The sequence below is a fragment of the Anas platyrhynchos genome, chromosome 12 (assembly GCF_047663525.1).
Source record: "Anas platyrhynchos isolate ZD024472 breed Pekin duck chromosome 12, IASCAAS_PekinDuck_T2T, whole genome shotgun sequence".
NCBI lineage: Eukaryota > Metazoa > Chordata > Aves > Anseriformes > Anatidae > Anas > Anas platyrhynchos.
Genome location: NC_092598.1, coordinates 109,235 through 216,664, shown reverse-complemented (window position 1 = coordinate 216,664; position 107,430 = coordinate 109,235). Strand labels below are relative to the sequence as shown.

At 43.6% G+C, this 107,430-nt stretch overlaps 7 protein-coding genes and 1 long non-coding RNA gene across 32 annotated transcripts; 6 read left to right on the top strand and 2 right to left on the bottom strand.

Moving 5' to 3' along the window:
- The first annotated feature begins 6,911 nt into the window (after positions 1–6,911).
- TAT (tyrosine aminotransferase) lies at positions 6,912–16,654 on the top strand. 2 transcript variants are annotated; one of them, XM_005028790.6, is made up of 12 exons: positions 6,912–7,071; positions 8,711–8,953; positions 9,167–9,271; positions 10,109–10,176; positions 10,538–10,696; positions 10,893–11,031; positions 11,606–11,658; positions 12,036–12,188; positions 13,019–13,147; positions 13,497–13,580; positions 15,083–15,181; positions 15,960–16,654. In XM_005028790.6, the coding sequence occupies exons 2-12, from the start codon at positions 8,719–8,721 to the stop codon at positions 16,101–16,103; spliced, it is 1,368 nt and encodes a 455-aa protein (XP_005028847.2). In that variant the 5' UTR covers positions 6,912–7,071; positions 8,711–8,718; the 3' UTR covers positions 16,104–16,654. The 2 variants fall into 2 exon arrangements, with proteins under 2 accessions (XP_005028847.2, XP_071899945.1); XM_072043844.1 differs by having other exon boundaries at positions 6,935–7,071; positions 8,718–8,953.
- Positions 16,655–16,802: 148 nt separating this feature from the next.
- Positions 16,803–33,563, top strand: CHST4 (carbohydrate sulfotransferase 4). 3 transcript variants are annotated; one of them, XM_072043849.1, is made up of 3 exons: positions 16,803–19,037; positions 19,287–19,479; positions 28,604–33,563. In XM_072043849.1, the coding sequence occupies exon 3, from the start codon at positions 28,617–28,619 to the stop codon at positions 29,748–29,750; it is 1,134 nt and encodes a 377-aa protein (XP_071899950.1). In that variant the 5' UTR covers positions 16,803–19,037; positions 19,287–19,479; positions 28,604–28,616; the 3' UTR covers positions 29,751–33,563. The 3 variants fall into 3 exon arrangements, with proteins under 3 accessions (XP_071899950.1, XP_071899951.1, XP_012963427.4); XM_072043850.1 differs by lacking the exon at positions 16,803–19,037 and adding an exon at positions 19,084–19,201; XM_013107973.5 differs by lacking the exons at positions 16,803–19,037; positions 19,287–19,479 and adding an exon at positions 25,419–25,587.
- Positions 33,564–36,177: 2,614 nt separating this feature from the next.
- KARS1 (lysyl-tRNA synthetase 1) lies at positions 36,178–46,803 on the top strand. 3 transcript variants are annotated; one of them, XM_072043835.1, is made up of 15 exons: positions 36,781–36,878; positions 36,977–37,088; positions 37,605–37,755; positions 37,969–38,134; positions 38,549–38,642; positions 38,940–39,126; positions 39,307–39,432; positions 41,212–41,331; positions 42,229–42,391; positions 42,481–42,654; positions 43,429–43,514; positions 44,202–44,287; positions 44,530–44,656; positions 46,291–46,434; positions 46,670–46,803. In XM_072043835.1, exons 2-15 carry the CDS (start codon positions 36,997–36,999, stop codon positions 46,754–46,756), a joined length of 1,803 nt encoding a protein of 600 aa, XP_071899936.1. In that variant the 5' UTR covers positions 36,781–36,878; positions 36,977–36,996; the 3' UTR covers positions 46,757–46,803. The 3 variants fall into 3 exon arrangements, with proteins under 3 accessions (XP_027321960.2, XP_071899936.1, XP_071899937.1); XM_027466159.3 differs by lacking the exon at positions 36,977–37,088 and having other exon boundaries at positions 36,178–36,878; XM_072043836.1 differs by lacking the exons at positions 36,781–36,878; positions 36,977–37,088 and adding an exon at positions 37,137–37,359.
- A 93-nt stretch (positions 46,804–46,896) lies between these two features.
- ADAT1 (adenosine deaminase tRNA specific 1) lies at positions 46,897–73,293 on the top strand. Of its 5 annotated transcripts, none has more exons than XR_001195058.5 (10): positions 46,897–47,576; positions 48,324–48,392; positions 50,572–50,626; positions 51,414–51,544; positions 52,205–52,820; positions 55,178–55,323; positions 57,035–57,134; positions 58,660–58,746; positions 64,918–65,509; positions 65,750–66,323. XR_001195058.5 is itself a non-coding variant. In XM_027466161.3 (10 exons), the coding sequence occupies exons 2-10, from the start codon at positions 47,408–47,410 to the stop codon at positions 65,048–65,050; spliced, it is 1,506 nt and encodes a 501-aa protein (XP_027321962.3). In that variant the 5' UTR covers positions 46,908–47,040; positions 47,385–47,407; the 3' UTR covers positions 65,051–73,293. The 5 variants fall into 5 exon arrangements, 4 of the variants coding, with proteins under 4 accessions (XP_005028845.3, XP_071899944.1, XP_027321962.3 ...); XM_027466161.3 differs by having other exon boundaries at positions 46,908–47,040; positions 47,385–47,576; positions 64,918–73,293; XM_005028788.6 differs by having other exon boundaries at positions 55,221–55,323; positions 64,918–73,293.
- GABARAPL2 (GABA type A receptor associated protein like 2) lies at positions 68,007–79,654 on the bottom strand. 2 transcript variants are annotated; one of them, XM_027466169.3, is made up of 5 exons: positions 79,435–79,654; positions 79,042–79,097; positions 73,687–73,859; positions 71,572–71,665; positions 68,007–68,282 (listed from the first exon to the last, which is right to left on the bottom strand). In XM_027466169.3, the coding sequence occupies exons 1-4, from the start codon at positions 79,466–79,468 to the stop codon at positions 71,575–71,577; spliced, it is 354 nt and encodes a 117-aa protein (XP_027321970.1). In that variant the 5' UTR covers positions 79,469–79,654; the 3' UTR covers positions 68,007–68,282; positions 71,572–71,574. The 2 variants fall into 2 exon arrangements, with proteins under 2 accessions (XP_027321970.1, XP_071899968.1); XM_072043867.1 differs by lacking the exon at positions 68,007–68,282 and having other exon boundaries at positions 71,102–71,665.
- A 176-nt stretch (positions 79,655–79,830) lies between these two features.
- TMEM231 (transmembrane protein 231) lies at positions 79,831–88,527 on the top strand. Of its 6 annotated transcripts, none has more exons than XR_011812266.1 (9): positions 79,831–80,119; positions 80,191–80,360; positions 81,360–81,488; positions 82,760–82,903; positions 83,499–83,580; positions 83,714–83,819; positions 84,709–84,993; positions 86,348–86,403; positions 88,386–88,527. XR_011812266.1 is itself a non-coding variant. In XM_072043864.1 (7 exons), the coding sequence occupies exons 1-7, from the start codon at positions 79,978–79,980 to the stop codon at positions 84,947–84,949; spliced, it is 1,014 nt and encodes a 337-aa protein (XP_071899965.1). In that variant the 5' UTR covers positions 79,831–79,977; the 3' UTR covers positions 84,950–85,000. The 6 variants fall into 6 exon arrangements, 3 of the variants coding, with proteins under 3 accessions (XP_071899965.1, XP_071899966.1, XP_027321967.3); XR_011812265.1 differs by having other exon boundaries at positions 86,348–86,479; XR_011812267.1 differs by having other exon boundaries at positions 83,714–83,824; positions 84,713–84,993; positions 86,348–86,479.
- LOC140003493 (uncharacterized) lies at positions 84,403–85,354 on the bottom strand. The gene is made up of 2 exons (XR_011812281.1): positions 85,216–85,354; positions 84,403–84,914 (listed from the first exon to the last, which is right to left on the bottom strand). It is a non-coding gene; the product is annotated as an uncharacterized lncRNA (long non-coding RNA).
- Positions 88,528–91,153: 2,626 nt separating the features above from the next.
- Positions 91,154–102,543, top strand: LOC113845196 (carbohydrate sulfotransferase 5-like). Of its 10 annotated transcripts, none has more exons than XM_072043854.1 (8): positions 91,154–95,176; positions 95,807–95,957; positions 98,980–99,053; positions 99,479–99,621; positions 99,745–99,981; positions 100,664–101,078; positions 101,752–101,849; positions 102,254–102,543. In XM_072043854.1, exon 1 carries the CDS (start codon positions 91,154–91,156, stop codon positions 92,333–92,335), a length of 1,182 nt encoding a protein of 393 aa, XP_071899955.1. In that variant the 3' UTR covers positions 92,336–95,176; positions 95,807–95,957; positions 98,980–99,053; positions 99,479–99,621; positions 99,745–99,981; positions 100,664–101,078; positions 101,752–101,849; positions 102,254–102,543. The 10 variants fall into 10 exon arrangements, with proteins under 10 accessions (XP_071899955.1, XP_071899957.1, XP_071899952.1 ...); XM_072043856.1 differs by having other exon boundaries at positions 91,154–95,181; positions 99,754–99,981; XM_072043851.1 differs by having other exon boundaries at positions 91,154–95,181.
- The last annotated feature ends 4,887 nt before the right edge of the window (positions 102,544–107,430 follow it).

The following is a 107,430-nucleotide window of genomic DNA, read 5'->3' as shown; positions in this document are numbered from 1 at the left end:
TCGGTGCTTTAAATCACGGAACCATGACTGTCTGCCTTGTCCTTTGTCTTTCCTGGCGATGTGCAGCAACAAGACTGTAGCCCGATACTGCGAGAAGCCTGTAAACTGGAGTACTGCAGACTCAGCACTGCCCATCCTCTCCATTTCACCCTATTCCATGAAGGACAGGATACCTGCAAACTTGCCTTAAAAGTTATCTAGTCTGGGGATAAGAGAGAAGCAAAACAAAATAACTTCTTGTTCAACCCCATTTCAGATGGGGGAAAAGAGTTGTAGGATGATGTAAAGTTAGGAAATGAGGAACTGTTGCAGAGCCTAGAACAAAAGCTCTGGAGACTGCAGATGCTCATCAGTGAGACTGTTGCACGTGCCACATGCCTTTTGGTGTGATCGTGTTTCATCACTCATGTTCATGTGTTAGAACTAAGACCTCCTTGCTGCCATAAACAGGATGAGCTTAAAAGTCGTTAGCAACCCTTTGTATAATTTTAGGATTATGGGCAATGCTATTTTTCCTAGTAGAGCTGTTAACTGCTGTGAAAGGGATATGAACGACCAAGTTATGGGTAATTAGAAGGGGTGGAATAAGCGTTTCTTATGCAGTGTTGTGCTGATCATCCAGCAACCTGAGCCAAAATTGTCTTCAGATTTTGTGATGTGCTGGAATTACTTGTTCCAAGAAAGACAGAGCTGGGAAATACTGTTGATCTGGTGGTGCATCAGTGTTTTACTAGAGTGTTTGCTGCCAGCAAGTGAGGTACAAACTTCAGAGCATTGCAAAACTGAGTCAATCTTATTCCATTTATGTTGCTATATTGAGAATTGTTAACAAAATGCTTTGCATCATGCTCAGATTATCACAGCTGGTAAACCAGCTGAGCCTGGTCAGCATCACCTTTTGGATTCCTACTCTCACTGCAATGGGTAGCCACCAACAGAAGAGAGCTACAGGAAACTCAGGGCACCTGTATTAACGTTTAGCTCTTCTTTGGCCTCCCTCTCTCTCCCTCTCCCTAACCCTGCCCCCTCTTTCCTCCCCCCTTCTCTCCCCCTCCTTTTTTTTTCCAATTCTGTTTCTGGCTGACCCTGATGTCATTGCTGCGCTAAGGGGTGGGAAGGGCCTGGCCTGGCTCGCCATGGACGAAGAGCTCTGACCTGGTTCAGTGCCCTCCCTGGGAACTTGGAGGGTGAAGCAGAAAGGGTGAGTTGTGAGCTGCCTCATATTTCTCCAGCGTGAGGCAGGTGGGACCTGCAGCACAATTGCTGCTGAACACCACAAACAGGTTTATCAACTGTCCCACATAAATAAATAGTCACAGGAACAATGAACTCAGCACGATGATGACGATGCAGCAGTGCTGCAGAAAAGAACTGGAGGTGTTTGTGAATCACAGACTGAACTCAAGTCCACAATGTCATCCTGTTGCGAAAAAAACTAACATCACTGGGGTGTATAAACAGAAATGTCACATGTAGGACATGTGAAGAAATTCTTCTCCCCCCTCCCTCCCCTCCCCCCGCTCTTTTCTAGAGCAAAAGAAAGCTCTAGAAAGATAACCAATGAAAAAAGATGGAGCACAGTATTTTCATTTGCATGAACAGGTGTCTATTCACAACTTTCAAGCTTGTTAATAGGGAGGCATCTTAACTTGCAACCTTGTAAAAAAATCTGTCAAGAGAAGGGGAGTGTTATGGTCTCCCTGTTTGCTGTTGGCATGTTCAGGAAGCAATGTTCTTAATGTGACGTAAAAGAGATGTGATTTAGGTATGTACACACACACAAAAAAAATAATAAAAAAAATGCTTTCCCCCACCCCCTACTCCCCACACACTGCCTCCACCTCTTCCTAAGGAGAAGAGCAGCTGTCACTGGAGCAGATCCATTGGCAGGTGGCAGGCCTCCATCACTGGGGCTCAAATTCAGTCATGAGAGGTGTTGACCTGCCTGTGCTGTAAGAAAGTGAGGTGGCTGGTGCTGCCCACCCCACTCACTGCAAGCTCAAGGTGTCCCCTTGCCCTGCAGGGCCACCATGCCCCTTTCCACCCCGTTCCCATTGGCTGGTCACTGCCCTCTTGGCTTCAAGGCCGTCCAGGGGGCAGTTGCCTCAACAAACCATGCAACAGCACGAGTATCTGAAGTCATAACTCAAACACTTACACAACATTTGCCTGGATGTAAGCAAAAAGGAAGGCTTGGCAAGGTGTTTCTCTTTGCAGTGCCTGCACGCTGGAGCCAATAGCACTCATGCTGTGTGGAGCATTCTTCGCAGCAGCTGTAAGAGGACTTGCAAGCCCTTCATTGTGGCTGCAGGGCCTGTAGTTCATCAGTGCTGCTGATGCTCGATGAACTTGGGGGAAGGTCTGCTTTTTTCAGCATACTTGCAAGTGTCCTGCACATGGATTCAAGGCCAAGGCTGAGCAGCGCACAGTCCCTCATGATTGTTGGACTCTTTCCCTTCCCCAGTGCTACAGTGATCAGTGGCTGGGAAGAGAAATTCAGATTGCGCAGCACAGCCAGCATCAAGCTGTGGCACTGCAGTTGCAGACATTGGTATTACAAGAGGTCCACAAGACCTTATGGACATGAAAGCATTTGGTCTTTACACTCCCTAGTTTTCTTAACAGAGAGGAATTGCTATGGTGGGAGCTAACGCTCATTAAGGCAGGTGTATTAATGCACCTGTTTCCAGCCTGGACCAAGGCCTGCATAAGAGAACTCTACAAAGGAGCCTCAATGTGAATGACTACCCAGAGTATCGCTGTCCCCACAGAAATGCCCCATGTGCATGCACAGTGTGAGTCACCTTGATCCACTTTCAGAAGAAGTGCAGAGATCACACAGGCCCCAGAAGCCGCTGCTCCCCTTTCCAGAGCTCATCTCACAAGGGCACCGGAAAACGTTTGCTGTACACAGGCTACTTTTCCAGAATTCGGTGTCTCTAGCTAGACTGTGCAATTTGCCTTTCATACTTTTCAGATTTATATTTCTGAGGTCAAATCAAAATTCATCCTAATTACAGGCAGGTAGGTAAAGTAGGTACTATATATTTTGGAGTTACTAGTTACTGGCTTTGAGTCACTGTGGATTCTGCTGTCTTTCTGGCTCCTAAATATTTGCACAGTTTTGTATAACCTAGCTATTTTGTTGTTGTTGTTTGTTTGTTTTGTTTTGGGGGGAGGTTGAGTTTATGGTGGTTTTTTTTGGTTGGTTGGTTGGTTGGTTGTTTTTGGTTTTTAGCTAATTTTCTGCCCTGATTCTGCAAAGAAATGCTGTGCTCAATTTCAGCTGAATGCTGGACAATTAAGATTGCTGGAGGCACAACCATTGTGATGGTTTAATATATGTGGATATATGCAAGTTTGGCAAAACAGCTCTGTCTATGCACAAGGCAGATTTAACTATGAATTTGTGCAGTTTTCAGAGTGCTCATGTGACCTGACCTGTAACAGACAAGGGTTGTTCCTTGCATTTCAGGAGAGCTTCTGCAGTGTTGTAGATATTATAGATGTATGTAAATATTAGGAATCAATAAACAGTCACAAAATTCACCAGAAACAAGGAGTCTCCAGGACTATTTGCTTATCTAAGTGAGAGATTAACAAGGAAAAATCACATACGTGGTTATTAAAAGCAGATTTAGCTGGAAATGACTAAACAGAGATTAGGCTACACAAATACTTGTGGAAACCACCCCTGAATGGTTAGGGTTATGCCAGTGTCAGAAAAGACTGGACAGAAATTGATGAAAAGAAAAGCAAAACAAGAGAAAATAATTACTGAAGCGATTTGTAATAGATGCCAGTTAATTTTTGTGCAGAGTACTGGTTAAGTGTCTGTCCCTGGAGCTGTATACCCTGAAAAAGAGTGCAGAGCACATGCACAAAACTCTACCGGTGCATGAAGTGCCTGCAGCCTGATGCAGACACAGGTTTGTCAGTGCAGTGATGCTTGAGTTCATGCCTTAGTCAAGCAGCTGTTTGTCAGTCCTCCTTCGTAGCTCTGGCTGGTCCAGGAAGAAGCAACTGCTTGCCCACCTAGATTTGGACTCTCTTCACAGAAACAGACCTCTGGGCAATCAGAACAAGGTAGTACCAAAGAAACATTGAAGCCATTACCAAGTTTCTTCTTCCACTGGGAAGAGACAAAGGCCAATTGCTGAAACTACAGAAGAGGGAGATGAAGAGGTATGCAACAAAAGACCTTCAGGGGAGACCTTCAGCTGAGAAAGAGGAACAGATGGTAGGGACTAGCAAGTAGCTGGAGGGGTACAGGGGGCAACCAACTGCCTTACTGGTAGTAATGCATCCTACAGAGTGTGGCCACCTCTTTTGCTGCACTGTACAAGGGCAGGCATCCCTGTATTTGGAGAATCAGAATCAAAGTCTCACAGAATGATTTGGGTTGGAAGGAGTATTAAAGATCATTTAATTACCCCCACCCCACCCCTTCCACACCCCCTGCCATGGGCAGGGACACCCCCCAGTAGGCCAGATTGCTCAAAGCCCCATCCAGCCTGGCCTTAAACACTTCCAGGGATGGGGCATCCACAGCTTCTCTGGGCAACCCGTTCCAGTGCCTCATCACTTTCAGAGCAAAGAATTTATTCATAATGTCTATTCCAAATCTACCCTCTTTTAGTTTAAAGCCATTCCCCCTTGTCCTGTCACTGCACTGCCAGATAAAGAGTCACTTTCTAGTTTTTCTATAGCCCACTTTAGGTACTGGAATGCCTCTATAAGGTCTACCTGGAGCCTTCTCTTCTCCAGGTTGAACAACACCAACACCCTCAGCCTGTCTTCATAGAAGAGGAACTCCAGACCCTTGGTCATCTTTGTGGCCCTCCTCTGGACTTGTTTCAACAGGTCCATGTCCTTCTTGTGCTGGGGGCCCCAGAGCTGAACACAGCACTCCAGATAGGGTCTCATGAGAGCAGAACAGAGGGGGAGAGCCACCTCCCTCGACTTGCTGGCTACACTGCTTTTGATGCAGCCTTGAATACAGTTGGCTTTCTGTGCTGCAAGAGGTCCTTCTCCTCAGGGCTGCTCTCGGTACATTCTGCACCCAGTCTGTATTTGTGCTTAGGGTTGCCCTGGCCCAGATGCAGGACCTTGCACTTGGAACATGAAGTGCTGAGCTGTGTGCTCATGCTTTGTTCCTTTGTTCCACGTAGCACAAGGGGTGGGGGTAGGGTAGATCATCTAGAAAAGGACTGGAGTCATACAGAGAAAGGAGAAGGGCATAGCAACAGCAGCAGAAACCCACTGATCCCATTGCACTGTGTCTTTCTCCTATCTGGCCAGGTTTTCCTCCTTACATAACTGAGTCTACCTCTGCCTCCAGAGCCACATTTTTTTTCTCTCTTGGCAGCAGGCTTCCATCATGCCCTCCCCTGAACTCCACTGCAGTGTGCAGGATGTCAGGTAGAGCTCCAGTTGCATCATCTTCAGGGTTGTTGCTAGGCAGAACAGGCAGCAGCGTCCTTGAAGCTTCCTGACACCACTTTTAACTCTGTCAGGGCTGCAACATGGTAAGATATGGGGCTGGCTGGGGGAAGCAAGAAAGGTACCCATAGGTGCTTGGAGAGGGAGTGACTGAGCTTCTGAATTTTGCTCATGTCAGGGTTCAGCAAAAAGGAGAGAAGAAACAATCCAGAACTGTGAGGCTCTTGACAGAAGAGAATCCAGCCAGCTTCCACAGAAGACATTTCTCTGTCAAATGTTTTTGAAAGGCACTATTCCATGGCCAAAGCCCCCAGCATGGCTACTGTGGGAGGCCTGCCAGCCAGCCTGGGTCTAGGGTCTCTGCCCAGACCCACTGGCTGCAACCCACCATCTCCTAGCTTGTCTCCAGCACCAGAGTCCCTGGCCCCCATCACCCTCATTGCAGCACTGTGGCCAATAGCAGGTTATGACCCCCCAGCAGCATCGCCCAGCCCCAGCGCTGGGCTGGAGAGGACACACACAGTTAGCACCTGGGAAGGTGCAGCCTTATTGCTGGTGGAGCAGTGGGCATGTGCTGAACGCCCATTCACACACACACATACACACACAGGAGCAGAGTGGGTATGAACAGACAAAATCACAGTGACCGCTGGCCTCTGCAATAGTATCAGCAGTCCATTCGCCAGGGGATTAGCAGGATGCGTCTTGTCCCTGACCAACTTTTTGATCTCCAGCCATTTGCTGCCAGGGTGGCAGGGAGCAGCCCTTGGAAGACAGGGAGGGAGCAGATGCCTCTTACTTACCCCAGGCCTGTAGCAGGCAAAGGACAAGAAAGCACAGATTTACATCTATAAGGAAAAAAGGGCCTTCTGGGAATGGCATCATCTGTGCTTTGCAGTACTATCAGTGGAGAATTAATTGCATCATATGTGTTATTTGCCCTCATGAAGAGTTTGTTTGGGCCTTGCAACAATAACAAAACCAAACAACAACAACAATAAAAGCAACTTGAGCTTCCTTTAACTTTTCATCTCCTGGTGCCTCACAGATGCCTGCTATGGAAGGGCCTGCCTCCTTTCAGCCTATGGACAAAGATGTCCCCTGTGTGTAAGTGATGCCACAAATTGTACTTTCTCAGCTGGTACACTGGGTGTCCAGGGCCTTTGAGGCAAGCAGGACATACTAATTCTGTCTGGAGGCTTCAGGGTCCAACACTTCTCTCTTGGTTCATTACAAGATGCTAGGGCTTGGAATACTGTGGTCTGCTTTGTGGGATTCTTCCCCTTTGAGGACAGAGGGAAGTGATGCAGAAGAGTGGTAGCCCAGTGCCTCCAAGAAGCAAAATTGTGTCCCTCTGTAGGCTACCCCCAGAAAGAGTTAATGTGCAGGCATGTTTCAGGTGTTTGAAATGAATGAAGTTACAGTGGGGAGGAGAGGGCACTTCTGGGTGGAGAGAGCAGCCCTCTCTGTGAGCCAATGGCTAACGGCTTCTGACCCAACGCCCAGTTTGGGGGCTTATTTCATGAGCAAGAATTTGCTGGAATTTCCTCTTGAGAGGATTTGTCCTGGATGAAAAGTAGGGACTGGACCTCTAAGCTTGTTGGTGCCTCCCTGTCTGTGCTGTAGCAGGTAAAGTATTGTCTGGTACCTTGCTTCTTTCAGGGGGAGTAGTGGGTTTTTCCCTCGCTGCCTATGCTGAAGGCATCTGTTTTGCCTGCATATGTAATTCCCAGTCACATCAGAACCATGGTGTGACTCTGCTGGGTTTTGCACCATGCGCTGGGACTCAGCCCTAATGTTGAAATTAGATATATTGCTCATTTCTCTGCTCAGTTTTTGTGCAGCCCTGCTGTGTAGTTCTTCGTCTACCTTTCTTTTGGTGCAAAGGAGACCCAGAAGGTGTTAATAGCAGGAAACCTAAACTCTTTCTTTGTTACCACCACCCTGTTAGGATAATCTCAGTCACTTTAAATAAGTTAAGGAAGCACTTCTGGTAGAGTAACTGTAGCAGCATGGGGCATCTCTGGGTTCAAACCTCACTGAAGCAATGAGATATTTGTTCAGGTGGCAACTCTTGCCAGAACCAGTTAATAATATAATCCCTCCAGATCAGTGTCTGCAGCAAGGACAGGGGAGCCAGCTCCCTTTTCTGTTGTGCCCTGAGTATCTGAGAGCATGGCATCTAACAGTGCATGGGCTATGCAACTGCCATCAGGAAAGGGCTACAGTTCAGTGAATACTCTCAGTGGAGCAGAGAAATAGTCTGTACAGAGACAGAGCATGAGCTGCTGATGGCAAGATTATGAGACACTGTGCTGGTGTCTGTGAGAAAGGGCTTGGTGGCTCTAGAGGTATCTTCATGCCTTCTCTCTACCCTTCTGGAGGTAGAAACTCCTGAGTCAGCTCTAGTTCTTAAGTAATGAATTTGCTGTCTGGGACTGGCTTGTGCTTTGGGTATACATGCTCAGGTGTGTAAGCCACTTTCATGCATGCTTTTTGAGGTCTAGAAAGCAGCTGATCCTCTGCTGTGCCTTGCTTGTTACTCAGCCTCAGGCAGGGCTACAGGCCCTTTGCCTAGTATGGTGTCACTACCCAGATTTCCCTCTTGGCCCTACCAGTCTTGCTCCATTTTCTAAGGACAGCCCTTTAATCTAGAGCATTGCATGGGGCTGTTGCTCCCTGTTGCTCTGCTGACAGAGACAGCTGTCTGTAGCTAATACCTTATCACTGCCAAGTATATCCTGATAACATAAGATCAGAGCTACTTTTCTGATATCTAAAGTTTGATATTAGTACTCTGTGGACTGGATGTGACACAGACACACAGTGGGCTGATCCTTGTAGTTACTGCTTGAGGTCTGGTGGGGGGACACAACACAACAGCTGGCCCTCCTGTCAGTGGAACACTGAATCTGAAGCCACACAATGACTGTGGTGTGCTGCTAACTCCTGGCTGATGGATTTAGCGAGGGCTGCTCCTCCACAGCACAGCAAGTGCATCCATGCAAAGAAGTAGTGTGGCTACTCCAGAGTGTTGCCTTTGTCTTTCCCACTCCGTTGTACTCATTTATGTGTTCAGTTTCACTCCATCCTGGCTCCAAGAACAGCTCTACTTGCTGTTGGTGACTGATTTGTCCATAGGTAGTAGGTAAGTTCTGCAGCTTCCAGAAGTTTTGCTTTTGGAGAGTCATAGACACTCTCCCAGGTAGGCAGAGTTTTTGTCTGGCGTATGTTAACTAAGCTAAGGAAACCCATCTACTACTAACAGTTTTCAGGATGGACTCGTACTTGATCCAAGTGAACGGCCCTGGAGATCATGCCCCTCTGCTGGATGTTCATCTCAAGACCAATGGAAACAGCATGTCACTGGGAAAGATGAAGGGCCGGAAGCCAAGATGGGCTGTCAGGGCTTCTGAAATGTCAAAGAAGACTTTCAATCCTGTCCGAGCCATTGTAGACAGCATGAAGGTGGAGCCCAACCCAAAGAAAGCTATGATTTCCTTGTCTTTAGGTGAGCACAGTGCTATTGACTCTGAGCAGTGGGGTGGGCTATGGGGGCTAGCAGATTGCAGGGCTCTGAAGCACAAAGTTTGTGGAACCACACAGGGATATGGAAGTTTACCACACATCTCTGTGCCTGCCACAGACCAGTGAGAAGTTTTTTTGGTTTTGTTTTTGTTTTTTCCCCTCCATTGATTTTTACTATTTTTCAATCTTTGAAAAGGAGACCCGACGGTCTTTGGAAATCTTCCCACAAATGATGAGGTCACACGGGCTGTGAAAGAGGTTTTGGACTCAGGACGTTACAATGGCTATGCTCCATCTGTTGGTAAGTTGACAGAGCTACCCCTATGAAAGTGGGATGAAGGCACATGTGAGGTCCTACCCTATAGCAGGTATGTAGAGCCTACAGATGTCCACAGTAGCACCCTGCAGCTGCCCTCACCAGTAGTCACAGGAGCACATGAACATATATCCCCCAAGATGCCATTAGTGCCCTTTCCTGCATGATCTGTTTGAGTAGACATTATATGAGTGCTTTCCCTGAAACACCAACAAGGTCCAGTGCCTCACAATAGCTGTGTTTGTTTCCCATGCCATTTGAGCAGGCAGAGTATCAGAAATCCAGAAAGCCAAAGGTCTGTGTCTCCCTGACATGGATTGCAGCCAATTTACTTCTGTTATGCCCTGACCAGGACCCCTTTGCATTCCCTGCCTTTGCAGAGAACATGGGCCTTGTTTGCAGTTAATACAAACAGCATGCACAGAGCATAGATCACTCCTGCCTCACAGGACACTCTCCACGTGGTGACAGTGAGGGACCTGGTACAGGGAGGGCTGCCCATGTGGCACCACTTAGCAGTGAAGGTCATGTAACAGCATTTGGCTTTTTGCCGGGGCGTAACAGCTCCCTAACTACACTCTAGTCAGCTCCAGAGAGCTCCATGTTTGATAGTTCCCAGAGACTTTCTTGCGTTTGACACACCTGGTCCAGACATGGAGCTGCATTGCACCTGGCCTGAGGCAGGATGGTCTCTGCCACCTTTGGACAATGTCACTAATGGGCTTGCCCTGGCTAGACAGGCAGCTACGAGCCTTTTCCTGGCAAGAAAACTGAAATGTTCTGTAAAAGCCTTCCTACCATGTCTTGTTCTTCTCTCCCCAGGCTACCAGTCCTGCCGGGAAGCAGTGGCTGCATATTACAACTGTCCAGAGGCACCACTGGAGGCCCAGGTACTGGTGCCCAGTTGAGGAATTCCCACTACAGTGCAGGCAGGGTGCTGCTGTCTGTGTCTAGCCCATGCAGCATGAGGACCTTGCCCCAGCTCTGTCCCTCCCCTGCCTAAATGTGGCACAGAAGGGTACCTCATGGCCTTGTCCTACACTGGCCTGCTGCTCCCATCCCTTGCCCTGGACCCTCCTCTTTGGAGGAGGCTGAGCTCTCCAGTTGTTGGAGGTTACCTGCCTTCACTCAGGCTCCACACTAGTCTTTTTGGTTGAAAAGCTCTTCCCTGGCAGAGCCTGGGCACTCTTGTGTGGCTGGAAATCCTCAGAGTGGCTGTGCTTTCCACTCACTCCTGTGTGCTGTTTGCAGGACGTCATCTTAACAAGTGGCTGCAGCCAGGCGATAGAGCTTGCCTTGGCAGTGCTGGCTAACCCAGGGCAGAACATCCTGGTGCCACGGCCTGGCTTCTCCCTCTACAAGACTCTGGCACTGTCCATGGGAATTGAAGTTAAACTTTACAACCTCTTGGTAAGTGACAGGTCTGGAAAGGGCAACTGTGACACCTCTGCCTCTCCTTCTTAAAATAAATAAATAAACAAAAACACTTTGTCTCTGACTGGGAAGTGGCTTAAAGATGAACTGAGCACCCCTGGGCACCTTGTCATGCCTCTGTGCAGCATGTATGATTCTTCCACTGTGCTTCCCCTCTTCTTCCCTTCATTAGCCAGAGAAGTCCTGGGAAATTGATTTGAAGCACTTGGAGTCCCTGGTGGATGAGAAAACAGCTTGCCTGATTGTGAACAACCCATCAAACCCCTGTGGTTCTGTGTTCAGCAAAAGCCACCTCCAGAAGATCCTGGCAGGTGAGACTGCTTGCATGTAGCTGGAGTATGAGTACAGTCTAGTGTCTGCCCACAGTGCATGTGCCTCAATCACTGTTTCTGCAGGGCTGTGGTGGCTGCCCTGCTATGTGACAGCACTGTAGGGAAGCAGTGCTGTGGTCCTGGGGGTTGCCTCTTTTCTCATAACTGACTGCAGACCATGAAGCAGGGTTTGCTCAGTGTGAAGGGTTTGCCTTATGTGAGCAAGAACACGAAGAGTGTGTGTCTTGGTCTTTCTCAAATGCCCTGTGTGACTTGGACTGCTCATTTCCCCACTCTTGCTCCACAGGAGTGCGATCACAGGGAGCATTACAGCTCCTGAGCACTGGCCTGTCAGTGCAGGGGGCTGTACTACCTACACCTACAAGTTAGAGCAGAAGCAGGCTCAGCCAGGACAAGGCTCTCCAAATGAACTCCTTGCTGTAGAAGGAAGATAGGGACCTGCTGTCCTGGTACAGAGGGCTCTGAGGGAGCCCTGCCAGGCCCTGTAGAAAAGGCCAAGTCTCCTCTTATGGAGGATGCAGGATGACCAGGCTGAATGCTCTCTCTCTCGCAGTGGCATCAAGACAGTGTGTTCCCATCCTTGCTGATGAAATCTACGGAGACATGGTGAGTGTCTATTGCAGACCTTTGCATCCGTATGCTACCTGTCCTTTGTGATGCACTTTCCCTTCAGCCCCAGGGCAGTGAGCACTCTGGAGGTGAGCGACAGCTTCACTCCCCTGTACTGTGCGTGTACACACCTGGAGCTCCCAGTCCTGTAAAGTGCAGTTCTGAGAGTACCTCTCATGTCCAGCTCTTTTTTTTTCTTTCCAAATATCTCACTCCCATGTGAATGCACTTACTGTCTTCATACCCTTGAAGCTGGGAGCTTTCACCATCATTTCCTATCACTTTACTGCCCCCTTTCTTATTGTGCCTTGTGCACAAGCCCCTGTTTTCACAATGAGAGATGAGAACAACCCTAACAAAGCCTCCTATCACAGGTGTTTGCTGACTGCAAATATGAACCCATTGCAACTCTCAGCACCAATGTGCCCATCTTGTCCTGTGGTGGCTTGGCAAAGCGATGGCTTGTCCCTGGCTGGCGAATGGGCTGGATCCTAATCCATGACAGGAGAGACATCTTTGGTAATGAGGTGAGAATTTCCAAGTGTCACTGCCTTGGCAACAAACTTGTGATGTGTTCGGTGTGTGAATCACCAGGGCTTTGACTGATACAGGCATGCAATCCTCTTTTGCTTTCATGTGAGTTGCTCACATGTTTTTCTGCACATGCTGGCTGCTCATGTCCATTCCTTAGTCCATCTGCTCCCATATATTGCCTTTCACCTGTCTTACTTGTTTCTGCTGCCTTCTGTCAAACAGCTCATGTGTACTGATAGCATTGCATGATTTATCCAGTATGTGGGGTCAGTGTGCTCTCATCTGTTTTCCCTTTAAAGTGGGACCAAAGCAGCATGCATTGTAGCCAGTGTGTTATCTATCGCTTCATCTGTGTTACGAGAGCAACCACCTACTGCAGTGATCCTTTGACCTAGAGGGCTTTCTTCATGGGAAGAGAGAGAACAGACCAGCAATTGAGTGAGCAGAAGAGCTAATGTTTTTTCCTACCTGGCTTTGAAAGTGTGTATTGTGAACCAAAACCTAACGGACATGCAAAGAGGCTTTTGGAGCAGCTCTGTCTCTATTTAGCAAGAATATTAGCTATAATCAAGCATGTTCTAAGTGGGAAGATCAGAAGGATGTTTCTGCTGGCATTACAATTCCTAACTGGAGACAAGAGAATGACACTGTAAATAGTCTGCAGATACCTGTAATGTAATCAAGCAAATATTCCTAAGTACTTTGTATGCTTACTGAAGAGAGCAACATTAACAGCTGTAGAAATGCAGACAACAGGCCTTGGAACTGCCTCTTTTCTTCAAAAAAGCACACTGAGTTGCAAATATCATCATGCTTCTTTCAGATCAGGGATGGCCTTCTTAGACTGAGTCAGAGGATCCTAGGACCATGTACAATTGTCCAAGGAGCACTGGAGCGTATCTTGCACCAGACGCCTCCTGAGTTCTACCACAACACCCTCAGCATCCTTAAGGTAAAAAGGCTGTCACAGGACATCAGTTTGTTCATGTGTTGTTTGGGGTGGGGGAAATCAATATCTCTCTAGCCTATCCTCATGGCAGGAATACTGGTTATGACAAGTTTCAGGAAGCCCAGCCCTGCAGCTAAAGCTGTGACCCAAGCGGTAAGGCATTCATCCCTGATTTGCTGAGCTCAGCTCAGTGTACTCAAGGCCATGATCACCCATGTTGTTTGCGTTCCTTGCCCCTTTATTTGCAGTGGGCAAACTTGTTTATAGTCCTGATCCAGAGCTTGGCTTCCATTTGCTGATCAGCTTCCTGGAATTTCTCCTGTTTCTGAACTTTCTTCTTTCTGCTTTTCAGTCCAATGCTGACCTTTGTTATGCTGCCCTATCAGCTATCCCAGGCCTCCAGCCTGTCCGGCCTGCTGGAGCCATGTACCTCATGGTAAGTGAGGAGAGTGAAATGCTGTTTTCTGACCATCATTGGTCACCCTAGGTCTCTCTGCTGTAGCTGTCAATGGCTTCAAATTAGTGCTTAGCACTAGGTCCCCACTACCATGCGTCTTCACATTGCTCAGAACAGTGGAACCATCCCTTGGTCATTTTAGAAAACTACCATATGTTGCTTACTACTCACACAGTAGAGGCTGGTACATTTAACCTGCTTGTACCTGCGGAGCACTCAGTGAGTTGTACATTGCAAAACAATGTTGTTTTTATCTGGATTTGAAGCCAGCTGCCAATGGAAATCCTCTATATCACAAGTCATACCTGCTGTTAAAGGTGTAGCCTTATTCCCACATGGCTATCTTCTGCCTATACTGTTGCCTCTTCTTCTGCCTTTTCATGTATGTTCGTGTTTGTTTGTTTGTTTGTTTGTTTTTGGTTGGTTGGTTTTTTTTGTTGTTGTTTTGTTTTTTGTTTTGTTTTATCTCTTTATGGTGTACTGAAGTTTCCTTTTTCATCTCAACAAGCTCAACTTAAATACTTAAGTCTCAGGTTTAGTACATTTCTACGTGTATCTTCCTTTGGTCTCACGTTTTGGGTTTTTCCACAGCTTTGAGGAAAAAAAATAAAAAAATAAAAAAAGATGGATCCAGAAGTAGAAAATATTGCAATGTCAGTCTCACCCAAGTTCAATAGAAAAATCTTTATCAGTAGACCTTGTTTACAACCTTACCCAGAGCTACACAGATCATTCTTTTTATGATGTTTGTGTAGAGGCATAGTTCTAAGAGTCATCCATGCCTCTAGTATTTCTGCAGTATTTGAACACTTATTCCAAAAGAAATCACCTAGTGAATTTTTTCTTCCACTGACTCTTCTAGAACTTCTGCATGCAAATTATTTCTCAACTGCTTTTAGTTTAGAATATCTTAATGAGATGTCTACAATTATTTCTGGATTAAAAACAAAAAGACAGGATCTCACTGTCCTTATTTGATATGGGGACAACCTCTTTCTTTCCTGATACAGAAGTAGTTATTGAACACTTCCTTTCTTCTTAGCATTCCAGACATTATCTTTTTTCTCATCTTAAAACTCATTAATTTGTCTTCTATTGCTTTCTTACATTACAGATTTCTTGGATGACAAAATTACTAATAGATATTGGATAGACTTTTCTCACACTTCTTCCTTATCTGGATTTATCCCTTTTCATTTCTAATGGGTTCCTGTACCTGTGTTATTCAGCTTTTGACTAAAGCTGCCCTTAACAGAAATTCCAGCTTTGGGCAGTTTGTTTTACTTTACTTAAAAAATCCCCAGTGTTCACTTATATATATTTGTTTGTCTTGCATTCCAGTCAGCCCAAATAATGAGCAAAAATCCCTGAGGGCAGGCAGCTGCATTTGGCTGGGAAACTGTTGGGCATTGTGGGTAAGCAGGGGACACTGCAGATAGTTTTGGTGCCTTTGGTTGCCATGTTCCATCCTTCTGCTGCAGGTTGAAATTGAGATGGAGCATTTCCCTGAGTTTGAAAATGATGTGGAGTTCACTGAGCGGCTCATCTCGGAGCAGTCTGTGTTCTGCCTGCCGGCCACAGTAAGCATGACATTGAGAGTCCCATAGGTGTGTGGGGCCTAAGCACAGGGATAGAAGCAAATAGCAAACTGCAACCCTAAATTCTGGGGATAGTTTGGAAATTCTGTATGCAATGTCCATGCACTGTCATGCTCTAAGTACAGTGTGCAAGGATGGGGGCTGGAGATATCTGGCTTACTAACAGCCCTTGGTCGAGCTCTCAGGACCTTTGCAGCTCCAAATTTGCTCTGTATTTCTGATGTTGGCAGAGCTGTATCCGTGGAATGAACGTACCTCCATACCTCCTTGCTGAAGCCACTCCCTCAGAGACTCAGGACTGCTCCCACCTATCTTCCTTTGTATGCCCCATTTATAGTCTCTTGAGCCTGTAGGCACAGGGCATAATTCTCAGCCTGTAGTCTGTCCCTCTGCCTATCTCCTTCCTACTCCACTTTCTACACTGAATCCAGACAGGCCCCAGACTTTCTCCAGTCCTAGCCTTCTGTAAGCCTTTGAGGAGGAGAGAGGTATCCTTATGTCTTACACAATCCATGCAGTCCTTTGGTCTGTGACCCCTACAGCATTATGTCTGCACTGAGAAATTTCCCAAATGGAGCTGGGAGACCTATTTGAAATGGAACAGACAGTCTAAGGGAGCAAGAGTCTGGCCTTACTGTCCTCGGTCAATGTCCTACACTGACCATTTTCATTTGTTATTACACATGTGGCCCCAAGGCGGGGCTCTGAGACACCAGCTTTATCCCAGATAATCTGTCAGTTTTATCCTTTATCATTTCAGTGCTTTGAGTACCCAAATTTCTTCCGTGTGGTGATCACTGTACCTGAGGAGATGATCTTGGAGGCCTGCAGTCGCATCCAGGAGTTCTGCGAGATGCACTACCAGGGTGCTGAGGGGGCCCAGGATTTGGAGTGTGACAAGTAGCCACAGCCAGCCTCCTGCCTCTGCCTGGCTAGATCTTGTGTGAGGCAGCAGGCAGAGCTGTGTCCAGCCAGCCCCACAACCCCCTGCCTGTAGGCAGCTGCTGTCCTGCTGCTTCGCGCTTTTTTTTTTTTTTTTTTTCTTCACAGACCCCCTAAGCTCATGGAAAGAAGCAGACACTTCTCTCTTTTCCACTGCAGCTCCCACACCCTCTGGCATCTGGTGTCTGTGGTCTCCATATACTCAGTATCTTCACCCCACAGTGGTCTGTGCTGCCCATGAACAAGCTGCAGGCAGGGGCACATGGCTGATTCTGCACCAGGACCTGCAGCCTACGGCCCTGTGTGGCCAGTAGCTCCCGTGCTGCCTGCACTCCCCCTCTGGGGCAGGAGATGGTCGTGGTCTCAGAGGACAAGAGACACTCACCCACCTCTCACCTGTCTTAACTTAGGAGGTCAGAGCTCTTTATACCAAGCCCTTTGTGCAACAAAGGGAGTAAGTTATTGTGACTTTTTTTTTTTTATTATTATTAATAAATGTTCTGAGATGGCAGACCCCATAGTGTGCTTCTACTGTACCAGGTCAGGTCCAGGCTGCTGGCTGGGTCACCCTTGCTTCACTGGTGGTACCCCATGGTCACCTCTGTCCCTACAGTTGTCCAGCTGGGGCCTGCCCAGCCATCAGCAGGGGCACAGAAAGAGCCCTTTGCACCTCAGTGGTATTCAGCAGATAGCCAGGGCAGGATGGGCCCAGCAAGCCTGGCACAGGCTGGAGCCAGCCACACCATCCCAGTGACACCAGAGGCTCCCTGAAGTGGCTGGACCCCTCCTCACAGCCAGCCCCACCTGCCACCGTGGGTTGGCTCTCACAGCTCCCAGCCAGCAGAGCAATGGGTGCTGGTGTGTGGGCAGTGCCAGGTGCCAATCCCCAGCTGTTCAAGGCTGAGGTAGCTGAGTGTTTCCTGCCACAGTAGTGAAGAAGAGGGTGGTATCCCTGTGAGATGCTTGCATCATGTGTGTGTGATGTGCCACCTTGCCCAGGTTGCTGATGATTGAGTGCATAAGTCTCATAAAGTAAGAAGGAACTGGTGGCCAGGTGCCTGCCTGTTCCATGGAAAGAGAGAGCAGCGCCTGTGCAGTCACAAGAAGGTAATGCCCATCATACTGGCTGCTGTAGGCAGGGTCCTGGGGAGATATCTCTCTTCACAGAGCAGCGATACGCAGAATGCCTCATGCTGTCACCTCCAGCTCTGTTCACCTGTCTTACTGCAGAGGTGAGACCCACAGGTTGATCCTGCCTCCTCTTCCATGGGACAAGTGAGCTAGCTCTGCATTGCGTGCTCCCAGACCTCACACCAGGCTCTGTGGACATCTGATTGCCTTGTCCTGTCCTGTCCAGGACAAAATCTGGGTACCAGTACTCCATTAGAGGGAAAGTATATTTTTGAGGAAAATACTATATGAAAAGGTACACATCAGCTGAATGTCCAGGCTACATCCTTTCCTTTCAAACAAAGCAATCCTAGAACAAAAAGAGAATCGTGCTGGGGCTGTGAGTTAATGATGTGACACTTAAGAGATTTGGGTCCTTTGGACCTCAAAATGAAACCAAATAACCTGAGCTGTTTAAGACAAAGATTGATAAATGATTAATAGGATGGTGTGCAAGGGGTCTGTTGGGCCAGGTGGACTTTACAGCATGATGCTGCTGCATTGTTATGCTGTTATTACTTATGAATAGGTCTCATTTTTTAGAGAAAGCTGCTCCTTTCAAATCCCTCTCCCTTCGTGGACACCTTTCCCTTAAGGGTCCCTCCAGAGATTTCTGTTAACATGCAAATAATCTACAGTGACTAACAGTGTTCTGTTTCCTCTAAGCCCAATGTCATTTGACCAGCGGCCAGAGACATACCTTATGTAAATACCTTACAGATTTCAAGACACTTAGGCCTGTCAAGGCCACTTCCTCTATTGCTATCTTTTGCAAACATACCTCTGCCCGTTGACCACAACTAAGTTTTCGCTGTTGTGATAGCAAACTAACATTAAAACACAAATATGATGGAATCATTCTCCAGGCATCATAATCACAGATGCTTTGCTTCATGATGAGGGTGTAGCTTGTAGCACTCTGCCAGCCATACAAACAAGCCTAAGCTGGCATCCGCAGGTTCTTTGTGCCAATGAAGGCCCCTTCAGCAGTGAGACCAAGGAGAAAACTAAAACAAATATCTCGAGCTGCTCTTCCTCAGATACCCAGACAAGATTGGCAGTGCTTTGGTAGAATCCTCCCAGTACGTTTATAGCTGACGCATAACCATACTGCCTGTCTTAGCTGGTGAGCATGAGCTTTATTTCCTGGGTCAGGCTTACAATGTGCTTCTGCTCTTTTCTGCACTGTCTGGGCTGGTCATGTTTAGGAGGAACATGACCTCAAACAGAGAACTAGGCTTTCTTGGGAAAAGTGCTTTCTTGGGAAAGGAAAGAACTTCTCAGCTCTTGGGCAGATGAAGAAATGAAATGAAATGTTCTCATCCTCAGCTTCCAAAGAGTCTGGCAGCAGAGCCCAGCCCAGCAAAACAAACTGTGGCATTGCAGGTGGGTTCGGCTCAATCACACCTGACAGCAGTGAAGCCATCAGCTCTTCCAGGTGCTTTAGGAGTGTGGATGCAACCTGGACCCTGGCTATCACCTCACTCACTGTCTCCCCCAGCAGCCCTGACTGCCCCTACATGGGACTGCTGTCTGAACAGTCACTGAGTGCCTCCCACCATAGCCCTATGACCCTTGGCTATGAGAGCCTGCCTGAACCAACCTGCCATCCGCCAGTGTGCAGGCACCCTGTACGCCTGTATCCAGAGGGGTCTGCCCTGGGAAATTGCATGGAGGCATCAGGGAGGCCCTGGCAAACCATGGTGAAGCCTGCTGAGGAGCTCAGGTGAGACTTGAGCATCATTTGGGAGGGGTATGGGGAAAAGGATCCCAGCAGAAGGTGGTCTTGTGAAGCTTGTTTGTATGTGAGGGTTGGCACATAACCTCATTTGTCCAGGCAGTACAGGCCTCTTGGGTCACTGTCCCCTGTAGCCTCACCAGAGCAAGTGGGTGCTGTCAACACATCTGAACTACTTACTTCATGAATGCCTGAGAGAAGTCAACTACAAATTCAATTTTGTGTTCTTTGCTACAGGAATGATACTGAGTTGCTGGAACACATTCAGAGAAGAGCAATGAAACTGGTGAAGGGACTGGAAAACAAGACCTATGAGGAGTTGCTGAGGGAACTGAGGCTGTTTAGTCTGGAACTAAAGGAGGCTGGGGAGGAGAGGCTGAGTGGAGAGCTCATTGCTGTCTACAACTACCTGAAAGAAGGTTGTTGCAAGGTGAGTGTTGGTCTCTTTTCTCTGAAAACAAGTGATAGGATACAAGGAATTAGCCTCCAGTTGTGCCAGAGGAGGTTTAGATTGGATGTCAGAAAGAATTTCTTCACAGAAAGAGATGTTGGGCATTGGAACAGGCTGCCCAGGGAGGTGGTAGAGTCACCGTCTCTGGAGGTGTTTAAGGGATGTGTGGATGTAGCACTTAGGGACATGGTTTAGTTGTAGACTTGGTAGTGTTAGGTGCTGGTTGGACTTGATGATCTTATTGGTCTTTTCCAACCTTAGTGGTTCTAAGATTTTATGAAGTAGCTGCTGCTAGCACAGACCTTTCTGCACTCTTCTGTGAACCAGGCGTGCCTCAGCTGTACTGTTATCGCTGTTGTTCCTCTCAACTCTAGACAAGCTGTTCTACTCCAAGTTACAGTGCATGTGCCGTTTTCTGTTTTTAGATAGTCCATATACATAAAAAAGGCATAAGATGACCAATGAAATTAATCCAACAGTTTAATATTTTTTTTCTTACTGTGTAAGAAAACTTAAAACTGTAATTTTTTTCTGTGAGTTGATGCTAAAGTATTATGTGACCTCATTCTTATGACCTTATTCACATAAGCTTCATTCTTCCTCTCCTGTTTTCCTAATCCTCCTCCCCTTTAGATTTGAGTGCTATAGTACAGTGAAGTCAATACATGAGTCTTGCCACTGCAGTATTTTGTAAAGTGTGGAAACGTAGTCAAGTAAGGTTCTCCCTGGGTTACTGATTTCTATTTCCTGATATTGAACAGGCAGGACTAGGACAGAACTGTCTTATTTGTCCAAGCCTGGTAGGATACCTTTTCATGTCATTACAAAAAGCAGATAAATAAAAATAAAATCAGTTAAAAGTAAGAGTAAGGAGAAAATAATAACACTAGCTCAACTAACTCAAAAGTATGTGATAGTGGAGACATGGCAGTCTATACAGGAAATAGAGTAATGTAACACACAAAAAAAAAGGCAATAAAATAGAGGAGTGACAACTCCTGGTACTTGTCATAAAGTGGGGGAGATTTATAAACTGCCACAGACTAGCACTCATGAATGGAGCATATGTATTCAAGGAATGCATTGTTTCTGAAGGGTAGAATAACAAGTGAAAGTCATATGGACAAGTAATGCTGGTGATGTAAAACACAACTGCTTGTCTCAAAATCGCTTTGTAGAGGAATTAAAAGAAAGCATCACAGAAGGGGTCTTATTGCCCCTGTGTGATTACATACACAGATCTCCATGGTATTTATTCACATAAATACAGTGAAAGGCTTATAGCTTCTCAGCTAGAGACTGGACAACCAGTATTATTAATAATGATAAGAATATTTTTTTTCTTGATGTGAGTGGGAGATTTGGTCACTGAGTTAGTTGAGGCAACTAACTAACTAATAAGAAGCAACGCTAGAAATTGGTTTGGCAAGCAGTCACTATCTCGTAGAAGAGTCATAGAAAGTAACCTGCAATCATATGAACTCAGATTTGAATTAGTTTAAATAATAAAGAGAGAAACAAAAGTCAGGAGAAATGAGGAGCACAAATATTAGCCTGTGGATGACAGTGAAGAGTCTAAGAAAGGTACAAGCTTTCATCTTCAACTCTGTAGTCTGGAAACACTCAGCAGTGGTGATTCCATAATACTTGCTAATGGTTTGTGATCTACCTGAATGTTTTCTGTAGTTTGAAACTACTACATTCTCAGTAGCAACATACATTGGTTCAATTTTCTTGATAGCTGCAGAACTAGGGCACAATGGTTCAACTCAAAACTATGCTTTGTTGCCTGAATGTTGGATATGTTTCATTATGACTTTCCTGCTACCTACCACACATCACCTCTAGCTCTTAATGGCTGCATCTATAGCCTGCTTGTCTTCTCTTTGCATGCTGGAATCTTCACGTCTGAATATATTTTTGCACAGGGTTTTGCTTCTTTCTTGAGCAGTTCAGCTGTCCACCTGTTTGGATGCATCTCAAATGCAAGAGATGCCACTTCTTGCCACTTCTGTTTGCCACTTCTTTGAAATCTTGCCACTTCTGTTTGAAATCACAAAATCACAGAGTAATTTTGGTTTAAATGGACCTCTGGAAATCTATGGTCCAACCCTCTATTTACAATAGGGTTGAATACAGCAGGTTGTTCAGGGCCTTGTCCAGATGAATTTTTATCTTCCAGAATAGAGTTCCTACAGCCTATCTGGTTTTCTGTTCCAGGGCTTGACTACCTTTATTGTGAAAAATTTTCTCCTCATATTGAGCCTCTCATCTTCTGCCTACACACCTCTGAGAACCATCTACAGCCTCTTTGTGCCCTCCTGTTAGGCAGTGTCAAACAGCAATAACATCTTCCTGTTGTCTTGTTCCAGCTGAACAGATTCCACCCTCTCAGGCTCTTATGCATCTTGTGTGCCTGCCCTGACCACTTCCTTGGCCTTTTCTGGGCTTACTCCACTACATCAATGTCTGTCTTTTCCTGAACCCGGTATTCCAGATTCAGTCTGCCCTAACAGAAGGGAAGCCATCCCTCTCTTTGGCGTTGTCTGTAAACTTCCTGAGAGTGCACTCTGACGTATTGCCCATGTCAATGACCAAAATATGAAATAGTATATGCATATATCTCTTTAATCTGGAAAGTTGTACCAACTCCACAGCAATACATAAACACTACATTTAGTTGAGGCATTAATTCCTACTATTGCTGACTGAGTTTTGTGAAAGATATTTTTATCTTCTTACCACTTCATTTTGTGCAGGGAGACTCAGGATTTTGTTGTATTTAAAGTATTCTGTGCTCCAATGTTTCATTTTTCTTTTTGACTCCTTTCCTACAGTGAAAGTGGAAAAAAATAATCTCTTCTGAAGAAGAATATTTTAACCTATTCCTATGCATAAGCTCAGGTTTTGTTTCCACAGAAGTAAAGGTTTTCAGATGGACATCCAGTTACCCAGTGTATCTGTAGTGTATTTTCCACGTGTGTGTAATTTCTAGCTATTGGCTTTGTTTGTGTGTTAATCGAAAGCAACTATAGTAACTAAATAAAGCATCCCTGCCAAATAGAGCTCTTTGAAAAAGCCAGAGAGTTCTGCTCTGCTCCCTTCAGCCCTATGAAAACGACAAACAATTTAGGTAGTCTTTTTTTTTTTTTTTTTTTGACAATTATTTGCAAGTTTCTTTTCTGCAAGGAGCAAGGCTTTTCTTGTGCATTTCAAAACACTAAAATACAGCAGCACTCAAAAAACAGTGATCAGCATAGGAGGGTTTGCATGGCCCTTGTGTGAGTGGCCACATTGCAGCTTTCTGTCACACTCAGTCTAGCAGATCCCTAAACCTTGTCTGTCCTCTACTGCCTTAATGGTGCCAGCTAGGATATGCCTGAACTCCTTCTGCTTTGAGAGAGAGATCTCTTTCACCAGTGTGTAATCACTGCATAGATTCATACATCAGCTCCTGATTTCATACCTCAGGGATGCAGGAAACAGGAGTCATCTCATCGCATGCATCGTAAATCTGCCTTTCTAACAGGAAGATAAACAAAAGTACCTGTGCATCAGACCTTGTGTTTGAGAATCTAAATGCGTCTCCAAGGTCAAAGTTGTGATCTGAGCCAGACAGGATGTTCTAAGAGAGCAAACTTCCCTTCAAATTTTAGAAGAGAATGCCTCTCTCATCTGTTCCCAGCATCCTGTCAGGGAATAACCACTGATGTCTCTAAAGAAGGGTGCTCTCGGGGTCAGGGCTCTTGAGACAGAGGAATCCCTGTGTTGAAGAGGGGAGAAAGGTATGGAACGTATGAAGGCCTTTGTCAGTCTGAGTCCCCTTGCATGTTACACAGGCTTGTGACTGATCTTGTGTGACACACAGCTCCAGGGTTAATATTCCTCCTCTGACTTAGTCACAATGGTTCCTTTTGCAATTGGTGGAAGGAGACGGAGACTCCAGCAGCATTCCTGTGAGCTGCTTTAGATCTCAACATGGTATAAGACAAATTGTGTTCTACAGGGCATGTGAAAGCTATATTGCAATAAAGACTGTGAATAGGGAGATATGGCTCATTGTCTCTCCTGATACAAACTGATGGTATTACCAAGTACAGTTGTAATATGCCAGATCATGCCTTTGACGTTACTCCTCAGTCTTTGCCCATTGCTGCTGCCCTGGGTCGGTTGTGCCTGTGTGTGCATGCACACCATGCATTGCTCTCTTCTTCAGGGAATGTGAAATGGCTCACAGAGCTCACTGGTCTCTGAGTCCCTAAAAACACTTTTAATCAAGGAACAGGGTAGAAAACAGAAATCTGGTCAGCCATTGCGTGAGGCACAAGGAAGGCATTCAAGGCCAAGTGGCACGGGGCTAATTGCTGTCAAGCATATGATGACTGTCACATGCTTCTGCTTTGCTTCATCTGTCACTTAAAGGTTATCAGACATACAGGGAGAGGCATGCCCATTGTTCAAGAGCCAGAGGATTCCTGCTTCACTTTCCACAATGTGCAGGTCTCTTGGGGGGCAGTGTGCTAGAACGGTGTGCCTTCCCAAGTCTTATTTCCAAAGAGGAGTACGTTTTTCCCCTCTGTAAAACTGCTCATGACACAGAAGCTGCCATCCGGAAAGTTCAGCCAAGCAGCTCGTACTTGGGATCTGTTCAACTGAAAAAGTCTGTTGAACCCTGTGACTAGAGGACCGTACAGCAATGCTTAGTGGCTGTCACAAAGCCTGAATACTGGTGGCAAAGGACCAGCATGTCCTGGGCAAACGATATACAGGTGGAACAAGATTTCCACATATCTCTGTTCATGCAAATGTTGGCAGGGAGAAATTAGGCTTCAGGAAGAGCTATTCAGTGATGTGATTATACAAACCGGCTTTGTAACTCTTACTGACATAGAGATAAATCGATCCTACAGGTGGTGTCTGTGGAGAGCATAGGAACACATAACTGAAATCCAGGCTGCATAGAACATGGCTTGGTTCTCTCCGCAGGGCTCTACCTGGACCACTGCCAGCTCCTCACCTTGTTTCCCAACCCAGGGTTAGCAGGGCTTGACCATCTGTGTTTGTAATGCAGCAAGTGAAAGGGAACGTGACCTTCCCCTCCTGGGTGTCCCTCCTGCTGGAAGGGCCCAGATTTTTTGCTTTTGCTGTCTTACACTTGACTAGTCCTCAGAGCAGCACGGTGGGACATTGGATGGCATCAGGGGGTCAACATCTCACCAGAAGGTGTGACAGAAATGATGACACTTTGAATAGGAATATCCCAAAGGGACTGTCTCTTCATAGTTGCAGAATACCACGTGTTTCCCTTGAGCCCAGTTCTGCTCTTCTTCACCACCTTGTCTGTCACAGCAGTGAATCAGTGAAGCAGTTCTGGCAGCGAATCATTAATAGGACAAGTCCTGCTGATCCTCCCAGAGCTTCTCTATTCAGACGATTTTCAGCCCTCAGAGTAGCTCAAGCAGAGCACAGGCAGAAAGGAGTCAATAAGACTGCAGTAGATGAGACGCATCTACTAGCAATGTGGCACACAGAGCATTAGTAGGCAAATATGCCCTACCAGCACTCCCGGTGGGCAAGACAGTCCTCCCTGCAACAAGGTTTGCCATTCATCTTTCATTCTGACACTCCACAGAAATCCATGTTCCTCTTTTTAAGAACAGCAGGCTATTTCAGGGCCTGCAAAGGGTCTCAACAAAATCAATTCTCAGTTGCCTTTGTGAATTTCCTGGCCCTTCTCACTTACTAGTAGTGTTTGGTCATTTGTGCCCCTTCAAGAAACTGCCATTCTCATGCTTTGCCACTAGTGGAGGGTGGAGTTTTCTAATTTAAAGCAGGTCAAAGTAGGCGGGCATGGTAGTCAGAGCTAGGACATAAATAAAAGGTACAAGCAGGTGCAAGAACAGATATAGGTAAGATCTGAGTACATTAGTGTATAAGAGATCCTGGTGTGAAAGGCTAAGTGCCTGTACACGAATGCACAGGTGTTTGTAAGGCTGCCTGGAAGAGTACATACCACAGCAAGTGTATGTGCAGGAGGGAAGCCTTGCTTGAAGCAGGTCTGGTGGTGCTTCAAGAGGACATGTTAAGGTAAAATTTTTCAACTATTTCTTGGTAGCTGATGTGTATATTCTGGTGCCCAGAACTCTGTTTTCTGCTTGTGCTTACCGGCCTGAACTGGGGATAATTTTTGAAAAGTGCTATAGACATACGGCTGTCATTAAAGTGCTATATGTTTCCTTGCGCAGACAGAAGCTGTTGGTCTGGCTTAGAGGGTATTTCCTGCTTCTCCAGACTGTCTTCTCCATATTTCCAACTAGTTTCAGTCATGCCATGTGTTCTCTGAGTTGGCAAATGCTACTTCTAACTCTGCAGAAGCTAACCAGGCCAAATTGAGGATAAATATGATAAAACAATGAGCAAGCATCACTGCCACCAAAGACCCATGTCAGGGGCTTTCTGGGCACCCAATACACTTTGCTATACCAGTGCAGCTCTGGAGAGCTCCCCCGTACTTTTATGGTAGAGTGCCATGCCGCAGTCCACATGATGTGAAGTATATTGTACTGTACTGTCACCTCCCTCAGACATAGGTGCAGCAACCCTGTAATTTGGAGACATGCCACCCATTCTCACAGTGTATTTGGTAGGTATGTGTCCCTGGAGCTGCTTGCTGCTTTCTGTGACTCTCTCTTTGCTAGCATCAAGCTTTCCCAACGTCTCTGTTTTTTCATAAAAGCTGTAGTGGTTTCATATGGATGGCTAGCGAAACTCCACCACACCACTCTCTTGCTTCCACTCCTCAAAGGAACAGGGGGAGAAAATATGATGAAAAATGGCTCAAGGGTTGAGATAAGGACGGGGAGATTACTCACCTATTGCTGTCATGGGCAAAACAGATTCAACGTAGGGAGATTAAGCTAATTTATTACCTATTACTAACAGACGAGAGCAGTGAAAAACTAAATGCAAACTAAAAGCACCTTCCCTCCTGTCCACCCTCTTCAACCTCCTCCCCTCAATCGCCACAGGGGAATGGGGACTGCAGTTAGTCCATAATGCTTCACCTCCACTGCTCCTTCATGGTCACCCTCTGCCCCTGCTCCATGTGGGGTCCCTCCCACGGGATGCCATCCTTTCCGAATTCATTCTGCGTGGGCTTCCCACAGGCAGCAGCTCTTCAGGAACTGCCCCATTATGGGTCTCCCACATGCGGCAGATTCCCCCGCCCCCCCCCGATCACCTGCTCCTTTGTGGACTCCTTTCCACAGGCTGCAGCGTGGAGATCTGCTCTGCCGTGGTACCCCGTGGGCTGCAGGGGGCAGCCTGCTCCACCATGGGCTTCTCCACAGGCTGCTGGGGAACTTCTGCCCCAGCACCTGGAGCACCTCCTGCTCTCCTTCTGCACTGACCTGGGTGTCCTCACACGATTGTTTCTCTCTACATTTTCTCACTCCTCTCTCCCAGCTGCTGTTGTGCAGCATTTTTTTTTCCTCTTCCCTTCTTAATTGTGCTCTCACAGAGGTGCAACCAGCATCGCTCATTGGCTCAGTTCTGGCCAGTGGTGGATCCCTTTTTTAAGCCAGCTGGAGCTGGCTCTCAGCTAGCCTGGGGCAGCTTCTGGGCTCCTCATAGAGGCCACTCCTGTAGACACCCCCCTTCTTCCCCCCCCCGCGCTGTACCTAAAGCCTGACACATAAGTGAAATACAAAAGGTTACTACTCTGTTTTGTTTGTTGGGGGGGGGTTGTTTGCTTTTAACAGCTGCACAATGCAGGCAGATTACAGTTCTTTGTCCTCTCTTGCATGTGCTATAGGAGACCTAACATGATGACACTGGATTTTGTCTTTTTCAGTAGTTCGTGTTCTTCATCCTTGGCACATCATGATTCTTTTTTGTTATGCTCTCGGCCAAATCCTAGCTCATCTTGCTGCCAGCTGACAATAAGTGTGCCTTTTCTGTACTGCAGTTGAGCTTTTTTCAGTCATTCATGGCTATTTGCTCTGCAGCTCTGTGAGGGCTTTCATATTTCACTTTTGCACTGTGAAGTGAACCAATTCACTCTGCCTGTGACTCTGGATGTTTGCTGTAGGGGAAAAAAAATGTGGTTAACCTTAAGACCTTAACCATCTCAGCTGCCATAAGCAAGAGATGTTGCAGTGAAAAATACATGTAAGTGTATTCAATTAGTATTTATTTCATATTAGGAAATGTCTGATAGAACTTTTACCTCTCTTTGCTGCTCCTCTATTCCACATCACCAGACACACACAGTTTGTTTCAGTTTTTCTCCTCTCCCTTTAGGGCAGACTGGTCAGGGCATAAATCATTACTGCTTACTGTGTGCATGAAGAAATTCCCTGTTGAGTCTGCCTCACATGAGGCTGTTCCTCAGGCAAACAAGAGCAGTCACAAGGATGGTCTGCATATCTACAACATCCAGCTGTCCTACCCTGGACATAAAAGCATACCCTTGCTTCCCAACAAAACCAAACCCATTCACTTTTACTCAGACTATTCACATGTAGATTTTCAGAGAATAATGATTACTGTGGCTTTATATCTGCCTGTGTGTCTTAAGGCCAGTGTTCATGCCTGCTCAACATGTTTTTCTGAATTAAGATTGCCTGGCTGCAGTCCAAGGACTTCTCTGTGAGTTACAATAAAGATGTTAATGGTGTCAGATGGAAGTGATATCATCAAAGTTCATTTGGAAGCCAGGGTTTTTGGTAAACACTACTGTATTTATTTGAACGGAAGAAGCTAATATATGACTTAATTTCACAATGGTCTTTGTTTGCAGCTGTTACTAGGCTTGGTCCAAATGTCTATCTAAATCAGCTTCTTATCAGAACTAAAGTCTACAGGGCATTTGTATAACCAAAAAAAAACAAATCAGTGGGCTTCTTCTGGAAGCCTGTCTCTCTCTCCGTCTGTATGATCTGGCTGTGGAAGGCTATCTTGTGCTGTGGTTTTCACAGTATCGTGGTAGTGTGGCAGCTTTCCAAAACCCTGAGCCTGCAGTGGGATTGGTAGGAGCACAACTCACTACAAGTGCCTTCTTCATGACCCTGTGATGCTGAACTTCCTCTGTCTGTCTCTGCAGGTCCCTTGCAACCATGATGAAATCTAGATGGGTGCAGGTACTCCTGATTCTGGCAGTTCTGTCCTTCATGATTCACTTTGACTTCCTAACCTGCAGCAATGCCCCCATGGAAGAAAAGCCTTCTCCAGTCCACATCCTCATTCTCTCCTCCTGGCGGTCAGGATCTTCCTTCACTGGACAGATCTTCAGCCAGCACCCCAGTGTCTTCTACCTGATGGAGCCTGCATGGCATGTGTGGGTTGCTATGTACCAGAACAGTGCCAAAGTCTTACAGATGGCAGTGCGGGACCTAGTCAGATCAGTCTTTCTGTGTGACATGTCTGTGTTTGATGCCTACATGTCAAGCCAGAAGAAAAAGTCTGATTTATTTCAGTGGGAGACAAGCAGAGCCTTGTGCTCTCCCCCTGCCTGCGACTCATTCAGTCGCAATGACATAATCACTGCAAGAAATTGCAGGACAGTCTGTGGCAAGTACCCATTCAGTAAAGTGGAGGAAGCCTGTAAAACCTACAGCCATGTTGCCATCAAGGAGGTTCGGTTCTTTGACCTGAAAGTCCTCTACTCCCTTTTCACTGATCCATCCCTGAACCTCAAAGTCATTCACTTGGTCCGGGATCCTCGAGCTGTGTTCAGGTCCCGAGAGAATACAGTGATAGACCTGAAACGTGACAGTGACATTGTTCTGGGGTCCCAGAAGACGAAGGGAGAAATGGGACCCTACAATGCTATGCAAGAAATCTGCAAAAGCCATGTTGAGATTTACAAGGCAGGCAGGCAGGCTATTCCCAGCTTCCTGAAAGACCGTTACCTGCTGGTTCGTTATGAAGACATTGTCAGAGACCCACTAGCAAAGGCTGCTCAGATGTACAGGTTTGCAGAACTCCATTTCACACCAGAACTTCAGAAATGGGTGCACAACATTACCCATGGGAAGGGGCAAGGAGGACAGGCCTTTGAGATCGGATCCAGAGATGCACTGAGTGTATCTGAGGCCTGGAGGAAGACCCTTCCCTTCCAGAAAATAGAAAAAGTGCAAAATGTGTGCAAGGACGCAATGGACTTACTGGGCTACCGGCTAGTTCATTCCGAAGAAGAACAGAAAAACCTGCTGCTGGATCTTTTGTTTGGCCAGAACTCCTCCAAGTAACAAATTCAAAAGGCAGAGAAGTTGCTTGTTTTACCTCCTCTCTGAAGGCTGCAAGGTGGAGAACTGTTTACCAGTGCAAAAGAAGGCAGAGGGGCATCTGTGTGTGTGCATGTGATGAGTGACACAGGAGCCCTGACTGCACTCCTGGCAGCTTTCCCAGCAGCACAGGCTCACTCTTCAAGGCCACAACACAGGATAGAGTAATGCAAGTCTGTTTTTCCAAATTAAGTCCAGGGTATATGTGAAAGAGGAAGTATGTATGTTGGGAGCAGATATCAGAGCTTGATCTCCCACAGACTGCAGCTAAGTACTAGTGAAATCACGTGAAGCAACTGCACTGTAGAGGAAGAGGAGACAAACAGAAGCTGAATAAAGAGAACATTCTTTGTCATGCTGCCACTCAGGACATACAATGCCAAAATAGGCACAAAGATAACCAGATGTTGTTTTCTGGGAAGATCCTTTTTTTCAGAATGGCTAAGTTTTCAAGTTCAGTCTTTCTTTTGTTCCATTTCCATGCCTGAGCATCCAGCACTGGTGGTAATGTTGGCAAAATGTCTGTGTTCACTTACTGTGGAATAGGAAATTTGAATAAACCATCTATAGCTGAAAGTGGAAATTCTTAGGTTTTTGTATGGGAATCCATTACTGGGACTATGTGAATCCATTTATTTTTCAGCTGAAATAATTCTGTATCCAGCTTTCACAACTAGGAACAGTTCTTGCCCTGGGAATTCTCACAGCCCACATGTGTGACTGAGAAGAATTCATGCTAATGCTGAGACTGTAAAGACAAGGTAAGGACACAGATTCCATTGGTGTAAATACTGGAACTGACAACATAAGTTCATGGCAGTGGATTGAAAAAGCTGAGAGGAGAACAGGAAGCTATTCTATTGAATTTGTTTCAACACATTATTTCCTGTCTTAGAGCACAATAAACTTATGCTTAGTATACTGTGCCATTCTGCACCACCTCCATGCCATTCTTCTGTCTCCATTGGGAATATGTAGCTTAAACCTGAACAACAAAACTATTTTGGCATATTTTTAACAGTGTTCTGTAAAACAAGGAGAAAAGCTTGTTAGTACGCTTAGGGAATGAAATGCCCACAAACAACATCTTCTAAACATCCCATTTCATGTGTAAATTGCAGAGTCCTTTCAGTGTGTGTCAGTTTAATAGTACATTCAGAGCTACTTGTTCAAGAAGTCCTCTGGGACCTTGGTTTATGTGGATTGTTTTCTTTAAAAAAATGTTTTAAATGAAAGACATTAGTAATGCTCAATAAGTCTTTGTGTTATGAACTTCTGTCAGACTGGTACTAAGAATTGCAAAGGACCTCATCATGTGTCAACTTTTGAAGGTTAGCCTGTTTTGAAGTTTGTATGACCGCTGTCACAGCTTCTCCTCAGATAAGCCAATGCAAGGGATCCTGTAAACTGTGTTAATCTGTTCACGGCAAAATCACCTGGTTTGGCTTCTGAGATGCAATAGGCTGACATGGCAACCTGGTGGATTAATGAGGCTCAGAGAAATCTTTCTCTCTCTTATTTATGTATTTATTTATTTATTTTGGGGGAGGGTTGCCATGATTAGCTGTGTCAGGGATGGGCAGAGGAGAGGTGTGGTGGGAAGCGTGCAGGCAAAAATCAGGAGTGAAGAGTGAACCTTAGGGAGGAGGATAGGAGGGAGTGCTGTTTGGACAGCAAGCCCCAGAAGCATAGCTGGACTAATGGCAAAGGCCATGGAAACTGTGAGAAGAACAGGGCAGAGACAAGTTGGGGAGATGGAAGCAGAGCATGTGATGGCATGGGGTGGAGGCAAAACAAAGTAGCTGCTAGATAGACTGCAATTATGGAATAAACTAGAGCCATCCCAAGTTAAGAACTCTGGGACCACCAAGAGTAGAAGTCTAGAGAAGAGGGATGGCTTCCCAGACCAGAAGCAGCTCTGTCGTCATCTCCACTGGGGCAGGCATCAGCATGGCCACATCCTGCGCAGCTCTTTGGGGTAAGAGACCATCCTGCAGAATTAAGAAGGGAGTTGCGGACCAACTGTGGAGCAGGAAGGGGTAAGTAGAAGTTAGCTACCCTACCAGCAAGGGAGCTGGTAGGAGTACAGCTGGCCAGCAGCTGATAAGATGATATGGGCAAACTTTCAAGACAGTATGACTGATAAAACTATGGCTACATCCTTTGGCACATGCATAAATAAAGATTGTTGTAGTCTGTTTAGAAACAAATGTCAAGTATATATTCTACAAGTTCAAAAGAGTAAACAGCTTTTATACCAATAAAGTGTAGGATGGCAAAAGCCACTAGTCAAGGAGATGTTTAGAAACTAACTCTTGGGTATTCCTGTCTGTTGCTTTCTAACCTAGTGCATGCAATCAGTTCTTCATTGTCAATTAAATTATGAATGGCCAGAACGCATTGATATTGATGAATGCTGTCTAATTCTGAAAGGAAGCACATAGGAAATGCCCAAATTCCAGATAATGGATTGCAGACCGAATACTGTCTGCCTTTAAGTTTGTCTTTATCGCAAAGTTCTGGCACTTGCATTGCCACTCTGCTCATTCTTCCATGTTTACAAATATAGCTGCTTCAGGCAGTTATACAAGGAAGATGCATGTATGCTTCCTTGGGCTTCAGAAAATGTTCTTAATATAATAGCACAGGGCCTCCAATATGAATGTGGAAAGACAACGTGTCTCATAGCCAAAGGACTATAACTGTGTCCTTAGTAAAACAAAACAGATAAATTATTTTTTTATCACAAGAGAAGGCAGAGCCAGAATGCTCTGAACCAGAACTGTGTGATATAGTGACATCTCCAGGATAAGGAGATGGAAATAAGCAATTAAGAGAACCAGACCTATGTGCTTGCACAGGAAAGAATGTATCTGTGGATAAGCAGCACTTTTCATGAGTTTAGAACAGATGAAAGAGTGCCACCTTGAATAAGCTATACTCTTTGTCTTCTTATCCAGATCCCATACCTAAAGAGACCACTAAGTGCATATGGAAATGTTTGCAGTATTAGACAATTTACCTTTGCAAAACCATTCAAAGAAAAGCACAATATACTGACTCAGAAATCAGCACTGAAGTTCTGACTAATTGCCCAGAAAAAGACAAGCTCATTCTCAAGAAATGTCACAAAGCAGGTAAAAATAGTAATTATAAAAGATACAGGTAAGTCTTACACCAGATCTTCTTATGCTGCAGCCATTTGAGGTGTTCTACCTCTCACTTTGAGCTTGAGTAGTTTAGGTTACACAAGATGATTTCATTGAATTCTGAGCCTATGGTGCTGCTGAGGTACACCACATAAGCTGGAATTGGGAGTTTTTGGCTGCAGGATGGTCTCATGCTCTTGAACTTGGCTATCAGCACTGATCGGATTTTTGAATCCAGATGTATAAGTTTGTTGTTAAATCTTACTCCTTATTTACTGTTATCTTGCAGTTTCTTGTTAAGTGCTTGTCTGGTCTTCCTCACAAGTCCCAACGAACCAGTCGGAGCAGCACGAATGTACCAAACCATTCTAACTGTTTCATCAGGAAATGACCTGTCTAGTAGAACACTGCACAGTCTAAAAGTTTTGGCATTTATTTGGATAACAGTTGTCAATATTACAAGTCAGTGGATGCTTCAGTACATTGGTTTTCTGAAATAGAAGTCTCATTATACGAAGTTATCATTGACTTTCAATAATTTCAATTTGCTTTATAACTAGCAATTTCCTAATTCAACAGAGTACCACGGTGCAGCAACAACCCTGAATGACTCTTAAAAAAATAAGTATTATTTAAAAAAAAAAAAATCAACCTTTGCTTTTATAACCCCATTTTACTTCACTAAAAGGATGACCTAATTCCAGATTAAGAGGAGTTATAAATGACTAGTGCCCAGCTGATTGTTCAAATAATAATGGAGACCAGAACACAATTTCAAGCTGTATGTACTGATTTTTTTCAGATTATGACCATATATCAGACATTATTTTCTATCTTGCTCAGACATTACACAACTAAAAGATTTTTAACTTCAAGTCTGAGATTAATACAGCTAGACAGAACTACAGCATATGACCCTGAAAGCTGGTCTACTTTTTCAAGCTAGACTGCATGGTCAGTCTAAGCAGAAGTGCTACTTTGCCTAGACTGAAGACTTGGGACTCTTCAACCCTGTAACTGGGGGAGAACTAACAGTTTTTTGAAATCACAAGGACAGATGGTAAATTTAATATTATTAAACAAATCCTGCAATATTAGCAATGGAAAATACCTGTTGAAAGTTGTTAACAAAAATTGAGATGACTGCACACTTGCTTGAGATTTTAACTGAGGTCTCTGTAACCATGAGACAGTATTATAATGTCCTGGTGAACGTTTTGGTCATTTCCAGATCTCAACATTTATTTATAAGACTGAGCACCTCAAACACATTTTCTAACATGCTCTTAACCCTCGTTTTGGACAGTTACATTTTCACTGGTATCATTTCTGCATGTCAGCTACTAATCAAGGTCCATTAACAAAAACATAAGGTAGTGACAACAGCTGGCAGAGTACGTTCCTAGATGATCATCCACAGCATTCTGAAGTGATACACATAACAGAAAGGAGGTTGATATCATGTACTAATAAGACAGCAGTTTCAGTATTTAATGAGAGTCTGTCTCACTTTGGAGCCAACCTCATTCAAAATCCACTACATACAGTAAAATACAGGCCAAACTGTCAGATGGCTTATATAGTAAATATACAGTCTAAAGCAAACTTTCACTATGAAAACTTAATACTGGATAGGATTTCTCTCTTCATCGTTTTCTGCTTTTAAATGTTCAGTATGCTCTGCATTTAAAAAAAAAAACAAACACAAAATCAGCCATTTATAAAAGTTATTTTAAAGCATTTCTGAAACTTTAGAACAATATAACATTCTCCATCACATCTGCATTTCTGAAATGACCTTGCTTTTATTAAGTTCTTACCACTGTAACAGAACAGTCATTTCCATCTACTTTACTAACTTTTCCTAAATGCTACTCGCTTTGCTACATTTTCAGCTCCAAATTTTGCTATCAATTTACTTCTAACATGCTCATCATCCTTTTGCAATTCTAAATCGTCCTCTCTGCTCCACACAGGGTATCCATCCAAACGCTGCCCTGTCTGCAGAAAGTATGATGTAGTCTCCACTTCACCAGTGTTTTTCAGAAAGGCCTGTGTAACAGTGAACAGGTCCACGTTAAACCTTTCCATGAAGTGCCGCATAGTTTTCACTACTTCTCCCACCACACTGGAAGAAGAGCAAGTGCTTCTTGGTCTGTCTTCCCTTTGTAACTGAGTGCCAGGGAAAGCACAGTCCTCCATCCCAGTCTCCAAACCAGATGCTGTTTCACCTGGAGGCTTTCCCCCTCCAACTTGTGTAGGAAGTTCTTCTAAAGCATCTGAGGTGTCACTTTCCGACTAAAAGTAAGAGAAATCATCAGTTAGGTATATTTCCCAGCAAGCTTCTGTTATTACTGCTACCCTGTGATCAGTATCTTCCACCATGACTTTCTAGAACATATAAAGACACTTTCTAATTAGTGGACACATCATAATTCAGTGACTGAAGTGAAGCGATGTATGTTAACAAGGATATACAAGATCACAGAAAAGCAAGACATGTAAGGGAGTATTTCAAAGGATCATAGACTATCTGAGTTGGAAGGGACCCACAAGGATCATCGAGTCCAACTTCTGGGTTCCTACAAGACCAGCCCCCAAAAAATCAGACCACGTGTCTTGAGTGTTTTCCAGACGCTTCTTGAACTCTGGCAGACTCAGTGCTGTGACCACTTCCCTAGGGAGCCTGTTCCATTGCCCGACCACCCTCTGGGTGAAAAACCTTTTCCCAATATCCAGCCTGAACCTCCCCATTTGAACAACCTAAGCACAAAAAGCAAAGATAAACATTAGCGCAACCGCGCGAACATTTTATGCCCAAGGTAAAAGCTGCCAATACAGCTCTCGACACATCATAGCATGTAACAGTCACGATAACCTCCTCAGCCGAACTTTGGGCAGAGAATCAAGTTACACAAACAGGTCCTACTGCACGTGCTGCAGTGAGATGCTGCTCACCGCAAGCCACATAGCTCACAGCTCACACGAAGCTCCCATTTCGCCATAGCAGAAGGGGTATCACGGTGCAAAGCAAACCAAGAATTTAACCGAGCTACGGCATGGGGAAGCCGCTCCGTGGCAGCCAGGGCTGCCGCGCGGAGCTCGCCCTCAGCGGCACAGCAGCGGCTGCGGCCCCGCCGCCGGCCGCCAACGCTCACCTCGTCGCTTTCAAACTCCCGATTCGCTGCCTCGAAAATGCCCATGCCTCGTGCGCGCTCCTCCTCCGCCTGCTTGGGCTCTGCGGGAAGAGACGGGCGATGGCTGCCGGGCCCGGGCCGCCGCCGCCGCCGCTCCCCCCGGGCCCCATCGGCCGCCCCCTGCTCACCCCCGCGCAGCGGCCTCAAGTGCCGCAGGTAGCGGTCGCGCATGGCCTGCCAGGAGTGCCGCGTCAGGCCGGCCCGCTCCAGCTCCTTCCACAGCGCCCTGCCGCCCACCCGCCTCCCGCCCCGCCCGCGCACGGCCTGCAGCAGCGCCGCGTCCTCCGCCTCCGTGAAGGCGAGGCGGCCGCGCGGCGAGGCGGCGGGCGGCGGGGGCGGCGCGGCGGGCAGCCGGAAGGGCTCCAGCGGCAGGCGCTGGTTGCGCTTTATGCACTCCGTCACGTACTCGGCGGAGACGGCCCCGCCGGGCGCCTGCTCGCCGGCCTGCGCCAGGAGCACGGCGTCCGGCTCCTGGATGCGGCACAGCCGCCCGCCGCCCGCCAGCAGCAGGGGCGCCAGGCGCAGCTTGGTCAGCCCGGGCCGCACGTAGAAGCGCATCGGCCTCCCGTCGTCCCACAGGAACAGCTGCCGCGAGCGCCCTGCCTCCGCTTTCCCGCGCGCCGCCATCGCTGCCCGCCGGCGCGCAGGCGCCGCGCCACCGGAAGCGCCGCGGGAGGAGCGAAGATGGCGGCCGCAGCGGAGCGGGGTTGCGACGTGGGGGACGTTGAGCCGCGCCTCAGTAAAAAGTGAGGGTGGGCGGGCAGGGCAACTGAGGCGATGCTGAGCTGAGCTGAGCTGAGCTGAGCTGAGCTGAGCTGAGCGAACGTCCGGCGTGTGCCGCCAGGTGATCCGTTGGAGCGCGCCATGCTGAGGCCTGCCGCTGCGCGGCTCCGCGGCTGGGCCTGGAGGGCCGCGCCCGCGCTCCGATGGCGCCAGGCACTTCATGACCAAAGCAGGTCGGTGCTTTGCGATCTGGCCGGGCCCGCCTCTTTCCTCATGAAGTTCCGGCCGGCGGGGCCGGGGGCTGTGGTGCCCTGCGCTCCACGGGGAGCGGGCCGCGAAGGCGGCTGCGGGAGTCTGAAGCAGAGCCTGACTTTAACCGGTGACTTTAACCTGACTTTTAACTCATTTCACTTACCTGCCGCGTGGGGTAGCTCTGCTTCTATGAAGGCTCGTATAAGGGGGCCTGCAGAGGATCCTTGGGCTCGCAGGGAACACGTCCTCAAGGTCTGTCTACGCAATACTTAATTCAGCTTTAGTTTTCTCTGAGTATTTGTATCTCTTAAGGAATGAACTAAAAGCCTTCAGAGAAGGAAACACTTAAACACGCTTAAGTATTATTTTGACTTTTGGCCACAGTAAGGGAAATGACGGGGCTATTTTTACAGTAAGGTTTTGGCAGAATCTGGCAAAGTGCTTCCCCATACAAGTAGCAAAGTACCTGCTGCATCTGTTTTCCTTCTGTTTTACAGTGAGCTGAAGAGGCGTTTGAAGGCTGAAAGAAAAATAGCTGAAAAAGAGGCAAAGCAGAAAGAGCAAAGTGAAAAGCATTCAAATAAGCCTTCCTTGACTTCTGACTCTGAGAATAACATTGGTGCTGATGAGGAAAACTTGGATCCAAATGTGAGAATCTGGACATGTGCTTATTACTGTTTTGAGAATAAATATTGTTGATCTACATTTGATTTTTATTCAGAATGAACTAAATGGTTAAAAGGGGGGGGGGGGGAGAGGAGAGGAGATACATATTCCTAAGTCAGGGTAGCAGTGTTTTAACTTGTAAAATGCTTTAAGATTCTAATAAAATCATTCGATCTTGCTTGTTTCTTGTTACAGCAATATTACAAGATCCGTAGCCATGCAATCCAGCAGCTGCAGGGCACTAATGAAGATCCTTATCCCCACAAGTTCCACGTAGACTTATCTCTCTCAGATTTCATAGAGAAATACAGTCACTTGCAGCCAGGAGATCACCTGACAGACATTACAGTGAGAGTGGCAGGTAAAAGCTAATCTGGAATACAGAAGGATGGCCTGTTGATTTTCAGAGCTAAGTCCTAGCTGTTTTTAGAGATGGGGTGGTCTGTTTTCAAATTTTGCTGATCCTCTTAGTCATGAAGCTAAGTCTGTAGCAGCATTATACTATTTAGGACAGGCTTTCAGACTGAGTGGATTGTTGCAACTTACCTTACAAGTATAACATTAGATTGTGATTTTGGCTTCAGGACTCAAAGCTCACGTGAACTTTTCTGTAGTCATGTTAGTTTTAAGATTTTAACTGCTTCTCTTCCACATTTAGTGATCAGTTCAGAACTGACGGTCTTTTTTATGGTTGGTGGTAATATTGTAGCTTTTGCCCTTGTGTCCTTCTGTTAGGGACATGTTTCTCAGTGTTCTGCATGCTTTTGGTGTTCAGGTCGAATCCACGCAAAGCGTGCCTCTGGAGGGAAACTGATTTTCTATGATCTTCGTGGTGAAGGAGTCAAGTTGCAGGTCATGGCAAATTCCAGGTAAGTAGAAATATTCCCAGTAGCATTCTAAATTGAACTGTTCTCTAGGACTTAGAAATGTGTATTTGGGCATCCAGTTTGGATTTGGGCATCGCCTGAGCTAAGCTGTTCAGCTAGGGATTGTCTTAGGTAGGCAGGTAGTGTTTTGCTTAGGCTGTTATGTATGGCTTCCTTATTAGAAGAATTCTTGTTTTTAAGAATTTGGCCTGAGGAGAGACTTGCAGGACAGTTGGAATGTTGAACTTCAAGCAAAACTACTTACTTTTTTTTTTTTTTTTTTTTTTTTTGTAATTACAGACTTTACAAATCTGAGGAAGAATATTTCTGTATTAACAACAAGCTGCGTCGTGGGGACATAATTGGTGTAGAAGGAAATCCTGGGAAAACAAAGAAAGGGGAACTGAGTATTATTCCTTACGAAATAACTCTGTTATCTCCATGCCTGCACATGTTGCCTCATCTTCACTTTGGCCTTAAAGATAAGGTAAGGTACCTGCCGTACCTGTGACTCTTGGAGGTGATTTGACAGGTAGTTATAAAAGGTCATCCGTTCAGATCTGCTGATGGTATCAGTGAACAAAGAGCCATTCATCTTGTTTTGGTACTTTTTTTCTTTGGCAGTACATTTTGACTAGCTTGTTCTAAAAATATTTGTTCTTTTCAGGAAACTAGATATCGTCAGAGATACTTGGATTTAATTCTTAATGATTATGTGAGGCAAAAATTTATAACCCGTGCAAAGATTGTGACATATATCCGGAGCTTTCTAGATGAATTGGGCTTCTTAGAGGTAAGGCTTTATTGTTTATTTCTGTCTGCATATTCAATGTGTTTGGGGCTTCTCAGCTTCAGGGATACTGTATATTCAGGCTCACATGCGAAATATTTATAGAGTGAGAGCAATTACCTCAACACAGTATGTTTATCAGTTTCATGTAACAGGAGCTGTTTTATTTTCCCTCTTTTTAAAGTTAAGACTATTGCTCAGTTGGTATCCTGTGATTCAGAAAACATTTATGAAGGTAGTACTTCAAACTGCTGTTGTCTTTTCCTTATTTCAGTAGTGTAAGGTAGAAGTGACATCTTTGCAATGGCATTTTGACATAATATAGTTCCATTAAGAGTTTATCAGCCAAATCTGCAAAATCTGCCACTGGAGTTTTTTGAGAGCAGAGGAAGGATGAAGCAGTCTGAACCTGTGCTATGTCATCTCTGTCTTGCCATGTAAAGGCTTTAAAATCTTTCTTTGATTTTTTTTTAATTTTTTTTTTTTGCTTTTAATCTAGTACTTACAAATTATACTATTTTGACAATAATTTGATGAAAGAGAACCATGAGAGTCCTTCTCAATTTATGTGAAGTGTAAATACATGAACAAAATAAAAGGCAGAGGAGTCAGGGAATCGTCAGCAATCTAAAGATGCATGAGTCAATGCTGAGTCATTAGTGTCCATATGGCATGATGTAGTGTCATACCACGGGCAGATACTCACTTGATTTTGAGAAAAATACATCCGAACTGTCATAGGTATTGTACTGTGCTCTTCAGGTTACTGTCAGGGCTTGTTTGCAGTCAGTTCAATGCTCCAAAGTTAAACTGCATTTCTGATTCTGGTACTGTCTGGCATGCTCACTGCTTTCCGTTCTCTGAAGCTCAGTCTGATATATAGTGCAGATGTGTTTGGAGAAACCCAAAATACTTAGAGACCTATATTAATACATATTTTAGGATGTTCCTCCTCTTTTTCAAGTTCTAGCTGCATTCTTGTTCTGTCGTTATCACACGTCAACTTCTGGTTTTGCCCTGATCTTTGTTCTTTCCCAGAAGCCCTGAGTCTCGCTGTAGTTCCTCTTCTGCACTGCTATAAACAGTTCTGTCGTGAATTATGAAATACTTGTTTTCATGATTTGAGGTTATTAACAGGAGATTAATTCTTGTTGGTAGTGAGGTATGAGGATATAGCTGGCATCCTGAAGTTCTTTATGCTGATGTGTAGGCCAAGCCTGTAGGTCAGCACAGCAGATTAAATAGCGTATCTCCCACAGAATCAATTAGAAAATCATTCTTATCACTTGGGCAGACTTATAAAGGAGCAGCTGCTTGTATTGTTTTGCCACTTTCACCTGTACTCTGAGTACGGGGCTGAGGTTTGATTTGTAAATCATTCTGTCATTCCATTTTTACATTCTGTCATTCCATTTTTACAAAGGTCATCTTTATTTTCTTACTTGCCTGTCAGGTTCTTCTTTCCCTGAATTTGATGTTGAACTTACATGTAAGTCTCTTTCTCTCGTAGTTGATAGTGTATATTCTTTGTATTATTATTGACTTCATGGGAGAAATGGCCTTTACTACAGAATTGTTTTCATATGCTGGAATGTCAAAGACTAAATGAAATGCAGAGATTTTTTCATCAGGGCTAGCTGTGGTTGGTTGGCTTTCTTGTTTTACGGAGTTCTGCTGTGGAAACAGAAATACTCAAAGGATGAAAGCACGGTAGGTATTGAGGAGGAGCCTGGAAATACTTATGTCAATGTTAAATTCTGTTATTTTGTTACTATTTTACAGATTGAAACTCCTATGATGAATATAATTCCAGGTGGAGCCATGGCAAGACCTTTTATCACATACCATAACGAGCTTGATATGAATTTATATATGAGAATTGCTCCGGAGCTTTACCATAAGGTAAAATACAAACCCCACATGGTTAATCCTATATTCTCCAGCCTGTTGTGATCTCACAGAGTCACAGAATGGTTGAGGTTGGAAGGGGCCTCTGGAGGTCATCTGTCCAAACACCCAATTCAAGCAGGGCCATTCAGAGCAAGTTGCCCAGGACCGTATCCAGAGAGCTTCTGAATATCTACAAAGAGGCGATTTAACAAACTCTCTAGGCAGACTGTGCCAGCGCTCAGTCAACCGTACGATACAAAAGCTACCTGATATTCAGATGGAGACTCCTGTATTCCAGTTTGTACTCACTGCTTCTTTTCTTGTCAATGGGCACCACTGAAGTCAGCCTGGCTCCATCTTCACATCCTTTCTTCAGTTATTTATATATATTGATAAGATTTCCCCTGGAGCCTTGTCTAGCCTAGACAGTCCCGTCTTTCTCAGCCTTTCCTCATTGCGGAAGTGTTCCTGAATTCATCTTAGTGGCCCTTCGCTGGACTCTCTCCAGTGTGACTATGTCTCTGTTGTACAGGGGTCTGGAACTGGACACAGTACTCCAGGTGTTGCCTCACTAGTGCTGAGTGGAAAGGAAGGATCACCTCCCTTGACCTGCTGGCAATACTTTGTTAGTGCAGCCAAGAGCACTATTAGCCTTCTTAGCGGCAAGGGCACATCTCATATAATAAAAATAAAAATAAATAAATAAAAATAAATAAATAAATAAAAATAAATAAAATAAAATAAATAAACAAATTAGGATTATTCCTGAAGAACAGTGGACTCAGTGGATTAGTGGAAACAAAATGGATCTTGAATCAGATTTTTCAGGTCATGTTGCAGTTATGTTTGTATGAGCTCTTTTCAGTTCTTCGAAAATGTTAGTATTTACTAGAATTTCCTTTTGTTTAGATGGTGGTGGTTGGAGGCTTGGACAGAGTATATGAAATTGGGCGTCAGTTCCGGAATGAAGGAATTGATTTGACTCACAACCCTGAGTTCACAACTTGTGAATTCTACATGGCTTATGCAGACTACCATGACTTGATGGAAATTACAGAGAAGCTGCTTTCAGGTGACATATGCAATATTAATTTAAAAAGAATAAGAATCCCCAGAAAGAACTGTATATTATGTTGTATACTCCCTTCTATACTCTTGTAGGGATGGTGAAACATATTACTGGAAGCTACAAGATCACTTACCATCCAGATGGTCAAGATGGACAGGCATACGAGATAGATTTTACCCTTCCCTTCCGACGCATTAGCATGGTGGATGAATTGGAAAAGGTTCTAGGAGTGAAATTTCCATCAGCTGAGTCCTTTGAAACTGAAGGTTAGATGGTGTTTATGCATGTCCTATTACTCTTAACACACAGAGAGCAAAGATTTGAAGTCCTCAGCCTGCAGTCTGTCAGCTACTTTTTTGAAGTGGTATCAGTACATGGGATTGATTTGCTCTCAATTTGTCTGTTACATGAGAGTCCAGAATGAAGTGAAGCCTTCGTGCCATGCAGTTTTTAGCAAGTTCTGACTCTTTCACCTCTTGCTTTGTGGAGTATATATAATGCTGTATACTCAGAAGACGTAATCTGAGGAGATCTTCATCTGTTAAAGAAACACAGCTTTTTATTTCTTATTTCTTCTGTCTTTTGTGCAGTTGAGTCTCCATGCCTGTGATCATAGGTTAGGAGTAAGATTATTTTGGGCATTCTTCAAAGTATGTGTATCTGCTATTTTATTCTTGAAATCATAATTTGTAAGGAAATAAGTTCATAATGCTTTTTAGTGCTTTTTTTTTTTTTAAATAATAATATCTGACAATTATGATGCAGGATTGTATGTAACTATTTTCTGATTTTCTGAAATGCGAAATAACTTAGATTTTAGTGTAAACTGATAAAAAAAAAAAAAATACTAAGCCAAAAAAAATACTTCTGTAGTGTTTGAAACTGACATTTGAGGTAATATTTTCCATGATGATTTCTACTGTTAATGTTTTCTACTATCGAGATTTAAAGAACTACTCTAAAACCTTTTGAAGTATGCAGGAAGAAAAGATGTGGCTGCCTGGATGGCTTTTCTAATTTTTTGTCTACAACTGTTTTAGAAACTCGCAGGTTCTTTGATGACCTTTGTGTGGCAAGAAATGTTGAGTGTCCACCTCCCAGGACAACAGCAAGGCTTCTTGACAGAGTAAGTAACAGTGATTTTTTGATAGTCCTAACATATTTCAGGATCTATCTGTATCAATAGAAGTTTCTTTAGAACAAGTTTAGCTGCATGTGACAAAATACACTGACATAGGCTAAAGCTGTTTCTTTATGACAGTGATAAAACTTGTTTTATCAAAATCCTGTTGTCTGCACTAAAACGTAGTTGACTGATACCTGCTTAATATGAGATCTAGAGAATTTTAGCATGAAAACTGGTTTCCTGTGCCCATAAAAAATCTGCTTTATCCTTATGTCAATTTTTTTTCAAGAGATCTGTTTGTTTGTATGTATCTTATCAAACTGGTAGGCTTCCCATATAGTTCTTTCATCAACTGTATTAAGTCTTTTCCTTTGTACCCAGCATATTGCCTTATAGAACCTGGTAACAAAAATAGTAACGTAATTTCATTTGCACATCATAACAAAGGCCAATAAAAAAAAGCAGCAGAAAAAAAAAAAACACAGCTATGTTACTGTTTCTTATCCAGCTAGGACATATGTGCTCTATTAGTGAGAACATTGCCATGATTAAGCATTATTCGTTGAGAAACTTCTCAGCTTCATGGTACATTCTTCAGTACTGAAGAGAAGGAATTAAGACGTTTGGGAAAGGCAGTGCTGGAAAGTGTTACTGTACTCTACACAACTTTTGCTTTTGTTTTCCCAGTTAGTTGGTGAATTTCTGGAAGTCACTTGTATCAACCCAACATTCATCTGTGATCACCCTCAGATCATGAGTCCTCTAGCCAAATGGTAAGAGTACGAGATAGTTAGTATGTAACTCCTTAATCCTCTATTTTTACACCAATCCAGGTAGGTTCTTAAACTGTGAAGCCTAGCATCCAGAGAACAGGTGTTCTCATACTGAGTAGTTTAAAGTTTTGACAGCTGTTACTGCTAAATGTGGGTAGACTTCTTGATATCATGTATGTGATCTATTGTTTTTGTAAAGCTATTTATTTTAAGGTGTGGTTGATTTGCCTCTTTTGATGTAGGCATCGCACTCATCGGGGACTAACAGAACGTTTTGAACTCTTTGTGATGAAGAAGGAAGTGTGCAATGCATACACAGAACTTAATGATCCTTTCCGGCAGCGGCAGCTTTTTGAGGATCAGGCCAAGGTAGGGTGTTTGCTGATAGTGAATCAATGATTTAGGCACATAAGTAAAGAGTATTTTCGATGCCTAATTCCAAATCTGTCACTAGTCCCTACAGCTGAAAAGGGTTGTTAATACTTAGAGTGAGTGTTCCTCACTCAAGTGAAACCCTGTCATTAAAACTTACTTCCTTTTAAAGGAACCTTGCTCTAAGGTAAACACGTCTAAACTCTTCTGTTGATTAGTTTATAGTAGCACTGCCAGGTTTTGGAATAGCATGCTTTTTTTTTTTCTACCTGAAGTACTAATCTGAAAAAAAAGCAGATGTGCAGGGTGTTTTCTTTGTGTTACTTGGAGTGAAAGTGAGTTATTTTTCCACAATTAAGCCTTCATGTAATCATACATCATATTTCCAGTTTCTTAAATAAGTTTCTGTGTCCAATAAAAGTTTGAATGTTGAGTCTAATTTTAAGAACTCTGAGCTCTATTAAATTGTTTCACAGAATAGAGCTGCAAACTGGAAATTATTATGCCTGGAAATTGATAGCACTAGGTGTCTCTACATAAGTCTGGGAAAGGAGGGACTCAAACTGGCTTTGTTATTAATTACGTATACACGCACATGGATGCGTGTGTGCATACATGATTGAGGTCAGATGGTCTGCAGAGAGTTCCTGTTATTTCTACTGTTTCTGATGGCTTCACATTACCTGAGAGGATTAAACAGTTATCAAAAACAGGAAAATATGTTAACTAACTTACTTGTTAGTAAATTTCAAAATGTTGTCAGTGTGAATATTATTAAAGATTTCTTTCTCCTTGGGTCTGCTGTATGTTTGTTTGCTGCTGTTGTCTGATTATGCCTAGTTTCTGCAGACCTGTGATTCTTTGTTTTAAATGAAAATTTGCCTGAAGGCTTAAGGGGGAAATTGAGTCAAAGGGTGGCAGTTCACATTTCAGGATTTCAGACTCAAGCAGAAAAGTTTAATACTTTGGGAGAGTCTTTCTTGAAACTATGTATACCAAAACGTTAGTTGTTTCAACACTGACATTTTGTAAATTTGAGGGGCTTGACTAGTCTGCATTTTTATCATCATCACCTTTAGCACTTGGAGGCTGTTAGGGCCAATTTTTGTAAGAAGTGTTAATTACTTCCTCAGTGTCAGGGATTATCATCTTTCTACATGAGGGGGGGAAAAAGCAACTGTTTAATTTTGTTTCATGGAGCAATTGCTGGTGATTCAAATGATTCTGGTTCTTAGTTGTTTTTGCAAACATTAAAGAGGCATTTGGAAGTGATAAAGAACCTGAGAAGCTTTTGAAAGCAATTTATTCCACGGTGGTCTGCTGCCATGTGTCTCCGGAGATTGCTTTTACTGAAGCAAAAAGGCTGAATGTTTGTCTAGAAAAGAAGCTTCTGGGTCACAAAGAAGTTGAGCTTAGAGTTGATTTGGAAGCACCTGTACAGCCAGCTTCCACAGCTTTCTTATTCTGGGTGAATAAACTTCCCTCATTTGTTACTCACTTTTGTGGCTGCATAAGGCTTTGGTTTTATCAGTTACACGGCTGCTACATACTCATGTCTGATGGCAACTAGTAGAACCGGTAGCGTCTAGCTCTGTACGACCCTGCCTTTTATCGCTTATTTTCTCATTTAGGCAAAGGCTGCAGGCGACGATGAAGCCATGTTTATTGATGAAAACTTCTGCACCGCACTGGAGTACGGCCTCCCTCCTACAGCAGGCTGGGGCATGGGAATCGATCGCTTCGCCATGTTCCTTACGGATTCCAGTAACATCAAGGTAAGCGGGAGCGGCGGCGCCTGCTGCGGGCGGCTGGAGAGCTGCCACGCGGTCCCGCCGAGCGGAGCGCGGGAGGCCGCGGGCGTCGCCCCGCCCCCGGAAGCCGCCCGAGCCGCCGAGCGCCGCTCCCGGCCGCGTGTCGGGGCGGGGCCGAGCCGAGTCGCGCTCTCGCGAGACTTCCGCGGCGCTCTGCGGGCCGGGGCCTGGCGCGCGCTGAGGGTGTCGCTCTTTGCAGGAGGTGCTGCTCTTCCCCGCCATGAAGCCGGAGGACAAGAGGAAGGAGGCGCAGCCCGAGCAGCCTGCCGAAGGCACCTCCGTGTGACGCCCGGGGCGGGTCGTCAATAAACGCAGCTCTGTGCCGCGCCAGTGCCCCCGTGTCTCTGTGTGCGCCTGCGCGGGAGCTCCCGCCTCCCCGATGCCCGCGCGCTCCGGGGGCGGAGCCTGCGGCCGCGCGTGCGCGGGGGGCGGGGGAAGCAGCGCCGGGAGGGGGCGGGCGCCGAGGCCGACGCGGGGTTCGCCGGGGCGCGGGCTGCGGAGCCCCGCGCTCCTCGGTCGCTGAGGCGTGGCGGGGGCTCGGAGGCCGCGGGGCGAGCGCGGTGGTGCCAGGCACGTCAGCGGTGACGCAGGAACCGCGCCGGGACGGTGGTGTGGTGAACGCTGGGGGCTGCTGTGCAGCGGGAGCGTCGGGGATCCGGCCACCTCGCCTGTGCCTGGGCTGTTCGGGTTCCAGCATTGTTGTTTTTTTTTTTTCTATTCCTGGCGATTTGGAGGGAGGGGAAGCCCGCAAATCTTTACTCCGTATAACATAGTGCCTATAAACTTGAAAGGGGTGGTGCAGGCGGTCCTTGGGCATTGGGGTCTGATACAGGAAGGTGCCATATGCCACAGAGTGGGAGGGTCTGAAAGGGTATGGGATATGAATTAGCGTGATGGAATCGAATTCTGCTTAGAAACTGGACGTGCACCAGGAGCCATGTGGTCAGCTGATGAAATTGCTGAACTATGTTATGAGCATTATAGGACCAGACTCCCTAAGCAGGGAAAACCAGATCCAAACAGGGAATGGACTTCACTGGCAGCTGTTGTCAAAGTGGAGTCTGCAGCCCGAAGAGAGGTTGCTGCTAGACCAGGGAATCTGCAGGGTAAGAATGAGTTGTTTTGCTAGCTAAGCAGTGGTGGCTTTCTTTGTTGCTTTTGCCTTTGCTTTCAAAGATATCTTTAAAAAAACAGAACAAAGTACCCCTTCCTGTCCCATTTCTCTCTATCCCCACATTCTTTATTCTTTGTAAGCTTTTATGGCTTCTGTCTGAAAAGACAGTAGTGGAATGCTGTTCTTTCTAAACTGTAATTAAGAAGGTGAAAGGCCTGTGTTTTGCTGTTCAGTAAGGGGTGAAAGTCTGGACAGGACCTGAACACCTAACGTAAATGCCTGCATAAGTGTATTTAGCTAATCATAAGAATCCTGGAAAGGTCTCACTTCACCCTTGTTTAACAGACTGTGTTAGTGCACTGTGTATTTGTGTTGGTGCCAATAAAGGAAAAGAAGATGATTGCGAACTTCCACGTTGTCATGCAGATTGTATCCTGTAGTTATTTCTTATGTGTATGAGGAATCCTGTGCTGGTGTTCACACAAGTGAAGTGCTTGTTGCCTAGCGTATCAAGTCAGCATTAGCACCCCTGCTTTGGGATCATAGACTTTCCAGAGCACTGGTGGTTGTACTTGCTATGTTGGTTCTACAGCTGGTAATTTCTTGTCTAGGATGTCTCACTGCCTGCCTCTCTGAACCTGGCCTCCTACATGATGTTCTGTGTGCTGTCTTAATAGAATGACTGCATAAGAGCAATACTTCTGGAAATAGCTTGTTCATTTAATGTTTTCATTTTCAGTAACAAAGGAGGTTGTTGCTATGGGAACTGGAACAAAATGTATTGGCCAAAACAAAATGAGAAAAACTGGTAAGTGTGGTGTAAAATCTAAGAACGGATTGGTTGTCCTTGCTTCCTTCTTTCTGATGTCATATAATCAATGAAGAATGTCCAAGAGGTTGAGCTTAGTCTTCTGAATTGAAGCAAAAAATGTGAGGCAGTCTTCACCCCTGGCAAGAAGACATGTTTAGGCAGCCAAAATGGCTGCCCTAAATATTTGCTGAAATCACAATTTTTAAATTAAGTCATGTTAATGAAATTATGGTAACAAACTTTTTATAATAAAAGCGTGGAAAATTTACTATGGTTTAGATGTGATTCAAGTATTGATATCATTTTGTGAAAATTCAAAATCCTGTCCTATTGTGGGAAGTAACAGTAAGTTGCAATGATTTAAAAAAAAAAAAGTGATAGTGTTGAAAAAGGTTGTTCTTAAAAAAAAAAAAAAAAAAAAAACCACTTTAAAAAAAAAGGTTTTGTGTTACAACACAGAAGATATTAGAATTCAGTGTATCATATAAATGTATAGTGGCAGTAAATTGGCTGGGAAGGTAAGTGCAAGGAAATCATTTACTCATTTTAAAGACAAATACGAAGATTCACAGATATTTTCCAGATATCGCAGACATTTTCCTTTGTTTATAGGAAATGTGAGGTACATCTGTAAATTGACCTGATGTATTTTTAGAAGCGTAGAAAGAGGATAGCATTAAATATTGCAGAAAATTGTCAGATTCCTAAATATCCTTAAGAGTTTCCCAGAAATAAGCAGTTGATCTGCACATTAAGGACATACAATTTCTCATTAGAGATGGCTACTGCTCCAAAAGATAGGAAGGTAGAAAATCCATGTTTCCTTTTAAAGGCCCTAAGAATGATCTGCAAATTAGCCCGCTGAGCTCTTTGGCACATTTTGTTTTCATTAAATCTTAAAGAAACACCTAGAAAAAAGATGCTGTAATGTCAGATTAATTAGGCCTTGTTTCTTGATGAACCATTTAGTCTTTAATATGTCAGAAAAACAGAAAGTAAAATTATTCATGCAACTTTTGAGATTTTGGTGATAATCCTCCTGTCTATTGTTACCCCGACAAAGTTGCATAACTGAGAGATAGGAAGGTAGAAGCACTAAGAAATAATTTACCCATTTTCAAGAAAAAATGAAGATTCATGTAGCAGATACTTTTCTACATTACTCAGAGGCAAATCATTGTCTTCTATCAACAATTTTAGAGGCAGAAAAAGAATTGTTGAAGGGTTGATTTTTACAATGGCAAAAAGTTCTGGAGTAGCTTCTCTCCTTAATCTGCTGTAGAAAAAGGATAATAGTTGTGTGGAATATATTGCAGATGCTGTTGCTAATTTAAATTCATAAGAATTGAAAAAAGTAATTGATGTTTTTAAAGACCTAATAGCATGCACTACTGCCATGAGAAACAACCTTAAACTGTAGGGTAAAAGGGTGCATTTATTTATATTAGTAGCATTATTTTCTCTATTTTCATTCTTTCTCCTAGTAGAAAGGGTTATTGTTGATATGGAAAGGACTTCAAAGGAGAACTGTAGGAATGATTGTGGATGTAGAAAAAGTTTGTGAAAAGCCTTCTGGAGTTCTGCAGTGTTGCCTAAGGAGCTGTTCAATCATATGATGTTTTATTCCTGAAATAATAGCTGATTTACAGCTCCTGTTGTTTCAGATACAGCAATAGGTGGACATTCCAGGAAGTTTAAAGATTCACTGTGTAAACCTGATAAATGCCAGAAATATTTACCAAAAAAAAAAAAAAAGTAATTTAAATCATAGGGAATAGTGCAACAGGAAACTTTGACTGAAAGGTTAAAACTTGAAAACTATTGGATGTTATGCGTATGCTGAGAATATTATGATTTACTATTAAGAACAAACTTAAGGTTTTGAAGGAAGACAGCTTATTCAACTCAAAGGATTTCAGATAATAGAAGTTTTAAAATTTGATGTTTATATGAGTCTCTGACTTGTGGCAGAGTGAAGGACTTATCCTTCATTGTTACAGGGTTTTGACCTCCTTTTGTTGTGACTGGAAATTTAAATGTCTTGGAATAACCTCATACCAATGTTAAACATTCAAATTTTAGCAAATCTACAGAACCATGTGGTCTGTCAAATTCTGTTTTGTTTGTCTCCTTTTCAATAATGATGCATAACGTTTTCATTTGTTCGTTGTATTAGGAGACATTCTGAATGACAGTCATGCTGAAACTGTAGCCAAGAGGAGCTTCCAGAGGTGAGACAGGAAGTTCTTGTGCTCTTACCCAGTGCCACTTGAGGGTTGCTTTTGTGATGTGCTTCTGACCCACAGCTGAAATAGATTTTGCAGCTTCAGTGATGAGAATGTAATGGAGAAAGAGAGAGTATTACATTTTTTTTTTTTTTTCCCTTTTGTTAGCAGAAGTTTAACCTTCTGTGTTTTTTTTTTTTTTTATAATGTCTGGATTGTGTTTAATACTCTTGTACAAAAGTTTGTTTTTTCCTCGTTACTAAGACCCTTGTACAAAAGCTTCTTTTTTCCTCATTACTGCAGGGACTCCACAAAGAAGTAGGATGTGATTTCCTGTGATGTCAATACTGGTCTTACAATTTGCTGCCAAGGGTAGCCTTCTCACTGTTTCCCATATACCAAATAAGGTATAAGCTGTTTCAAGGAACCTAGGTGGCAGAAGCAAGTTTTCATTTTCTACTCTTTGATGCCACTAAACCAGCTGTCAAATCAGATGACTGGCTGTGCAGGTTTTTTAAAAAAAAAAAAAAAAAGAATGGGAGGAGTAGGCCTCAGATATACAACGTGAAAATATAGTTAACTCTTCTGAACATAACCCTTTGAGGTCTGTTATTAAGGTTCTGGTGATGCATTTGTGTTTATGTTGAGAGTTGTCTGTAGAAGCATAACTGATTGCTTGGCTCATCAAATACTTCATCAGGAGCAAATAAGCAGGAGTGGGAATCTAAGTTTTGTTGTTTTCCAATGCATCAAAAGTGAAGTAAATGATTCTTGGAAACTTTCTGTCTAACAGGTATCTTCTCCATCAGATGTGCCTGGCCGTTTCCTACCAGCAATGCAGCATCTTTATTCCAGGAACTGAAACAGGGAAATGGAAACTCAAACCAAATATCATATTTGTTTTCTTCTCTAGTCATACCCCATGTGAGTATGTTGGAGTGAACTAATTTCATGGCTCTTGCTTGCAAGGGACAGAAAAGTTTATGCCTCTCTTTGGTCTTTCTGGAGTGAGTGGGGAAGTAGCTCATGTCATCGGCATGTTCCCTAAGATGGACTTGACTGGTGCCTCACCAATACATTTGGCATTTTATCTCACTGAATGTAGTCCACGAGCAGTCATTAAACTGGATATTCAGGTGCTTTGCTTTCTCTTTGAATAGTAATGATCACAATTTTCTTTTCCAGAAATGAGAATGTCTGAAGTAGTGTGTATTTCCTGGTTACTTTGCTTTAAATGTTGTCTTCTTGGGCTGAACTTTCAGTGAAAAAGCACTGTCACTTTCTACAGTTCCTTAAAAAAACGAAAACAACAATACTGTCCACCCAGGCCAAAACTTATTATGGAATGGAATGCAACCTTTTATTCTGTCACAGAAAAGACTATTTGGTTGAGGAGGGCGGGAGGGGGAGAGCTGGGAGAGCAAACAAAACCAGAAACAAACAATGTTTGAAGAGTGTCTTCCTGTGATTACATTTTCCTGGGTGCAAATCTGTAAAAGCTAGTAGTAACCATAATATTACTGGTGTGATGTGTTTCAATCATCAGACATGTTGCTAATTTTGATGCTATTTCTTTTGTTGTAGGTGGGGATGCTTCTATTATTCCAATTAGTGAACCAGAGAACCAGCTTTCTAAGTCAATGAATGGAGCTGATGCAGCTGGACAGTCAGCACAGTGTAGTAGTAACCATGATCATTTGGGTTTCGAAGATAAAAAGAAATTGGAGAAAATGTCAAGTAATCATATAATCAAGAGAATGAAAAATAATGATGGTGGTTGGTTTTCCATGATCGCTGAAGATCTGCCTGTTCAGCAAGTATTTGTGAAACCAGAAGGCAACGCTAATCCAAAGAGTTGTGAGTGTTCTGCACAGATGCAAGCAGCTAATGAGACTGGCTTAAGCAGACTGAAGGCAGTAGATGTTTATAGAACTGGAGCAAAATGTGTACCTGGAGAGCTGGATGATGCCAGAGTACCTGGGATAGGGTATCACCGTGTAGGATTATTACGAGTGAAGCCAGGTCGCGGGGTCAGAACATGCTCTATGTCCTGCAGTGATAAACTGGCTCGCTGGAATGTGTTGGGGTGTCAAGGAGCTCTCCTGATGCATTTTCTTCAATATCCAGTGTATTTGTCAGCAATTATAGTGGGGAAGTGTCCATATAGCCAAGAAGCTATGCGGAGAGCAATTATTGAAAGGTAAGTTCTCTCTTTGGAAATCACAGAATCGAAGGGGTTGGAAGGGACCTTGGAAGATCATCAGGTCCAACCCCCCTGCCAAAGCAGGTTCCTTAGAGCAGGAATCAGCTAGCTTGTATGGAAGCTGAGTTGTGTCACTGTCATACAACTATCAGGACTTAGCACCAAAATCATACTTTGCAAAGTCACAATGCAAAGTAAAGTGTGGATTTCTGCAAATTCACGTTTTGAGAAAGTAGGCCTGTACAGTATGGAGAAAGATGACTACTGCTGATGCTGATCAGACTTGAAAATTTACTAAAGAACTTGCATTAGATTCAGGATCCACTTGGTTGTCCCCTGATGGAACAGTGAGAGGCTGTTACCCACCAGAGCTTTTCTAGAAGCCTTCCAGCAGAAAATGAAACCTGAAAGGAGGTGTGTTTAAGGTATTTTTTAGCAAAATTGAACTTTCTTGAACTTCTTCAGTATTTTTTTCCTCAAATAGGAGCTTTTTATTTATTTATTTGTCTTTACTCCACAAAACCATTCTGAATATCCTTAAATTCTCTTTTACAGAAATGAGTTGCTCAGCAAAAGCAGCTTTTATTTCTTGGAAATAACTGAATAATAGAGTTCCCAAAATTGGAAATGGCTGAACAAAACATTCCTTAAATTAAATTAAGCTCCCAAATATGTCCATCCTGAAGGTAATCTGCCTAAAAAGGTTCCAAATGAATACTGAAGTAGACTTCTTGCACATTTTCATAAATAGGGTGAGTTAGGAAGGTAGGGGATTTTTGTTGCTTTCCAATGTTTCCCTCACTGACTTTAAAATAACATACTTAAGATTTTTTTTTGTTAGTTTCTGTTTTCACTGTTTCATTATTTAGTCCTGGAAGCAGAACATCCTTATGTCTCTGCTGTGTGACTACTCACTGTGTAATTAATTCCATTTGTAAATGTGCTGTTGTCTTCAAGAAACCATATATTTAAAGGTTATAAAAATACTGTCTGACTAGCTGCTTTTGCTTTCAGGTAAGTAACTCATGGTTGTCACATCACACATCTCTCTGCAGTTGGAGCATGTCACTCAGAAATAGCTTGCTGTTAATATTACATACGTACCCTTTATATATGCACTGCAACAGTATACCCTTACAAAGGGTAACGGTGGAAAGGATGTCTTTCTAGTTGTTCTTACAAAACCTTTTAGAACTTAACCTGGATTTAACTTATTAGTTCTTATTATTAGTTCTTATTAATCTCTCACTGATTTCAGACTGTAATTACTTCCAGCAATTATTAGGGTAAAAGATGTATTATTTAAAACATTACTTGAAGGGAGCTGTAGTAAAAACTTTTTTCTTCTGTTAAAGTCTTACTGAGCTTGAATCCAAACTTCAGATTTTCTAGGAGACTAATATCTGGGTTATTGCATATGCATGCAATTGCATCCCATGGAAAATTTTAAAATCACTGTATTGTCTGTCTATTCTCAGTAGAGGTTAGTCAAAACTTTAGAACAATACTTCTCAGAGTTTTATGTGCTCTCAGATGTGCTGTGCAGCTCATGGAAACTGAATTCTGGACCTAACACAGAAATGGTAGTGATTGAGTCTATTTAGGTTTATAAAGATGAACAGTGTTTGGCAACCAGATAAGAAAGTCATGATTTCAGGTCAACACTTGGTTGCATTAGGAGTAGTTGTCAGTTTGACCAGCCTCATCAGTTCTAGGTTGCAAAGTCAGGCACTTTTTCAGACTATTACATCTGACAATGCAAACCTCAGTTTTAATTCATTCTTGCTTCATATAAGTACTGTGAATAAACAGATGCTGTTTTTTCCTCCCTGTATGTTCCTAATATCATTCAGAGTGTTACAATAATTGAAGGTAACAAAGCTGAGATTATACATGAAACTTTAGGTATATTTTGTGTCTTTCTGGTCTTTAGTTTTGAACCCCTAGGTCCATAAAAACATTAATGTAGTATGGTTGACTGTGTAAATACATTCTAATTATTTTTTTCTGTTACGATTTCAGAATTATATTGCAGTTTTTATTCTGCCTATCTTCTATGGAGTTGTAGTAGGTTTTGATTAGACCCGTTTTAAAATCAGTTTGTTGTCCTTTTTCTAGGAAGGACAAGGTCTTACTAAACTCTGTGTCTTTGTGGTTTTGTTTGTTTTATAGCCTAAACAAATACTGTTTAGAAGGGGAAAATGTCTCCATATCTTCTTGCATCTCTTACAACTCATGTTCAGTTCACTTTTAAAATGTAACATGCTTTTGAATATGTAGGGAAATTGCATGGAATCTGCTTGTCCTGGAAGATGAGACTTTAAATCACTTGTGTTTTTCCATGTTTACTGTAGGTGTCAGCATGTCTCATTTTTACCAGATGGTTTTCTCACTCAGGAGGTTAAACTGCTGCAATCAGAACTTCGATTTGAACATAGCCGTCAGGCAGTCCAGGAAGTTCAAACTAACAGCAAAACAAAACTTGTTCCCTGTAGCGCGGGTGAGTTAATTTGGACTAGTTGCATAACTGTGTGCAGAAATCATAATATAAATTATATGACTTTGATGTTCCCTAAAACGTAACATCATTCGTTGCCAGTGCTAGAGGCAAAGTACGACTTACATCAAGATATTAATTTCAGAACAGAACTTAATAGTATTTGCAATCTGCCTCTATTTTCCTGTAAACACTTTTCAGACTGAATAAAAACTCAGTCAATACCATTAGGAATTTATAATCTAAACAAAGGTAGAAAATAAACAGCCAAGACAAAGTTCTGAGGGCAAGAAGAATCAAAAGAATTCTTGTTTAAGTTAGTTTTGTGTTATCCTTGGTAATGAACAGAAGATTTGCCATGCTGAGTTATGATTACAATCTCTTCAGAACTCTTTGAATGTGGAAGGAATACAGAGTAGTATAGTATAAAGGTTTAATTGATACGAAGTTTTTGGGCATTACATTTTCTGTCATGCTGAGGAATGAATTTGCAAGTCATATAGTTTAGCGACGTGGCAATTCAGCAATGTGGTCTCCTTTGGGGGGGAGGAAGCACTACTGTATGTGTATGGGTAAGCATTTTCTCAGGACTTGGGTGTGGTTACCTTCTGCTGCTGTATATTTTTCTGGCTTAATTGGAAGTTATTCTCTTAGAATAGACCTGATGATAAAATAGAAACAAATGTCTCTTTAATTAAATTCACAGATTCATTAAATTGTATACAATTTACAGGTGCCAGTAGGGAAAAGATTTTGATACTGTGAGATAGGAAGCAAAATATATTGTTGAAAATGCTGTGAATTCACTTAACAAAAAACATCTGAAGCGAACTGTGACCAAATGTACTAAATAAAAATTACTTCTACTTTTTATTTACTCTTTACTTTTATACAGTTACTCAAGTCATTCTGTTAGAAGATGGTAAATGATACTTTATGAAACAGTTTTGCATACATTATGCTAGATTGAGTTTTTCATGAGCAGAGGAAAATCAGAATTAAGTCTAAATTTGTTGCAACTCTTTCACGTGCTTGGAAGACAGAAATGAGAATTAAGGGAGCAGAAATGATCTCCAGACAGTAGAACTTAATAGTACTGTTGTTAGGCTATGTAGGTACAGACTGGGCATGTCAATCACTTCTGTTTCTGGTGACGAGCCTATTCAGATGCTTTGCTAGTTATTTATAAATTTGTAAGATAATTGCATGCTGAGTTATAGCATCAAGAAGTATACATGTACAGTCTAACATTGAATTACGTATCCAGATGGGGGTAAAAGATAAGGTTGTTAGCATTTAACAACTCTTCCAACAAAGTATTTTTGTTTGACTGTTGGCTAGTAACATTTTTCAGGTAATGTCTACAAATACCTTTGTGTCAGTTATGAAATGTACAGAGAACTACTTAGATGCACAATATCATAATAAGGAAAACACAGGTTGACTGGTACCAGTAGTATGGGAGTGTGTTTTACAGCCTGATACAAAATTATGCCATCTGACTTGGGAATTATTCACTCTTTGTCTAGACTGGATACACCAAGGAGAGGATCCCTCTAAAAAATGGGAAAGTTATGGAGCTGTAGGCTAAATGTTTAAAGAGGCATGGGTTCTCAAAAGAGCTGAAGAGCGTGTGTATTTTTTCTTATTATTCTTATTTTTTTCTTATTTTTAGCTGAGTTTCTGTTCTTTTAATAAATCCTTTCTTCCTCAGCTATCAGTTGGAGTGCAGTTCCTGAACAACCTCTGGATGTCACCTCAGATGGTTTCCGGCAGGGAACAACAAAGAAGGGGATCGGGAGCCATCAGAGCAGGTGAGAGTATTGTGACACATGGATGCACGTATCTTACGTTTTAGCATACATGCCTGTCTCTTAGGTCACTGTGGTGTGTGGTGGCATTGTCAGAGCAGAAATTCTCTGAGTGGGGAAAGGTAGTGTGGATAAAGGAATAGTCATTGTGTAAGGGAGAGAAGGTGAGAGCTGCTGAATGAGGGCAAACAAGTTTATCCTGTTTCTTGCATGTCACTGTTTATAAAGGAGAACATTGTCAATAATAGTAGTGGGGGATTATGATCAGTATTCCTTAAAAGACAGCTTATTTGTTGGCAAAGGTGGGAAAATTTTTACTTTGTACCTTTTGAATTGAAGACTGAAGGAAATTAATGTGTTGCATGACCTTTTTTATGGATTTCTTTTTCTGTAAGAGTCAGCTCTTTGTTAACAGCTTTTGTGGTAAAAGGTCCATATAAGGAATTTGTAGCCTTAATGTAGGGGGGATTGTTCAATACTAAACAAGACTTGTATTTCTGTTCTCTTTTTTTCCCCCCCTTCAAGGAGCCTTTAGGTGATTGGGGGGGGATGTGGGAGGAGGGTTGTTTGGTTTTCCTCGGTGGAACGTATTAGATAACGCTAAATCTCATGGAAGATAAAGTTGACTGACTAAAAGTAGTTTGTAAGTAGTCTTCCGGTATGTGCTTTTGCTTAATTAACTAAAACACCAAAAACTACAATATGAACTTTTGACAGATTAACGTGAAAATTTTAGAGTACCTTTGCATGCCAGTTTTGGGGTTCTTAACCTAAAGCAAAATAGAATGCACATTTTCTTTTAATAATTCTGGAGAGTTAGCTTGCATGTGTTGGAAGACTGAATTGAATTATTCATCATGAATATAATCGTGTAATAAGAATTTAATTCCATAGAAAAATTAATTTGTTTTAAAAGCCCCATCCATGTTTCATGGAACACCTGATATGGTTGTCTGACTTCTGGGAGAAGAGAAGGGCTTAAAGCTGAAAGCTGACAGAGATGCCTGTGGTATTCTTAAGACCTTTCAAACTTTTACTTTACTTTTTGATGAATCTATTTGTATTTAACTGCCCTCCATCTGTTGCTGAATGCATCCTTGTCACTGTTGCAACAAGGGCAGCACTGTCACAGATGTTTCTTCTGGTTCTTTTATTTTTTTCTGAATAATACAAATTTTCCAGTTTGAACAAGCTCTTCAAGTCCTTCTGTACTTGTGTGATCATTTCTGGGACTAGTCCCTCTGCTTCAGCCTGTGCTATAATTGTGAGCAAATTGATGGTACAGTCTTATAACAATGTGGGGATATTAAAATGTTTCCTCTGCAAACTGATGGTGCTAGCTGGGACAATAGGGGCAATACAGCTCTTTGTCAACATAACATTTAAAATTAAGGTTTAAAAAAAGAAAAGCAATGGGCAGCTCAGGTGGGGTATGAAAAGTTAAATGGTGGGGCAAAAATGTTCAGCTGGAATGTATTACTGTAAGCATCAAGAGGAAGTGCATTTCTGATTTATTTTTTTCCATCAGATCCAAGATCTGTAAAGTGGAACTCTTCCATGCATTTCAAAAGCTGGTGACAAGTATTTCACAAGAGAATCTACCAGACACTCTCCGGTAAAGAAATTTTCATAATATTTATGTGAATATAAAGTTATCTTCATGAAACTCAAGAATAATGTGTTAATACTAGAACTTTCCAATGAGTCTCACTTGAGATAACTCCATTGTTAAAACTGGATACTTAAAGAATACAGCATATCCTTGATGGGTTAGGAAGAGTCTTTCTGGTTTTGGTCTTTTGCCTCATTGGAGAAATAGCTCATTAACAAGAGACAGAAGTTGCAGGTGTTTTGTTCGTTTGGAGTTAAGGCTTTTGGTGTGAAGAATTGCTACTTTCGGAAAGAGTAAATTTTCCTGATCACAGAGACATGTCCTGCTCTTGCAATAGATGTCTTCTGGACCCCTTGTAAGTCTGTTCAACTTTCTGTCTTGTCAGAAAGCTACTCTTTTTTTAAAACAAGTCTAGGCTAGAATCTCCTTTCAGTTAAGTGTATGATGGAGTAAGAGCTAGCAAGGTGAGACTGCAGGGCTGTTTCCACTATGTGTGCGTTATGTAGATGGAGACTTTCTGGAAAGAACAGAAAGAAGCTTTTGTCTGAGGAAGCCCTTCTTGGGGATTTAATTTACACCATTAGAAACAAGTTGGGATTTTCAGGCTGGAGATTGTATATGAGACTGGGTGATTATCACGTTACACGTTTGGTAGTATTTCACCTTGCTGTGCCTGATGATTAGGAGTTATAGCTTCATGGATAGAAAAACATACATCTCACTTTGGCTTAGAGATTATTCTGAGTGATGCAGAACATGCCATATCTGTTGCTTTGGTAGGTTTATTTTATTTTAGTCTTATTTCCAGGTATGATCTTTCCACCTCTGAGATGAAATCATAGCAGATGTTGACCTAATTTAACTGCTTGTAGCTACTGATGGGCATTCTTAATTCACTTTCAAATACAAAATTACCAACTTTTTTGAGAGGGAATGGCTTCTAACTTGTTCAGTCACTGTAATTTCTTCAGAATAGAGCATGAAATAATTCATTGTTGAGTAGTTGACTCATTGTGCTGATTGTATGCTGCTTATGTAAAGTCACCTTACCTCAGGCTTGTTCTAGACTTCAGTGGCTTTGTAATTTCCTTTGACTTTTTTGTCCTCTACCGTTTTTCTCTCTGGGCTTCTCCTCACCAACTCCAGCTGACTTGCAGATGTGGCATCATTTTTAGGCTGCACAAACTCAGTTTATACAGCAGAGATGCTAGCTCGCCAGTCAGCCTGTTCAGTTGTTTTCCTTTTGAAGTCTCCCCTTTTTCCTACTCTTCAATTAAAAATCAAAATAAAATGTTGCTTTGCTTCCTCCTCCTTCCCTTACCCTTTCTGCACAATATTCTGTTTTCTTCCTCTGTATTCCTTGTAGTCTGAATTCAAGTAGACTTCAGATAAATAATTTGAAAGTGTGGAATTTCTTCCTCTGAACTCCTGTGTATTCAACTCTTACCCATTTTTTTTCCTCCTATGCAAATGTGGCTTATCTCCTCTTATAGATGGTTGGCTCCTGTGCTATGCTGTCACACCATTTATTTTTCTCACTTTGCCCCTACATTCCTTCCCTGCCTTTTCTGGTCCACTTTTTGGTCTCTTGGCTCCCATCTGTTCTGCTCACCCAAGGGAATCTCATCTTTACTAGAGCTTGTCTTGTTAGTTTTGGGGTGTATTAGGACAAGAATCTTCCTTTATTTAGCCCTTTTCTCACCTCCTGTTGTCCACTTAGGATACTGGGACAGTTAAAGCTTTATGTGAAAATAATGTAGTAATGTTCTTTTATTTTCTTCTTTCCTGTATGTAGACATGCTTCTCCTGCTTTCTGTCCCTTCATTTCTCCTTCATTCTTGACACCTCTTCAGAATCGCTGCAGGCACTGTTCAGTTGGAACAGGTTGAGAGCATACTCAAAGTAGAAGATTGCTGGCTCCTCTTAAAAAGCATGTTTAGGAAATTGTGGTGATGTAGTACAACTAACATGCGAAGCATAACATTTAGCAGTTGCTTCTTTCAGGTCTTAGGTTGGTTTACTTTCAGCTGAAAACAATGAGATGTTTGACTGGTATTATCTACTTCACCAAGAATCAGATAGTGTTCTCTTGCGCTATCCCATTTTCTTCATTTCTGATAATTCTGATCTGTCTTGTGTGCCTTACTTGCCCATCTCTCTAACTGGACTATAAACAAACATTAACGTCTTAGACAACTGCTTACCTCCACCTGCCATGCTTCATTCTTTTCTGCTTGACACCCTCTCACATGTTGTTTTGTTTTAATGATTGAAGTTACTGGTACATAAATCCTTTAAAACAAAAACAAATAACTATTGCTGCCAGTCAGCTGTTTTATTCAGTCTTCTTACTGGTTACATCTCACATGCTGCATCAATTTCATGTTTTCTGTGCTCATTGTTAAGGGAGGGATACGATGCAGTTCTGGGTTCTGTTGTGCCTTTGCTAATCTGAATTGTTATGTGAAAACCTCTATAGTTATTATTATTTCCAAATACTTGGTGGTAGTATGGCAAAGAACGTTTTCTGGATTTTTGTTTGTTTGTTCTGCTGGCAGAATCTTGTTCTTCATACCTTATTCATAATGTTCATAACCTGGGAAACTGAAAGCCTTCTTTTGTGGCGTCCACTCTACAGAGTCAGCAGGCACTGCAGTCTGTGCAAGGTGTGGCTAGCTGCACAACCCTTCTTGTGAATCTAAGTGATACTTTGCAACAAAAACCTAGCCTGAGTTTCTTGCTGGGCTTGTTAAATGGATGGCTGATCATCTTTTCTCTTAACTGTGATGGGTCCTGACTACATTTAATACTGTGTTTTATTTCTCCTTCCCATTCAGACCCCATTATGTATGGGTGATTCCGGTTCCGGAGAAGCCTCACTGGGGAGAGGGGGGTAGGCTGTTCTACAGAAGAGTATGTGTACTAAGGGTACAAGGACTTTTAGATGGCTAAGATTAAAATACCTAAAGAACAGAACATTCTCTTGGTTTAAGATGCTATGAGAATCAGGCAAAGTATGGTTTCCTGGCAGCCTAGCATTAGGGGTTCACCGTTTATTTTTATATATTGAACATCTATAAGCTTTTATCCTCTTAGATGTGATTCGTTTTTGTTTTTGTTTTTTTTTTCCGTAAGAGTAATGCTTTGGTCAATGCCTGACAGTGTGCAGCAGTGCATTGGTTTTCTTCATAAGCTGCCCTGCTTCAGCTCAGTTTTGCACGTGGCTGAATGTATGATCCTTTTTAAGCATAGTGGTGCTGGTGTAATGCTTTTTCCAAGTGTGTGACACTAATGGCTCACCTCTCATGCCTCTGGCATGCATTGGAACCACTCTGCTTCTCTCCTGTACTGTAGTCTAGTGGTAAGATTGGAATAGTAAAGGGAAACATAAAAGGAATGTAGACAGTCAGACCTGGATAGGCTAGAGATCATATTATTTACAGGACTGCCTGGGTCAGCAGACAAGTGTTCATTTCTGCCCCTTCTTCCCTCCCCTCCAAAAAAGTCATAGGTTCTTCATTACAAATTCTTGGAGTCTTAACGTCCCAAACATACTAGAGATACAGACAAATCATGTGGCTCTTTTGGCAGTGTAGTGTACTTTGAATTTGAAAGCATTCTTTCCATGTGTGTATATATATTAAAAATTTCTCATAAGCCCAAGGCAGAAGTTGAGCATGAATTAAAAAAATATGTTTCATTTGGGCCATTCTTTGATGAAACTGTTTAAAATGCAGCTTTCTGTTACATCTGCTGTTCAATCCTGTAGCAATGTTGCCTGCCTGGAGAATGAGATCTCAGGAGGCTGCAGTTATATGTGGTCTTATAACTGCTAAAGTGAATTGGAAATACTGAGCTACTTCTCACTGTATATCCTGCTTTCATGCTAGCTATGTTTTCCCTTACTGTCTGCTATAAAAGTTTCATAACCGAACTCTGAAATAATCTAAGTTGGGAAAATTCCTTAAGTATTTTAGTTAAACTGGATCAGACTGCTGGATATACATTTAAAAGCCATTGATTTGCCAGCAAATTCAGGAAAAAAGCAACATTTAGCAAGAATTAAATAAATGGCTAGGCATCAGTCTTTCTCTTGGCTCTGTGGCTGGAAGAATCTATGTATATGTGTATAGTGCCATCATCCCTAGCAAATCCAAGGAAAACAGGTGTTTCGCCTTTTTTACAAGACTGAGCCAGTCCAAAAATCTGTGTTCTGTAGGTCTTTCTGATTTACAACCATCCTAATGCAAACAAATAAGTAAAAGTAGCTGTGTTTTGAAGATGTAAACAGCATCTGATATTAGCTCTTCTATGGTGAAGAACAAATATATGTCATTAGATGCATTTACAGTGAAGAAAGATAACGTCAAAATCTTAAATGTGTCAGAAGTACTTCAAGTATAGAAAGTATGGTAGCATAAAAGTTTCTTCCCAAAGACTGAATTGGTCATCAAATTTGAGTATAAGCATACACTTTGCTCCTTCAAGAATTGTCTTGTAGTGGAGTGGAGGTGCAGGTGGCTTGCAGCATATCTCTGAGGATCGTGCTGGAGTACCTGGGAGAGGAACAGCTAGCCTACACTAGAGATCTGAGGGAGCTGGTTAAGGTCCACCATCCAACTAGGATGTGTGCTGTTTCCTGAACACTGCTTATGCAGATAATTGGTGGTCTTTTACCTCTTCAGTGATGCTCCTATAGCATCTACCATTGGTACTGGGATTCTGTGTCTGTTCCATTGAGCAGGTGGAGGAGAGTTGCAGTGGGCCTTTCCACAGAACTTTCAAAAACAGCTCAGTGGTTAGTTGCAGAGTTTGAATAATGTGAAAGGGGTAAAGAAAGCAAAATGAATTGGCTGTGACAAAGAGTGCAGGCAGGTTTGTAAGAGTATCTAAAAGAAAAGTTGTGGATGCCCCATCCCTGTTCAAGGCTGGGTTGGATGGTGCTTTGGGCAACATGGTCTAGTGGGTCCATGGCAGGAGGGTCAAAACTGTATGATCTTTAAGATCCCTTCCAACCCAAATGATTCTGAGATTCTATAACTCTCCCATGTTCAGCAGTTGAGTAGGCAGGTTCTTTGCTCTTGCATTGTCTGAACCTTGGTTCTTCTGTATAGTTACTATCTCATGGTTTGCTGTGCATGTCAGTGTTCTAGAAATACATTTATAATAGAAAGCTGAATGGCTGAATTATAGCTTCTTAGGGTCTGCTATTCTGCAGCGTTGGGTGGTGGTGATGACTGTGGTGCCTTTAAGCGTGAAAGTTTGTTCTGTAACCTAGTGCAATGGTTCTCAGACTTTTTAGATTAGGATCCCTGGAGCAGTTTGGCTCTTCCTCTTTATTGAGGAATGTCATGTTGCCTGTGAATTTCCCTTCATATTGGATTGATGTTTAAACATTGTGCATCTCATGTGGTTTGACACTGGTAAAGGGAGAAGAAAGAGGCTGGAAAAGAATTAAGTTATATGAAATTGTTTTAGAGGTGTTTGTGCTTTCTCTCTCCTATGTGTTCAGATACTGTTGACCTGTATTTCCCTGTTTTGAAAACCAATCGTATCATGCATTCAGCAGAGAGACTGGTGGTTTTCCTGAGATTGTGGGGAGCAGGTGCTACATAATGAAGAGGGGCAGAATACCAAAACTGAGCCTCTTATGCTTTAGGGATTAGATAAAAGGAAAAAAATTCGTCTCATTCTTCCCCATAACTCCATGTTAAAAAATAAATACTCTTCTTCCCTATTCCCTTCCCTTCTGGCCAGCAATCACATCTGTTCTTCCCGCAAAACAAAGCTACTTCAACCCAATTCAAAGCACCCATCTCTAGCCACCTTTTCTGCTTTGGTCCTACGTTTTTTGCTAGCATGGGTTTTCCGTAACCTATTGTCACACAGTCAGGCACGGATACTTCTGTTGCTGGAGAGCATGTGTGAAGCGTGGCAGACAAGTTACTGTTTTCTTCTTTCATGAGACTGCTAACGATGTCTAGAAACACTGACTTCCTCAGCACCTGGGCCTCTCCAAGTCTCCCTTAGAAGCACAAGAGAATTTCACTTAGTGTGGAAGAGCTCATAGGGACATCATCATATTCTTAAATGCTTGATTGTTTTTTTTCATTGTGTTACAATACATCCAATAGAATAATAGACAATTTGTCATTGTTGTGCATTTTCTCTCAGGATGAAGACCCTAAGAACATACTGGGACTACAAGGAAGCTGCATCAAGTTATCAAGAAGCCTGGAAAGTGCTGCGCAGCCAAGCGCTGCTGGGCTGGGTCAAGAATGCCCAGGAATACCTGGAGTTCACATGAGAATAAAAGCAACTGTAAATACATCAAAATGCCCTGAAACCCAGCAGATACCTATGCTACTCAAGGGCCAGTAAAGATGTCCTCTAGTTCCTGTGCTATAAGTAGATAAGACTGAAAAGGAAAGTAAAATCGGAGATCTCTTTGTTTTGGTTGATTTGCACCCTGCCCTGCACTCCCCTCCCCCCTTTATTTAACTGTAGAGAAGAATCACTGCATATTTAGTTCTGAGCTGCATGAAACAATGTGCCTTCAAAAGTAAGGAAGCAGTGATGCAAATCATCGTTTTTCTGAGGATATGATTTATCAGCCGTAGTCTGTTGAAATGGAAGTAATGTCAACTGAAATTCAAACAGTACTATGGAAGAAGGGCTGTCTTTTTAAAACTTTGGTGCTGGTTTTCCTTCTGCTCTTCATAATGTTGTTATTGCTTTTGTGTTGCTGGGACAACCCTAATGTATAGTAAGTATTATTTTTATAACTCTTGTCTCTTCTTGTTTGGTGCTTGCAAGAATTTTCTGTCTCCCCACAGAATTTTTTGCTCCTAACTGGAAATAGTAGTTTTGTTCAAGGGTCTTTTTCTGGAAGTAATCCATATAACTTTCTATTACTAAAAGTAGCCAAAGCAGAATTAAAAGAGTGCCAGGAAGAAGGCTGTCAAATAATACTGCTTATGTTATCCTGTGTATCTCTTAATTTCAGGACTTTGCCAGAAACCCCTTTACAGTTGATGTGCTTCTGTGGACAGGAAAGAAATCTCCTGAATTACTTGGCTCGATCTTGTTCAACACTGGGTTTTTATTGGTCGTTTTTGTTTGGTTGCTTGCTTGGTTCAGGGTCTGTTTTTTCTTTTTCTCCAGTGATACGTGGTTCATTAAAAGCAGGGATGCCGTAAGCATTTATGTCAGTGTTTCCTGGCAAGTGTTCATTAATAGCCTGGCAAAGGTGGAAACACTCTGATGGGGACTGTAAGTAGTCTCTGACAGTCTTTGCAATCTTTGCCTTTATGCTTTATTACCAATAACATCTGCATGATAAAACAATCCACATTGCTAGCTGGGGGGAGGGAGGGGAACAATGGGTAATCATCCTCAAGCTTTCTGTCCCAATTATTACCTTCTGTGAGTAATTTCAGGACTGTGTCGCTGCTACTGAGCATGCTCCCTTTCTGTACTTTTTCTGCTATAACCTACTATTCCTAAAATATTCGGACAATGTAATGGCAGAATGAAAGAAAGTGTTTAATTTGGATCTTAAGAATTCTTTAGTTATTTGAGATTTCTGTTGTTTGGTATCTTATTGTTATTTTGGATTTGAAAAATGGGTACAGAATTTCTCAAAACAGCTTTTACAGCCAACCTACAGAGCTGCATAGGGGACTGAACAGTTGATAGCAGAGATCGTGTTACAGAAGATCTATTTACTGTGGGAATAACAACAAACTTGAATTGTGTGTGCATAAGCCTATCCGCTTAACTACAGCGCTGACATTCAGAAAGACCAATTGGTAATGGGGAAGACATTACATGTGTTTGTAAAGGGCAGAGGATTATGGAGAACGGTGACTTGCGTTAAGTCATTGGAGGCTGGAAGATGGCCAGCTGCCATTGCAGATAGGCCACTGGGTGAACTGCTAAAGACAAATGGTAGCAGTTACCATCACTGAGCAAATAGCATCCCAAGGGCAGAGTCCTGTAGTTTAACTAAAAAGATAACCGGTAAATTTCCAGGCTCCTGAAATTTGCCTCTGTCCTTCCGTGAAATCTTGCAGAAACTGCTCCTTCACATGCCTAGTTTCCCTTCATTAATCACCAACAAGGTCTGAAGTGAACCTGCCAACCAGACTGGAATGTTTCCAGTACCTGCCCAGCTGCAATATTAAAATGGATTACATAAAGCTTAGTTGTTCTGCAGTCTTGGCATCAGACTAGTTTTGAGATAAGCAGTTACATGACGTAAATTAATTTAAACTGATGGTTAACAAGGATGAGCAAACAATTGGTAATTGGAACAGCAGAGTTTATGAGGGCAGCAGGATTTCCAAGGCATGTGTAAAATGCTCTACAGAGTATCTTTCTATCACCCAGATACATGCTTGGCTATCCCAAGCTAGTACGGGGATCGATTGTTCCTATTTGCTAGAACAAAGAAACTGTAATTCCTAATTTGTATGGGATGCCTTTAACAGCTTTGCTGTTGGAGAAGTTGTTCTATTCTCAATCACAATAAGAAGGTTGGGCAGACAGCCCGCTCATTTTAAAGGAAGTCAAAAGCAGAGCATAGGAACAAGTACTTGTCCAGGTCTAAATTTAACTATCATCCGTTTGAGCTTGAAGCTAAAATTTCTTGAGACTGTGTGGTAGCATCTCTCTCCCCCTGAAAAAGAAAAATTCTTATCTTTGCAGTGTGCTTTCACTGCTCACCTCGTGCTGACTGGAGCCCTTACTGCTCATAATACGTTCAAAGTACATGGAAGATGGTTCAAATAATTGTCTGTGGAGAAACAAACTGTGACCCCAGAACAAGGTAGCTTTGTGCTAGTTGTTCACAGTTTTGCAATTAAACTAGTAAGCACATGAGCAAAGGAAGAGCTAGGGCTGTGCTGCTGTGGGTTGGAGCCAGGCTTCCTTCTGATGGTTAGAAACTACTAGATGGTTATGAAACCATGCCTGGAGGAAATGCTTGAGGTATAAGCAGGAAAATAGTTGAGTGAGTTACTTATGAAAAGCTACTGTCAGTAAGAAGGAAAGAAAGGTGTTAAGAGTAAAATTGGCAACCAAATGCAGTTGACAGGTTCTTCCTTAGAGCGTAACTATCCTGAGAATCTGATAGCATCATTACAAGCGCATTGCAGCAGTGGTGGTTTACGCAAAATAATTTTTGAGGAAAGACCATCTAAATTCAACTAGTGTTTGTTTCTTTAGATGACGCTTCAAGTAAGCTTAAGGCTATATAGAAATGTTACTGTAAGAATAGTGAGATGTTTATTCAATTTCTTCATTATTCAGAAGCGCTCAGAGGGTGGTGATTAGCAGCACAGAGTCCGTCTGGAGACTTACGACTACTGGTGTTCCTCAGGGGTTGGTGCTGGGTCTGGTCTTGTTCAACATTTTCATCGATGACCTTGATGAGGGAATAGTGTCCACCCTCAGCAAGTATGCCGATGATTAAAAAGCTGGGAGGAGTGGCTGACGCGCCAGAAGGCTGTGCTGCCATTCAGCGAGACCTGGATAGGCTGCAGAGATGGGCAGGAAGAAACCAAATGAGGTTTAACAACTCCAAATTTGGAGTCCTGCACCTGGAAAGGAACAACCACATGGTACAGGCTGGGGGAGAAGGAAGAAGTACAGGCTCTGAGGAGAAGGACATGGGGGTCCTGGTGGACGACAGGTTGACCATGAGCCAGCAGTGAGCCCTGGTGACCAAGAAAGCCAGTGGGATCCTGGTGTGCATTAAAAGGAGCGTGGCCAGCAGGTCAAGGGAGGTGATCCTTCCCCTCTACTGTGCCCTAGTCAGGCCTCACATGGAGTACTGTGTCCAGTTCTGGGCTCCCTGGTACAAAAAAGACAGGGTTTTCCTGGAAAGAGTCCAGTAGAGGGCCACTAAGATGATACAGGGCCTATGGGCTATAGGGTTTCCTCCCTGTGAGGAAAGGCTGAGAGACCTGGGTCTGTTCAGCCTTGAGAAAAGACTGAGAGGGGATCTTTTTAATGCTTACAAATATCTTAAGTGTGGGACACAGAGGGATTTGGCCAACTTCTCGGTAGTTTGTGGAGACAGGACAAAGGTCAATGGCCACAAAATGGAGCCCAGGAAGTTCCACACCAACATATGAAAGAATTTCTTCACAGTGAGGATGAAGGAGCACTGGAACAGGCTGCCCAGGGAAGTTGTGGAGTCTCCTTCTCTGGAGATATTCGAGACCCGTCTGGACGCCTACCCGGGTAACCTGCTCAAGGGAACCTGCTTTGGCAAGGGGGTTGGACCCAATGGTCTCTTGAGGTCCCTTCCAACCCCTACAATTCTGTGCTTCTGTGATTCATTCAGTGTTTAGACTGAAATGCCTTCTCAGTCCTTAAGGGTTAACAGAAAAGACTATATGGGACCCAGTGTTCTAGACAAACTGCTTTTAATCAATTTAAAAGACACACTGTCCTCTCTAAAGGAGAGGTATGCAGTTCAAAAGAAAATCTTTTTCTTGACATTTCAAGTACATTTGCAGATACAAAGGAAAGTAGATGTTAGAGCCTTTATCTCTGCATTCTCTGGAATTACTTGGGTACCTGGGCTTCTAAAATCAAACTAATTAAAAATTACAGAGAAGTTAAGAGAGTAATTATGTTTGTTTTTAGAGGCTTATGAGGGGTATTCCAAAAGTCAACATGAATCATAACAATGGCAATAAAACCTTATCTTTCCTTGAAAACCTCATCTTTCCTTGTTTTGGTTAGATATATTTGTGCTAGCATGTAATTAGTTTTCTTGTGCAGTTGTGAGGGCTAAGGTACGTTTTCTTATTAGCAGCTAGCAAAAAAAGAAAACCACCAAACTTAATACTGTAGACAAACTGAGACATTTAAGCTCAAAGGAAACATTTTTCCAGCAGAAAAATGTATTAAAAATCACAGCTGCAACCACTCTGAATCAAAATGTTTTGGAGTAAATGGTAATAGTAAGTCCATAGAAAGGGACAGAACGCATTCTGGAAAGAAACGGACGGAGTGTTAACTAAGGCATTGCTATACATTGCAGTACTATTTCAAATAATGAAAGGCATAATGAAATTAACTGCACATTCTCAGATGTAGTAAGCACGTGCAGCACTGTTATCGTGACAAGTCCCAATAATACTGTAGTATCAATGTTTCATAAGCTCCTATCTCTTCAAATGTGGAGTCATTCTGCCAGCACCTCTAAAACCTGTAGTGCTGAACACAATTCCATGCATAAGGTGGATTCATGAGAATTTTAGTCTAATATGAATTTGATTTAAGCTTACAGAGTGGTAACATTTCCAGTGTGTCTGGAAACACTGTAAAAACTAAAGTCTTCTACACCATTTAGCATGAAAATCAAGTGATACTTTTATTAAGAACCTAAACTGTAATTAGTGATTCCTTGCTGATTCACAAACTCTGGAGCAATGCTACTCTTCCAACCCAGTGTTGTCTTTTCATATCAGAGCATGAACTCCAGTACTGTGCACTTACATGTGGTTTTGTTTGTTTATGCAGTCTTGTAGTTCAGAGCCACAAGCTTGCCTCTGCCTCTTAAGTAGAGGTAGTCATGTAGCTATGGTAAGCCAAATTGGAAGGAAGTTGAGAGCCTCATGAGTAACAGCTTTTTTGGTTTTATGGCAAACCTTTCTGTTTTTGCTGTGCCGTGCCACATGCTTGAGCGGTAGTGCTCATAAAGTGGAGGAACTGATCTTGAACTCTTTATCCTGCATGCAGCATTTCTAAGTCTAGCTGTCCATTTCAAGTGAATTAAAGCTATTTTTTCACATACATGGTTCTGTAAATTCCTTACAATACCTACCAAATTTTTGGTTGGAAAATACATGTATATTTATATAACTAACTGTAACACAACTACTGCTGTTATTTTTTTTTTAAAGCTGCTCATGCAACTGTTTTAATCTGAACTCCTTACCAGTTATTTCTCTCTTGGCCATAACTCACGGACAAATTATTCCTTCCTGTTCTTCAGCTCTCTGGTTTTCTATTTGTATTGTTCCTTCTTCAAGATGCCCTTTCCTTATATGCTATACTTTTTTCACCTACGTCCTGCATTCCAAAACCCAACGGTATTTATTCCTCCGCTTATAGCCTGTGCGCTGGCCTGGCTTTTAAACTTCTGATTACATGTAATAGTGCTGAATCTTTTGGTCTTAAGAACTAACAGATAGCTCTTTGTCTATTCCTTCTATCATCAGCAGCATCCCAAATGCTGAGAAGCAGTACAATATCTAGTAAATAATGTAAGCAGTTTTATGCTATCTAGTGAATGATATATAACTGTGGCCAAAGTGAAAGTAAAGAAGTAACATCACTGTTTGTGGTAGGAATTTTTATTGTACTTTGTTACTTGAGAAAGAAGAACATACTTCCTTGATTCAACATGATCAGCATCTTGCTACTGCTTAGGATAACCTAGCAAATCCAGTGTTCCCAATACTAATTTAATGTTTTTATTTTTCATAAATTAACTCCTTAAAACAGAATAAATGTGCATTCTTTTCATGTTCTAGTAGCTCCACTACTTTGCTTTATTATTTAATCAATGCCATTAAATGTATCCCCTAAAGGAGGGAGGCTCTGCAAATCCACAGCCATGAGAAAAAAACACACTTTTTTTTTTTTTTATAATTTAACAGTCTAATAAAACCAGACCTATAGATACATTAGGAAATAAATCCAGTTACAAATACATGTATATAGAAGAAACCTACGTGGATGTCAGAACAGAAAATGATCAGCTATTTACAAGATACACAGCAGGATGGTATAGTAGCCAAGACCCACCATTCAGAAACCAAATGTGTTCTCTCCACTGTAGGCAACATACAAGAATCCATCTTCATCCTTCTCCTTCTCATAAAGTTGTCCCATAGTTAAGCTTGAAGAGGGAAAAATGAAACAGCTTGCTTGGATCACAACAGTTGCAAATGGTAACAGAATCTCACATAAAGATTAATAAAAGCTAAAATTAAGTCCTATGTATAAATTAAAACACACACACACACACACAAAGTTGACTCCTGATTTCACAAAATGATCCTGGGCTCCCTGCAGGACACCTAGATTTCTGTTACTTGTGTACCTAATAAGTACATCTATGAAAATGCTTCCTTATTTTTATTAGAAATTACTCACTGGATGTATTTCAATTTCTGAATTGTATGTTATTGATGCTGTGACTAATAGCAAGATTAACAGCCTGGTAGCATCATCTTTCAATGCAGCTGAACTGAAACCTTGCTGCTTGTGTGAAGAACCTAATTTCTCTCTCCATATGCTGTAGTCTTGAATGTTCAGATGGTCTTAAGTTCACCAAACTTATGCTGCTTGGACTGTTTATCTGAGGTCCAGGTTGTTTGGAGGAGTTAAAGCTTTGTTTTCTGTATTGTTAAAAAGTGATGACTTAAAGTAGTGCTATTACTAAAATGTGTGGGCAATAAATTCCATGCTAGCTAAAAGCTAGTGTTTTTTTCAGTGGATAAAATTTTGAATGTCTGGACTATTTTTTTTTTAACAGGATAGGCATGTGGCCCTTCACAGTTTAAGTAGTCTTTAGTGGGATACTTTACTGTGAAAAACAGTAACAGAACCAAGCAATTACTTGGCCAGTAAATTGTTCCAACCATCTGTGAAGCACAGATGAAACAGGCAGTTGACTTTAGTCAGGTGCACAAGTGGTGCTGCTTCTGCTCACCTTTGACTTCCCAAGATTGTTTGAGAAAAGACTAGTGAACTGGAAGATGCAGACTGAATGTGAGTGATGGGGAAAAGAGTCATGGGTTTTTACCCATAAGAAAGGGATGCCACATGAGAGGAACTGGAGAGAGTTGCAGGCAATACTAGAAATAGAAGGAAATTGGTAAATAGTAGATAAACTTCAGGATGAGGAGAGAAGAGTGGCAAGAGTTAGTGGTCTATGCAATAAATTTGTCCTACAAGAGAAGTAGCCATTGATCAATATGATTTTTATCTGCTAACAAAAGTTAACATTTTTCCATTAGCTTGAAGCTTCAGCGTCCTGTATTTCCAGCAGAGATGAGAGATCTCATCATTAATGTGAGATTAGATAATGTGCTGTTTCTTTTCCTTTCCTGTTTGTTGCTAGCAGTTGTATAGCACTAAGAAGATGGCACTAATACGTTCCTAATGCTCCCAGAAGAGAGAGCATAGAAAAAGGTTCACAGGTCCCTATTGTGTATCATGAATTAAATAAAAATATTTCTAGCTGAGTCTGGACAAGTTACCTGGGAGTACTGTTACAGAGGTAAGGGTTAGTAAGAATAATGCTGCATCTAAGCCACATAATGTTACATGCTATTCCTTCGAATATTAAAAATAGCTTGTATAGTAAGTAGCTGCTTCTTCTATATATTATTCTGTATGTAGCAGGCAACCATTGCAACGTATTCCAATACAAAAGCAATGTGAAAAACCTTTCTATAGTCATTTTGCATTTCATGCTTATATTAAAAAAAAAAAAGTGATTAAAAAAGTAACAGTAACTCACATATAGTGTCATTTCTTTGTGAACTGACAGAGGTAGGTTAATGTTTTTTCAGAATAATTTATGGTGTTTGCTTTTGAGCACTTAACATGCAACCTTTTTGTTATACTGAGGATTATTTGCCATTGATGATATCAGTGTTGTTCCTATGTTCAACTAAAGATAAAATGCCAGAGCTTACCCTCTTGCCATGAAAGTAATGATAATACATTTTGTAGTCACCTTTCCTTTAAGCCTAGCTTGAGAAACAAGATATTTATCACATATGAGGGGGGGGAGGGAAGCAGTGAGATTTAAATTGTAAATATGTGCCTTCTAAAAATCACCAAATAAGCCTCAAAAGGAGTTAATGTCCCTCTGATATGGTTCTGAATACCAAGTGAACAGCCTCTTACCTAGACTGTGGGACAGTCTTATCTACAAAGAGGAATATTGCCTTCTCAGAGGGCAGCTGAATCCTCTTCCTGATGATCCACATGAACTGGGCCACAGTGATGTCAGATGGAACTAAGTACTTCCTCTTGTCAATATCAACAATCTGAGATCCTGAGACCTTCTCCACTATGACCTGTAAAATATAAGCATGAAAGTGAGGCTTTTCTATGAACAGAAGGCTTTGATAAATCACCTGCTCTAACCAAAATCTATCCTCTTTTTAGTTTAGAGACATTACTCCTTGTGCTGTCACTGCACTGCTTGACAGAGAGTCCTTCCCCAGCTTTCCTGCAGCCACTGGAGGGCTGCTATAGGGTCCCCCCAGAGACTTCTGTTCTGCAGGCTGAACAAATCCAGCTCTCCCAGCCTGTCTTCACAGGAGAGGTGCTTCAGCCTCTGATTCAACCTCGTGGCCCTCCTCTGGTCTCACATATTCCTTCCAAATGTGTTGGAGTCATGAAAAAATCAACAAGACTGCAGTACTGGTAAATCAGCAGTGGAAAGTGATATGGAAAACCCAGGGAACTACAGGCTTGACCTCAGTGCCTGGAAAGGTGATGGAACAGGTCATCTCGAATGCAATCACACAATGTAGGTGGGACCACCGGAGGATCAGGCCTAGTCAGCCTGTTCATGAAAGGCACGTCCTGCATAACCAACCTCATCTCCTTGTACGACCAGGTGACCCAGCTGGTGGATGAGGGAAAGCCTCTTGATGTAGTCTACCTAGATTTCAGCAAGGCCTTTGACATGGTCTCCCACAGTATTCTGGAGAAGCTGGCAGCCTATGGCTTGTACAGGTATACTCTTCGCTGGGTTAAAAACTGGCTGGATGTCCGTGCCCGGACAGTGGTGGTGAATGGAGTGAAATCCAGCGGGAGAATGGTCACCAGTAGTGATCTCTTGTGGTCAGTGTTGGGGCCCATCCTCTTTAATATCTTTGTTGATGATTTGGATGAGGGAATTGAGTGCACCCTCAGGAAGTTTGCAGGTGACACCAAGTTAGGGGGAAGTGTCGATCTGCCAGAGGGTAGGAAGGCCCTGCAGAGGGACCTGGACGGGATGAGTCAATGGGCAGAGGCCAATGGGATGAGGTTCAACATGGCTCAGTGCCACGTTCTGCACTTTGGCCACAACAACCCCGTGCAGCACTACAGGCTTGGGGCAGAGTGACTGGAAAGCTGTGCAGAGGAAAAAGATATGGGGACAATGATAGATGCTCACCTGAACATGAGTTGGCAGTGTGCCCAGGTGGCCAAGAAGGCCAAGGGCATCCTAGCTAGTATCAGGAATAGAGTAGCCAGCAAGACCAGGTACGTGATTGTCCCCTTGTATTCAGCTCTGGTGAGGCTGCACCTCGAGTACTGCGTTCAGTTTTGGGCTCCTCAGTACAAGGACATCAAGGTCCTGGAACACGTCTAGAAAAGGGCTACAAAGCTGCTGACGGGTCTGGAACACAAGCCCTGTGAGAAGCAGCTGAAGGGATGTGGGATTGTTTAGTTTGGAGAAGAGGAGGCTCAGGGGAGACCTTACTGCTCTCTACAATGGCCTGAAAGGAAGGTTTAGGGAGCTGGGGGTCAGCCTCTTCTCACGGGTAACTAGCGATAGGACTAGAAGGAATGGCCTGAAGTTGCACCAGGGATGGTTTAGGTTGGAAATTTAGAGACATTCTTCTCAGAAAGCGTAGTCAGGCATTGGAATGGGTTGTCCAGGGAAGTGGTGGTGTCACCGTCCCTGGGGGTGTTCAAGGAAAGGTTGGACCTGGTGTTTAGGGACATGGGTTAATAGGTGATATTGGTAGTAAGGTGATGGTCTTGAAAGTCTCTTCCAACCTTAATGATTCTGTGATTGTGAAGTCCACTCACTCACTTTGTACATATGCTGCTTATTTTGTCTTTGTCAGTATCTCATACACAGAAAGTGGCAGTCATTGATTGAAATTTTGTGTTACATAGAACTGTAGTCTGCAAGGAGCATTCCCTATTCTCTTGTAAAATGTTATATGATAAAATAGTTATTATAGTTATAAAATAGTAATTACCAAGAAGTAAAGGTTTAATACATACACACCACTTCTACCCATCAAACTTAACTGTCTCCTCTGAACAAAGCCCCAAGTCATTCCTAATTCGTGACAGAACTGATTGCCTTGATATGGAGTATAGCAAAAGGGCAAAAAAATAAAAATAAAAAATTCATCAACACTAAAGCAAAAAACAAACAAAAAAATCAGTACTAAGGTAAGAGGGAGAACCACCAGCCTAGTCTAGAATCTAATGTTTTCGACTTCACCTGCTGTTCACAATCCTAAGATGCCAAAATGTCTCTTAGGCTTCTATGTAAAGCATAACTTGATTCACTATTTTTTAAGTATTTTGTATTTATCTGTGCAGTATACTGCACCATCACAGAATATGTACCAATATCATCACACGTGTACCAGGATCTCAGAAACTGTCATGCTAAGTAGAGCAGCAGCCATACTGTAGATATGAAGATATGTAGATACTGAAGAGACCATGTTATATCTGAATATAGTCAAAATTCTGATAGAGTTGCAGTGTAAATTGTATAATGTAAGGTTCTAGTTTGCCATAGATCCCATGTGTTTGTTTGTTTTTTTTTTTTTTAAAGTGTTTTGCTGCACAGCTTTTGAATTGTCATCCACACTGTCTGGGTTTGCATAATTAATCTGGCAATAATTATTCACCTCCCACAGTTAGGCACTAGGCATTTTAGCCAGGCTGTATGATGAGTCTAGGCAGAGAAAGGAAGCATGCCTGCAGCGTGCCCTGGAGTACCAGTTACTCTGCCAATGAAGCCAGTTGAGTGCTCCACCAGATTAGCAGAAATGTGCTGTGACGTGATCTTGTCTGTATGCTTCTGACATACTAAACTTAAACTGAGAAATGATCCAGCAGTATATGTTACGTATGATATTATCAACAATACGATTACAGCATCAGTTGGATGAAGTTACAGGACGACAAGGAAGCCATACTAATGAAATGTTGGTTTTAGCTATATATGAGTATGCATAAGAGTTATATATCAATAAGAGCCAGATGGGATACATAGACTTGGAAAAAAAGATGCCTATGTTAATCACCATTTTAGAATGTCTACAGATTCAGGTTTGCAGTAACATACTGATATTTTTCACTGGACAGCAGAAAAAAAAAAAAGTTTTATTCTGAATATGCGTAACCACACTTTAAAGCATACCGTTTGTTCTACCTTATTATTGTTGTCTCACTGATGCTATTCTCCTGTGTTACACTGAACTGACATTACACTATCTTACTTCATATGTTAGGAAGTTAAGAAATTGACCACAGGAAGGCAAGACAGCAAGTTGGTCACAAACAAAGCAAAAAGCAACATATGGGAGGAAGGTGAATTAAGTATAACTTATGGAAAGGACCTGATGGTTCCTTCAAGGCTAGGCCTTGAAGGAAGAATGCAGTATGTGGGGAAACAGGGCTGACAAGAGGTTGCTGTGCCTCCGTTGCTTAGCTCTGCACTCCTCATTGCTACAGCATACAGTTAAGGCTCGAGTAAATTTACAAAATACACTATGATCTGGGGAGGGTTCTTTTATTTGGTGCTGCCTACAGAAACAGGATGGTACAGTAGGTGGCCCTTGCAATTTAGTACATGGGAAGGGTGAAGAAGACCAAGACCAGACTGAAAGGAGCATTCAAGCTTTAACATCTGATACTTTAAAAAAGAGATTGCAATAATCTACCAGGCATTTTAGCTTTACGATGCAGAAGCTGTCATAACTGGAAGTCAAGGCTATTGGTGAACTGCTTCTAGTAAAACTTGCAGATACCTCTAACCCTTGGATCATGTGATGCCCAGGCAAATTTAAAATAGCAGTGCTTTAGAAGCATGAGTGTCTTTTCGACTCCCATTTTATTTCTAAAGGGTCCAGGCTAGGACAGGGGCTATTCATATGGTATCTCAATACAGCTTAAGATGTTTGAGCTACTGAAATATCTACAAATCCATGGAGCCAGAGACAGCAGCTGAGAACTGCTCTGAAGGTCAGAACCCTCTGACCTACATCATTCTGGATGCAGACTACAGACTGGAAAGAAGAAAACACGCATTAAGTCTGCAAAACACTTTTGATCACTAAATGCAAAAGAATGTATATTTGATACCAACTACTTTGTAAAAGTTAGGTGTCTCAATCTGAAACATCATGCAGATTTTTTTTTTATTTTCCTAGACAAAGCATCACGATGGACTTTGAGGTTTAATTCCCGTATCTATTTACACATTGCTATCCGTTCCCGATAACGTATCACATAATTCTGACTCATACTATGAGTTCCAATGTCTCTCTTTTTCCTCTAGGGTCGTGAAATATATTCTGGAAATGCGCAAAAGTATACTTGTTAAGATATATGGTTATTAGCATGCTACAGTCTGTATTAGGTAGTTGGCCAAGTGGAAAATAGCAAGGATTGGATGAGCTTGCCAGACTACAACTGGAGAAGATGCTGTGACTAGGTTTGATTCAGAAAGAGAAAAAGGCAAAATGGTTAGAGGTCTGTGCTGTCTACTGGCTAAGGTACTTACGTAGAGGTCAGACAGGAATGTCACTAATTGGCATGTGATCAGATGGAATGTGGAAATTTTACTCCCAAGTATATTAGTTGAGAATGTGAATGTGTTGCTAGCTGTTACAGAAGAGCACGAAGTATGGTTATTTCACTGACTGAAACATGATAAAGGGGGTTACAGAGTGAAGAAAAGTTATTTGCTATTTAGCAGGCAGCAAGTATTAATGCAGAAAGGAAAAGTCACCACTTGCAATGGCTCTTCAAACAACAGAGCTTACATGAGGTAGGTTCAAGATCAGATTGCTTACAGGTAGATATTAAATAAGGGGAAAATTACAAAACTCATCTAGCCGTGATGGATGACAGTCAAGGTGTAATAATTTATTCTCTCTCTGGCACAGAATAAAATCTTCAAGAGACTGAAAGCATAGGGTCTTTGCTGAGAATATAATTGCTATTAGAAGAAACCAGGACACTCATAAACCATAGACACGTGGTGAGCATTCAGAAAGTCAGGCACTGTTGCTTACTTGAGAATACGTATAGCGGTAGAGGAGGGAATGCTGAATTAGTTAAATGTGTTTGGAGCCTCTTTAAAACATCTTTGTCACAAAATGGAAGATAAAAACACGAAAGATGAATTTATGTAGTAGGATGTGGTCAAAGAAGAGAAGGCAGGATGGGAACAGCTTATCCATCTTCGCCTCTACGTACTGGAATGAAGATGGCTTGGTTACTCACCGGGACACGGTCAGGGTATTTGGCTCGGATTTTTGCTGACTCGACGCATCTGTGCTCTGTGAACAAAACTCGTAATTAGTCATTGGGATGGTAACAGTATCTATCACCGCTGTCCTAGGCAGAGTCAGCGGCGCTGCAGACATGGGAGCCGGTGGGGGCTGCGGCCGTCCTGCCTCCCTGCGACGAGACCCCAGCTACTCGGGGAGACCGTCCCCGGTTACCGCGCCAGCCTTCGGCGAGGGCCGCAGGGGGCTGTCCGCCCAGAGCCGCGACGACCGGCTCGGGGGCTGCCCGGGGCGTACCGAGTCGGGAGGCCCGGGGCAGATGGCGACGCAGGAGACGGGGCGGCGCAGGGCCGCCGGCGGGCAGCACCGGGCCCGGGCCCGCCCTTACCCAGCGCGTGGTCCTCCTTGAACATCCACTTCATGGCGCGGGCCGGGCAGGAAGCGGAGCCGGCGGCGGCGAGGCCCGAGTGCGGGCGGGCAGGGACTCGTGGCGGGCGGCGGGGCCTGTCGCTGTCACGGTCCCTGTCACAACAACAACAGCCGCGGCTCGGCAGGCGGGACTTCCGGTCGGTTTCCTAGCAACCGCCCGAACCGCAGCGCTTCCGGCCCGGCGCCGGCGGCCGGAGCAGTCTGAACGCCGAGTTCCGCGGCGGGCGCGAGGCCGCGCCTGGCCCCGCGGAGGCGTTCTCGGGGCGCTGGAGGTCGCGTCCCGGGGGTCCCGGGGGTCCCGGTGCCGTGGCAAGCGCCCGCGCCTGCGTCCCGCTCCTGTCGCCGGCTGCAACGAGCCGTCCCGGAGCGCGCGAGCCCAGTGCTCATTGGCTGCTGCCCCCTTTCCTCCTCGGCGCCCCGGCGCGCTGATAGGCGCGGCGTCCCGTCAGTCCGGCGCCTCGCCGTTGCCGCGGTGAGGGCGAGGGCTGCGGGCGGGCGCCCGATGGCGGGCGTGGAGCTGTTCTCGCACCCCGCGTTCTACACTCGCTACCGGGCCGGGCTCTGCTCCGCCGCTGCGCTAGCGCTGCTGCTCATCGCCGTGTTCACCTACGTGCCGCCGCTGCTAGTGGCCTACCGCAGCCACGGTGAGCGCCGCTCGGCCCCGCGCGGCCCGGCCCGGCCCGGCGCTGAGGCCCCGCGCTGTGTCTGCCCGCAGGTTTCTGGCTGAAGCAGGGCGCGTACCGTGAGCAGCCCACTGTGCGGTTCCGGTACGAGGTGCTTTTCGTGGCCACCACTGGGCCCGGCCCGGGCAGCTTCTTGGCGTGGAGCACGTTCCCAGCGTTCAACCGGCTCCAGGAGGACAGATTGCGAGTCCCGTTGCTGTCGGTAGGCGTACCGGGCGGTGCTGGCGGGGACGCGGGTCGCGTTGGTGGTGCCTGTGAGCGAGTGGGCGGGCGCGCACCGCTGCCTTCGAGGAGCAGCGGCAGCCTCGTGCTTTGCACCTCACGTCTCTTGGGACGGGTAGTTTTTAATCAGCTCTTTTTTCTTTTCTTGTTTTTTGGACTGTGCACTTAGTCACGTGGTCTGAACTTTTGGGTAGACCTGTGCGGTGTCAAGAGTTGGACTTGATGATCCTTAAGGGTCCCTTCCAACTCAGGATATTCTATGATTCTATGAGCTCTTTTTTCTTTTCTTTTTTTCTTTTGTCTTTTTCCTTTTTTCTTTTTTCCCTCCCTGTATGATTTATAGCACTCAGAAGCTTGCAGGGGTTCACTGGTAACCCGTGGTTTTTAATGCAGGTATGTGCTTTCAAAAGCCTGAAGTCCCTACTCTGCAAGCAAATGTTCCTTCTGGGATTCAACAGTAGCAGTTACTTATCTGTGAAAGCTCTGTTATGCCTCCCTGTTATGTTTGCAGATAGCTGAAGAACTGTGCATTTGTCGCACAGAAGCATAGCAAGTTTTGGCTCCCAGCCAGGGATTGTACAAGGCACGCAGAAGCTGATAAGAAGCAGGCTGCAAGGGCAGAAGCTGTGCATTCGTGCAAGATGTGGCAGAAGATCCATCATGTGTACCAATGCCAGTATACAGGGAAGATTGCTGTAATGGCATAGGGCAGAAGAGTTCTTATAGGGCCTGATGAACTTTCCCTCCCTGGGGAGCACCCAGGGCATAGCGTTACAAACAAAATTTAGGTTTCTTGCTTGTCTCTAGTCTCATGTCTTTAAAGTAGCTTTTTATTGTTTTTCCGATGGAATCATTTGATTCCTTTTTATGAATATGTTGCAGGTGCGGAGATCTCCTAGACAATAACTATTCTTTGTATTTCTTTTTAACAGGAAGTTCTTAAGCAAACAAGCAAAACCATTTTTACTGCTTCTTTTAGACTAGGGAGGAAGACAAAAATCAAGATGGCAAAATGGATCAGTTGCATTTTAAACTGGAGCTTCCACTACAATCTACCGAGCATGTAGTTGGTGTTCAGCTGATTCTAATCTTTTCCTACCAACTTTATGTGAGCATTTTTCATTTTATTCATTGTGACATATAGGCCCAATATAATATTCCAGCAGTGGTTATGCAAAGCAAGAAAGAATCTTTATGCATTTGAAATTCCTATTCAAAAGATTTATTTTGCTAATATATTTGATTTCCTTCTCTTCTGGGTCATTCCTAGTTTCGGTTTGTTCCATTGGTATGGTGGTTGGTGTGTGTTTTGTTGTTGTTCTGTGGTTATTTTTTGTTGTTGTTTTTGAAGCTGTACGTCCTCCTATTGGGTTGTAGTGCAGCATAGAGGATAGATCTACAGTAGTAGAGGTTGGAGGGACAGGCTGCTGCAGCATCCTGAAACTCCATAGGTTTTGTTTGTTTAAGAGCTTTTGAAACAATGATAATAATTTGCCAGGATCATCCATACCTCATAGCTGAGAGGGGACAAGAATGTGTCTCAGGGAGACAAGAACGCTTCTGCTGCCATTGTCTCTCTCTCAAGTGTTAGCGGGATTAATAGCTAGAAGAGTGGATAAAACCGCTGCACAGAGAAGCCACGGATGCATCCAAAGGCAGCAATAATGTATAGAATAGAGTTTGATGTAGCCAAACAGATGAGGAACTTTTACTAGAGAGATTAGGTTTAGCTTGTCTGAGAGACTCTTGCTGGCTGCAGGTAGACAAGTTTAGCTAAACTAAACTTTCAGCTGAGCTAAAAAAATTAATAATCTTAAACCCCTGAGATCCAGAGTAGAAGCCTTTACAGTCCTAAATTTATGTGCTGAAGTATTAGTTTAGTCATTAATATCATATGGAAAGTTCCAGTAGTCACAATGCCTTTGTTTTACAGTAAATTTGAAAATTTTCTTTCAGATTGAATGGCTGATGAGGGCAGAGGAATTTCCTTATCAAGCCCTTATTGCAGGGTATTGGTTTTGATGTCTGAATATTTTAAAGTTTACTTTCAATGAATGTGTTTAATTATCTGGCTGCTTTTAACATGTTATGGAAAGTCTTTTTTTTTTTTTTTTTTTTGTTATTAGCCACAAACTGTTGGACTCTGCTGAATTATGTATGGAACTTTTAAAATCAAACAAAGTTAGTTAATCAAGAACTATGCTAGTTTATTTTCATATTTCTCACTTGGTCCTCCCTTCTTTAGAATAATGTGATGATCTGAAACCTGGGCATCAATAAAATAAAATCTATGCAGAAAATTTATAGATACAAAGAGTTAGAAAACTGTAGTTTTATTTGCTTTTCCTGATTTTTCTTTTCTCATGTTCACTGTTTCAGAGAATGTCAACACTTGTGATGCAGAGCATGGCTTTCCTTCAGTTTTTTTCTCCTGTACCAGGATCTCAGCTCTATATGAATGGAGACCTGAAACTGAACCAGAGGCAATTGCTTAACCACTGTGGACTGGATACCAGATACAATGTGAGGACTTCTTTATTATTATTATTATTATTATTATTATTATTATTTTGTCTTTTCTCCATTAATTTCCTCCCTTACTAGCACCATAGGTGACACTCTAGTTATTCATACCCGAGGGACCCAAGGAAATGGCTTGAAGCTGCAACGGGGGGGCAGTTCAGGCTGGGTATCAGGAAAAGGTTCTTTACTGAGGGGATGGTCAGGCACGGGAACAGGCTCCCCAGGGAATGTGTAACAGAACCAAGCCTGCCTCAGTTCAAGAAGCATTTGGACAATGCTCAGACACTTGGTCTGATTTTTTGGGTGGTCCTCTGGGGACTTGATGGACTTGAGTTGGACTTGATGATCTTTGTGGATCCCTTCCAGCTCAGGATATTCTATGATTCTATGTTTGCACAGAGTGGACCATAGAACTTCTGAACTCTTAAACATTTATTTGTAGGGCTGAAGGGTAGAAGAGAATCTTTTGCCAAGATGTTTAGTGTGACATCTGTGTGCTTTCCTTTCAAGACACGGTTACTTTGCTTAACAAACTCAGTAGGATTACTTTCTTGAAGAGTGGACAAGTAACGTAAATATCTCCTTGTGGCAACAGGTGTCTGTGGTCAATGGCACAAGTCCTTTTGCAGCTGACTATGATCTAACAAACATCATTGCAGCATATCGAGATAGAAATGGTAAGCCTGACTGTACAGCTGCTAATTGCAGCATAGCAGTAGTTAGCATATTGGTAGTTGCTCTTAGAGGATTTAAATTCTGTGTTAAGACTGAAAACCCCATTAACTTGGATGTTTTCTTTCCCCATTTTAGTGACGACAGTTTTTTCAGACCCCAACCCTGTTTGGATGACTGGAAGAGCAGCAGATACACCATTCATCATTAATGCTACTATTCATTACCCAGAGGAAGTTATCCTATATCCTTAGAAAACTGCATTAACTGAAACATAATTGGATAGCATTATTCGAGCCTTCATATACAGGCCAAATTAACACTGCTTTCTCCTAGACTTCTTGCTAAACTTTTCCTTTGTTTGCTTAGCATATGCTGTAGTTGCAGCGTTAGCTGAATACTTGTTTACCCGTAACTCCGTGTGTGCAACTTCCAGATGGTTCTGCTTACATAACTGTTTTCTGTCTTTACTGGGAACCCCTGCTGCTCTTCACCCTTACTAAAATGACCTTTTAAGGTGGTTTCTGAGCAATTCATAGTGAATCTCATTAGTAAGCCTTGCTTTGGTCCTGCAGTCCCACTTTGTTGTGGATACAGAAGAGAAGTAATGTTTGCTACTGGCAAAGCACGATACTACACTTTCTGACCTAAAGCAAATCAGAAATCTGTATACAAGGTAGGTTCAGCCAATAATAACCCCTGAAGTGGATGTGGCAAATCTGTTACCTATACAGACAGTCCTGAAAACTTTTTGCTCCAAAAGAATGATTTATGTTCTTTACTCGGTTTCTCAGGCAAGCACTGGCCCGTGTTTTGAAGAAAATGTATATAGCACATCTCTCACAAGGTTTATTTACCTGCCTGAGTATTACCAATATCTGCTTTTTGGTGAAGCAGGGACAAAATAGAAATTTTGCACAGAATTGATTTGAACATCTTCTAGGATAGGTATTTTGCACAGCATTTCTGTGGTAAAATGCTTTTTGAGATTTCTGTGACTCAGCGGCTTTGCAGTTGCCACGCAAACTGATGTCTAACCAATTTGGTGCCTTTCCACCTCTGATTCTCTTGTTTAGTTACTGCAGTGGTTGTATCAGAAGTTTCTCCATTAACACTCCTTGACTCTCTTTAAATATCAGCCAGGATTTTGGGAAATCATTAAATTTGCCTGGATCCAATATGTCAGCATTCTCCTTATCTTTCTCTGGGTCTTCGGTAGGATTAAAATGTTTGTGTTCCAGAATCAGGTGTTCACTACAACTCCAATATCATCAGTTCTGCCGTTGTCTCCAGTGTTGTCCTGCAAACAGCATCAGTCCTGAGGAGATGCCTGAGAAAACTTTAAAGAAACCCAGTTCAAAAATTAGTACCTGATTTTATTATCTGTACACACTTTCTACTTTGAAAGATAGAACTTGGTACGTATGTTCTGAGTACGTTCTCTTCTTGCTCTATGTTGCTATGACATTATGTAATTTTTCCTTTTTAAAATATGTTCATTCATGCATCTCTGTGGGAACATTGCTTTCGGACTGAAATGGTTAACTTTGGACAGTTAAACAACCCCCCCCAAAACAGGTAATCCTTTGTTTTTGATGAGATTATATGGCTACCACAGGAGAGTACAAGAAAAAATATACCTGCATGTGGATCCATAACAGCTAGGATTGAGACTCCTTTTCTTGGAAGGCTGGCTGTAAGACCTTTTCCTTTAGCTTGCTAAGCAGCAGTAAATAAAAATTCCACTGCAGTCCAACACCATGCTACTGCACAGAACTACCGTGTATGCACTTGTCAGAGAGCAATCTGAACCTCGTTCACTGAGGACGGACTGAGAGGCATGCTAAAATAAGTTTGCTTTCTGGAAGTGTCTCGCTAGGAGAAAAAATAAGTAGTGGGTTAAAAATCTCACAATAAAAGATAAAAGCGGGTTTGGAAATGTCTGGGGGGGCGAGTATTAAGAGCATGCCTCAGGGGCGCTGCCAGATTGAAAACGCCTCCGCGCTCGTTTAAGGAGCCGAGCGGCCTGCGGCGGGTGGCACAACCCGGCTCCCGTGCAGGGCTCGCGCCAGGCCGCTAACGGCACCGCGGCTGGGCTGCGGGCGTCGAACCCGGCGGGCCCGGGCGCCTCGAGAGCGCCGTGGGGGGTGCGGGGACACGGCCCGGGCTGGCAGCGCGGCAGCGGAGCGGCTCCGGTGGGGCTTCCCGGACCCTGCGAGCGGACGGCTACGGGCAGCGGGGCCGTGCCCGGCCCGCTGCACCCCTGCCGCGCCGGTCCCGCTTGGGCGGCCGGGGGCGGGGCGGGCGGCCCCTGTCAGGCGGGTCCCTGCCGGGGATGCTCCAGCGCGGGGCGGATCGGCGCCTTCCCGGGCTCCTCCCGCTGCCGCGGCGCCTTGGCCACGTCTGAAAGCGGCCCATTGTCTCCGTGGGGAGCGCGGATGCTCGCGGTGCCGGGAGGCGGCGGGGAGGTACGGCCGGGCCGGCGGGGGCGGGGGGCGTTCCGCAGGGCCCCTGCCGCGGCCGGCGAGCCGGGCGGGCGGGGGGTCCGCGGCGAGGACGGGCCCCTCCTCGCCGTCCGCCGGCAGCGCCCGCGGCCCGGCGAAGCGGAGCGCTCTCTTTCAGCCGCTCGCGCTGCAGGACCGGGCGGCCGGTGGCTTGGCGGCGGGGCTCCGCGCGGTGCCGCGGTGCGGTCGGTTGCGGTCAAGGGGACGCTGCTGAAAATGTGCTTTTTTTATTATTTTTTTTTCCCCATCCTGTCCTTTACTTCCCTAGAGAATATGGCTGATCCGAGTCAAGGTGTTTTTGCCGGAATTAGACTGTTAAATCAGGTGCTGTGGAGAGCATTTCCTGCCGTTCCGGGAAGTCCCTTCCCACTTCTCTGAAGTGCCCAGCCTCTGTGTGTAGGTGAAAGCGGCGTGTAGGAGGAACGACCTTGTCATAGTTTCTTACCTGGAACGGTTGCTTCCGTGGGGCTCTGCGCAGCGCGCCTCTGCCCTCGCGTCCCCGGCCGCTCCGGGCCGCCGCCGCCCTGGTGCTGGCAAAGCCCGCGGCGGGGGAACGATCGGTCACCGCAGGTGTCCCCACGGCCCTCGTTTTGCCATCCTTAGAAACAGTCGGTATTCCCAACGCAGATCTGAAGACACGAGGTCTGCTCAGTCGCAGTCTTGTTTTCTAGTAGCTGAAGACACCTTGTGATCCTCAGCATGGAAAAATAGGTGTTGTAGGGCTATGCCTTGACGCTGCCGTTTGTTCAGGGTGTACAACTTTATTTAACTCAAAACCGTTTTGGCCAAAAAAAAAATAATATCAAATCCTGACACCTTATATACATATATACATATATATATATATACACACACACATATATAAAACTTTTATAGTTATATCATGAAATCTGTGGTCTGTTCCATTACATTATGAAGTATTACATTACGTTATGAAGTATTTAGGCTTGATGGTTACCTGGGAGTGACTCTTCCATGTCTTTGACCACTAAATTGTAAAAGAAACTCTGTTTTCAAAAGCAGAAATAGCACCGTCAGCTAAAATGATAATACAATGTCAGAATTTAAAACATCTGATTATGGTTCCTTTAATGTAGTTTAATTATTTCTGTTGTTGTACTTTCACTGTTAGGTTAAAATAATCAAACAGGCAATCCATTCAATGATTTAGCAATCAACAACTATTGGAAATACTTTTAACTCTTTTTGAAGTACTAGTGGTTATAGAAGGCACCCTCTAAGCTTTTTAAATTATTATTATTATTATTATTGTTATTTTTTACCACACACTGTTGACAATACAGCAAGCTTTTGTCTTGTGAAGATGTTCCATTTCCAGTTACGGAATACCATTGTTAAGCAACATTTTGTCAGCCGTGTGATTTATAGGAAGAATTACTGTAATGTTGTGCTTTGTTCTCGGATCTGTTTTGTAATGTTCATGCATTTTCACTGTTTTGAGCAGCAAAATTGTTTCACAGAAGCAATTCTGGTGGTGGTGATTTTGTTTTGGTTTGTTTTCTCTTATACATATCGGTGTAACGTCTTACATCTGAAGTATGTAATGAGTACCACCTCCATAAAACATAGACCTCCAAGTGATCTTTGCTCTGTTTATCAAGCCATGCACAAACATTTTCCTATTAATTCTATAAAAGGCATGACACTTACTAGTATGATCGTTTTCACAGTCAGTTCTGAGGTGTACCGTGGTGAATTATAAGTACATAAATCTTAGGTACATTCAACTCTAATGTTTGGTCTGAAAGTCAGCATTTAGTGTATGACAGTCATACGGGACAAAATAATTTTCTGCTATTAAAAGCCACAGGATATAATACATCATTGGATATTCATTCAAATTTGTATTTTTGCATTTTGTGGAAGTTAAACTTATTTCTTTGTAATCTATAAAGACTTTGGCTTTAAAAAAATACTTCATAAATACAAGCTGTTTTAAAAGCAAGTGTGCTTGAAATGTTCTTAGACACAAAATGGCTGGGGAAGACTTTGGCAAAGACAGCTATGATTCAGTTGCTCAGAACTCATTTTGTGGGAGCAGGTACTTGTCATTCTTCCCTCAGCTGTTTTCAGTTCTTTGCTTTATTCTAGCCCAAATTTTCAGTTTTCCTGCAACAAACCCAGATCTTTTTGTTCTGAGAGAGTCTTTCATGCCAGTCTTTTGCCCCAGGTCAGAGAGCCCATATGCACTGCTCTCTTTCTGTCTTTAGTATAATGTAATAGGAGGATTTTTTTTCTTTTTTTTTTTTTTTTTAACTCTAAAGTTAATTTTTGTTCATTTTCAGGTTGAATTCTGTACTTAAAGGAAGTTCACTCAACAGTAATGCTGTTCCCAGACTGCAAAGATGTTTGCTTGATTACAATATTACTTGTCTCATGTGACAAATCCCTCATGTGATAAGTCCTTAAAAGCATGAGTTAAATGATCATCCTCTGCACAAATTATTTCTTCCCTTCTCCATATTTTGGTACCATTTTAGGTCTGAAAAGTGCTCTGTTAATACCATTGTAACTGTTATTAAAATAATTTATGCCTAGCAGCATCTTTATGTATAAAAGTGTATATTGTGATACCAACTATTGTGATATTTCAAACTTTGCAGAGACATGAATAGTGTGAGGCAACTTGATGTCCTTATCAATCAGATTTTCTACTTCTTGCAGCATCATTGCCACTTCTGTTCATTCTGGTCTCATGAGCGAATGAGAAGGTGCTTGCTAACGGATCTGGTCACTGAGAAGGTATCTGAAGTTGCAGTAATGGACAGGAAGTCCAGCTGCTGTTGTGCTCCCTTTCAGCCCTTGGTTCATATTCATCCTGGACATAGTCCTGGGCAGCCTGTTCTGAGTGTCCCTGCTTGAGCAGGAGTTTGACCAGAAGATGTCCCGAAGTCCCTTCCAACCCCAACCATTCAGTGATACTAACCATGGTCCTTTAATCACCATTTTGACGGGGCAAAAGACTTGCAGTAGCTTAATGAAAAACACGTGTTTTTTTGTTGTTGTTGTTGTTGTTGTTTGCTTGTTTGTTTCACAGAAGCTGTGTGAGCTTATACCTTCCACTGTTCATTTGTACTTTGTAAGCTTGGCAATTAGCTGTGTGGTTCCGTAAAGTGAGTAGTGACCGAGGAGGCTTGAGGGACCCGATCATAAGGGAGGCCTAGCATAACTCCACCTGAAAAGTATATGTAAATAATTTGATGACACAATTATGCACTAGATGTTCAAAAGGTCTAATCATTGATAACATAAATATCTGAGTGAATGGCTCGAGATGTATTTTGTTGGCAGCCATGATCTGGGGCTCCTCCTTTCGTAACTATGCCTTTTTTCCCCCCTTCCTTGTGCCAGCTCCAGTACTGTTATGTACAGTGTTGCATTACTTAGACACTAAAGAGCTAGGTTAAAAAAAATGAGTGATTAGTTCTCTTCCAAGCTAGCAGACTGAAGTGGCTTAGCAAAGTGTCTGATAAGCATTACGAACTATGCAAGGGAGACTTAATGGGCCTTGGGTTTCATCTTCAGAGGTGCTGTTGCAGGCATGTGTCATGGATATTGGTGCAGCATTGATGCAAATGTGGAGTCACTGGACAAAATGCCTCAATGGGCAGCATAACAAAATTGGGGATATCCATGGTTTTAGAGATATATAAATGCTTTTGCGTAGCTACAGAATGATATTATGTGATGAAGCAGGGAACATAATAAAACAGTGAAAAGGCATTTTTAGCTGAGTAGGTGAATATAGAGAGTATGTCATGCAAGTGAAAGACGGTAGTTTGGGAGAAAAAAAAAATATTTCTGTTCTTTTCCTTGGCTTAAAAACAAAAGTTTAGTAGCAAATCTGTGTTCATTTAAAATAGCGTTTACATCCTGATGAGACATTTGGGCAGTGGAAAGAGCTGAAACTGCCTGTTTTTACCATCTCTTTTAATTAACCATTTATTTCAGCTTTCAGTACTAGTAAATAGTCTTTTTCATGTTTTATAATGCTAGCACTAAGAACTTAGCTCATGTATTACCTCAAATGGTTTTGCATCTGTATTTGCTAGTCTGCATTATTTGTTTTCAACAGTCCAGAGTGTTTTGGTATATCTGCCATTCATTGTAACAAGAAAAAAAAATATGTTTAAATGCAGTTAGATAGTAAATACTTCCACATAAAAGCCTTGATATGGTCTTCATACCTGAGAATTCATGTTTCCCTAAAACCCAGCCTGTTAACATATTAACTGCTTTCAAGTGGAATCTGCAAAAGTGAGAGTACAAAGTCAGGTGCCAAAAATCTCTCGGAAAAAGTTGTGAGGAGTGCATGTAGCTAATTCTAACTCAAAAATGGATAGTTCCTTAATCACTCATGGGGAATATGCACTCCATACAAAAGGCATGCATCCACTGCTTGTCCCGTACAACATTTATAGCCAGAAGCTGCTTGAGGTTGCAAGTTTACACCCATCTCCTGTAATTTTGAAAAACAGGATGTTGTGCACTATCATCAGTTGGTTTAGTGTCCTACTGTCACCACAGGGCGCAACACTTACAGTTAATGAGAAGATTATTTTAATTTCGGTACCTGCAGTTGCTAATGTTCCTATCTAGCAATAAAAACCCTTGTACTGTTAGACTGAGATTGAAATACAGTGGAGTGGAGTGACTAAGATTTTCTTTTTCCTTGGCAGCATTTCCCAGAATCCAAGCTGAGACCATTTTATATTTTTTATTATTTTTTTTCCAGCAGTTGAGCAGCCTCAACACAAGATTTCTTCACTACTTCAAACCTTCACTACAAACTTACTTTTACTGTGATCTTGCTGTAGTGCATTTCTTTCTTTCTGTTTTCAACACCCATCCATCTGCAGATGTTCTCCTCCAAATACCACTGACAAAGGAACCTAATAGTACTGAATTATGTGTATGAACATTTAAAGAAAGGTCTTACTAATGCAAGAGTTTGTATTGTGTAAGTTTTATCATTGTTACGCCATAGCATCAACGGCTCACCGGCATTTTCCTTCTCTTTTTCAGCTTTTTTAATTGCTTTTCCTCAGTGAGAATGGCAAGGATTCGGATCTCTAGCACAATTGTTATACTTTTTGTTATGGTTCAGACTGGATTCTTAGTCTTCATGTATGCCCGGTACAGTAGCTTCATGCTTCAGTCTGAGGAGAAACCGTCTCAAGTCCACATCCTCATTCTCTCCTCCTGGCGGTCAGGATCTTCTTTTGTTGGTCAGCTTTTCAGCCAGCACCCCAGTGTCTTCTACCTGATGGAGCCTGCCTGGCACGTATGGGTTACGATGTATCAGAACAGTGCCAAGGTCTTGCACATGGCAGTGCGGGACCTAGTCAGGTCGGTCTTTCTGTGTGACATGTCTGTGTTTGATGCTTACATGCCTTGGAAAAGAAACTTATCTGATCTTTTCCAGTGGGCAGTGAGTCGAGCTCTATGTTCAGCTCCTGCTTGTGACTCCTTTCAACGTACTGACATAACCAGTGAAATGGCATGCAAGACTCTTTGTGGACGGTACCCATTCACCAAGGTGGAGGAAGCCTGTAAAACTTACAGCCATGTTGTCATCAAGGAGGTTCGTTTTTTTGACTTGAAGGTCCTCTACCCACTTCTCACTGATCCATCCCTGAACCTCAAAATCATTCACCTGGTCCGTGACCCCAGGGCAGTTGTCAAGTCACGAGAACAATCAGTCAAAGCATTGGCCCGTGACAATGGAATTGTTCTGAGTACCAATGGCACTAAAGTGGAAGATAGCAAATACAAAGTAATGCAAGAGATTTGTAGAAGTCATGTTCAGATTTATGAAACAGCTACTCTAAAACCACCTAGTTTCCTTAAAGATCGCTATCTGATGATCCGTTTTGAAGATCTGGTGAGAGATCCGTTATCAGAAATCTCAGAAATGTATAAATTTGCAGATCTTAGTTTGACGCCCACACTCAAAAGTTGGGTCTATAACATCACACATGGACAGGGGCCAGGAAAAAAAAAGGAAGCCTTCAAAATCACATCTCGAGATGCAGTCAATGTTTCCCAGGCCTGGAGAAATGTTCTTTCATTCCAGAAAATTAAGAAAATACAGGAAGTTTGCAAAGGTGCTATAAACATGCTTGGCTATCAGCTAGTGGATTCAGAAAAAGAACAAAGAGATCTGTCACTGGATTTAGTCTTGCCAAGAAGACAAAACCAATTCAGCTGGTCATCATTTAATCCAAAGAACTAAGACGTTACTTTGAAAGATGGGGGTGAGGGGTGGGGAGTATTTATCTATTGTGCAGTACGTAAGTAATTTGAAAATCCCTGTCTGATGAGTTTAATTAGCTTCCTGTCTGATGGTTTTCCAAGTAGTGTAAGCAGGTTTTTTTTTTTTTTTTTTTTTTTTTTCCTCCTGAGTTTTGTACACTACAAAACAAACAACAAAAACACGAGAAATGCAGCAAGGTACTTTTGCGATTGCAAATTTACAACAGAACTGGGCTGTTCTCATCATTGTTTTAAAAATATAATTTAAATACTTTGTATTAAAGAAGTTTAATAAGTGATCCTTGATAATAGTTTACTTCTAGTTCTGTGTTTTAAATACTCAAGAATTTCTGTCTTGTATTTGTGTATAGGGAACAAAGTAGAAACTGATTTCACTTTTTTACCTAGAATCACTTGACTTTTTTTTGTTCTAAAGTTGTGCAACTGTGTATTTTTTAGGCTTCCTTTGATGCTTTTAATTTCAACATAAATGTTCTTCAAGTGCTGGGATAACAGCAGTCATTCTGTTTTAAAAGGCGTAAGCAGTAGTTTCACATACTGATAGATTTCTTAGAGCTTTTACTGGAATGTCAGATTTTGTAGTCAGATATTTGAATGGAAGTTGGCAGAGAGCTCTATTCTTGGGATGGAAAAAAAAAAAAAAGAAAAGAGGTAACGAAACTTTGTGGGGAGTCTCTGTGGAAATATGTGGAATATAATGCTGTCCTAATTGTGTGTTTTAATGCTGTGACAGAGTAGGCACATGCTTGATTCCACAAATGCAATTTACATCATTATCCCCTTTCTTCCACACAACAGGTATTATTATTGAAGGTCACTGAGAAACGTAAGGTGTCTTTTTTAATACAATACATCTGTATTAAAGGCCAGCTGTGCTTACAGGGAGGGCACCCAATGCAAAATGGACATGCACTGATGTGACCGCAGTCCCAGTGATAGGGTGTCCCTTTGCCCAGGCTGCCTGTCTCTGGCTACCTCCTCCATTCTTCTTGCCTCACAGCTCCACGCTGGGACTCTTCTTTCTTCATTCTCCACCATTGGACACTGCAAAAAGGAAGGAGGACGCTGTGAGATGTGACCAGAGCTGGCTGCTGGGCCTGAAGGACAGTGGGATGCCCGCCGTGTAGGGAGGTACCCCCAGGGCTACATCTCAGGAACCCTCCTTGCGCACACGTGAGGCCCACAACACTTATTTTCTCCTCTGCTTAGAAATCCTAGTCCATCCGTGTCCCGTCCCCCTCCCCCCCCCCCCCCCCCCCCCCCACTTCCCAAGGACCTGCGTGTTCTGCTCAGGACCCTCCTGAGGTCCTGCAGGTCTTGCACATTTGTGCAGCAGCATCCTTTCCAGCTTGTACTGTGTTGCTATTTGTTCCATGCCCTCTCTGAGGACACCCACTGCCTTCTCAGATCCTGAGGGTTTTTTGTTTTTTTAACTGTATGTCAGAGGGCATGCAGCCAGGCTGACCATAGTGTGTGGCATGCTCAGCAGTAAAAGCTGGGGCAAAGATGGGGGGGGGGTTGGAGTGGACATTGGACTCCTTACTTTGCTTGTGCATGATGCTTTTTCTGTGCCCATTAAGCTGTCTTAACCTCAACACGTGGCTTTCCTTGCTTGCACCTTTCTGATTCTCTTTCCCCGCCTTGGGAGGGGAAGCGAGCAAGGGTCTGCCAGGGGCTCAGGGCTGTCTGGGGCAGCTAACCCACACCCATTTTCTAAACACCCATAATTTTTGTTACTTCTTAGTTTTGAATATGTTTTAATGAAAATGCTTAGGAGTATGCTTTAAAGTCGTGGAGGTGTTCATGCTTTGAGGAAAAAGTTGCACCGACTTCTTAAACGCCTTCCAAAAGGACGGTAACTCCTAGGGGCGGCTCGGGTGGCAGTCATCGGCCAAAGAGCACACTGGCAGCTTGGACCTTGGATGCAAGTGCAAGGTGTTTCCTAAGTATAACATATACCCCCTTCTGGAGTTTACCTGTCTAGCATCAATTTGCCTCCAACAGATTTTGGTACTCCCAAGAGGACTGGGATAAAAGAAAGCACGTGTGCCTCAGCACTGCAGAATTTTATTCTGCAGACAAAATTAATTGTTCTGTGGTTAAGTTTTCTGGTGGCTTGTATTTGGCAGAAAGTACTTAGAAACACATTTTGCTTGCTTCCAAACATGTAAAGAGCAAGTCCTGTTACCTTTAGGCTTGTGCTAATTTTCCCTTAGGCCGGAAAAGGTAGAAAGATACCACCTGCTACAAGCTTTGTTAAGAGAGGACCCAGCATACCCGGACCTTCTTAAAAAAAACAACAAACCACCGCTAAAAAAAGGCAACAAAGAGGCAGCCTCTGCCCGAAGTGGTGTAAACGCAGAAAGCTGTCAGTGGCATTTTTTTTTTTTTAACTCGCACATCAGCGAAGCTGTGCCTGCTCCTCTGCTTCCGGGCATGCGCGGAGCCGACCGCCTCGCCTAAGGAGGGGGAGCGGGGCGGCGCCGCAGGGCTCCTGCCCGCGGCAAAATGGCGGCGCCCTCTTCCGCAGCGGGAGCCGCGCCGGGCTGGCTCTGTACCGGGCTGGGAACCGAGGGCGGAAGTGACCCGCAGGGCGTGCCGGCGCTGAGGGCAGAAGAGGCGCCGTAATTGGTTGGGAATCAAGGCGGAAGTGACGTCGGAGCATGTGTTAACTGAGGACGGAAACGCTCCGTGACTGGCTGGGAGGAACCCAGGGCAGAAGTGACGTCAGGGCTTGCCGGCACTGAGGGCGGAAGCTGTCGGGCCGGACCGGGACGCCGAGGCGCGGTGCCGCAATGAGGTGAGGTTGGTGGTCGGTGCCGCCCCGGAGCGGGCCGGGCCGGGCCGGGAGGGGGCGAGGTGGCAGGCGGTCGGCGGCTTGTGCTGAAATGGCCCTTGTGCTGGGCGGAGGCGGCGCCGCACCGGACCGGACCGGGCGTGCGGCGGGGTCTGCGCTGCGCGGGGCTTCGGGGGGCTGGGGGGGAGGAGGCAGGGGAGAGGGGGGCGGCTGCGGCGGCGGGGGGGGGGGGGGAGGCAGAGAGGGCAGCAGGAGGAGCTGCGGTTGTGTGCGCGTGGCCGACGCCCCTCTGGGTTGGTTGGACTGCTCCGTCCCGAGGCATGCTGGGAGCTGTAGTTCTGCGCTGCCGGGCGGCCACGCGGGCTCCGGGCTTTCCCCGGGCCGGGGCCGGGGCCGGGCCGTGCGCGCCGGGAGGCGCAGGTTGCCGCTGGCGGCGAGCGCGGTTGCTGGCGGTGAGGCGAGCGAGAGCCTCCGGGGGTGCCTCTTCGGACCGTCGGGCCGGGAGGGGTGAGGGGTGTTGAGGCCGGGCGCGGGTCCTCGCTGCGCTTGAGCGTTGGGCTGCGCCGCGCCTCGGAGGCTTTCCTCTCCCTGCGTCCTGACAGCCGGCTCGCTCCTTGTGCTGCGGTTCACCAGGGCAGAAGCAGCTCCCCGCCGCTAGGACCCCTGCGGGGTTTGTTGCCGAGCGAAGGCGGCGCACCGGGTAAACCGAGGAAAGCCGCAGCTGGCGTGCTGGGGTCGCAGGGCTCTCAGGAGAGAGAGCAGCCCGTCCGTCCCGACTGCACAGGTAAGTCGCAGCGACCTCGGGGTGGAATCAAGGCGTGCTCGTAAGCTTCCTGCAGCCCCGGCTCAAAGGCTTCATTGAATTTGCAGAAGCGCGAGCTGCTCGGAGCTGGGAAGCACAAAGGGAAGCCACGTAGTGCCTGCTGAGTCGTAGTAGCTTCTTAGACCTAGAATGAATTGGCGTGTCAGGCTCTGTCTGTTGCTCAGTCTTTGGTACGAGAGGCTAAACTTTGTCCCGCCTCAGCTTTCAGAGTTGTCCTAGAAATAGACTGGTTCTTGCGGGGCTTTCCAGAACGCTGGTTGCGGTCAGTCAGGACAGACGTGAGAGGCAATTTCTGTCTGTCTATTGGTTATGTCCCAAGAGCTTTGCTTGAACTGTGTGCAATAAAGGAGGCCTTGGGCCTGTACTGAGCAGCAAGAGAGAGCAAAACACCGTGTAAGCACTGGCCGTGGCAACGTTGCTTGGGAGTTGAGCGGCTGGGGGTCTTTCCAGAGGTGGGGGTCTTCCCAGTGGAACTCGGTACGCAGACAGAAACGTGACCTTCAAGGTCTTTGTTTGTCTTGTGTTGCAGCTGTGGTTTTTGACCCATAACTGTATGGAGTTGCTGAATTCTAGAGGGGATGATAGAGACATCCCTGGTTCAGCCTTTTTTGCCACAGTCCTTGCAGAAGTTCTGGAAAAATGAGTAGTATCCTTCTCTTTAAGTTCACCTTTTAAATAATTCACCTTTTAAAGTGTTCTTTCTGCAGACTCCTGTCTGTGGTTTAGGTACTTGATTTGTGTGAAACAGAGCCAGACTTTCCTGTTAACGAGTGCCCTGATTGAAATTCCCTGTTGTTGGAGAACAAGAACCATCAGTGGTGCTTGGCAGTTTAAAACCTCTTGGCTTATGCAAAGGCTAACTTGCCAAAGCAAATGGGAAGTAGCCTAAAGTTCAGTAAATGTGCTGAATAGAAAAGGCCGTCTTCTTGACGGGAAAAGAGCTTTGCAGAACATGAGCTCTGTTTCCCGTAGGGCTCTCTGCTTACCCAGCTGTTCAGCGATTACTGCAGGCTTTGACTGGTCCTCTCAGGCCCAATATGGCACACATGCTGTGCTGCAGACGGTACCTTAGCTTCCTTGCCGTCTCGTGCTGCGTTACTTGTACCTGCAGAAAACTTACTTCAGTGTCACAGAAACCCCGTGGGAAGCGTTCCTGACTCATGCCAGTAGGACCATCCCGTTGTGGCTGGTAAAATCCAGGAGCAGGACGATGCTTGGAAAAATGTAACCTATGGAGGAGAAGACAACAGTCTCCTGTTAGGCAACAGGTTTTCAAGACTGGTTTCCCCACCCCCCCCTGTGCATTTTGAAGGAGGTAGTCCCTAAGCTGATGCAATCCAACTGCATCTAAGATGCAGGTTGTTACTTCCAAAAGCTATAAAGGAACTTAATGTGTTCTGTGTTTTTTTTTTATTGTTGTGTTTTGTTTTAAATTGAGGCTTGTGTGTGTGAGTTTGGCTTGTTGCAATGGCTGGTGTAGATGATTACTCACATGCCCCAAAGCTCTTTGTGCTGGTGCTGGATCTGCCCCATGGTAAAGGACCGCATGCTGTGTGTTCAGCTTTTCTTCCTTACCATGTTATCCGTATGTATGTATTTACTTCTCTGAAGGAAAGGGTGGATTTTTCATGGGTCTCTCTGTGCGCGTCTCGAAACAGGCTGCAGTAAATACGCGTAAGCGAGTAGGCTGCAGCGCATCCTGGACAGTATCAGAGTGCTACTCTGCTAGCAGTGGAGAGCTGGGTGAAGGTGCCCAGGTTAAGGGCTTGTTCTGCCTCAAGTTGAACAGAAAGTTTCAGAAGTTGAGCATCCCAGGGGATGTTTGTAGGACTGCTGTTAGACGATAAAAGTTCAGATGGCTGTCGATGAAGGGGATTTTGTTGGTTCTTTTCAATAGCTGTTCCTGCCAAAGATCGCGTCGGTCACAAAGGTAGTAGTAACCTTGCGGTTTCTATGTTCTGTAGCGTTTGTACTAAAATACACTGTCAGATGAATAAATGTGCAGGTACAAATACATGTGACTCCATAGCTGAGACTAAATAATGTGCAGTTTCTTCTGTGTTTTATCTTTCAAAGCACGTTGTTGCTGAGCGCCTGAGCTTTTTGCTCACATTACCGAGGAAAGGAATGGCAGTGCTTCTTCCCCCCTCATCTCTCTCTTTTTTTTTTTTCCTCTCCTCTTCTTCCTTGATGACAGGGACTCAAAATGTTTTCCTCGGATGTCCACGTGAAAAATGAAATAAATAAATGCTGTTGGTAAAGACACTGACAGAATTGGGTGACATTTTCAAGGTAGAGGAGGGCGAAGAATGTGGAAATTCCTAGTACATTAGTGGTGCTCTGTTAACAAAACTAATGTATATGCCACTTGCTGTTTCTAGTTTTTTGGTTTGGTTTTCCTTTCAGTAGTCTCCCTGAAGACTTTTGCGGACACATGGTGTATCTTTTCTGTTCTTCCAGTATTCATTTGTCAGGAAAGACGACCATGAAATCCAAGGGCTGTGGACAACCATCTACCAGGTGGTTGTTGCAGACTCCATCGGTCATGTTATTTATGCTTTTAGCTCGCCCTTTCCTATATCTTGAGTTGAATTTATTTTTTTTTTTTTGCAACGCTATGTTTGCAGTGATAGCATTGCTGCTGAGGTATTTTTGACTAAAAATGATCTTAACTGTAGTAGTGAATTCACAGAGTGTGGCTTTGTGTAACGACTCCCACGATCACAACTTTTTTTTTCCTTTGTCACAGATGGGAGGAAAGTTCTTTCTAGAGAGATGGAAAGAAAGTTGTTTCAGAATATGTTCAGAATGTCTGAAGTTGTTTTGGAATATTTTTTTTTTAGTAGTTATCGGTATTACAGTCCACAGAGCAATTTCTTTGTGCATGAGAACTCGTGGGTTAACTGAAAGTTACTTTTTTATTATAAAACTAGGATTTGAAGCCACAGGCATTCAGAAATACATATGATATGTCTTGTCACAGTCTTCTAGATCAGCTAACCAGAATGAGAACCAATCTTCTGAAAACACACAGGGATATCGTGGGGCAGGATGAAGGTAAATTGATGCAATTATTTATTAATATTCTGGTGCAGCTATTTAATTCACCTAAGTAGTGTTCCTGTCCTCGGTGTGGGAGAGGAAGTAGTCTTTGCATCGTTCCTTGGGTCAGTCGTCCTTCCCTAGATTCTGAAGGAAAAGAATGAAATTTCTGCCTTCTGTCACAAAACATGTTGTGCGTGCTTGGAATTTGAAAATTAAATTTCATGGGTGAGCTTTCCTATGCAACAGGATGCAGTAGATGTTTTTATAGTGATGGTGAAAGGAAAGAGGGGCTTTATTTGCCTTTTGCTTTTCCTTTGTAGAGGGAGGAAATAGTGATTTCTAGTTCTTAAATGCTAACACTTGAAATGGAAGCATGTGAGGCTTGTATTTCCTTAGTTTTGAGGTAGACTAAATTTAGATACCTTGTTCTGCTGCAGACTGCCTTCACAGCGTTCCTGTTGCTCAAATGGGAAATTATCAGGAGTAGTTGAAAATGATGCCTTCGCACCTTCGGGAGATTGATCCAGATCAACCAAAAAGGCTTCATACATTTGGCAATCTGTTCAAACAGGATGAGAAGGTAGGAGAAGTCTTGCTATCTGCTGTATCATTATTTGAAAAGTAACTGAATTGTAACACAGAAGCAAATACTCTGGTAGTGAATTGACGAAGCAATTATTTTTTACTTATATAAAAAAAAAAGTCTTTTCAGGGTATGATGATAGATGAAGCAGATAAATTTGTTGCTGGGCCTCAGAATAAGATCAAGCGTCCTGGAGAGCCCAATACTCCAGCATCACTAAAGAGAAGGCGTAGCATGTCACCGCTATTGCGACGGCCACAGTCACTGTTGTGACAAACCATGTTGGTGGGAAAGGGCCACCATCACGATGATCTCCGTCATCATATCTGAACCTCAAAGGCATGCCAACAAATAAAGGTATGTTGGAGTTGTTGTAGTACAGGAGCTTGTGTGGTCATAAATGGACATATGTGTGCAAAAAAAAAAAGGTCTCCGTGCTTTCTATGTTAATTCAAAAGGACACGTAAGTTTTAGAGTTAATTGGGACTGAATTTCTTTGGTCGGCTTAGCAACAGGTTGTTGCTATAGCTGTCGAAGTCATGAATGAACAATAATTTTGCACTGTTTTTAAAAAGTGCTGAAACCTTTCACCACGATGGTTTGGCAGTAGCAAGGATTTCATTTCAGCTTTTAGTTCTCATTTGTGTATTCTATAGTGGGGAAGGGAGAAGTGGGGAAGGAAAGTGTAATAAATAAATAAATAAATAAAATTTCTCACAAATAGTAATTTACCCACCTGTTGCAGCAGAGTCGAAAGAAAAATTTGCTGGAACTTGGGAAGGAGGGGAAACTTCAGTTTACTTTAGTCACTGAAATGGGAATACAGAAAATAACTTCACGACAGTCATATGAGACGGTAGCAGTCCAAAAGGAGGTATTCCTGTAGTTGTGTCAAAGGGTGAATAAAACTACTGAAGTGATCTGACAGTGCTGAGTAACTCTCTACACAGTACTTTAAACAAGAAGGGATGCAGAATAATTTCCTTCTGTGTTTTTGATACCGCAGTTATGCACTACTAAGCTCCTTCTTAATTTTCAGATAACAGTACTGTCCAAGATGGTAATGGAGAGAAGAAAGCAGAAAATTGTCAGTTGCTGGAAAAGCAGATTGATGGCTTGTCTGTGCAAATGGCTTCTTCGGTTCCAGCTGTTACGGGAGAGGATGAAATGTTACCTGGTGACTTAGACTCTCTACATGATGAGTTCAATTGCTTAAATGATGCAAAGATGGCTTGGATCATAAACCTGGCACCAATGCACTTGTTCGAGGGCCTCTAAATTACATTGTGTCTGGAGATGACCAAAAACGAGTGATGGAGTTTACTTCTGAATCTATGCCAAATTCATTTAAAATAACACCTACAATGTTGGAGGGAAGCGATGCTGGTATTAAAATTAGAGTGATGAAAGAGGTTCGCAAACCTCTTTCATCAAAGAAGAGGAAGAACAAGAAAGTAAGTACATGTATTCACAGTCCAACTTTATATCCTCACCATACTTACTGCAGCACTCTTAAGCAGGCTTAGTCACAGCACCATTCATGTTTTCATAGTTGGTTCAGATAAGAAAATACAGAAACCTATGAAAAAATACTGTCGTTTCACATCTAAGGTGTCCGGTTCATTCTTTTGCACTACTAGAAATTCTGTGATTCTGTGTGACTTTTTTTTTTAAACTTTATACGAGACAATCGTATTAATTGTGCTCATGCTCCACATAGATTAGTCATCTTGTAAAGAGTAGTTATCTTAAACCTCTGCTTTCAAAAATGACAGCTCTAGGTTGAAACATGGCTTGGTATCCCTTTGTTTCTATTAACTGCTAATCATGGCAGTGTGTTCATGGAGATACAAGGCTTCTCTGCTGATTAAACCTACACTGCATTTTCCAAGGGCAGGTGTTTCTAGATACTGCTCTTTTAAGAGAACAAAATTCAGCATTACATTTGAATATCAGCTAATCAATATCACTTCAAATTATTGGTATGCTGGCTTTTTTCTTATGTGCATTACTGTATGCAGAAATGGGAAACACTAGTCTTTGTTATTTTTCCTTTGGCTGTTAAGATTTATTGAAAATGCATTTACAAGATCTGTTTCCAATATCTGTTTGGATCTCTTCTTTAAGATCATGAAAAAATCTTCTCTCTTCTTGAGGAGGTACATACAAGGACCAATGGAAATTCAGAAGTATTTCATTGAATTTGCTATAAGGGAAGGAGCAAGGTTTGTATAGATATAAATGATTCAGAGTTAAATGCTAATATTGTTCATGATAGTAAATCTCAATCTTTTCCAAAACAAGTATTTTGTTTTGACATACTTAAATTATTATGGTTTTAGTGGTCAAACTGCCATTGTATTTTCTGAAGTAAATGGTTGTTACCTAGAGCTGAAATGTGAAATAGAAAGATATGGGTAGTTATGGAAGAAAGACCCAGAATTTGCGTGGGTTGGGGAAAGATGGCTGTATCAAATTAAATTTGCCATTCTGATGTCAGAAATGAGGGAAGCTCTTCCATGCTGGAAACAGCCTCTGCTAATACTGTTTGTCGTGGCAAAATAATACTGAGTTATTTAACTGCTATTTTTGGAAGAAAAAATGAAATTACTTCCCTTCTCTTCCCTAGGTTTAAAAATCGTGTCTTAATACAGCACTTAGAGAGAACACTAGAGGAGTTCTCTTTCATCCCGTGAGGAGGACGGAGATTCTTCAGGTGGCCTTGGCACACGGGCACATGCTGTGCTTTGGAAGCACTGAAAAGAAATGCTTTTAAAAGTGTGCATTTTAATGTTCATACAAAAGAGATTATTTTTGAACAGTATTGTTACTGGATCACTAATTTGATATTTTAACTGTATACATTTTTTTGGACATAGGTATATATACCTATAAAATAAACCGTTTTATTAATTCTTATTAAGTGCTGATCTGAGGAGTCTGTAATGGGCAGCGCTGAATTCCTCGAATTGTCTGTTACCAACAGACCACTAATATTTTTTGTGAAACCAGTCTGCATATCCTGAAACCCCACTTCTGGTAATAGCTGCAGAATGTGTTTGTACTTACCTCCCAGTAGCACGTACCCTGGAGCACCTGCCTCATCAGTCAGCTCAGCCTGTACAGGGTGTACATTTTTGCTCCAAGGCTAAAGTATTAAAGACACCAAGTTCCAGCTTACCAAATCCTTGGTTACCCGAGTTAATATCCTCTCCTCAGTTCCTGTTACTCTTTTATTCAAAGGTAATGTTGTGAATCACAGAAAATGCAATGAAGGCTGAAGCACCTGCACGAAATTCATTTTTTCATTTTAAACAGTAATATGCCAGTAGTAAGTGGCTCTTCAGATAATTTTATTTTCAGTTGTTCTCATTTAAAAACATTCTCCTGCTCCTTTAACAGCTTTCTTTTAAAAGACAGGTTGATGTTGTGCTTGTGTTAACAAGCTCTTCACAAAGTACTGCGACTGCCCTGAGGATTCCACTTGACCAGCCGGCAGAAGAGACAGGGAAACATATTTAAGTTGATGGCCTGAACTTCACTTCCTATTACTATTTTTAGTACTAGCCAGCCTGTGAGACATCTTTTCTGTCTCTTGTGAAGCAGTGGCCTTGTCTTTCTGGAAGAGGTGGTTTGACCATTGCAATTACACAAGTGAGATTCAAGAAGGAAATAAATTCCAAAAGCAGCATATGTTAAGTGAGAAAGTGACACATGGAAAGAACGCGTTATAAACAATTCTGAACTCTTTTCTTAGCAGTAATGTACTTACCTGTACTGTTGAACATACTTAAAAAAAAAAAACAAACACCGTAATACCTTGGAATACATAGGGCGATTCATCCCTTCAGGATCATTACACGGCAGCTGTATGTCACCACAACACACCTCTCTTGCCTAATGGTGGACTTCTAGGAGGGAATTTACTTAGGTCAGGTGTACTGTGTGTATGTGGTTTGGAAATGCCAGGTTATGCGTGTAGAACTGCCTGTACTACACTATCTTTTAAATAGGTGGTGGTAAGAGGAGACAGCTTTCTTCTAGTAGATTCTTACTTAAGTTTTTGTGAGGGGAAAGCCAGACGTCTTTGGAGACTGTGCCAATGAAAAGACGAAGAAAAATGAGTGGAATAAATCTCAGTGCATGTAGTCCTGCATCCCAAATGGAGCACAGAAGGAAGGCTGCTTGCTTAGAACAGCAGTGGATGCTTCATGTCCGTGTTAAAGAGAATACTAACAGAGAGAATTCTGTGTAAGACAAGCTGCCGTGCATGGTGTGGGTAGCAAACACGTTGGAAAAAATACAGCCATGAGCTCTGAATGGCAGAGCTGTAATCCGCCCGACAGGCCCTCCCGCGGGCGCCCTCTGCCGCCTCCTGCTGGTGGGAAAGGGGTACTGCAGGCGAGTAACGGCCGCACATGCACAGTGGAGCCCGCGGGCGCCCTCTGCCGCCTCCTGCTGGTGGGAAAGGGCTACTGGAGGTGGCCAGGCGGAGCGCATGCGCGGTGGAGCCCGCGGGCGCCCTCTGCCGCCACCTTCTGGAGACAATCGGGTACTGCAGGCAGCTGAGCTCCGCGAATGCGCGGTGGCGCCTGCGGGCGCCCTCTGCCGCCACCTGCTGGTGGAAAACGAGTATTGCAGATAGAAGGGTCTCGCGCATGCGCGGCGGCGCCCGCGGGCGCCCTCTGCCGCCAGCTGCTGGTGGGAAAGGGGTACTGCAGGCGACTAACGGCCGCACATGCGCAGTGGAGCCCGCGGGCGCCCTCTGCCGCCTCCTGCTGGCGGAAAAAGAGTACTGCAGGCGGTCGGCAGCCGCGCATGCGCAGTGGCGCCCGAGGGCGCCCTTTGCCGCCACCAGCTGGTAGAAAACGAGTACTGCAGGCGGCCGGGGGCCGCGCATGCGCGGTGGTGCCCGCGTTCGCCCTCTGCTGCCACCAGCTGGTAGAAAACGAGTAGTGCAGACGGCCGGGGGCCGCGCATGGGCGGTGGCGCCTGAGGGCGCCCTTTGCCGCCCCCTGCTGGACACATTTGGGTACTGAAGGCGGCCGGGCGCCGCGCATGCGCGTTGCTTATTACGTCTTTTTTTCTTTTGATGTGTAATTTCCTACACTCCTAGATTTTTCTTCATATGTAAATGAAAGATTTGAGCTAATTCCCGTTGTAAATATTTCATTTACTTTCTTGGTTGTATTGTCCTTTCTATGTTCAAAGCTGAGGCAAAAATACGGTAAATTTTGCTTCTAGAAACACCGCAGTTCTTTTGTCTGCACTCCGCATGCTGCAAACTAAAGATAGGGGGAAAAAAAATAAAAATAAAAGAACACAGCTGCTGCTGCTCCTGCTCTCTTTCTTGTGGTTTGCCCCCTCCTCTTTCCCAGGTGATTGGGTTTGGGTGCTGGGCTGGGCCAAATGTTATATGAGCCCTAGGCGTTCTATCAGAGAGCTCCTTCTGCGTGGGCTGCTCTTTGGGGTCGGTGCTTTGTTTATTCTTCTGTTAGCTACATGCAGGGTTCTTTTCGTGGCTCAGAGTCTTGTACGATATTTTAGAGGAAACCAATCTAGTAGTACGTGCATTTATTGCATGAAGCTCTTTGGAGGTGATGAATTGTTATAGCACATTTATGGATAGGATGTCAATGTTATTTTGTGTGTTTGCTTTGTTGTTCTATGTCCTTCATGATTTTTGCAGGGTTACAGGGCAGATGCCACCAGGTCTACCCCTTTTGTTGTTTTTGTTTTGTTTGATTTTTTTTTTCTTATTTTCTTTTTCTTTTTTGGAAGGGGGTTTGGGATTTGAGTGTCCTATTTTTTTGGGTTTGGGATTTGAGCATATTAATTTTGTGGGTTTGGGATTTGAGCGTCTTAATTTATTGGGTTAGGTGTTTTAGGCATAGGTCTTCAGGGGTTTAGTGTGTTAAATAGTTTGGGTTAGGTCTGTAGGGGTTTCGAGGATTTTTAGGGTTAGGGCTTGAGGCTTTTTTGTGTAAGGGCGGTAAGGGCTAGGGTTACAGTGAGTGCTGTTAAATGGAGTTCTCGAAAACTCGGCCTCTGATTGGCCGTGCTGGCTGTCCAGGGAATTCTGGTAGGTGTAGTTTTCTAGCACCAGGCTTCCGGGAGGTCATGTTGGGTGCCGAGAGCATGCCGGGAAATGAAGTTCTGGGACTCTGATTTTCCGGGAGGCCATGTTGGGTGCCCAGAGCATACCGGGAAATGTAGTTATGGGACTCCGAACTTCCGGGAGGCCATGTTGGGTGCCCAGAGCATACCGGGAAATGTAGTTCTGGGACTCCGAACTTCCGGGAGGCCATGTTGGGTGCCCAGAGCATACCGGGAAATGTAGTTCTAGGACTCCGAACTTCCGGGAGGCCATGTTGGGTGCCCAGAGCATACCGGGAAATGTAGTTCTGGGACTCCGAACTTCCGGGAGGCCATGTTGGGTGCCCAGAGCATACCGGGAAATGTAGTTCTAGGACTCCGAACTTCCGGGAGGCCATGTTGGGTGCCCAGAGCATACCGGGAAATGTAGTTCTGGGACTCCGAACTTCCGGGAGGCCATGTTGGGTGCCCAGAGCATACCGGGAAATGTAGTTCTAGGACTCCGAACTTCCGGGAGGCCATGTTGGGTGCCCAGAGCATACCGGGAAATGTAGTTCTAGGACTCCGAACTTCCGGGAGGCCATGTTGAGTGCCCAGAACATACCGGGAAATGTAGTTCTAGGACTCCGGACCTCCGGGAGGCCATGTTGAGCGCCCAGAGTATGCCTGGAAATGAAGTTCTCGGGAACTAGGGTTGGGGTTAGGGACTAGGGCTGGGGCTAGGGTTAGAGCTTAGGGTGAGGGTTGGGGTTAGGGTTAGGGCTAGTGAATGCTGGTTCTCTGTGTTTGCAGATGACGGTGAGCGTGTGTAAACTAATTCCAGTTGAAGAAGTTTCAGTTACTTGCTTGGTGACATTATCAGTTCAACGTTAAAAGCTGCAGCAAAAGCAAAAGGGGAGTTTTGCTTCTAGAAACACCACAGGTCTCTTGTCTGCTCTCGGAATGTTTTTGAGATAAACCAGATTTTAAAAAACAAAGGAAAAAAAAAAAACACAGCTGCTTCTTTTGCTCTCTTCCTACTTTCTTGTGCTTTGCCCCTCCCCTTTCCCAGGTGATTGGGTTTGGGTGCTGGGCGGGGCTGAATGCTATATGAGCCCCAGGCATGCTATCAGAGAGCTCCTTGTGCTTGGGCTGCTCTTTGGGGTAAGTGCTTTGGTTTTCCTTCAGTCAGTTGCAGGGTTCTCTAGGCAGACTGGAGCCTATGGATTTCTGGATTTTAAGTGCTTGGAATTCACTCAGTAGCGGGATGTTTAGTAGGGGCTGCTGGCTCACTGTTTTTTTTGGGATGGTGGGATACTCTTCTGTTTTTGAGCTATGTTTTAATCTCTAGATGTATAAACCCACTTGTGTAACTCTCCAGAGGACTAAAACCAGCTTGATTGAATGCTACATATGGCTTGGCAGCGTAGATGCAGCATTACCAAGACACTGAGCAGAGTTGTATCAGAGTCACCTCTTTCATCTGCAAAGGGTAAGTCTGCGACTACCCCTGCCGAGGCTGCTGTGTGTGCATGTCTTTTTGGCATTTGTGGAGCTCGGTTGTTTTTTTTTTTTTTGTGTGTATGTTTTAACTTTCTGTTTTTCTGAGCAGTAAATAGTGTGTGTGCTGAGCGTGGTTGGCAGGAGGAGGTGGGGAGCTGCTCAGGACTGGTAGGTTTGGTTTCTAGGAGTGTGCGGCATCCTTCCTGTGTGATGCGACTGATTGTTGGG

Bases quoted from the DNA above. Each gene is read 5' to 3' on its own strand.
- KARS1 (XM_027466159.3), top strand. From the start codon at position 36,193: ATGGCTGCCGGGCCCGGGCCGCCGCCGCCGCCGCTCCCCCCGGGCCCC. The intron at 36,879-37,604 runs GTGAGGGTGGGC...TCTGTTTTACAG, and splicing joins GAGCCGCGCCTCAGTAAAAA to TGAGCTGAAGAGGCGTTTGA. The intron at 38,643-38,939 runs GTAAGTAGAAAT...TTGTAATTACAG, and splicing joins CAGGTCATGGCAAATTCCAG to ACTTTACAAATCTGAGGAAG.
- TMEM231 (XM_072043864.1), top strand. From the start codon at position 79,978: ATGGCGGGCGTGGAGCTGTTCTCGCACCCCGCGTTCTACACTCGCTAC. The intron at 82,904-83,498 runs GTGAGGACTTCT...TTGTGGCAACAG, and splicing joins GACTGGATACCAGATACAAT to GTGTCTGTGGTCAATGGCAC. The intron at 83,581-83,713 runs GTAAGCCTGACT...TCCCCATTTTAG, and splicing joins AGCATATCGAGATAGAAATG to TGACGACAGTTTTTTCAGAC.
- CHST4 (XM_013107973.5), top strand. From the start codon at position 25,526: ATGTGCAGGAGGGAAGCCTTGCTTGAAGCAGGTCTGGTGGTGCTTCAA. The intron at 25,588-28,603 runs GTAAAATTTTTC...CTGTCTCTGCAG, and splicing joins CTTCAAGAGGACATGTTAAG to GTCCCTTGCAACCATGATGA.
- LOC113845196 (XM_072043858.1), top strand. From the start codon at position 91,154: ATGGCAAGGATTCGGATCTCTAGCACAATTGTTATACTTTTTGTTATG.
- ADAT1 (XM_027466161.3), top strand. From the start codon at position 47,408: ATGTGGTCAGCTGATGAAATTGCTGAACTATGTTATGAGCATTATAGG. The intron at 51,545-52,204 runs GTGAGTATGTTG...CTTTTGTTGTAG, and splicing joins CTTCTCTAGTCATACCCCAT to GTGGGGATGCTTCTATTATT. The intron at 52,821-55,177 runs GTAAGTTCTCTC...TGTTTACTGTAG, and splicing joins CGGAGAGCAATTATTGAAAG to GTGTCAGCATGTCTCATTTT.
- GABARAPL2 (XM_027466169.3), bottom strand. From the start codon at position 79,468: ATGAAGTGGATGTTCAAGGAGGACCACGCGCTGG. The intron at 79,098-79,434 runs GTAAGGGCGGGC...TTTTGTTCACAG, and splicing joins CAAGGAGGACCACGCGCTGG to AGCACAGATGCGTCGAGTCA. The intron at 73,860-79,041 runs GTGAGTAACCAA...TATATTTTACAG, and splicing joins AATACCCTGACCGTGTCCCG to GTCATAGTGGAGAAGGTCTC.
- TAT (XM_005028790.6), top strand. From the start codon at position 8,719: ATGGACTCGTACTTGATCCAAGTGAACGGCCCTGGAGATCATGCCCCT. The intron at 11,659-12,035 runs GTGAGTGTCTAT...CTCCTATCACAG, and splicing joins ATGAAATCTACGGAGACATG to GTGTTTGCTGACTGCAAATA. The intron at 15,182-15,959 runs GTAAGCATGACA...TTATCATTTCAG, and splicing joins TGTTCTGCCTGCCGGCCACA to TGCTTTGAGTACCCAAATTT.